The 140,737-nt window shown below is 41.4% G+C and overlaps 12 protein-coding genes and 2 long non-coding RNA genes across 25 annotated transcripts in view; 6 read left to right on the forward strand and 8 right to left on the reverse strand.

Moving 5' to 3' along the window:
• Positions 1-9,141: 9,141 nt before the first annotated feature.
• mtif2 (mitochondrial translational initiation factor 2) lies at positions 9,142-20,485 on the reverse strand. The gene is made up of 14 exons (XM_048249246.1): positions 20,349-20,485; positions 19,787-19,946; positions 19,026-19,161; positions 17,892-18,063; positions 17,267-17,427; positions 16,448-16,624; positions 15,828-15,967; positions 14,829-14,953; positions 14,202-14,406; positions 11,875-12,130; positions 11,275-11,415; positions 10,832-10,996; positions 9,957-10,097; positions 9,142-9,658 (listed from the first exon to the last, which is right to left on the reverse strand). The coding sequence occupies exons 2-14, from the start codon at positions 19,937-19,939 to the stop codon at positions 9,489-9,491; spliced, it is 2,142 nt and encodes a 713-aa protein (XP_048105203.1). The 5' UTR covers positions 19,940-19,946; positions 20,349-20,485; the 3' UTR covers positions 9,142-9,488.
• On the forward strand, positions 15,585-17,898 carry LOC125298561. Its single transcript, XR_007194219.1, has 5 exons — positions 15,585-15,729; positions 15,811-15,996; positions 16,423-16,789; positions 17,271-17,467; positions 17,578-17,898. It is a non-coding gene; the product is annotated as an uncharacterized LOC125298561 (long non-coding RNA).
• Positions 20,486-20,494: 9 nt separating the features above from the next.
• Positions 20,495-23,456, forward strand: LOC125298520 (tropomyosin-1-like). The gene is made up of 5 exons (XM_048249303.1): positions 20,495-20,668; positions 21,157-21,366; positions 22,531-22,613; positions 22,734-22,809; positions 23,082-23,456. The coding sequence occupies exons 1-5, from the start codon at positions 20,642-20,644 to the stop codon at positions 23,235-23,237; spliced, it is 552 nt and encodes a 183-aa protein (XP_048105260.1). The 5' UTR covers positions 20,495-20,641; the 3' UTR covers positions 23,238-23,456.
• Positions 23,457-24,416: 960 nt separating this feature from the next.
• Positions 24,417-27,414, reverse strand: LOC125298495 (zinc finger protein 391-like). Of its 3 annotated transcripts, none has more exons than XM_048249257.1 (6): positions 27,016-27,414; positions 26,676-26,849; positions 26,525-26,586; positions 26,283-26,346; positions 25,981-26,200; positions 24,417-25,866 (listed from the first exon to the last, which is right to left on the reverse strand). In XM_048249257.1, the coding sequence occupies exons 1-6, from the start codon at positions 27,022-27,024 to the stop codon at positions 24,815-24,817; spliced, it is 1,581 nt and encodes a 526-aa protein (XP_048105214.1). In that variant the 5' UTR covers positions 27,025-27,414; the 3' UTR covers positions 24,417-24,814. The 3 variants fall into 3 exon arrangements, with proteins under 3 accessions (XP_048105214.1, XP_048105215.1, XP_048105217.1); XM_048249258.1 differs by having other exon boundaries at positions 26,020-26,200; positions 27,016-27,411; XM_048249260.1 differs by lacking the exons at positions 26,525-26,586; positions 27,016-27,414 and having other exon boundaries at positions 26,676-26,816.
• An 814-nt stretch (positions 27,415-28,228) lies between these two features.
• On the reverse strand, positions 28,229-31,506 carry LOC125298498 (zinc finger protein 501-like). Its single transcript, XM_048249264.1, has 3 exons — positions 31,381-31,506; positions 30,889-31,222; positions 28,229-30,007 (listed from the first exon to the last, which is right to left on the reverse strand). The coding sequence occupies exons 2-3, from the start codon at positions 31,169-31,171 to the stop codon at positions 28,848-28,850; spliced, it is 1,443 nt and encodes a 480-aa protein (XP_048105221.1). The 5' UTR covers positions 31,172-31,222; positions 31,381-31,506; the 3' UTR covers positions 28,229-28,847.
• A 6,174-nt stretch (positions 31,507-37,680) lies between these two features.
• On the reverse strand, positions 37,681-42,826 carry LOC125298492 (zinc finger protein 267-like). Of its 2 annotated transcripts, none has more exons than XM_048249255.1 (8): positions 42,516-42,826; positions 42,061-42,222; positions 41,560-41,633; positions 41,096-41,189; positions 40,353-40,517; positions 39,769-39,931; positions 39,318-39,455; positions 37,681-38,804 (listed from the first exon to the last, which is right to left on the reverse strand). In XM_048249255.1, exons 1-8 carry the CDS (start codon positions 42,708-42,710, stop codon positions 37,930-37,932), a joined length of 1,866 nt encoding a protein of 621 aa, XP_048105212.1. In that variant the 5' UTR covers positions 42,711-42,826; the 3' UTR covers positions 37,681-37,929. The 2 variants fall into 2 exon arrangements, with proteins under 2 accessions (XP_048105212.1, XP_048105211.1); XM_048249254.1 differs by having other exon boundaries at positions 39,318-39,458.
• A 250-nt stretch (positions 42,827-43,076) lies between these two features.
• On the reverse strand, positions 43,077-51,497 carry LOC125298491. 6 transcript variants are annotated; one of them, XM_048249250.1, is made up of 11 exons: positions 51,036-51,497; positions 49,583-49,816; positions 49,039-49,152; positions 48,664-48,807; positions 47,806-47,879; positions 47,520-47,631; positions 47,234-47,404; positions 46,692-47,037; positions 45,939-46,271; positions 45,292-45,495; positions 43,851-45,103 (listed from the first exon to the last, which is right to left on the reverse strand). In XM_048249250.1, exons 1-11 carry the CDS (start codon positions 51,273-51,275, stop codon positions 45,093-45,095), a joined length of 1,983 nt encoding a protein of 660 aa, XP_048105207.1. In that variant the 5' UTR covers positions 51,276-51,497; the 3' UTR covers positions 43,851-45,092. The 6 variants fall into 6 exon arrangements, with proteins under 6 accessions (XP_048105208.1, XP_048105207.1, XP_048105204.1 ...); XM_048249247.1 differs by having other exon boundaries at positions 43,851-45,112; XM_048249248.1 differs by having other exon boundaries at positions 43,851-45,117.
• Positions 51,498-52,360: 863 nt separating this feature from the next.
• On the reverse strand, positions 52,361-57,128 carry LOC125298489 (zinc finger protein 431-like). 2 transcript variants are annotated; one of them, XM_048249245.1, is made up of 7 exons: positions 56,993-57,128; positions 56,202-56,375; positions 56,030-56,091; positions 55,798-55,873; positions 55,296-55,488; positions 54,843-55,089; positions 54,541-54,682 (listed from the first exon to the last, which is right to left on the reverse strand). In XM_048249245.1, the coding sequence occupies exons 1-6, from the start codon at positions 56,999-57,001 to the stop codon at positions 54,917-54,919; spliced, it is 687 nt and encodes a 228-aa protein (XP_048105202.1). In that variant the 5' UTR covers positions 57,002-57,128; the 3' UTR covers positions 54,541-54,682; positions 54,843-54,916. The 2 variants fall into 2 exon arrangements, with proteins under 2 accessions (XP_048105200.1, XP_048105202.1); XM_048249243.1 differs by lacking the exons at positions 56,202-56,375; positions 56,993-57,128 and having other exon boundaries at positions 52,361-54,682; positions 55,296-55,873; positions 56,030-56,068.
• A 277-nt stretch (positions 57,129-57,405) lies between these two features.
• LOC125298506 (zinc finger protein 235-like) lies at positions 57,406-61,092 on the reverse strand. 2 transcript variants are annotated; one of them, XM_048249283.1, is made up of 5 exons: positions 60,711-61,092; positions 59,846-59,994; positions 59,589-59,718; positions 58,644-58,902; positions 57,406-58,447 (listed from the first exon to the last, which is right to left on the reverse strand). In XM_048249283.1, the coding sequence occupies exons 3-5, from the start codon at positions 59,589-59,591 to the stop codon at positions 57,726-57,728; spliced, it is 984 nt and encodes a 327-aa protein (XP_048105240.1). In that variant the 5' UTR covers positions 59,592-59,718; positions 59,846-59,994; positions 60,711-61,092; the 3' UTR covers positions 57,406-57,725. The 2 variants fall into 2 exon arrangements, with proteins under 2 accessions (XP_048105240.1, XP_048105241.1); XM_048249284.1 differs by lacking the exon at positions 60,711-61,092 and having other exon boundaries at positions 59,846-60,528.
• Positions 61,093-61,374: 282 nt separating this feature from the next.
• On the reverse strand, positions 61,375-68,614 carry LOC125298494 (zinc finger protein 271-like). The gene is made up of 7 exons (XM_048249256.1): positions 68,339-68,614; positions 67,911-68,243; positions 67,739-67,800; positions 64,962-65,028; positions 64,694-64,867; positions 63,664-63,904; positions 61,375-63,267 (listed from the first exon to the last, which is right to left on the reverse strand). The coding sequence occupies exons 2-7, from the start codon at positions 67,998-68,000 to the stop codon at positions 62,063-62,065; spliced, it is 1,839 nt and encodes a 612-aa protein (XP_048105213.1). The 5' UTR covers positions 68,001-68,243; positions 68,339-68,614; the 3' UTR covers positions 61,375-62,062.
• Positions 68,615-70,907: 2,293 nt separating this feature from the next.
• gpank1 (G patch domain and ankyrin repeats 1) lies at positions 70,908-76,551 on the forward strand. Its single transcript, XM_048249273.1, has 4 exons — positions 70,908-71,137; positions 71,457-72,252; positions 72,838-73,051; positions 75,225-76,551. The coding sequence occupies exons 2-4, from the start codon at positions 71,555-71,557 to the stop codon at positions 75,468-75,470; spliced, it is 1,158 nt and encodes a 385-aa protein (XP_048105230.1). The 5' UTR covers positions 70,908-71,137; positions 71,457-71,554; the 3' UTR covers positions 75,471-76,551.
• Positions 76,552-78,257: 1,706 nt separating this feature from the next.
• On the forward strand, positions 78,258-108,521 carry LOC125298497 (cytochrome P450 3A27-like). 2 transcript variants are annotated; one of them, XM_048249262.1, is made up of 13 exons: positions 78,258-78,392; positions 78,507-78,600; positions 78,823-78,875; positions 86,652-86,751; positions 86,879-86,992; positions 97,606-97,694; positions 98,366-98,514; positions 99,692-99,819; positions 99,917-99,998; positions 101,349-101,509; positions 101,946-102,172; positions 102,324-102,486; positions 107,877-108,521. In XM_048249262.1, exons 1-13 carry the CDS (start codon positions 78,319-78,321, stop codon positions 107,961-107,963), a joined length of 1,521 nt encoding a protein of 506 aa, XP_048105219.1. In that variant the 5' UTR covers positions 78,258-78,318; the 3' UTR covers positions 107,964-108,521. The 2 variants fall into 2 exon arrangements, with proteins under 2 accessions (XP_048105219.1, XP_048105220.1); XM_048249263.1 differs by lacking the exons at positions 78,258-78,392; positions 86,652-86,751 and having other exon boundaries at positions 78,509-78,600.
• Positions 108,522-115,665: 7,144 nt separating this feature from the next.
• On the forward strand, positions 115,666-129,470 carry LOC125298496 (cytochrome P450 3A27-like). Its single transcript, XM_048249261.1, is given in 15 exon segments — positions 115,666-115,775; positions 115,895-115,988; positions 116,344-116,396; positions 117,328-117,427; positions 117,560-117,673; positions 121,406-121,494; positions 121,837-121,985; positions 122,235-122,362; positions 122,768-122,849; positions 124,567-124,572; positions 124,650-124,804; positions 126,262-126,384; positions 126,386-126,489; positions 126,700-126,862; positions 128,782-129,470. Coding segments are annotated over 15 exon segments (1,539 nt in total). The 5' UTR covers positions 115,666-115,701; the 3' UTR covers positions 128,887-129,470.
• A 9,943-nt stretch (positions 129,471-139,413) lies between these two features.
• LOC125298560 overlaps positions 139,414-140,737 on the forward strand; it is a 1,761-nt gene continuing 437 nt past the window's right edge. The window contains exons 1-2 of the long non-coding RNA XR_007194218.1: positions 139,414-139,538; positions 140,400-140,523. This is a non-coding gene — a long non-coding RNA (uncharacterized LOC125298560). The remainder of the gene's footprint in view (positions 139,539-140,399; positions 140,524-140,737) is intronic.

Genomic DNA, 140,737 nt, shown 5'->3' on the forward strand with positions numbered 1-140,737 from the left:
TTCAAGGGTCTCAGTAGCATACAGACATAACACACAACATGCACTTACAGCAGAAATGGTAAACATAAGTATAAGTATAAACATATAACTAAACTCCACTGTACAATAAAGACAGTAGAAGATAAGACATATAAGAAAACTAACAAAACGAAATACTAAATACACTTAAAGTTAAATGAGTTAAATTAAGAAAGTCCAATGTGCTTGAGGGTGATCAAGCATAAGAAACTTGTAGTGACAGGGCCAGGAGACTGGTGAGGTGCTAAAGGGAGTGAGTGTCATGGTGAAGGTGCAAACAGTAGTCCAACCATAGTCCTTAGTTATGTGTGCCTGGCAAGGTGCTCAAGAGAGTGAGTGTCATGGTGAAGGTCAAAATCCTCGGTCCATTTTTATGATGGGAAAATGCTGTATATGCTGTATATTTTTATACTGTATGAAAAAAACTGGTCAGGTTGAGCAGTTTAGATATTCTGTTGCAGAGACTAATTTAACTTGAATGGCAGGGTAAATAAGACTTTGACCGTGCCCAGATAGCAGCACATGTGTGAAACATGAGAGTGCTAGCACAGTTGGTCTTGGACACAGTGGTCTCTGATATGCAAGTGGTCTCTGATATGCAATAGCCCATATATAGGTCCATGGGGAAAGATAAAGAAAGATGCTCTGGAGCTCTTATGACTCCCTGTGAAAGTGGCCTACGTAGTCTACAATAGGTAACTATATCTGTTCTGCACTCTGGCATCTCTAGTAGGGCAGCAAGGCACTGCCTTCAGGTAAGCAACTAGAAGGGTCATTATTGTGTTATTATACAGCCCACATCCGATTATGCTTTGAACTTTTTGGAATAAAATCAGCCCAGATTTTATTCCTTGATTGTCATCTCTACACACTGGACCATCACTCAGGCACACATATGTATGTATATGCCGGTATGTGTCCAGTTTTAAGGTGCTCTGTGTGTCATTTGGCATAGTGTGCAATGGCTTTACTGGTCTCATTTTACTAACTAAACAGTGCCTTCCTCAGGGTGATGTTGACTGGTTAGTTCAGGGATGGATTACTGCACGGGCCTACCGGGCCCAGGCCCAAGGGGTCAGGGGGCCCTGAAGCCCAAGCCTTTGCATGGAATCATTGCCTCAATATTAACATATCAAGATGTATGCTATGAATCTGATTGAATCAAACAAATAAAACAAATTCTGGGGGAGGACACCCAACCCCCCACACACACACACACACACATATGCAACAATTAGTGGGGGGCCCTTAATACATCTGGGCCCAGGGGCCCGAAAGTTCATAATCCCTATACTCTCTGTATTTAGGTCTGAACCAATCCACCCCTGCTAGACTTCAATTAGTCCAAAATGCAGCAGCTAGACTTCTTACTGGAACTAATAGAAACATATGCACATAAGTCCTGTGCTGGCCCAACTCCACTGGTTACCTGTCAAATACAAAATTACATTTTAAAGTTTCGCTTTTTGTTTTCAAAGCCCTAAATGGGATGGCATCACAGTATTTCTGTGACCTTTCAAGTCCCTATACTGTCCTTCTAGGCCACTAAGGTCTTCCTCGCAACATCATCTTTCAGTCTCCAATGCAATCCTAAAAATCCTGTTGCTGCCCCTTGACTCTGGAATAATCTCCCTATAAAAATTAAGTCCTGTCCCACTACCAGTAGCTTTAAATCAAATTTAAAGACCCATATATTTTCTTTGACCTTTAATGTCCATTAATTCTCCCCTTGTTTATTTATCTTATTTCTATTTATTTTCAGCATTATATTAAGTTTACTGTACATTGATGTTCAATGATTAGCGTATGAAAATTGCATCACTAAATCATTGATGTCCCATCAGAATGTGATGTGAACTGTTTTGCTCGTTGGCTTTCTTTGACCATACTTCAAGCAGGGTCATCCCTATGTTCCGTTCCCCCGAGTAGATAATGCGGAACATGAGAAAGGGTCCTATGTTCCCCAGTTAGAGGGTCCCTATGCTGTGAGCATAGGACCATGGGAACATAGGACCCTGGGAACATAGGACCTTGGGAACATAGGCATTTGGGTCAGAATTTACAAAATGCCATAGTCATGTCAAAGAAGGCTATTTCTATTTGGCCAGCTTGCTCAACTCAAGTGCTTTTAAGTGCTCTGCTGTCTAAAAGCAACTGCTGACAATGCAAACTTTGAGAAACGATGATGAACTCCAGTGATGGTCATCATGGGTTGCACTGACAAGCAAGAAGATCATAGGCCAAAGTGGAACCAAAGGTCACCAGTCATGATCTTTTAAATGTCCTCTGTCTGTCAGTAATAATGAATGATATGAATCAAGGGCTTGTTTTCCCGTACATGAACTCTTGTAGTCTTTGGATTAGGCTTAATCCATGTACGGGGAACTGGCCGAACACGTCTTTATATGACTCATGTCAGTCCTACAGCTGGTTGTCTCCATTCCACTCAGTTGAATCTAGGTGAAAGTGCATCCTACGGTACATTACGGTTGGTATGGGAAGTGTAAACAGAGTACATTCCTCTTAATAGTTGATTTTGGCTGCCTGAATTGGATGTGCATTTGGCTTCTACAAACTCAGTATGACTTGAAGGTAGGCTTATTCTTGAAGGTAGGCTTTTTCTTGAGGCTTATTCTTCTCCAGTAACGGTATCCAGCTGAGGCAGTAACTGTGCAGTATCCATTAGTTAGACCTCTCTCAGTGTGTTAGAAGACATGCTAGTAAGAGATGATAGCACCCATGGGTTTTAGCTAGCTTGCTAGCCCACTTGGCTCCCACTCCAAGATGCTGCAAGTTGCAGGTTCGAGTGCAGGGGTGAGCCACAAACACAACACCGCCACCACAAACACAGTCACAGCAAATTTATAGTTTAACAAGCATCAATGAACAGCATCAATGAACACACCACAAATATTTCCATGACCCTACGCCCTTTGCTAAGACATAGTCATGATGAGACATAGGCCTGTTGTGTGTGTCCACTCCCCACCCCATGCCATCTCTGTCTATCATTAGTTTGCTTCTCTGATGCTAATCAGTACCCAGTCATAATGCCTCGCCTGTTGGCTCGTCGCGCACCCAGGGACAGGCTGGGTACTGGGCAGTGGCAAGTGACAGAGACAGGCCTGTGCCCCCCACCGATCCCCTGCCCCTATACCCCCCCCCCCACCCCCACACCACTCCATCCCTCCCCTTCAGGGGGACACTGGAGCCTCCTTTGTGTGGCGAGGCACTAGATGAACAAAAGCCACAGACTGGTTCTACAAGGTCTTTGTGCTGGAAACCGCCGATCCGTCACAAGGATGGGAAGACAGACAGATGGGATTTGATGCCAGGGCACCGTATTTGGCGAGAGAGAGAGAGAGAGAAGGGAAACATGCATGCGGTCACATGTCAAAGTTTTGTTGTTACTGTTCGGTGGGTTGGTAGCATCGGTTATCAGGGGAAATGTTAAAGTTTTCAGAATCAACTCGACCTCCCCAAGCAATGGAAAAAAACTTTCGAAAGACTGTCAGCTCAAATATAATTTTCAGTTGTGAAGCTACAGAACAATTATGTTATTTTGTACATAAAGGCGGCATAACTGATTGAGTGTACAACTGATTGAATGTATGAATAATTACTTTCGTTAAGGGGAGGGATTTGAGTTGCTTGTTTGCTTGTTTTTCCCCTTTTTGATGTCTCTCCACTGTTGTCACATCTGATCTGTGCTCTAAAAAACATCTGATCTGTGCTCTGAAACAGGCTCTTCCACATACTGGTGATGTTTTTCTATGTTGTATTTGATAAGTGCTATCTAAACACAGTGCTTGAGCGATCCTCCACTGCACACATGGCCAAAAAACAGGCAAAATATTGAATTTGTAAAAAAAAAAAAACATGATATGAACAGCTGAAACATTGGCACAATGATAAGTACACTAAAGCCCTGGCAGGAGAAAAACACAAAGGTATGCAAAAACACATTGAGCCGACGAGCCAATAAAACGTCCCACGTCAAGTCAAGGGAGTTTGCCTTCCACCAGTAATACTGTAAGCTTACTCAGCCACATGATAAAATAATCAAAACATAGTCTATAATGCTATATGCTCCCTGGCAATGACAAACAACATGTTTCTTCACAAACCTGCATTATTATTTGTTATCATACAACAGCTGTCCCTGGCTGAGGTCAAATGTGAATTATGTTCCCCATAAAGACTTGTGCAGGCACAGGCCATGCCTACAGGCTTCTGACACACCAGACTGTCAAATGCATGTAGGTCAACCAAGGTGTCGGCAAATATGTGTCTTTTGAAAGACTTAGTTGGTTCCACCCAAAATACCTGATTAGTGTTGCCATGGAGTGCTTTTGTTTTACACTGTGTTACCTCTTTTGTCAGAGTGCAATAAAAGTAGTTTAATATACAACTGTAACATCCTCTGCACAAAAGGAAGATAATTAATGCTTCACTATCTTCTGTTTTATTATGGTTTCAATCATTGTGAAACAAGTCCTGGTCTCTTTAAGACAGTCTCAGAGTTTTAGGTGATTTTTGATATCATTCCTTGGCTGAATCCAGATCTCCCACCTGATGTTTACTGGAACCAGTCTGTCACACTGGAATCGTCATTCTAGGATGATGACTCATGGAACTGCAATTCATGGAGAACTCTCTCTCTCTCTCTCTCTCTCTCTCTCTCGCAGCATGAGAAACCTTCCCTTGCGCTGGCCCTAGAGAGTGCATTTCCCTCTGTCATGTTGGTTTAGTAGTTGCGTCAGCCCCCAACTTGAAACCACTGATAAGTCAAGCTTCTCTCTGTCTAGTCAGACACTAGTTAGAGCAGGACGGCTACAAAGCTAAGAACCAGGTTGTGATTTTAAGAGCTTAGCGTCCTGACAAAGATAACTAGTGAGAAGTGTCCAAAAGAAAGCAAAGGCAAAATGTCACATTATAACAGTTCTCTCCAAAGATAATTGACTTTGAAATGTTTTTTTTTTTTTTTTGTCATGTGGGTCTGGTTAAAAACACTAGGCCATGTAAACGGTTGTCAGAGGGGTTTCTTTCAGTAGTAAAATGTGATTGGTGACAAAGGCCAGAGCAGGGTTGAGTGTTCTACTTCAGTGAAGTACACAGAACTCTGAATCTACCACCCACCTCTCTCTATATATATATCTCTCTATCTCTCTCTCTCACACACACACTTTGTTTCTGAATTTGACTCAGCTGAACTACTTGTTCCTTTAATTGCTCCCAAGCCTGTGAGCTCTGAGCAGCAAGCAGCAGCAGAAGCACTTGACTCCCAGCGTTTATAAGGAGCTAATCCCGTCTGAGGATAATACGTTCCAAATGGAGGAATTTCAACAGGGACGGATTACATCTAGCACACTGAAGGGGGGTGGGGGGCAGAGGTGGGGAGGTGGTGGTGGTTAGTCTGGGGCGTGTTTGTTTTGAAGGCTTTTTTTGTCCAGAGCTCTGCTATGCACACAACAGCAGAAATGGATCTGGCCCAGATTCGGTTCAGACCTGAGCTCTGATCCGGCTCCATTACGCTGCCTTTCAGCGAGCCTGCACCAACCCCCCCCCCCCCACCCCTGCCCCGCCAACTCCGCCACCTCTCAACACACTGGCATAGTTTAGATATCGAATCAGTGTCCCGAAAATAGATGTTGAAAGAGCTGTGTGAGACAAGAGGGTCTAGTTTGTGTGTGTGTGTGTGTGTGTGTGTGTCTGTGTGTGTTTTGGGGGGCAAGGCCAAATTAAATCAAGCGCTGTTGCCAGCTTGTAGTCTATTCAAATCAGTGCAATTCTGTTCAGCTCACTGTATTTTCTATGTAGCATTCATTAGTGAAGATTACCACAAAGAGGCTTCACAAAATACATTACATTCAAACAAACATTAATTCTGCATGATGGCAAATAGACCAAAATGTGTTTAAAGTTTGACCAGATGAGCAAATTATTAAAGGCCAAACTAGTTTTGAGACGTTTTTAGGTAAACACACACCTCGAGCCAACTCAGGCTAGCTGGAATTGTTGCTGAAACACTTACATCATAGTCCAACCTTTCAGATAGTGGTCTGCTGTTAAAAACTTGTGGTTACTAACCAGAAAAACAGCATACATGAACAATTCTACACATCTGTATCTGTCTCCTATCTATTTATCTCATCCCCACCTTTCTCTCTCTCTCTCTCACCTCACTCACTCTTGCTCTCCATTTCTCCCCTCCCTCCACATTCTTTCAAAGTTCAGCAGTGTACAATGAGTTTGCTCTCTCCACATTTTCACAGCGTAATCTCTTTTTATCCCGACACACCACCGAGCCTTGGCCCGCGGCACGCACATATCCCTCTCTCCCACCCACGGCTGGAATCCGCACATCCACACGACTCCTCTGAGCTCCTCTGATTTCTTACGCAGTGCGAGCTTCCCCCTCGTAGCACGTCCAAACGATTTAGTGCTAGTCAAGTCGAATCTTGTTCTTTACTGATTAATGAAGATCAATGAAGTGAAGCATGAGGCATGTCACATAAGAGTCAGTCTTGTTTTGTGCACATGGTATCTCTTTCTCTCTCTCTCTCTCTCTCTCTCTCTGTCTTCTATCTCCCCTACTCGTCTTCTCAGACCTTCATGGTCTGTCCACATCGAGTCCTGGCTACGGAACTCACAAAAAACACTGCTTTACAAACGTAAATCTCACTCCATGTCTGGCTTCAAGCATCTGCACTTTCGCTTAAGCAACTAATGCACTTCTCGAATAGGTGTAATACATGCTCCATCTAGTAATAAATACAGGCAAAACAAGACTGCAACACAGAGGAAAAATACCGAGGTCTGAATACCTATCCCTCTCTCCCCAGCCTTTCTTTCTTTCTCTCTCTCGTATGCTCTTCCCCTCCTCCAGGGTGGGTTGTTAGGGGAGGAGGGAGGCCTGTGCACAGGGACACCGTGTGCCTTTATGAAGCTCAGAGTAGGCTTGCACATTCGCACTCACTGCCCATGTCATTTGTGTGTGTGAGTCTGTGTGTGTGTGTGTGTGTGTGTGTGTGTGTGCATACACACGCGTGTGTCTGTTAGTGTATATGTTTGTTTTGTGTGTCTTTGTCTTTGTGTGTGTGTGTCTTAGTCTGTGTGTCTGTTAGCCTGTGTGGCATGCACTGGTGTACCAAAGAAGGCTTTTCTCATGGCAACCTACAGACTACAGCTACCTGCACTGGACCAGCACAGAAACAAACATTAGCATTGCTCACAGTGGTGTCAGAGGCCACAGAGGAGTTTACTCCTTAGAGAACCACTCCATCGCTACATAGAACTCCCAAAACATGAAACATGTCTCTGGAATGAGTCCTTTGAGCCTCTGAGACAATGTAAGCTCCCTCGCCGCCACCACCACAAGGAATTTACCATCTTGTTCTGTCTACAACTGAAACTACAGAGGTCGGACAAAATAATGTCACAGTTGCCTTGCGTCTTGAGTTTCCCTTCCTGGAGCTAGTTTTTGGTATGCCTTCAGTATGACTTTAGACACAGTTCCTCATGAAACATTTTACAATTTGGCAGTTTTTGTTACTGAGGCCCCAGTCATTTGTGCTGCAACAATTTACCCAAAATGCCACTGGCATTATTGATTTATGTCAAAACGTTGGAAGAAATATGTTTAAAATATCCTTTTTATCCTTTCTTTTTATCTGTGCAACCACTGTACTTCCCAACAAAAAAAAGTTATAAGTTGAGTCTTTAAGGCAAAATGCGTAGTGCACAACTGGTTGGACTACAGCAGCTGGTCTCACAGTAGCACGCACAGCCAGCACTAGTCAATGGTTTGCATAAAGCATTACCAGAGGCAATAATCTACACTGATAACAGCTGTCTATCTGGGCACGGCTTCAATGTCCAACAGAGCAACCCCACCTCTCCAGAGGTCTAACATAATATGAGGCACTGACATTTTATTGGCCCCCATCCAGCGACACATGTTGTGGTCCCGTGTGTGTGTGTGTGTGTGTGTAAGAATGTGTCTGTAAGAGTGTGTGTGTGAGGGAGGGAGAGAGAGAGAGAGACAGGGGAGCTGTCCAGACAGGTCCCAGCTGTGATTGCAGGCGACGCGACTGCTGATCATGGCGCCTGTGCAAGGGACGAGCAGCAGCAGGAGTGCAGTCGAGGTGGACGTGTGAGACGCACAACCACACACATCTCTGTCCTGAACTCCTGCCTGATAATCACCAGGCCGCCCCACTGCAGATGCCTCTGCTTGCTCTAAGTAAATATTTTCTCTGATGGAGGGAGGCAGTCTACAGAGAGAAAGAGAGAGAGAGAGATAGAAAGAGGGAGAATATACTTTTCTTAATCATACACTGCTTGATAACACATGCAAAACCTTCCGGTTTGCGTTGCCATCGCCACTCGTACGTGTCTTCCGTATTTCTTGTTACTAGGCATTGCATAACAAACCATAATAAACATTATGCAATTTCCTTGCAAACTCTCGCAAGCTGCATGTGTTTGTATCTGATGGTGATATGGTAAGAAGTCCATGTGTGTCTTGGGTTCCTGAATACCTCTCTTTTCACAGAGAATTCACGGAGGGATAAGAGCTTATGTAACAGCGAACAACAGCCAGCCAGTGAGACTGTAGTAAGAGGAAGCCCCATGTGCACATACGTGCCACATCTGACATGAGTCAGGGAAGCGCAAACCCAGAGCTAGAGGTGGAGCCCCCTGCTGGACACGTTGTGCGGTCTGTTGGAGAGCTTGTTGACTATCTTATGTGCGTTTCAGCAAATAGAGGGACTTTCTTCATTTCGGAGCTGAAGGGGGTTGTTAGGTTTACTCACTCACGCCACCTGGTGTTTATTCTGTATCCCACACAGCTTGAGAAATCATTTAAAGACAAGACTTTATCATGATTACGATCCTGATGTGAAGTCATGATGATTATGGGATGCCGGCTGCTAATACCTAAAGTAGTGGAGGGAGATGTGAGATGAGGCGAAGTACTTGAAGTTAATCTCAGTGTGGAGCCTGCACAGGGAGGACCCAAATATGAGATCAGGAAGTGATAGATAGATAGATAGATAGATAGATAGATAAAAAGCTACTCAAGCCTTCACAGTTTCCAAATTAAACAGGAGGTTTCTTTATAATAAAGCATTTTAATTATTTCACAGGAACAAATATCTATTTACAGAATAAAGCTCTGTATTGACATTCAGATGATTGATGCTGTTCCAGTAGGCACTGATGACAAACAGTGATATATACGGTTGCTTCCCTGGTATGAATATAGCATGGTCATTTTTCGTGGTGGTAAATAGTGGTACATTTTCAAGCGTTTCTGCTTTCTAATGATGCATTTGATGCGGTAATGTATCTCAGTCCTGTTTCTGCTTCAGGGTTGTCTTTGATGTGTAACTCAGAGGTGAGTTATCTATGTTTTCACCCTTTGTTTTTGAAGGAAATACTAAACAGTATTTCTAAATTGTCTCTCAGAATCCTGGATCCCAGGATATTTTCTGCTGGACCTCGGTCTCCTCGTAACAGACAATCTCGTCCCCGGGCTTGAACTCCACGTCCTCGTCCAGAGACAGCCCACACTCCATACCCGTCTTCACCGACTGCACGTCGTCTTTGTGGTGCTTCAGGGCCGTAAGGGAGCCTGCAAGGGACATACCATTTCCCATTTCAGAAGTGTCAGCTTTTAGAGAACAAAAACCTTCTAAAAGTCATTCACTGTGCCATGTAGGAGAAGTCTCTTTCCATGTTTATCTGATTATTTTTGTAGATAAATACATACATACTAAATAGACTAAATACATTCATACTAAATACATAAATGGTAAATAGACTAGATGTACAGAGATGAGGTGATAAACTTGATCAGAACTTTTTTGTTTTGCTTGCATGCCATAATATAACAGTCAGTCTGTTGACCTGTTCTATTCACAGGACCTCACCTTCCCAGAGTATGTCTCGTCCGCGGGTGAGCCGGAACTTCATCTTTTTATCCAGGAGCCCTTTCTGGACCCTGCAGCCAGCCACAGGAACCTTTTTCTTCCCTATCGTCACCGAGAAGGTGGCCAACACCGATGCTTTGCCTGAGACAGAGACGACAAAAAACAATCAACAGGCGTGAGATTGGACCTCAGGATGGACTCCAACCTGGGTTCTAACGGGCTGTGAAGATGCTGACTACATCTTCCCTGTTTTAGAACACAGTTTTTAATTGAATGCACTTTTGCACATATTCCTGTCTGTGTGTTAGCTGACTAACTGTCTGCAGGTGAAAATAATAATTGTTAATTAAGTTAAGTGGGCCACACCCACAGGTGCTCTTTTAAGAAGGGCCAGTGTGTTGGTGTGGGAGAGTCAGACGGATTGATGTGCAAGTTATCGTGTGTTAAACATTTGGATAAATTAAAGAAAGATCTTTTCTAGAATATCCTGTTTTTATCTTTTTTTTAAAAACAAGATGATGAACATATTTTTCACACGGGCCCACGATGTGATGTGGAATGATGTCAGGCAGAATGTCCCATTACATTTATTCATTTAGCAGATGTTTTTATCCAAAGCAGCTTACATATGTCACTTACCCACTGTCCCTAGAGCGGCTCGGGGTTAAGCACCTTGCTCAAGTGAACAACGGTAGAAGCTGGGAATTGAACCCACAAGTTTTTATGGTACCGCATGCTAAACCAGCTCCTTAGACACTCCACCACCACCCCAACTCCAACAACAACATCAACCCCAACATCAATATTAACCCCAACCTCAATCCCAACATCAACCCCCCCACCCCACAGTGGTGTGTTGTCTAATGCCGATTTACCAATGACATTCTCCTGGATGGTCGGGGGCAGTTTGCTGCTCAGCTCTTCCTTCAGGTCGTCGATGAGCTTATAGATGATCTTATGCAGCTTCACAGGGACAGACTTCTTAGCAGCCATTTGTTGGATGGGCTTGTTGGCCTCGACGTTAAAACCGTATATTATACCTGAAAAACATACACACACATAGACAATCATATAGTTACTCACACATACTGATGATTTTCTTATGGTAGCAGTACAACCAAAACTAAATTTAACAATTTGTTTGACTAGTGCATGAGTTTGTTAGCTTTGACAATGAAACTTTATTTCCTACAAAACTTTTAATTCCTACAAAAATGGGCATAGATACATGGACAGAGACAAGAGAAAGGCAAAAACAGAGACTGATATTTTGTTTTTGGTGGCAGAGAGTCCAATTTAATCTAATTGCGTGGCTAACCTGAGAATGTTTCTGCCATGTTGATGTCATTCTCTGTGATGTCGCCAACTCCAAAGTGCACAATGTCCATCTGGCACTGGTAGTGGGCATCGTAACTCTCCAGGATATTTAAGATGGCCTCCACAGACCCATCCACGTCACCTAGCAACACAAGATGTGGGTTAAAGGGGCTGATGCAAGAAGGCTATGAAGCTTGTTATATTAGTATACATGTGTGCCACCGACTACACCTGCATACACACACACACACACACACACACACGCACACACACGCACACACACACACCACGCACACACACACACACACACACACACACACACAAACTCCTCCCTCCCTCACTCCCTCTCCTTTTATGTCTCAGGTCCTCTATCCACACACACACACACACACACACACACACACACACACACACACACACACCCTCACTCAGTATCCTTTTATTTCTTTGAACCTATGTCCACACACACACACACACACACCCTCACTCAGTATCCTTTTATTTCTTTGAACCTATATTCACACACACACACACACCCTCACTCAGTATCCTTTTATTTCTTTGAACCTCTATCCCCACACACACACACACACACACACACCTTTAATGATGAGCGGTACGGTGAGCTGCTCGCTGTCGCCGCTCCTCTCGCTGGGTCTCTGCGCCATGCGGTGCTTGTTGGCGCGGTACATGGCCGCCTTGCGCTGGCGCCAGCTCAGGTGGGCCAGGCTCTCGCGCTCGCGCCGGTAGCTCTCCTGGTGTTCGCGCTGCTTGGCCTCGATGGCCTGCTGCTCGTCCTTCAGCTTGTCCTGCTCCTCGGCGTACTCTCGCCACTCCACAACCTCCCTCGCCCTTTGCTGGAGAGGAAGAGAAGAGAGGAAGAGGAGGGTTGAGAGGATGAGGAGAGAGGATGAGGAGAGAGGAAGAGAGAGGAAGAGGAGGGTTGAGAGGATGAGGAGAGAGGAAGAGAGAGGAAGAGGAGGGTTAAGAGGATGAGGAGAGAGGAAGAGAGAGGAAGAGGAGAGAGGAAGAGGAGCATTGAGAGGATGAGGAGAGAGGAAGAGAGGGTTGAAGAGAAGAGGAGGCTAGGATGAAAACACTGAAGGGCAATTTGTAGTTAAGGCGAAAAGTGTCGCTCAACAAAATATGACATAAAATAGACATCTGCTAGCCATACATCAAAAAATTGAAATGGTGCAGACATTATCACATACTCTGATTGAATATCAACTCAAATGTCTACTGGAGTTCAAGTTATATTGTGTGCAGGGGTGCTGTTAGAAAATGTTGGCCCTCTGAATGAAAATAATTATGGGACCCCCAAAATGCTAGGGGGTCTGGGGGCACTTGATAAATTGAGACTTAAAATGTATTACTTATATTGATTATAGCATATTACAAAATAGCCTATAAAAACCCTATTTTAACACTAACACAATATTAAGAAAGTGTATTAGGAGTTTGATCTCTTCACATAGACAACATCAATAGAGTATCTCCTGAGCAACGATAGTCTAGCAGCTTTGAATAATGTAAAGGGGACACCTGTTAAACTCACCTCCACATGACATTTACTGAGGGTAGAAAAATTTAAATACAACCAAAGCTGAAAAGCCTTGACAGGAAGGGACATGAAACTAGCTGTCAGAGCTACGTGACTACATGCACATACTATGTGACAGTATGCACAAAATGAAAGCAGTCATAGAAACACAGCCTTCCTATTTGTGTGTGTGTTTGTGTGTGTTTGAGACTCTATATCTTGTCACTATTCCGCTAACTCACAGCTACGTGACTACAGTGCATATGCAGAGACTATGTGGCCGCATGCACAAATTCAAATGAAAGTAAACAGAACCACAGAGCCTATTTGTGTGGAAATAGGCTGGACTAGTCCACTGAAATCTTTCCACACTGTTAAAAAAGTATGTACAGACTACAGCATATATAATCCTCACCACATTTACATGTATTCATTTAGCAAAAATATCATGTCGACTTTAACGTTGTGACATGTCACCATTAAACATGAAATTTCAAGAATAAGGTTGAAATATCATGTCGACTTTAATCTCACATTATGTCTTTATTCTTGACATTGTGTAGCCTAGATGATTTGGAATTAGCCTAGATGATTTGAAATTATAACTAAAGCATCAGGTTTAGCAACAAGGAAATCCTCACTGTTTTAAAGTCAAGAATTAAGATAAAAGGACAAGAATAAAGTCAACATGATATTTTAACTTTATTCTTGAAATTTCGTGGGCAAATTTTTTTTTTCTTCATGTGTGGCCCAAATACTTCATTGTAGCCTACAGTTCCGCAACATCATTCGAGAACAATTTGTTTTTGTCAAGCGACACTCGTCACCTGAACTATAAATTGACCTTTGGGAAGAAAGGAGAAGAGAAAAGGGAAAGACGTGGCAGAAGAAAACTGGAAAAAAGAGATAAAGAGAGAGATAGAGAGCAGAGAAGAAAAAAACGTGGATAGATGAAGAGGAGCTACAAAAGAAGAAGAGGAGTGAAAGAGAGCAAAATGCTTCTGCTTCACTACGTCGGAGGAGAAAGAAGAAGGGAGGGAAGTGCCAACAGGTAAAACGTGGGGGTCTAGGATGAGGAAGAGATGGAGGAAAAGAGGAGAGGAGAACTGAAAAGGTGAGAGGGGAGAGAGTGCTTCTGCTCCACCGTGTCTGAAGTGTCCAGGGTGAGGAAGAGTGATGAGGAATGAAGGAGGAGAGGAGAGGAGAGCTGAAAAGAGTGTGTAAGAAGACAGTGTGAAAGAGAGAGCAGAGTTTTGAAGAAAAGTAGGGAAGACTGCCAAAACAGAAGTGCAGAGAAAGAATGTAGGAACCCAGGAGGAAAGAGAGGATGAGGAGGCACCTAAAAAAGAGGGGTGTTCCCCTAACTTCTCTCCCGTAGGCCTCACCTCCGACTCCACCTCCTGGATCTCCTCACCAGCCGAGGGCAGCTCCTTCCAGCCCACGATCTGGACCGCCGAGCTGGGCCCCGCTTCGCTCAACAGCCGGTCGTTCTCATCGAACAGGAAGCGCACCTTGGCCCAGGTCTTCCCCGCCACCAGTGTAGAGCCTCGCCGTATGGTGCCACGCTGGATGATCGCTGTGGTGACGGGTCTGAGAAGAGGGGAGCACACGGCATCATGGGTAAGGTTTTGCAGTGCACATTGTGTTTGTTGATGCAGTGATTATATATCACCTATTATCCACCCCTCACACCATGCAGGTTAATTGACTTACAGACTAAAATATAGCAAAAAAACAACAAACGGAAAGCAAGCAGAGACATATTTATAAAACAGAGACCATAGAAATACAAGAACCCAAGTGAAATATAGGCCATTTATACATATTTATAAAACAGAGACCATAGACATACAAGATCCCAAAAATAGAGAAATAGAGAACATTCACTCATTCATGGTTAATACATAATGTTAGGAATACAGGAATGGACGAGTTTACAGATCAAAAACAAAAAAGATAAGTTATGATCAATGACAAAAATGCAATGATGATGATAAAATGGACAGATGTACCCTTTGCCCTTGTCTGTGCGACTCTCAACGACTGTGCCCTCCATCAGACCTGAGGGGTCAGCTTTCAGCTCCAGCACCTCCGCCAGCGTCACAGTCGCCTCTGCCAGCTCCATCAGGTTATCACCCTAAAACACACACACACAAACGTGCACACGCACGCACACACACACACACACACGAAATATACTTACTGCTCATATCTCATTAAAGATGACAGCAAGAGGACTATGCAGAGTGTGGAATTGTGGACTGCACCTTTAAGACAGTTTGGATGTTTAAAAAAAAAAAAAAACTTTTTACAAACTTTCTTTAAAGAAGCCCTATGCAACAATTTTAGCAAAAAATACCTTAATTATGCAGGTTGAGAGTCGTTCTGATGGTTCTACAACACTTTTTGGGTCGTTTGGTGGGTGCTTCGTCTCCCCCTAGTGCTTCTCCGCAGAAAAACCGAATATGCAACTTTCTGGTCGCGGTCCGAATACATCCGGATGTAACTCAGCGGAAGTATCCATTCTCGCCTCGAAAATGTAGTCAGATTGTAGTTTGCTGTTGAAATTGTAAGTAACCTACCCTTGGGTGAACTTCGTTTTTGTAATGTGGTTTGATAGTCTCTTGAACAATGTGTTTGCTCGACTGTTTTATTGTGAGCCCTGTATGTGTTTAGCTTGGTTTCTTGATGGCTAGCTCGCTAGCGCGTGGGGGGTTAGCTTAGCAGTCTTGCTACCGAAGCTGCAGGGGGAGCTATGTCGTGAAAAAAAGCGAGCCCAAATCAGGCGAAAACCCAGAAACAGCGAAGGAATAACCAGACCTGCATAGGGCTTCTTTAAGGCCCAGTCTGTCATTCGTGAAGTCTGCAATTCCACACTCCTCATGGTCCTTTAGCTGTCATCTTTCGTGAGATGTAAGCTTACGTATATTTCATCTTCATGTAGCTTTCTATCTTTAATTCTTTAATGTGTGTGTGTGTGCTTATGTACTGTAGGGCTGAGGGCTTCGTACCTTGAGAGCGGACACGTGGATGGCCTGGACGTCACCTCCGTACTCCTCGCAGACGATGTCATGGGCCAGCAGCTGCTCCTTGACCCGCTTGGGGTCCGCCTGAGGCTTATCGCACTTGTTCACCGCCAGGATGATGGGCACTGGGGACGCCAGAGGCGACATCGCACACGTGAGGAAAACACAGCCAACACGGCGGAGGACGCAAAACAAGAACAACACACACACACCAAAGTACCGGTACATTCCATCCTCCAGGGTTTATTTAGGAACTGGAGGTTAAAAACGCCAGGTATAATCATCACAATCACACCAGGGCCACCAGAAAAATAGTGATCGAGGTCCACCAGGGGGTTTGTCCGATGTTCGATGACCAAAGGGTTTGTCTGTACAATTACGTCTGATTAGAATTGAAAAATGATTGGATCTGGACTGATCTTGTGGTGTGTTTCATTTTCTAATGTTGCTCAGTTAGGTTGTTAGCAATATTGTTCAGTAGGTCTAGATTTCCAAATGCTTTTATCAATATTTAGTCTCCTCTTAGCTGAAGCTGCATGCCTGCTTATACATTGTAAATGCCCTCTATTCTATCCTCTAGTCACCAAAAAGTTGCAGTCACGCACCTTTGGATTTTTTGGCCAGCTGTATGGACTCGATGGTCTGGTTCATGACCCCGTCGTCCGCAGCAACCACCAGGATGATGATATCGGTAACCAGGGCTCCACGCGCCCTCATGGCAGTGAACGCCGCGTGGCCCGGAGTGTCCAGGAACGTGATCTTCTCTCCGGAAGGCAGCTGGACTGGAGGGAGATCCAATCAATATGCACAGTGAGATACACGTATATCACACAAATAACGACATTGCCGTTAAATGTAACATTTTTTAAAATTTGGAAATGTTATCGTTCAAAAAAAGAAACTGATATGGAGCCAGAGTGACAGAGCTTCTCTACCCTCTCTGAAAGGTGAATAAGGTGACAAAAATGCCAAAACCTGGAACTTTGTGGATTGAGAAAGTTAAAAGCTTTTATTAACTAGGTCTGTAGTATTAAAAACAAACACCAACATGTATCGGCACTAAACCTTTATCAGGTTATTGGTTATGTTGATGACCAAAATCAGGTCATCTGTGAACTACTCCTGGAATCACATGCTGTTTAATGTTTATCAGAAGGTACCATGCAAGAATGCACATCTTTGTTTCAAATGCGTAAATTGGTCTCTGTGAACAGCAAAAACTTCTTAGCAGAAGGCATTCTAGAGCAGCCTTCAAAATGCTCTGACATGTTAACAGAGAACAGTACAGTGTACTGCAAACAACAGTATCCAACAACAACTTACTACACTGTCTCCATAGATTGAATTACAAGTACTATTTACACGTACTGTGTTCCTTTAAAACACTATCACCATTATCGTTAACTGTCCTTACTCCTCCTTACCCAGAAAGGCTCCTATGTGCTGTGTGATGCCCCCGGCCTCCATGGCTGCCACCTGGGTCTTGCGCAGGCTGTCCAGCAGGGTGGTCTTGCCATGGTCCACATGGCCCATGATGGTGACCACCGGGGGGCGACTCACCAGAGCCGCAGGGTCAGCTGGCGGCCTGGAGACGCAAACATTTTTTCAATTTGGGGTTAAATAAAGTAATAAATAAATCAATACATCTATCTATATAAAATGTATCTAATATAATAAATCTATCAATATTGTAATAATAATAATAATAATAATAATATATATGCTATTACAACAGGTATTTAAAAGGGCAGTTGGGAGGTAGGCTGTTGGCCATGGGAGAGAACACAATTCCAGCAGAGGGTCCAGCAGAACAAATGCACAGCAGCACATAAATTGGGAAAGTTTGTTTAGATCCAGTGACACTGCAGTCATGGAAACGGAACGTCACACTTCGGTACTCTGTTGGGAAAATCCCTGAGCATCTATTACACCAAAGTATGATGCCAGTGTCACCTATCTTCGAGGGAGCACATTCCAAAATGGACGCATACCAGAAAGCAAGCGAGCACACAATAGACAGCAAACAGTAAACCTGTCTCTCTCTCTTACTGTCTCTGGACATCTTTGTTCTCCCTGACTTTGACCTCAGCCAGTCGGGCGTATTTGTACTTCATTCCCGAGCGCTTCACCACCTCCTTGATCCACTTCTCCTCCAGGTACGCGTCCGGCTCCAGCTCGTCTATGTCCACCTCGGTGTTCAGGAGGGCCTCGTACACATGATCTGACCACCAAGGAGATGAGGAGTAATGTTAACCTGCTGTCATTTGGTCCATACAGGTCTAGATATGCCAAGAGTGCCCGCACAGAAAGCAATGACCTAAAGACTCAGATGACTCAGTTAAAGTATGGCTGCACGATTTGGGGAAAATATCTAATTGCGATTTCTCTGACATATACTGTGATTGAGTGCATTCCATCCTCCAGGGTTGATATAGGAACTGGAGGTTAAAAAGAACAACATACACCAATGAACTGATTTAGTTCAATATTCCAAATGTCTCTTTAATTTGTGCCACCCCTGATTGGTGAGCATGGCCAGTGCACAAGAAGCACAGCACCCCCGATGGATTGTGAAGCTCAAGCTCATGTGAAGCTAGTATAGTATAGTATATATACTCTTTTGAGGGAATTTCCCGTGAGGGAAATTTGGTCTCTGCATTTATCCCAATCCGTGAATTAGTGAAACACACTTAGCACACAGTGAGGTGGAGCACACACTAATCCCGGCGCAGTGAGCTGCCTGCAACAACAGCGCCGCTCGGGGAGCAGTGAGGGGTTAGGTGCCTTGCTCAAGGGCACTTCAGCCGTGCCTACTGGTCGGGGTTCGAACCAGCAACCCTCCGGTTACAAGTCCGAAGCACTAACCAGTAGGCCACGGCTGCCCCAAAGCTGAAGTATTTCTGTGCCCCTCAAGCACTACGCACACCCACCAAGCAGAAGTGGCACAGTGAAGGAGGATGACATGAATATATGTCATAAATGTGACAAATTAACTGTGCACGATTATTTGTAGCTTTTGCGATTTAGGTAATTGCATTGGTTCATATCGTGATTGCAGCCCTACATTAGAGTACATCCAACAGAGGTTAATAATGAATGGCTAGAGTTATCATTGGAAGAACATTACTTTGCAGTCATAGATGTGCTTATCAACAGATTTGTTCATCTATGTATGTGCCATACCAATGTCTTTATTCATGGCCTGGGCCAATTCAGACACAGTCATGTGCTGCTTGATTTCCACCTCCTGTTTCTCCTGCTTCTCGATTTTCTTTGGTTTGGGATTGTACTTCTTGCCTTTCCCAGCAGGTAGTTTACCCTAGGATCATGGTGACAGTACACACAAACATGCACAAACACATAAAACACAGACACACACACACACACACTTAATTTCTGCAATGAAGGAACTCCTGTACACAGTAGCTGGTACATGGTTATGCAACACCTGCAATGACCAATGCAACACAAATCAGATTACCTTACCATGCCCTCAAAGGAGAGTTTAGAATAATGTAGTGAACTGAGCCTAGCTGGTTCATGACTGAACTCCCATAATGCTGTGCAGTGTATGTGTGTGTGTGTAATGTTGATGTTGGTTTTAGTGAGAGTGATTGTTTTTACCTTGTCATGTATGTGTTAGCTGGTATAGTCTTTCTTTATGTTGTACCTCATGTGTTTACCCCGTGTATTGTAGGGGACTACCCTGTTTGTGTATCGTGCTTGTTTAATTGACCTCCCTTGTGTTGCCTGTGTAATGACGTTTGTGTGTCTTGGTGCGTAACCAATAAAACCATTCTGAGACAACTTTGCAGTTTGTTACAATAATAACAAACAAACATTACACTTTTACTATTTTAAAGGACAAACCAGTCTTTCTTGGTCAGCAGAGATTTTGACAGTCTTTTCTATTTCTACTTATATCGAGCGGGTCATGTTGTTACCTGCTTTGCTGCCAGATAGCGAACCTGATAGCAGGTGAAAGGGGGCACAGGGGTCCATGCCGGAGAGAAGGCTGGCTGGGGCCATGGAGAGAGGGAAACGTCCGGGCGCGGTATGGAGGTCGCCCTCCTCAACAACATAGTCATCCTCCTCATCACTGAACTGGACACACAGACGGGTTTTAGCTCCAGTTTTTGTATAGGCTAACACAATATGGCAATGTGAGTTAATAGTCTATGTATTAATAAAATAGATTAGATCAAAACATTCACGTCACTGATGTCTTCACACAAAACTCTCTTAGTGTGCACTGCAGGTAGGAAGGAATGAATGGGATGCCAGCCAACTAACTGTGAGTGGTATTTTTGGTTTACCCCCAAATGAAAACAACAAGGTCAAGGTGATAATGTTAACAAACTAAGCGAAATTAGACATGTGTTACTTGCAACTGATACAAAACTGGTCGCTGTAAGCACATTCTGAAATGTGAAAGCACTTGAGATTGTGTGCCTTGGTAACAGGAGATTTAATCCTTCCTCGGTCAAACTACAGAAATAAACTAACCTCAAACGTTTACGAAGCTTGCAAGAATGTGTCAATCCATGTTCGGAGATCCGTGAGGTTATGAAAATGTTAATAAACGTATAGTGGTACAGAGTCACCGGTTTCAGATGTCATCATAAGGGCGCCGCCATGACACAATCTCCCACAATGCTGTTCGGTATTACGGGACGTCATTCGCTTGTTTACGCGTTTGCATGTTGCCCATGCGAAGAAGTGTGTTTGGCAGCATTAATATCTTGACGGTGTAGTTCCTCTAACACTGAATTACTCAGTTCCCTAGCAAAGAAAAGGCCATGGAACATTCTCCTGTTACTGTTACGGTAAGCTTTTGTTTGTCAGTTCCTCAGTAATCAACGTTATGATGACATGGGATGGCTAGGCTAACTGACTAGCCTATCTGTTTAGATTAGCTACGTTACTTTCCTCCACTACTTCATGCAGAACTCAACCCTGACATAACTTTACAAATGTACAGCTTACAATGTACAGAGATATGTTTGCATGTTTTATTTTTGATGTAAATGTCAATGAGCGGCAATTTAACCTCTACCTATACAGCCAGCAGCATCATGTAATGTAGTAGAATAGTAACAGATAAGCAACGACATCTATTTTCTTAAAAGAGAAAAATTCTATTGCTAAACTGTTTTTTACACGTCATGGTTTTTCACGACAGAATCAATTGAAACAGGGAACCTGGGTGGGTCTCATTAACCGCTAACAGACCACTAACTTCAGAGTGTCTGTTGTAGCCATTTGGAGTGCTCATGTTGACTAAGTGTGTTTGTTAAATCTTGTCTTCAATCAGCATGATCTAGAAGAGGAGATGGACACCCATCCGATCCAGGATGAGAACCAGCACATGCGTATGTTGCTCTTGCGGCTGGAGAGGAGGCTGATGGAGCTGAGTCAGGAGATGAGCATCCAGGAGAATCTCAACCAGCTCCTTAGACGACAAGAGCAGGAGCTGGAGGAGAGCCTGGAGGAGAGGGACAGCAGACTCACCGAGGCCCTGGAGGTAGATGATAACAACAACAACAACACATTGCACTTTTCAAGGCATCCAAAGCATTTTACAGTGAAGGAGGAACCTCACTAACCACCACTAATGTGTAGCACCACAATGCTCACCACACACCAGCTTGAGGTGGTTGAGTGAGGGAGTGAATGAGCCAATTACACTGGGGATGATCAGGGGGCCAGACTGAATGGGCCAGGTTTGGAATTTAGCCAGTCAAGAAGCAGTGTAAGGCCACGCACATCCCAGGCCAAAATTGGATGGGGGCAGAATCCAGTACAAGAGTATGCAAATAGAATAAGGGATGATTTGCACACCAGATAGCTCCCATTCAGTTTTTCTTTTTTATTTGGTTCGTGGCGTTTCGAGCCTTGTGGCTCTTCCTCAGACTTACAGACAGGAATTTAGCCAGGGCATCAGGGAACCCCCTTACTCTTTGAGATAAGGGCCCTGGGATCTTTTATGACCGCTGTGGGACAGGGCCTCAGTTTAGCATCAATTATCAAGGACGGGGCCCTCATACTCACAAAGGGCTGAAAGAGAGTGGGATCAGTTACTAAATTAGTAGTGTGCATTCAAAATGTATTGTTACTGTTACATTTAAGGTTAAGGTTTAACGTTTCCATCAGTCAGCAGATTACCTGCCCAATCAGTGACGAGAGGGGATAACGCTATAGTTTCAAATTGTAAGTAGCTTTGGTAAATGGTAGTAGCAACGCCTGCAAATCTAAAATTGCAGTCGGAAGAATGTGTTTATTTACAGCAAAGGTAGGCCGATATACTTTGTTTCCTGACTGCCAATGCTGTTTAGTGTCAGTTTGTAAAGTTTAGGCAAAGTGGGAAGTAACGTTATGAATCCCTGAATAATGTGATTGGTTAGGCTGGAGCAATGATCTCAAAGTTAGTGCCCGTCGCAATGCAAGTGGAAAGGAATCCCAATCAATCATGAGTGACCAGACTCTATTCTCTTCGTGAATGGCTTTTGTTTACCAGCTATTAAAATTGTGCCAAGCTTGGGCAATGGTATCTTGTTGCACATATCTTATAAATACAGTATATAAGATATGTGCAACATATACTGTAGACATTTGTATGTTATTATTAGCAACGACTTTGTATCAGGGCCTAAAGCTCCTCACTTCTAATAATGTGATCGTGTGACAGACTATCAACAGCCTGCAGAGCGAGAGGGAGAACCTACAGCAGCAGCTGCAAGCAATGCAGGAAGAAACAGAGATAGAGAACAGGTATGACTGACCCCGCACATTTATAGCCATAGTGCTCTTGTTGTAGGAGGTTTACCACTTACTCTGAGTTAACTTACCCAGGTTTGTCACTGAACTACGTACTTGCAATACCCCCCTTAGAAAGCATCAGAATGAAAGGCAGACATGCCCCCAGTCACCCCAGCCATGCACAGCCAACAGTGACGCTGAAGAAAAGGTACTCCCTCTCCTTTCTTCGTGTTCTCATTTTCAACCGCAGGGGTCTAAATACGTAAAAATGTTTCGCACTTCATACTTTACATTGACCATAGAAACCTATCCTGTGTCAATGTTCAGGGTGGTGTGTTTTCAGATTTCAGACTTATTTCACATTTCAAAGCATCTGAAGTCTATTGTATGCATGTTTGTATACTGCTGTATTTTGCAGTCACTCTGTGATACTTGATCTATCCTAAAAGTCTTTTTTTCTGTTTGTGCTCGTACACCAAGGCTCACTGTTCTTGGGAGTCCAGTTCCACAGCCACAGGAAGTGACATTGAAAGGCCGCCACGTCCTGTCCAGCTCAGTATGGCCTTGTTATCAGTGAGGCTGGTGGACTGCAGAGCGAAGCTCGGACCAGATGGATGTGTTCACGTGGCACAGTGAAGGCATTCGTTCGCATGAACTGATGGGAATGCCTTTTTTTTTTTTTTTTTTACTTGGAAGCAGTCTCCGTAAGCCAACCCTGAGAAAACACAGGAGACGCAAGGGTCAGATTAAGGCTTTGAAATAAACACTCTGTGGTGTCTCTTGAAGGCGATCATGTAAATATAAGTCTGCACTGTAATGGTTGTACATAAAATGGCTATTTTCAGAGGGAAAGTTTATTATTATGTTGTCTTTTTTTTTCGTCCGTTGTTGTTCTTGAGGTCAATTTTAGAACTGCTTAAGCTCTTTTGTGACAAGTATCCCTTCCCCACTGCCTCTCTAGCCAGTGGACCGGCTCATGAAGTATCACAAGAGGCACCCTGGAGTGTACGGACACCCAAAGAGTTCAGACCAGAGGGATTTTTCTTTTTTTCATTCGAGCGAGTCCATACGGCATTGGCACCGGACCAGTATGCACTTTGATTTAGTCAGTAAGGACGCTCAAAGGCTAAACTCCCTTCTTTAGTTGGCCATGTAAAGAGAATATCAGTAAATGTATAAAACAGTGTATTATACACAAGCATATTTTCCATGTACTGCTTCATGTGTGATTATACTTTATCCATCTCAACGAGGAGAGCAAACATACAATGGTTCCTCATATACAGCAGCAGCATGACTTTAGTTCCTCCTTCCTGTAAAACTATGGGTAGCGTGCTGTGCATCAAGGGAATTATGACAAAATTATGACATGCTGTGCATCAGGCTTGTGCAAAATTCCAGAATTAAATTGAAACTGGCTCTTAAATTCCAATTAAATTCTTGAATTTCACTTGCATTTCAATTGAGGTAGCAAACAGGAAGCAGAATTGCCATTCAAATTGTGCACAACCCTGCTGTGTATCAATGGAATTATGAAAACATTATTACATGCTGTGCATCAATGGAATTATGACAAGCAGTGATGCTTGATGAAATAGGGAAATAGACTTAAGATACTGTATAATATTTCCAGATGGTGAACGAGTCTCGCCCCTAATGCCGTGTAAGCTGTGACATTCCTCAACACTAAAATACTTGAAACCCTACCCATATCCTTTGGCCACTCCCATTAAAATGTGCCATGAAATCTGCCATGTGTAAAAAAACACAAAATTGCTGCTCTCATGTAAACAAGAATAACTAACAGTCCATGGATCAAGAACAACAGAAAAACCTGCTTTTATTTCAGCAGTCAACATTAATCCCACGCCACACTGTAGAACCTGCAGTGCTCTTGCGGGAGCCCAGGCCTTCACCTCCACATGTAAAATGACATGGCTTAATGGATACATTTTAACACTGAATTATAAGCAGCAAGTTTCTCAGCAGGATAGAAAAGACATTGAACAGTTAATTACTTCCTGTGACATACAGGGCAACAACATACAGAGGATACTTGACATACAGAACCCGATCTTTCCTGTGATACTGACACTACAGAACCCCAAAGAACCTGAACCCTTATATTGCATGTGTTACTGACACTTATGACTGACTGATAGCTAACCATGCCCTCCATACATTTGAAGCAGCCCAAAAGAGCTGCTTGCCCTCTATGTGCCCGCAGCTCCAGAAGTGTCTTCGTCTTTCCTGTGCATGCGCATGTGGTGCGACTGCAGGGTCTGCACGTAGCGAAAGGCCTGTCCACACACAATGCAGCGATACGGCTTCTCGCCGGTGTGCACGCGCATGTGCGTCTTGAGCACCTCAGCGCGGGCGAAGGCCTTGCCGCACAGCGAGCACAGGTGAGGCTTCTCTCCCGTGTGCCGCAGCTGGTGCTTGCGCAGCGTGATGCCCTGGGCGAAGCGTTCGCCACACACGGCACACGCGTACGGCCGCTCGCCAGTGTGCGTGCGCCGGTGTGTCTTGAGGTGCTGCGCGCAGCTGAACGAGCGTCCGCAGTCGTGGCACAGGTAGGGGCGCTCGCCCGTGTGTGTGCGCACGTGCTCCTTGAGGCCCGACGTGTTGCGGAATTTCTTGCCGCAGTGCGGACACGAGAGCAAGCGCTCGGACGCGTGCGTCGCCTTGTGCTCCTTCAGCTCGGCCGCACTGGCGAACACCACCCCGCATTTCGAGCACATGTTTCGGTTTTCCTTCCTGTGGCTCGCGATGTGTTGCCTGAGTGACGTTGACGACGTGTACGTCACCTGGCAGTGCGGGCACGGTATCGGCGTGTCCTTGCTAGCGTGGCTCACCAGGTGCGTCATAACGCCGTTCTTCTGGGCGAACGTCTTCTCGCATTTTGTGCAAGAGTATGGTTTCTCTCCCGTGTGGATCCTGTGGTGGACGGTGAGGTGACTTAAAGTCCGGAAACTCTTTCCGCACTCGTTGCACTCATACGGCTTCCCAAGAGGAGGTGGCGGCTTTTCGGCTCCTTCCTCTTCCTTCAGCGGACAGTGGCGCTTTCTTGGTTTTGGTCGTGGAGCGACGTTTTTGTCCTTGTGACTCCTCTGGTGTGCTCTGAGCCCTCTCAGTTTCCAAAATGTTTGATGACAGACCCCACAGGTATGGTGCTGTTTCTTGACCACAATCCTTTTGGGTTGTCGTCGTTTCTTGGAGGGTGCGAGTATATTCTCATCATCAGAACAAGACTGAATTTCTTCATCTGAAACACAACAGACACGGAATGACAATGATTTACTTATATCATTTTTCATGCTCAACCATTTGTGATTAAGAGGTCCATAGGAATATAACGAGGCAGCTACAGTGTGTTTACATATGACTTCTTTCTGATTCTTCAATTTTGCATCCATACAATTAGGAATGAAGTCACTATCTCCATCGCTGTCAAAAGTGTCCTCATCTACTGCCCCCTGTCCACAGCAGTCCATCCCTACAACTCGCACCGCCGCTGAAGACTTCTCTCTGGTGTCATCCACAGATTCAGGACACTCTGAGGTACATGAGATGGCCATGGTGGGTGGATTCGTGTGAGCCTGAAAATGAATTAAAACACACTGTGAAAAGAAAATGGCAGTGAGAAAAGAGGTTCAATATATGTTGATGAGAGGGACATACCCGCATCTGGATTTCATCTTTACTTCTTGTGGGTGGGGCCTTTCTCAGTATTTTCCGGTAGTTTCTGTGTTGGAAAAATAAGGAGATAAATTGACTTACTTTTAATGCTTCAGCACAAGTTGCAAAACATGGCATAGACTTAGAATAGCAAATAATACATATGCATCTATGCATAGGTTATGAAACATATAATATTATCACACAATATAGTATTATCACACAATATGGTCAAATCATCATACCTCTTACGCATGGTCACCTGTTCCTGTAGTGTCTGAACATCGCCTCTCAAAGCTCTGATGGTCTAATTAGGAGAAGCGTGGGGGGGTGGGCAATGAAAAATACTTTCATGCAGAAAGAACAAACATAAATTTTGTCTCTTCTTTGTCTCACCCTTTTAGCCTCGTCGAGTTGTCCTTCTTTCTCTTCCAGCCTCTTGTGGAGGTCTTCGACTTGAAGCTTCAACTGCCGGTTGGACTCGATGTGATCTCGCAATGCGCTGACGAACTCCACTTCATTCTCCCTTAACTTCAACAAGTCTTGTAATGCCAAATCAAGTCTCTCACACTTTAAATGAGAACAGGTTTAAGCAGATAATTAGTTTCGAGTCTCCAATCAGCACACACTGTGTCAGCAAAGAAGTGAAAGTATCTGCCATATCCTTTAAGATAAAATCTGTTCAATTATATAGCATGTTGTTACATGAAAGGATATACATTGTAAAAGCACTTACTGCATCCATGGTTGTTATATTCCCTTCATATCTCAAACGCACAGCGATAGCCTATAACGTTATCTCTTCAACTTTCTGTTCTCTAACGTTGGACTTCATTAGCTCAAGTTTGTGTTTAAAATAGACTACTCAGCCAGGAGTGATGCATAAAACGAGGTCGTTGTAAGCTAGATCTACTCAAACACATACTTGCAAAAATGGTAATGTAACTAGTTAAGTGTCAATCAGAGGATCTTTACTAGTTCCATATGTTTCTAGTCTGTGTTTACGCCTTAACAATCTTTGTTTACACACGTCTTTCCAGAACTGAAAAAATATCCTTCTTCGTTCTGTCGATATCAACCATGGTTTTCTTCAGTGCCCCATGTGGATTGGAGTGGGAAAACAGCAGAAATGATTGGCCTTCGGAGCGAATGTTCAATAATGTGATAGACAGGCTATTTAGTTCTACCAGAGAATGTCTAATAGACGGGCTCTGGTTCTACGAATGAAAATAAATTGTTTAGTTGTCAGATGTCATTTAATTCAGTCAGTTGGATGGTGATATAAAAAGACGTGCATTTCAACCTTAAATCACCCCAATTTTAATTGAAACCACAAGTATAGTATTGTTGTGTAATGTAGGCTACTATGTCTTCATAAGATAAACTCTTCAATATATAAGATAAACACAATTAGCAAGCTTGAGATGCATATTTTGCGTAGTGATGTTGAATGTGAAAATATTTAGTAAACTTAATTTATTTCACTTATTTATAATAAGAACAAGTGCTGCAGTGATCAAAGGGAGCATAGTCAATCAGTAAGATTAGTTGGTGAGGCTCAGAAGAGATGCAAAATGTGCATGCAACGCACAACAAAGATTATTTTGTGAGGGGCTGGCCATGGGGTAAAAAGTGCAATGATAGAGAAGTGCCGCACACTCTGGCTCCATTTGAAAAGGTTTATTAGGCAATGACGTTTCGGCCTGTAAGGCCTTCATCAGATCTCAGAAGAAAAAACAAGAGACAAATGAAGGGTTCAGATGCAAAAGCCTCTAAATGCCACCTATGTCAAAAATGAGATAAAGATGGTGAGGGGATGCTCTCCACACATAGTATACGCTAATCAAATAATTTAACTTCTAAACCCACTAAATATCACTCTCTTCCTGGTCTGAAATATCGATTTATAGGTAAAAACCTACAGGAGCCTGAATTTAAATGCTCATTTAAAAGAAAAGTGGTCAGACAGATTTAGAGGGTTTTGCATCTGAACTCTTCAAATAATGATTTTAAGGCTTAACCTGGTCATTGATAACATGTATTTACATTTCCCTTCCCTCGCAATATGAACATGAGCGGTAGCAGTGGTTAAGGAGCTGCGTTACCGTGCAGTAGCCTGAAAGTTGTGGGTTAAATTCCCGGCTTCCACCGTTGTGCCGTTGAGCAAGGCACTTAACCCCAAGTTGCTCCAGGGACAATGTAATCCCTTTTAATATAGATGACATGTGTAAGTCACTTCAGGTGTCTGTTAACTGAATACATGTAATGTAGACGATCAATAACGAATGCATGGGCAGTTGAGTCCAACATCCTACTATTTAAAATCTATAAGATCATGAGTCAGACACTGTCTTGTGACTGAGAGGAAGTTTGTACTTCTGCCTCATGTCCGTTACCAATACAATACTATGCCTATTACAGGCCATTAACTTATTTCCTCTTTTACATTGACAAACTGGGTGAGGTAGCAGGCCTGTCAGCCAATAAGACATGAGATTATCTGAGTACAGGGAGGTCCTGGATCCTGTTCCGGCAGAATCCGAGTCAAATTTGACTCCGACTACACCCCTACCCCATGCTGTGCTCTCGTTTCTGATGGCCATGTAGACTCTTAAGGTAGCCAAAACTCTCCCCACAGATGGAGCAGCTGTAAGGTTTCTCTCCGGTGTGGACCCTCTGGTGCGTCCTGAGTGTTTCCACGCGAGTGTACGTCTTCCCGCAGATGGCACACAGGTGGGGCCGCTCCCTGGAGTGACAGAGCTGGTGTCTTTTGAGAGTCAACAGCCGGGCGAAACTTTTACCGCACTCGGAGCACTGGTGTGGTCTCTCTCCCGTGTGCGTCTGCTGGTGCTCTTTGAGCTGTGTAGATGTCCTGAATGCAACACCACAGATGTAACAGAGATACAGCTTTTCTCCAGTATGGGATCGCTCATGAATTCTCAAGTTGGGATAGGATCTAAACCTCCTCTCACAGATTGAACACTGGTAAGGCATTTCCCCCGTGTGAATAGTCACGTGAGACTTGAGGGAGCTTGAGTTAGAAAAAGTCTTTGAGCAATAGCTGCAGGCAAATGGCTTTTCCCCTGTGTGCATCCTGATATGTACCCTGAGTTTTGACATCGCTATAAAGGACATTGGGCAATGAGGACACTGGTGTGGCCTCTCTTGAGCGTGCCACATTTGGTGCGCTTTGAGGTTTCCCAACTGGAGAAATTTCCTCTCACAGAGTGCACAAGTGAACCACCTCTCTCCCCTGTGGATTCTCTGATGTGTGCGTAAGTTTGACGATGAGGAAAACCTCTTGCCACACTCGTCGCACATGTGCGTGGTCACCGTGGGCTTCCTCTGATCCCGTCCTTGTACTTCTTCTTTAGCCGAGTGCGAGTTAAGTTTGGATTTAGCGCCGTCGTGCCTTCGGAGGTGGGCCCGGAGGTAACTGGGCAGGGCGAATGTTCTCCCACACCTGGCACAGCTGTAGGGTTTCTCTCCGGTGTGGATTCGGCAGTGGTCGCGTAGATTGGCCGCGCACCTCAAAACCTTCCCGCAGTCGTTGCACTTGTGGAGTTTCTTCAGAGGAATCTTCTCCTTATTACGACCGTGCCTGTCGGACTCTGTGGGACCTTTCTGAGTCTCCAACTTTCCAACACGCATTTTCTGGTTTGCATTTTCACTTTTCTCTTGTGCCATTGCATCCCGTGCATTATCAGACAAGGACTCACAGCTGTCATCTAACAAAAGACAATATGAATGTCAATATGAATACTACTACTACTACTACTATATAATACTTACAACAACACTAATAATAATAATAATAATAATAATAATAATAATAATAATAATAATAAATTAACGTTTTTTTAACCCAGACATTACATACAGTTGATACAGTAAATGTTTGAGTTTGTAAAGAAAAATGCAAACACTGCTATTTTTTTGAACAGCCTAACATTCCTTTTTCTTCACATTCTGTAAAGGTATAACACAAACTTGATCAATTTTGGTCATGTTTTGATGTGAAATTGAATGTGCAGTGTTCCCAATGCATTGATGTTATGGAATTAGGGCAGCCGTGGCCCACTGGTTAGCACTCTGGACCAGAGGGTTGCCGGTTCAAGCCCCGACCAGTGGGCCGCGGCTGAAGTGCCCTTGACCTAACCCCTCACTGCTCCCTGAGCGCCGCCGTTGTAGCAGGCAGCTCACTGCGCCGGGATTAGTGTGTGCTTCACCTCACTGTGTGCTGTTTGTGTTTCACTAATTCACCAATTGGGTTAAATGCAGAGACCAAATGTCCCTCACGGGATCAAAAAAGTATATATACTTATACTTAATATTCTAAGGATTTTGAGCTTTATTACATTTTTTAAAACACACTGCTATTATTCTGCACACAACTGTATGTAACACTGTAGACCAGATATTGTTGAATTGTGACTATGCTGCTGTGTTTTCACAGTAGCATTATGGAAATGGTTCTTCAGTCAACAGTGAGGAACTGTATCTCCATACATTAACAAACATACATACAATTTCCCTCAAGACACTGACACAACCAAACAATCCCTTCCGTTGTTTTAACTCTGAAATCATTACCTGTCAAGTGACTTACCATCAGGGACATTGCTGTCCCCATCCTCTTGAATAATCCCATCTTCTGCTTGTATGTCCTCCTTGAGTACAATACAGACTCCATCTGGTCCCAGTTTGTGTCTGCAGTCCTGCAGCCTCACTGACAACAGTGGGAGCGGCTGTGATGAGGCGTTGGGAGAAATATTCGTGCTCTCATCATCTACTGTTGCAAGCTTGTTTTTTGTCACATCCAAGTATTGAGACGACCATGACAGCAACGTCTTTGTGTCATCATCACTGACAGAGAGTACCTGTGTGGTCATGTTCTGAGGTGCATAGGATAGGAGGATCAGCGAGGGAAGATCCTCTTTAACCTGAAAATAAGAAAGATGCTTAATGTTCACACATTAAAAAAGGAAAAGGTGAGGAGAACAGAGCTTATTTGACTTCGTTGTTAGCTTGGCTGAGCTGACAGAACTGGGACTATTACACTACATCCTTCGTCTTGTTTGGTTTTAGTGAAAACAGTTACCTTCTCAGCAGCAAAAATATCCCTGAGGGCCTAGCACATGGACTTCATCCCTGATAGTCTGTGGGGAACACAGGCTCAGCATCAGTCCTCTGTGAAAATGCGCACAGCCTCTGCCAGTTAATTATATCCTCTTTGTCTTTTTTTTAAGCGCTTGCAACACTTGCCAGGCCTGTATCACACCGGGGAGTTAAGTCATTTAGAGACGAATGACCGTCACAGGAAGTGCATCATAACAAAGGGATGCCAGACCCTCTTGTAACAGCTGTACTCAGTGATACATTCTCTGGTGATTCTGCAGACTCGTAAAAGTAGTTAGAAAATAAGGCAGAAAAGTTTCTTCATGCTGCTTCCTTATGTTGGAATGTGCAAAAATGTACAAACAATCAAGAGGATGCCTTCTTGTATGTGATTTCTGCAACAGTGATACTGCAAACGTGTTGATTGCCTATTGTTGATTTTTATGCTGCAGTGCATGTCACACAGTAGCCTAGCCTACAGAAAACACTTAATTGATATGATATAATGATAACTTGTTAAATGTATGCCTACAATGGTTTATTAAACAGCATAGTTTTTTATTTAGTCAGTCATCATGTTCATGTTAATGAATAGGAAGGACATCTAAACGATAGCCATAAACCAATATTTCGCGCAATATCTGCCGTGAGTCCCTATGCGTGAGTCACAAGCTCCTCCCAGCTGACTCTGGCAGATCACGTGGACAGTCAGTCGCGATTGATTATTTATTAAATAAATGTGAATTACGAATAATAATAAAAGCTTCTACCTAATGTGACTATTTTTTCCAAGAAAACACATTTTTTCCCGCTGTATTCTCCATAAAGAGTACAGTAAATTATGTACTTATTTTTGGAATTAACGTCACTTCCTGGACTCGTCTGAGGCAGGTCTGTATGGGTCTGAGGTGTCTCAATGACTTAACCCCTACTGGAATAAGGCTTCCACATCAGCACAGGTGGTAGGCAACTGCTTAGGTCAACTCTGCCAAGTTCTTTCAGAAGACTATGGTGCTCAATGAAAAAATTGAAACAGGATTTTTTTGAGTGTCCTGCCAAAAAAGAAGCATTTTATGTATCCTGTGATAGCATGAAAGGCAGGCAGGGTACCGAGCAGAGCATCTCCAAGCTTTCCGGCAACTGCGTGAATTACTACTTACTACAATTACTACATACTTTATCACAGTTGATGCCGGCAAAATGGACCAAAAGGAGAACCAAGACATCTGTGTCGCTTGAAGACACAACAATGGCAGATTATATTAACCTCAGATGTTGAAACTTCCACCTGCTCTTCATCAGTGAATCCACCAGCAACAACAACAGTTTTGTTTTGTGGAGCCTGAAGCAACAACTGAAATCTAGCAAGATCTGCCTTGTTTTCCTCACTTGCCATAAAGTTTTCATGGTCTTCTTGCCACGTTTAGTCCGAGTGCCAGACTTTATTGACAGGTTGACGTTGTAGGACTGACGCCTATTTTTCACACGACAGGCAAGCGTGTTGGAAGCGTTTCCATTCAAAACAGTGAAGAAAAAAAGATCCAAGAACACGTTTTAATTGGCAGAGCGGCCTTCACAGCGCCGCATCAGACACACTTCTGGTAAGCAAAGACATAGAAAATGCCATGCAACTGACAGCAACAGCCACGCCACGCACACGGTGTGAAACGGGCCTTATTGTCAATGGCTTGTGCACGTAAGAACTGGCCCGCCACTGCGCTGAGTAAAGCGCAGCACAAGCGGCATTAGCCGCAGTCAAAGTAGTTGAACCATGTTGAACTTTGACTGCTGTGCAGTGTGAATCATATGTCTTTTTTGACCCCTTTTTTGACCCTTTTTTCATGTGTACATTAAGCAACCTGGTGGCGATCGAGCTCAGCGCATGCCGCGTACAATGCACAAAATCTCACGTCTCACGCAGGTAGTGGACAAGCTCTAATGGCTTCTCCACACAGTTGCGTTCCGTCAACGCATGCCAGTGGGTGTTCCCGACGGTAGCTATGCAAATGACTTGAAGTATAACCGTAATTTGATTGGTGGGTGCCGTGTGTCGATTGGCTTGATTGGCCGGGGCCGTCTGTCGGTGCAGCAACAGATGAACTTCTCAACGCGAGCGACGGGAGAAACGCGATGCAACGAACCCACAATTCAGTTCGGCAACAGATGACATAAGCCCATGTAAAGTGAATGGGATGCGTCTCCAGCACTGCAACGCACACAGCTGTGTGTAGGACCTTAACATGGGAGCCGAAATAACGGCTCCACACACAGTTGCGTTCCGTCAACGCATGCCAGTGGGTGTTCCCGACGGTAGCTATGCAAATGACCTGAAGTAGCCTATAACCGTAATTTAATTGACTGGTGCCGTCCTTCGATTGGCTTGATTGGCCGGTGCCGTCTGTTGGTGCAGCAACAGGTGAACTTCTCAACGCGAGCGACGGGAGAAACGCGACGCAACGGACCCACAATTCAGTTCGGCAACGGATGACGTGGGACCATGTTAACCTGTTAACATGGGAGCCGAAATAAAAACGGATACGCCACGCAGCTGACACCAGTGGCGCAAAAAGTAGGTATGCGCTATATGCGGCACATAGGGGCGCAGCACCGTGGGGGCGCCAAAGCGATGGTAAAAATAATAATAATAATATATTTGGTATATTCTATATGTAGTTACTGTTGTACGTTTCTAAATCATTTCTGCATTTCCTCAATGTTAAATAATATTTTAGAGGACTAACAGGCTAGAGTAGGCGCCCTAGCCTATCTCATTAGATTCCATCATAGAATTTTGACATAGAAAAGGGAGTGGGGGCGCCATGAGCGCTGAGTGAGCAGGTACGAGTAGTGAGTTTTCGTCTATGAAAGATGGATGCAGCAAAAAAAGAAAGAGGGAAAATGAGATGGCGTGTCAAGGGATGCACAGTAGTTAAATAAGTAGATGGTGAAAAGCAACAGGTAGGATTTAAAGTATGACGTCTGTGCTTGGAGGCTTGCAAATATTCATGTTAACAGACTAGCGTTTGCTAAGCATAGCTTCTACCGATTGAAACATTAACCTATTCCATTAAGATAGCTAGGTGGCTACCATGCTCATACTGAACTTTTAATGGCAAACTGCAAACAGAAATGTCACGCTAGCAACAACTCATTACATGTTTCCATTTCCTAACAATCCTAATATTAATAGCTTAATATTGTGCTGATAATGTGGCAAACAAAGGCTAGAGTTGGATCAGCCTTATCCTTTGTGAGCAACAGCTGGCAAAAGGACGTTATGAGAACCTGTTTAGACTCTCTTAAAGTCTTAAAGTGACAATGCACCATTTGACAATAGGCCTACTTCAAGTTCAAATTGGCAGAATTTCTTAAAAAATAATAATTTACACTAATAAATTATTTTTTTTTGGTGGTGGGGCGCCAATTTGTTGTTGCATACCCCTCAAAAAATGGGTAGCTGCTCCCCTGGCTGACACGCTCGCGCCACGCAGCCAGTCTGAATCAGCCCTATTAAACTCCACTTGCTCGCACAGCATCCGAGTCGCAGCCAACTTACTCGCCATTAACTGCAGCTCCAGCCAGCTGTAGCCTACAATAAAAAAAAGTCTACACACTGAAAATACACCAATAACATGTCCAAAATATTGATATTTCATCAACAATGACTTCCCAGTGAGCACATGAGGACCGAATGGCTTACGCACCACTGCACAATTCATTAAATTAACAAAACACAATTCAAAATGCCAGCTTGAGTACACTTTGTAACAACTTGTAAAGACTTTTAGTCTAAATTCCATTGATGAACTGAAGCTTAGTAACTTACAACATTCATGATTCTTGCATTGTGTACCTCACTTTTAGGAAGTTGCGATAATGCTCATAAACGACTCCAATAGTGACATATAGCCAATAGATCCATTCGTTTTCACTGTGTGATGTCCAGTCCAACCTAGTGTCCAACACTGTGGTGTAACTTCGAGAAAGCTAGAGGCAGAGTTGTCAAACATGGAGTTCAACAAGAAGTTGGTTCGTATCGGTGCCTGGTCGGATCAGGTGCTTTTTACATCACGTGCGGATTTGTCTGCATATTCTTCTCCTTACATTTTGACGGTTATGCCACCTGGAACCACAAAAACAATACTAACAGAAAATATGCTTACCCATTTCTGATTCAAGAATTTCGCCCTGTATTCCTAAAACAAGGAGAAGGTGGCTCTCATCCCCGCTGGCATTCATATAGGCTACTTGGCTGTAGCCTACATTTCTTATTGTAGGCTAGTAAGAATAAACACCTCGTCTGTGGATTAAATAGTGCATCATTGCACGCAGCCTACGTTGTGCACCCTGACCTGGTCAACTTTGATCGGAAAAAATAGGCTATAGTGTGTGTAGTTGCTTACAGAGGTATCAGACATTAAATAATGCACCAAGTAGGTCCATTGAATAGGCTACATTTGTCTCAAAAACTGGTGTTCATACCAAGGTGGTACAGACAAACCTAAGATAAGTTACAGTAAATTATGACAAACTTCCTAAAAGAACCTTTTGACTTCGTCTCTCTTGATGAATGAGGCCTCTATAGGAAGTTTACCATTTCCTCTGGGATAACTGTCAGTATACCACATACTTGAAATACTAAATGAGAACAAGCCATAAACATTTCCTACTAATCAAATGTCCTTCTTTAGGAGTTTGGAGGGAGGCCTCATTTCATTGTGACCATGAAACCTTAAACCCTCCAGAATGATCAACCTTTTCAGTGCAAGGGTTTTGTATTAAACTTAGACCACAATAGGTTTGTGTGTTACATACAGTGTTAGTGTAGAGTGCTCCTCAGGATTTAGAGAAATAATAATAATAACAATAATAATTATAATAATAATAATAATAATAAAAACATAGAACTAGAAGACATGCCAGAGCACTTTTTTTTAACCTGATATCAAATATGCCATTTTTGAAACCTGATTAAAATACTTTTGGGTACCTTTACCTAAGGTACCAATGGCAACATAATGGGGCATCATAACCAGGGATGCAAACAGAGGTATGGTCAAAAAGGAGTGAGATTATCGAAGCCCACGCCCCCACAGGAAATATCATATAATTACATTTTGCCACCACCTCTGCAGGGGCGGAGTCAGAGGGGTGGCTCCGGGTGGCACAGGCCACCCTTGAGATTCGATTGGCCACCCCCAAATCTTAGTCTACAATTGGCCATTAACATGGTCTAAGGCAGGACCTTTCTTGATGCACTTGCAGCAGTTTGAAGTATCAGACGTCAGAAATATAAGTGGCAAACACGCTTGCCTTTATTGGCCTACAGGCTACTGCTTGTGCTAACACGCAAAGATATCTATTTACCTGTTAAGTGTTAACTGTAGGCTAGGCCTATACAGTGTTTAATGGTAATAATGTCCTAATGTAATGTTAAGAAAACTTTTCATTTATGGTTCATCAAGCTTAGGCCTACTCACTAAACACTCGTCGCATCTAGGCTACAGGTAGCGATATTCTGATGACATGTATGACCATTCAACCAGTCAAGCATTTGTTGTAAAATATTGAAATTATTGGAAGTTTACATAGCTTAGGCTAAACTGTATGCTTATTTCGTCCACAATACCTGTTTTATTCGTCCCGATCAGGAGGGATAAATGAAACATTGTGCACGTTCCACTTTTGCTTATAATAATTAAATAATTCCTGAACGCAGGGCTGGACTGGCCATCTGGCATACTTTTTCCTTTTTTTTATTGGCCGAGCCAGTCTTTATAAAGTTAATTTTCCATAGTAGCGCGTGACAACAAAATCATATGCCTGATATTAAACGAGTGAGAGTGGGGTTGGTCATGGATATTCCCACGGGTGTTGTTCGGCCGGAGGCCGAGTGGCGCAGGCAACAACAGCCGTGGGAATATCCATGACCAATCCCGATCCACGAAGTGCTATATTGACACTACGCGCAGCTTTTGATTTATAGTGTTGTTTTACACTTCCTATGTTTCATGGACTGTAACGGTAGGCTATGTGTTTATGTAGTCATTTTAATACAGAATTAACTTTGATGAAATTATAATCAGACACTTAAACCCCCCCCCAAAGAAAAACTCGTCGGATCTGCACGATTCACACAAGTCCCCCAGACAGCCGTGAAAAAGGCAGCATTTGCCAAAAGGCGCGCTGTTTGCATCCCTGCATAACATTGTTTACAAAAAAGAGACAGCAAGCGTCAATAGTCATTAAGTAATGTTGTTTAGTATTATATTCACCTTAAACGCTTTTTCAGAAAAAGTAAAAAAAAACAACAACAACTATGTTTTACACGAAAATTATTTGTTTTCATCCACCTTTCTTGAGAGAGTATGACTTTACAAAAGTATAAACATCCTTGGAAGACTGAGGGCTTTGAAACTTGTTCAACTCAATGTTTTATTGAGAGGCAGTTATCGGAGACACTATGTAGTCAGTGATCTTGTGTGATCAAGTCCCCTGAGGTTTTCAATTTCTCTGCATGGCAGGTGTGATCTTATTGCCCTGAGACAGAGTGAAATCGTTTGTGGTGAACGTACAGTGATTCCTGGTAACCGAAATCCTTCCCACAAAAAGAGCAGTGGTAGGGTTTTTCCTTGGTGTGGACCCTCATGTGTTTTTGGACTAATTGTAATTTTGTGAATCCCTTGCCACATATATGACATATAAAAGGAAGATTTTCAGAGTGCCTGAGGCTATGTTCCTTTAAGGAAGAACTTATGCGAAACCGTTTGTCGCAAACCAAGCATTTGTACGGCTTTTCTCCTGTGTGCAAGGTAACGTGCCTTTTCAATCTACTCATATCTGGGAACGCCTTACCACAGGTGTCACACAGATACGGTCTCGGTTCACTGCGTGAGATTGCCTCTCTCGGCATTTTCTCGCAGTGACATTTTTGGTGGAGGCTGAGATCGGTGGGATATATGAAGGTCTTGTCGCACCAAGAGCAAACGTACGGCCTTTCACCCAGGTGCACTCCCTGGTGGAGGCAGAAATCAGTCGAGTGGTTGAAAGACTTGTCACACTTGCTACACTTGTATAATTTCTGTCCTCTTGCATCGAGCTCACAACGGCCATTTTCTTCATCGTGTAGTCTTTGGTGAATGTGGAGATCCTCTGAGGTACGACATTCCTTTCCACACACTTCACACTTGTAAGGCTTGACTACTCTCACGTACTTCATGGGTTCAGAGAGACATTGATTGAGGCTGGCACCTTTATCATGGATTAACCTATGCAATTTCATGTAGTACACTTTCATAAATGTTTCATTGCACAGGGTGCAAGAATAAACTTTCCCAGTCTTGTTTTCCAAGTCGTCTGTGGGTGAGATGCTGTTGTCGTCCTTTGAGGAAGACAGCCAGGCCTGATCTGGAAGACACGCAGACACAGATAAACATTTTTAGAAACTTCATAAAACACCAAAGGAAATTACTTTTTTGTACGCAGTACACACCATTAGTAACTAAGATTTCAAGAAAAAAAAAATGTTAAACTGTAAACTGTGTGGTTCTGAATTGCAGTGTTCGACCAATAATATTTGCCGGTCCTTTTCCGTGTCCACTTTTGTTTGAGCGGCCCTAAAAGGGTGTGTGGATGATGCAACAATTTCCCCATTTAGTTTAACCCTTCCCTTCAAAACAGCGATTTCTCCTCATCCCCGATGTAAGATTTTTTTTAATACTACACATTTCTATTTAAAAATGTGTATTAATTATTCTATTTCACTCACCAAATCTGCTGACACTGCATGTTGCAGAGTTTGATCTTAAAGTTATGTATTCTTGCAATTGCATTGTTCCACTCTGGCACCGAACTATGCCATCATTTGAGTTTTCTTTTTTATTTGCTTTAATTCAAGACATTATCCTGTTGTTCACTTACCATCAGGGTTGTCGTTGCTGTTGCCATCATCTTCAAGGTGGAAATCGAGGCCTTTCCGATTGTCATGGTTATCACCACCACCACCGGTATCCCTTTTGTTTTTATCCTCCTCCTCGTAATTTGACTCGCCAAAATCTTCTTCTTGAACAGAGGAAACACCAGTTAGTCAAAGATTTTGCACAGCAGTCCTCCAACCAAAGTTATTAAATCAATCAACAAAAGAGACTGAAGTTGCATGACACAGGGGCCTCATGCAGGAAGCAATATACAAATAAATATCCTGAGTTTTGTTCATATTTTTGTACAATCTGTATGTTTTTCCTCTGATATTTCTTTGATTTAAAAATTAAGAGAATACTTCTGAGAAGTTAAGGACAAAGTTGTGGCATGAGGTCCCATGTGGACTGAAAACAAAATGGAACTGTCTGTCTTTGCCTTTCTCTAAACTGACCTCCAGGGTCATCATCACCGTTGTCCTCATCTTCTGGTCTGTAATCCGGGTCTATATCAGCATAATAATCCGAGACCTCATCTTTGTTATGATTACAGTCTTCATCTTCCTCATTACAGTCTTCGTCTTCCTCATTGTCTTGATGACCATGCCTCTTTTCTAGCTGTTCAGAGAAAACTCCATTAGGCAACCTATTTGAGAGAAAAGGGGTTTCTGCACACGTATACACATTTCTCCCGGCTCAGATCTGACTCCGAACATGATCAAGTCCTTGGTTTAGTGCCATACCAAATTATTCACTCCTGTGTGTCTTTTATAAGAAGTGCAATGTTTTTTGTTATTGTTTTGTTATGTGTCGTGTTTGTGTGGTGTTTCTAGTAGAAAGTGGTGTTTCTAGTAGGAGTTGGTGTAGTCCATGTCACTGACTGAGTCTGGAGGGTTGGTGGCGTCAGTTTCAGGAGACCTGTATGAAAGTGTCTACATAGCCCTACAAACCAACCATGCAACAAATACAACTTAAATGTCCAACTTTAAAATATACATGCGTTTTATCACTTCTATCATAAGTGAAGAAAAACAAATACCAAAATGTTGTCACTGTTGACAACAGCTGTAGGAGTCAGCAGGCTGAAAATAGTGACTTCCTGGTCCTTGGATGACCTTTGTGGTGACCCTTCTGTTTCATCAAAACCAGGAGAATTGGGCTCAGAGGTGCAGGAAAGGGTAAGCAGGGGCCGGTCCTCACACGCCTGTAGATTCAGCACACACCAAACGTCAGCTACGATAAGCGGTCCATCCACACAACCAGGCAGATGAGAGGAGACTTAGATTAGACTTAGAAAACGTTAATGTCCCCGAGAGGCAATTTGTTTACAGTACAGGCATGTTGACACATAATCCACAACACAAACATTGAACAAGACATCTACAGCACTATTTATCTAACACATAACATATACACATCAATAAATAGAATACAGTAAAAAGAAGAAGTATATTGCACTTCCCTAAAAAGGCCTAATGTCATAAATAAATAAAACATTAGGCCTTTTTAGGGAAGTGCAATATACTTCTTCTTTTTACTGTATTCTATGTATTGATGTGTGTATGTTATGTGTTAGATAAATAGTTTTACTGTCTTTTTGTAAACAGCGCTTTCTCTGTCAAAGTGAATGTCTTAAAACTTGACAAAAAAAACCCTTCGCTTTGCTTCTTTATACTGTAAACCATCGACTGCGTCTTGAGTTTTTACTTATTTCCTTCCTAGTGTCATTAACTTAATAGTGTTGCTTTAGCATTACGTTTTGCAAGATGTTGCATCACGTACCTCATGGTCAGATGAATGTGGCCGATTGTGCTGGGAAGATACTGCAGCTGGCACTGTATCACAAAGTCTCCCTGGTCTTGCACCCTGATGCTTTCTATGTAGAGAAAATATCAAGAGGTGGAAGGGCTTTGTGAAAAATGTATATGTGTTAATACCTCTATGACCCACAGTACTTCACAAGAAACAAGTACAACTCACAAATCTAATCAGAGCAGATAAGACTACAGCAACCCCATATGTAGCAAATTCTTAAAAACAAAGGCAGAATCACATCTTGGCACACGTGTAATATTCCCTTGCCTAGTCAACAGTAACATTGCATGTTAAGATGCACACACCATTAATGAACATGTGCATTTTGTTTGTTACTAGAATAAGTGAGAATGTGTGTGATGTGCACATACAGGTGTAGCACTCAGGAAACGGCATCTATTTGAGTAATATATGAATTAAAATGTTCATACCCCGTCTGGCTAATGAGCCGTTCTTTCATGGACTTCACATTCTCCTTAAGAGCTTGAATTGTCTGCTGGAAAGACTAAGAGAAACATAAAATAGAAGACAGATAGTGGTTGACATTGGAAAGGCAGAGGTATTGCATCCAAGGTGTTTTGGAAAACTTAAATGCAAATTTTGTCCAGTAAGGAGTACATTAAGGAGCCTTTATGTGTCTGTGTGTGTGTGTGTGTGTGTGTGTGTGCGTGCGTGTGGTTGTGTTGATAGAGTGGGACACAATCAATGACACCATCCCGTTTGAAGAATCGTTAACACAGACACAGACAGACTATTATTGTTTTCAAACACTTCTATTCATCCATCCATCCATCCATCCTGCTGCCCACCCCCCTCCCCCAAATTTGTCACAAGAAACACATTTCAGACCAAAACACATTAGCTGTTCACCGTGCATTTGCCAACATCCAGATTTTACTGTTCGTTTTTATAAACTTTGTACAGTAGGGTACCTTATATGTCTCTGTGACCTCTTTAGCTTTCTCCTCCAGAATCTTTTGAAGCTTCTCCACTTGCAACTTTAGAAGCTGGTTGGAGTCAGCAGGGTCAGTTAATGCTTGTTCAGATTCCAACACCTTCTGTTCTGACTCTGAGACAACCTGTGGATTATGAGGCTGAAATGAAGGTAAATATGTTATTATAATATATCGACTGAATGCATTTCGAATAACATGACCACATGAAATGGGTTGGTAGGGCCCTGGGCCTGCCCCGACAGTGCGTAGGCTACAACACAAAATGCAAGAGGCCAAATATGAGTTGGATCAATTCATTCAATAATTTGAAGATTGTATAGATAACTATTGTCAAATGTTACATATTAACCCTAACGTCGGCTACGCTGTAAAAGCACGACTACAGAAGAAATCAGATGCTGCTAAGCAGTTCTCATTAGCAGGCTACTTACTTCACCGGACCGGGCCAAAGGCAACACAAATGGATGTCGATTTCTTAGATGGACATGCAGTGGAGTTGTACTTCTCGAGGCTGATAATTTGAGATTCCTCTTGCAATAGAGACAAAGGACTGCGTTTTTCCCTGGAATTAACTTAAAATGCCTCCACGCAGCTGACCTTTTTGATTTGTTGCAATATTCTTCCATATCCGCAAGCTCAAAACGGGCTCACTGTTCTTCATTTGCCAATATTTTCTGCGTTCAGTTCCGAGTTGTCATGGTGTGTTTACATCACATGGATGCTCTGCCACACAATATTATCACGTAGCGCCACCAAAAGGTTGGGAGTAGATACCAAAAATATCATTAATGATGATCGTGGGATCTACGGGGCTCAATAAAAATATAAAAAATACTTTTAAAAAATTATCGTGGGATATTAGCCTAGGCTGCTACTAACATAACAGTAGATTAAAGGTTATTGTTCACTGTTTACAGTCCTGGCTCTGTAAAAGCTCAGTAAACAGATATTTGGAACCATAAACATTTGATTCTTCACAAAACACCAATTTCAACAGGTAGAGGTACTTCAGGCTGCCATCTTCAACAGGTAGAGGTAGGCTGCCATCTAGACAGCGCTGAGGACAAACCATCTGGCCAATAAAAAGAAAAGGTTAAGATGCACACAAAGAACACAGACAGTCCATAGAGGAAGACTGGAAAGTGTTGACAGACAATTCCAAGGTGATCAAAGAAGATCATAAGAGAGAAACCAATTTGCTGGACAAGTGTTTGACTCCATCTGTTAAGTGTAATGCAGCGATGATGATCTGGGGGTGGCTTCATGGTGGTAAAGTGGGAAATTTGTGCAGGATGGAAGAATCATGAAAAAAGGTCATCACTCCTGTTTGCAATGCTGTAGGCCCTACCTGTGGATGGCACTTGAGCGGAGCCAGCCTTCTCCATAAGAGGACAGAGACCAAAACCACAACTCTGCAATAACCATGCAGGGAAGAAGCAGTTTGCTGGTATTCTGTCTAAAATGGAGTGGAATGGAATTTTTTTTTAAGTGACCCCCAAACTTTTGAACGGCAGTATGCACACACACACACACAGAGAGAGAGAGAGAGAGAGAGAGAGAGAGAGAGATGCACACACACACACACACACAAATCCCATAATACTTTCAATAAAGTCACCAGCAAAGCGCTCGAAGAGACCCAGGAGCCAGTATACATCATTTGTTTGTTGACTTGTTTGTACTTTGGTACATAGAATCATAAATCATGATCCCTGTGCATTTTTGTTAACATGTCAAGCTAGAACAAAACAGATTAACAACGTATCTTTAAAAAACAATATATTTATTGCAAGATACTTAACCTACACAATTTCAAGATTATATAATATATACACACACACAGGCACTTGTCTTGGAGAAGTTGGAGTTCACTGACATTTGCTTGGCACACAAGAAGGACACTGGAGCCTGAATCGGTTCACCCCCTACAGTGCCGTCAAGAAGCAGTTATTGTAGAGTACGGTGTGGACACTATGCAGTAAGTGATCCAAGTCCCTCGACTTTAGGCTTTATATCTCTCTGCACAGCAGGTGTAGTCTTATTGCCCTAACGCAGAGTGAAATCGTTTCTGGTGAATGTACAGTGACTCCTGGTAACCGAAGTTCTTTCTACAAAAGGAGCAGTGGTAGGGTTTTTCCTTGGTGTGGATCCGTTCATGTTTTTTGACTAGATGTGACCTAGTGAATCCTTTGTCACATATACGGCATCGAAAAAGACGGTCTTCAGAGTGGTTAAGACTATGTATTCTTAAGCTTTCCTGAAGATGATACCGTTTGTCACAAACCGAACATTTGTACGGCTTTTCTCCCGTGTGCAACGCGAGGTGCCTTCTCAGACTGCCCAAACGTGGAAAAGACTTGCCACAGCTATCGCAGAGATGCTGTTTCTGCCCGTCATGTATTTTTAAATGCTCCCGGAGACCTCCAGCATATTTAAGACGTTTGCTGCACAGTGGGCACTTGAAAGGTCTCTCCTCTGAATGACTTTTCTCGTGAAGCTTCAGTGCGTATTTCTGATAGAACGTCATTGGGCACCGTGTGCATGCATGTGCATACGTCCTCCTCCTGGCACGGACGGAGGATTCTTGAGGGCTTCCCTCGCATTCACCCACTGCAACCTCTACCTTCCGTGGCCTTTCTTTGCAATGAAATTTCTGGTGCGCCCGGAGATTTGTGGGATAGACAAAAGTCTTCTTGCACCGAAAGCAAACATATGGTCTCTCGCCCAGGTGCGCTCCTTGATGAATGTGAAAAAGGGTTGCACCCACGAAAGACTTGTCACACTTGCTACATTTGTACAGTATGCGTCCTCTGGCGTCCCGCTCGCAGTGGATTTTCTCTCCACTGTGTTGTTTTTGGTGGATGTGAAGACAGCCGGTACTTAGTCTTCTTCCACAGATTTGACACTGATGAGGTTTGGCTTTTCCCGCTTTAGAGAGACATTGATAAACGGTGGCATCCCCAATCTTATTGCCCATGTTGTCTTTGAATGAGATGTTGTTGTCGTCATTAGAAGAAGACTACAAAGCCTCATCTGGAAGAATATACATAAATAAATATACAGTTGCATCAAATATCAATGGTTATACACAACACTGGTAAGGAAGGCTGCAAAATGTAATCCATTTCTGAAAATTTGTTATGAATAAAAAAAAAAAAAAAATGCATTTATTGCATGTATTCATCATTAACCTTACAGTTCACCTACCTTCAGGGTTATCATTACTGTTGCAATCATCTTCAAGGTTGTAAATGGTGTCTTTACCATTGGCCACTTTATTGCCATCACCATCAATCTCATCATCACCATCAATCTCATCATCATCATCATCATCATCATCGTTATTATACATCTCCTCTTCTGCCTCCTTGTGACGGCCAAGATCATCTTCCTCGTGTTGAACAGACAAAACTCCATTTGATAGAAGTAAAGGTAAAGAAAGCCAAGTGACTGGATGTATATTTTAACATATGTGAATATTGTTTTTTAATTACTTAAAATTGTTGACTCGGAAAGTATTGTTGGGAAACCTGTGCAAAAAAAAACACTAAAGAAAGCAAAGTGACTTAACACAAAGGGCCCTAATTTAAATCCGCAACGTGCACTATCTAAGGCTACCATACGGCGGAAACCACACAGTAAAAAAGGTGCTTTCCGCAACACAATAGCTTGTCTCTGTACTCGCCCATTAAATTAGCAAGATGTTTTGCCGAGTATTTAATTTTGGATTAGCTTGTGCAGGACGGTATTACCACATTGCATGGTGTATTGAATGACAAAGAAATTAGAGCCCAATGTGGACTGAAACCCAATTACGTTATAAATCAATTATCTTTGCCTGTGTCTTCACATACTTTTAGGGCGGTCATAACTGTTGCCACCATTTTCAAGGTTGTTCTCCGGATCCTTCTCGGTGTTGATATGGTCATCATCATTGTCATCCTCCCTCTCTTGTTGACCATGCGGTGTGAAGGTCGGTGAGCTATGAGTTTTTAAATGCTGAATGTAGTCCGGACAATATTTATAACTCTCGCCACACAAGGGACACTTGAAGGGCCTTTCCTCTGAAGAACTTCCCCCATGTACTTTCAGAGAAGCTTTCTGAGGGGGTGACTCGGGTTGCTGCATTGCACGCTGTGAGGATCCCTGTTGACTCATCTTCTTCTTGCAAAACCTCTGGAAAAACTCTGGAAAACAAACACCAAGGTTTATACATTGATTTTGCTGAATTTCTTCAGCTATGAGGTTAATACACAGGGGCAGTTAATATGGAATCAATATGGTTTTGTATTTCTAACTTGCATAAAACACTGTCCTGCGGTTTAGCTAATACACAGGAAATTACTGTATACAATCTTAAAACAAATGTGTTGGAAGGAACACAACCCGTGTTGTCCCTATCTGGACATAAGGATGTGTTAAAAACAACACAAGTTGTGTTGTTTTCAACACATTCGTTTTAAGAGTGTACATATTTATGCTTTTGCAACTTCACACAAGATCAAACTAAATTCCTTTTTCAACACTCAACACTTGCTAAGCTTACAAAAGATAATCAACTAAACAACATTTGCCACTTAGGGATATACAAAATGAAACCAACTTACTTTCAGGGTTTTTATCGCTGTTGCCATCATCTTCAGGGCTGTAATCTGGGTCTGACTCATGATTATAATCTGAGACATCATCATCATCATCATCATCACCACCACCACCATCATAGTCATCTTCATCTTCAAAATCCCTATCCTCCTGACGACCGTGCATCTTTACACTCTGAACTGTGAAAATGCCATCTGGACCCAGTTTATGCCTGCAGTCCTGCAGCCTCACTGACAGTGTCTTCAGTGGAAGGTGCACTGGTTGTCTTTCTGTGTGGCTGCCTGAGCCTGCAGCGGTGGTGGCGTTGGCCTCAGAGGTATAAGCAGTCTGCATGAATGTGTTCACAAATTCCTGTGAACCAAGCATGAAGCAAATAGAGTTCTGTAGGGTTTGTGTTGTCTTGAATGCACCACTACGTTCACCACAAAAATATTCCACTGACTTGCATTGTACTTAATTCAGTGTTTAAGTACACCCCCATAATTCAGTTTCAGTGTTTTAAAGTGAGTTGTTATACAAGATGAGAGTAAGAGGAGAAAAGAAATACCAAAATGCTGTCACTGTTGGCAACAGCTGTGGAGGAAGGAGTCAGCAGGCCGATAATAGTGACTTCCTGATCCTTGGATGACCTTTGTGGTGACCCTTCTGTGCCATTAAACCCAGGAGAATTGGGCTCAGAGGTGCAGGAAAGGGTAAGCAGGGGGCGGCCCTCACACGCCTGTAGATTCAGCACACACCAAACGTAAGCTACGATTAGCGGTCGAAGACAAAAAGTGCTTATTTTTTAGCATCATCTTCATCAAGATATCGATTGTTAATGACGCTCCACGTACCTCATACTCAATTGACCGAGTGTGCCTAACAGTGGAAGGTACTGCCGTTGGTACTTGACTGTTAGATTTGACTGAACTGCAAGGTCTCCCTTTCTTTGCACCCTGATACTTTCTGTGTAGGGCAAATATAAAAAGTGTTTTCAACAGTTCAACTGTACTGTACACCTTCAGTCAATAGATTACAATTGGATTTGAAATATAATTCAACTGAGAGAGAAATTAAAATTAGTATACCCAAGTGTTCCTGGCTGTGTGCGTAAAATAAAGTGAATAAACAGGTTCATACCCGTTCAGATGAGTGAGCTGCTCCTGTATTGACTCCATGTCCTCACTCAGACCTCGAACTGTGTTCTGAAACGTCTGTCAGACATGTAGATAAGATCGTGTGAGAAGATGGATGAGGCTGTCAGAGAGGAAGTTCTGTTGTTGCCGAAAGTTTTTTGAGAATTAACTCATTGAGTGCCAAAAACATAATATTACGTTTTTAGGTTTTTTTTAAAAATTACGAAACTAGACACTCTAACACACCTTATATGTGATTTTGGAAACTCTGTTATGAATGGAAATGAAATATATGACGATCGAAAACTCATGAAAACGCACAATCTGGACATTTTATCATAACACGGTTGCCGCTTTGGGTCGAATCAGTGACGCATGCACGTCAGGTCAAAACCAGGCCATTTTCATGGGTCTATCACTAGGTGGCAGTTTCGCCAGGTCTCGCTGATCACTTCCCGGAAAGTTTACACAAGTAAGTAACAGGCAACACTTCATATTTCATGAAAGACTCCATTTCTAGAAAAAAACAGCGATTTTGATAAAAACTAGCCACTGTTTAGCTTGGGATTTCTCAGGAACAGAGGCGTGTAGAAATATGTGTAGAATTATCAGGGCTTAAAGCAAAGCACATTTCTGTGTCTGAAGTTCTCATAAATCATCAAAGCTGTTTAAAAATCGATTTTCAAAACCTAAATGACCCAGCTCAGGACGACTGAATTTCTGACAACTTTAAGTCCTGTATTGTTGCTAAATAAATTAACCTGTAGACAAATGACAGAAAATGCCAATTCCAAAGGCAATAAAATGCAGTACAGGACAAGTTCTTAGGAGCAAGCACATTGCTGATTAGTTTAGAACATGCCTCATATGCCTGTGTGAGTTGTCTCTCTTTCTCCTCCAGTTGCTTCAGGAGTGCATCCACTTGCAGCTGTAGGAGCTGGCTGGCTTCGGGGTGGGCATCCACACTCTCGCTAGACTCCACATCTCTCTCCTGTGACTCGGAAGCCTGCCGTGGAGCATCAAACTGAAATTAGGTCTAATACATAAAGCAAGCAAGCAAACAAACACACTAATAATAAACATACATACACACTTGAATGAATGAATGAATGAATGAATGAATGATAAATGAATGAATGAGAGAGAGATACATATTTCCCTAATAATATGTATGTAATTCAGTGTTACAAAAGGTACAAATATATGTTGTATGCTACATAAGATAAAACATTCTTACACCCTTAACCACTAGTGGTTGTTGTTTTGTCCGCAGAGACACCTTTTCCACTGACCGTGTCCTTGATTTTCTTATACATGTGGTCACATTTTTCTGAACAACCATAGTCGTTTCCTAGATAGATAGATACATAGACAGACAGATAGATAAATACATACATAGATAGACAGACAGATAGATAGATGGATGTTTTGACTGTGAAGCCAGATACTCTATCTGCAAATAATTAGGCTATATATTAACACATTAACTTAAACAAACTACAACAAAGCAAGGGGTGAATTGCAAAATGTTTAGGGGTGTAATGGTTTTTGGAATTTGAAATAGGGTCCACACCCAAAAAAAAACTAAAGACTACATTTGGTACATTCGTTTCATATCTGTCCTGAGCCTAACATCCTGTGCCTAAATGCTTTGGAATGAAAACATGTACCTTTACACCCCCTAATCATTTTAGTTTCGATAAAGTTGCCAGAACAAGTACTCTGCAGCAGTACGATCACAGGATGCGGAATGCAAGACTTTAGACCAACAGATGTCATACCTGGTGGCCCTTGGTGTTGTTGACGTAGGGATGGTGTTGATGTAGATGTTTGTGCATATTAGTGGTCGAGCCACTCTGGTATTTCAGTCTCTTCTTGCAGTAAAGACAGTCCACAGTATCTCTCCCTGAACGTGTAAAATGAAGCCACACAATGGAGCGCTTCCCTTTTCTCTCCTTAATGGGACTGGTCTTGTGCTCATCCGCATGGACATCCAACAGCTGCTCGGACTGAGACTGTGAAATTAAATGTATATATTTACAATTCGGGCAAGGGCTATTACGCATCTACTCAACCTTTTTTCTCACCTCACATTTTCTGATCAGTCTGGCACATTTATATATATCTTTTTCATGCTGTTTTGGTTTAGTATTGTTAAGCGTCTTGCATTGAAGAAAATCATTGGCACTTAGCTGTTAGTGCATCTGCATGACAACAAGGGCCACCCCTAACAACCAGAAGTACAAAGCTGAGCTGGAGCTGGACAACATGGGCAGGGAGGGGCAGCTGGTCCGAGTTGCCGTCAGTGAGGTAGAGGAATGAGAGAAAGCTATGCAGGAGCATGAGACTGGGTATATACCTGGGGTTGTGTATCTGTACCTGGGGTTGTGTATCTGGAGCAAGAGACTGGGTATATACCTGGGGTTGTGTATCTGTACAGAAATGCCATGGCCCTGCACAGCTAAGGCACGTAAAACAAGACTTTTTGGCCCCTCACTGGATCACTATGAAACCAAACATTTTAAATAAATGACTTACTTTTGATCTAAAAACCCTTCTATAAATACAGTATAAAAAAGTCAACTGAATTTACCCCTTACTTTTTTCAATTTCCCTTTAATTTCCCACCTTAATCAGAATCCCTGCATTAATACCTTAAAATTAAATTAAGATATTCTTAAATTGTTAACCCTTAATCATAACAAATAAAGTGAACCCCTGACTTGACACCTAAAATGTAAGAGATAAGGGATTTCACCCTCACACCAAATGGCAAAATTTACGTTAAATGAACGCGCCATTTAATAGAAATTAAGTGGTTTGGGTATGTTTTAAGGGGTACTTTAAGGTAAATTTGAGTGCTACATCACGTTTCGTAGTTTATTGTGTAAGAAGCCAACCCCTGAAAAATGGAAATAGGGACCCTTGATCTTGATCACCTTAAAGAATGGGCTTGATATTAGCCTAGATCTAGACGCACCCTATAGGTTATAGCGGCAGCAAATTGGGTCTGGCTCGTCAGGGTAGCTTGATATGAATATGAACTAACATTTTTTCAGAAATACCACATTTAAACAAGTAGGTGAAAGGTGACGGAACATTTCAGGAAAGACATAAATAAGGGTATTTCCAAAAGACTTATGGACACCCAGCACAGCACAGCACAGGCTATGTATGCATCATGAATGATTCAAGAATCATGCCTCAAACACTTTTGATGGTAAAATAGCTTACTTTGTGGCCATCGGTGTGATCGAGCTCAGTGGGATGCTGTGCTTTTAGATGATTGAGCATAGACGAGGTCGAACCCTGGCATAGGTAGAAAGTCTTTTTGCAATGAACACACATAACAGTAGGCCTATCTTCCGCCAAAACCGTGAAATGAGCCCACACTACTGAAGTCTTCTCTTTTCCTTTACGTTTGCCAGTAACGTTGCCGTTGTCTTCCATCATATTTGTCGTTTCCTTGATCATTCAACATTCACTCGAAACGTCTTGTGACTGAAACCACGCATGGATTATCAGACTAATCAAGTTTAAATTCAAATGAACCGCGATTTGCGCTTCACACACATGTGGCTGTTACACTATGTCCACTGTGTGTAACATTTTCAGCACGTTCATCGGTAAAAGATAGATGAAAGAAACCATAGACTGAAAAAACAGACAGAGAATGTCTAACGAGCTGTTTACTACTTCTTCTTCTTCTGTTAGATTTATACGCGATTGAGTATTAATCTCGCCACCTAGTGGAAGGACGTAGGACTTATTTTCTTTTGTTTTTAACTTAATAGTAAAGGTATCGTCCATTAAGCCCCATTTGAGCAGACCAATGTTTATTTTCTATTTTACACTTTTCATAACACATTTTCAGATTAAAGCTCTGGACATCTTCAGGCTCACCCTGAGCCTTTCCCTCACAGTATTTTGGAATACTGCCTCCGCCTCTGTCCTCTTTTGTCTGTGAATTACTAGGCCTTAGCCTAGAAATCTAGACGCGCCCCTAGCGGCTGCAAATTACAATTGCTGCCAGGGCTAGTCTAGCACCTCTCCGTTGGCTTGTGAGCTCCAGAAATCGAAACTTAATCAGGCCAATGAATCGTGTATAGAGCCGTTAGGTGTGACACGAGTTAAGCTTTTATGAAGTTGGCAAACATTTGAACTAGCCAACTAGCTCCGCTGGTGGGAAACGCATGGGACTCATAGCGCTGCCGCTGTCCTATTGCGTGCAGAGGGAATTTGAAAGACAACTGATTATCCCGCCCCTCGGACTGAGCACTGCGAACGGTGAGTGCCCAGACCCTACATTTTAATGTGGGTCTGGCTCGTCAGGCTAACTAGGCCTACTACTCAGGCCTCACTTCTATCAGTCTGCTCTACTGTTAACATAAGGTTATATCAAAAGTTATTATTCTGCACACAGGCCTAATGTAAATGTCTAAATATGTACATAATTTAAAAGACATGGTCTCATAGGGAGAATAAATAGGTTGATGTTACTCATAACATATTTCAAGAAAGAAATGCACATGCTCAAAAAGATCACTGGGAATACAGAATATTTTGAGAATTTAATATGTAAATATGATTATTGGAACTGGCGGCAAGAACAAAACACTGATACAGATCTGCATTCTGTCTTAAGCAGTCTGACAAGTCAAACATGTGGGTTACTTTGACCTGCAATATCCAGCACCACCTGCAAATGCAGTACAATCAGCTGAACATACGCCGTACTCAGTGGACTTCTGCAGTTTTCTCAAAACTCAAGTACGGGGCAATGGAAGGAAGTGTAACGTGTTGTCACACCTGAAAATTTGACCATACAATACAAATAAGAATGTCCCCACCACAGTGCATGTGAAGACATAGCCATATGTTTAAGAAATGTAAATGCTCCAACACTGCATAAGATTTTGAACAGATATCAACCAACAGAAAGATATGTCCCAAGGTAAGATGATGGGCATCCCTTTGCACGAAAAAAAAATCCAGTCCAATCACCAAAAACGATAAGCATCAAACATTTAGATCAGTTAGTCTGTTTTGGTCATCAGACGCAGCGCCGTCAACAATGCCGTCCAATGCACCTCCATTTTGAATACCTGGTCTGTGGGTTTCTACGTCCTGTAGTGCTTCAGAACTCTTCACACACCGAGCACGGTGATGCCTGCCATTCGCAGAGTGCTCTTGTTTCTGGTGCTCTCTCTTCTGGTGTGACTGTAGGCTCTGTATGTAGGCAAAGCGCTCATCACAGATGGTGCAGCAGTAGGGTCTCTCTCCCGTGTGAACCCTGTGGTGTGTCTTGAGGATCTCCGGGCGGGAGAATGTCTTACCGCACACGGTGCACAGATGAGGCCTCTGCCCTGTGTGTCGCAGCTGGTGCCTGTTGAGGTTCGTCAACGTCAAAAACCTCTGGCCACAGTGTGTGCATGCGTGCGGTTTGTCACCAGTGTGCGTTTTCTGGTGTCTGTTAAGACTGCTGCCGTCCCGAAATGCCTTGCCACAGAAGTGGCAGAGGTAGGGTCTTTCTCTAGAGTGAGTTCTCTCATGGGCCTGGCGATTCGACCAGGACTTGAACGCTTTGTTGCAGATGGAACACTTATAAGGCATCTCTCCTGTGTGGATTTTGATGTGCTCTTTAAGTCCAGAAGAACTTTTGAAGGCCTTCGAACACTGGGAACAAGAATAGGGTTTCTCCCCTGTATGCTTTGGCATGTGCTGCCTTAGTTTCGATGGCGTCATGAATGTCTTCTCGCAATGAGAACACCGATGTCTCTTCTCCATGGTGTGCCATCGCTCGTGATTTCGGAGGTAATCCAGCAGGCTGAACTGCTTCTCGCACAGGGTGCAAGAGTAAGGTTTCTCTCTCGCATTTGTTGGCTGGTGTTTTTGCTTATGGGCTAGGAGCGCAGATGAACTCGGAAGTTTCTTTTCACACATGTCACACTCAAACACTCTCAGCTTACCAGTTTTGTTGTGGCGCATTAGCTGGTGCACTTGTAGACCGGCTAATTGACTGAAGGCCTTTTCACAAATGTCACAAGCGTAAGGTTTTTCGCCGGTGTGCTTTCTCTGGTGGACCTGTAGCTGAGCCTTGAAAGAGAAAGCCTTGCCGCAGTCGGCACACTTGTGGGGCTTTGGACGAGCAACACTGGTCACAGCTCGATGTTCAAGGGCACTGTCAACCACAGACTTCTTTTTCTCGTGTGTTCGAATGTGCTCTCGAAGGCTACTCGCTTGAAAGAATGCCTTTCCGCAAGCACTACAAGCATATGGCCTCTGTTCCGTGTGGGTGTTCCGACGAAGTCCTAGCAAGCTGTCAATATGAGAGACCTTCCCATTGTCCTCGTACTTGCTCTGATCCTCTAGCGATGTGCCGGACATGTCCTGAGTTTGCATGCCGGCGTGACCCAAAGAGGACTCCTTTTCATGTTTTCTGTGGTGTGCTTTAAGGTTGCCTAACTGAGTGAACCCTTTTCCACAAACAGTACAGGTGTAAGGTTTCTCTCTGGTGTGCACCCTCTCATGAATATGGAGAGTTGATGGATGTGAAAACATTCTATCACATGTCTCGCATTTATGACCTTGGATCTTACTGGATTTTAAACGTTGATGCGTCCTCTGGTGCCGTTTAAGGTCACTGAATCGAGAAAGTGATCTACTGCACTGGTCGCAGGAAAAGCCACCATCTTCGTTAGGCTTCGCCTGGTCTCGTACTTCTCCTTCAGGTGCACAGGGACTATTGAGGAGGAGCTTCTTGTTGTGCATCTTCTGATGCAATTTCAGGTGATTCGCCAAAGGTCTTCTTTTAAACTCTGTCTTTTCTTCAACTGAAATCCGAAAGGGACCATCTTCAGATCCAAACTGGTATCGCTCACCTGGAAGACATTTGAAGGTAAATATTTCTGAAAACTCATGATGTTATCATAGCACAGCATGATTTTGCCATATGTTTCGTATATGACCGACAATATATGCCAATTTTTGCAGTATTTTGATCATCTGGAGAGCAGAAATTGATCTATAGCTACAACTTACTTTCAGTGGTGTAATCTGCATAATCTTCATCACCACCCTCATCTTCATCATCATCTCCATCTCCACCCTCATCTTCATGTCCCAGTGATTGTACATTGAAGACCCCATTTGGCTGGAGTTTGTGTCTGCAGTCCTCCAGGCTCACTGATAACATCCTCAGTGGAAAAGGTTGTGGAGACCTTCCTGTGTTCCTGCCAAAGTCTGAAGGGGCAGTGGGGTTTGGCTTTGAGGGTCTGCATTGGTCTACCTATTGAGTAAGGGTGGGAGAGATTCTCAGAGAGTGCAATGCAAAGCAATACTACTGTACAGTAATGTAACCTTTACCTAACATATGGATGAAAATAGTGGATTTAAGGAAATTCAGAAACTGTACCTGTGGCATGAAGATTGAGCCTTTCACAGGCAAATAAATATGACAATAACAAAATAAAATAAGATGATGTCAGTCCTTACGTCGCTTTTTGGTTGTTGTTGTTGTTGTTGTTGTGTGCCAATCCCTTTCCACAACATCACCACTGCAGGATGGGTATGTGGGAGAAGGCTCTGTGGTAGAGGACTGGGCTAGAAATGATGGTGGGCCTGAGGGGTCAGTGAGGTTGGGCTCTGACACACAGGAAAGGAAAAGGGTGGGTCGATCTACACAAGCCTAAACAGAAAAGAATGGGAGGGAACGTTATGTGCAACAATGCTCCGTCACCATGATATGTTACATGATCATGTATTGCATGACTTGCAAAGCTTTGGCTTGACCTGATTTGACTTGAAGTGTAATATTTGTGTTTGTATTATTGTACAAAGAAAGGCTGATGGTGTTCTAATGATGTACTGGATTTCAATTTTTTTGCTCATTACCATACTGTCATCAACAATTCACATTATCAACAGGCAGTGTGGTGGTCATAAAAGGCGCTTTACAGAGAACAACGTGAACGAGTTAGCTGATAGGAGGGAATACCACGGTCTTGTCTTCACTGTCTGGTCGAACAAACTGTGATTTCTGGGACAGTTGTTCCATCAGGTTCTGGTACTTCCTGAGCAAAATTAATGGCAGAATACTTGTTTGTTTGTTTATTTGTTAACATCGTATAAGAATGTATATCATATTAAATTATATGCGATGTTCATGCACCTCTTTTCTGTGCCCAAGAAACAGAACAGGGCTGTGACACTCAGCAAGCCCCACATACCTTTTCTCAATATCCAGACGCTCATGGAGTGAGTTGACCTCATCTCTCAGAGCCCTGATAGTCTGTTGGGGAGCAAGTACACACACGCACACACACACACACACACACACTTGCTTCAAGCTTTGAATCAGTGAGAGACATTAACACAAGGGAGAGAACACAGGAAACTTACATCTTGGGCCTGAGTGAGTCTGTTTTCCTTGTCGTCCAGTCTTATCTTCAGGTCTTCCACTTCTAACTTGAGGAGCAGGTTGGCTTCTATCTGATCACTTTGTGCCAGGTTGGAATTTGCTTCCGCCTCTAGCTTCTCCAACAAGACTTGGGATGCTAGGTTTGAGCCTTCGCTCTACAAAAAGTAAAACCATAGAAACAGAATGTTCAAAGTAATCCCATACTTGAATCCTGGGAGAAAGTTGAAATGGCAATATGCATCAGTCATGAAGTTTGCATGTGTTATGAGAGGTCCTAATATTAGGCAATAGCAGCATGTGTTGCTACAAAATGTGGGATCGTTTGTTTAGTTTTATTAAACTGCCGGACAGATGTTTTTTTTTTTTTTTAAATGAGCTATCCAGAGCCGTGTAAGGTTTAAAAAGTAATCTTTGGGACAGATCTAGCGTTTGGTCAGGCGTCCACAGTATGTGCATTTTCGGTCATGTATAAGAAAATGAAGAAACAATGTGCTATTGAGACATTCCCAGGTGAGACAATCTGTCACAACTCAGAACCTAGCCTACGCAGAATCTACTATTCAATGACCTCACCCCGTGCATGGCTACAGTGTAGTGCTCTGAAGTTGAAGTAGCCTAGTCTAGCCTATACTTCCCGAAAAATGACCGGTCAATATGGTTAAAATAAAAACTAAGCTACAATAATAACATGCCCATCACCCACAGTTGCGTTGCAGCATCTACCTGGTGTCTCAGACTAATGAAATGCAAGGCTCTTAAATTAGGGACTTACGTTATCCATGATAAATTACATTAAGTAATAAACGCTCTTTCATGTGTAACAAAAAGTGTAGTCTGATAATTGTATTTTGGCTGTATTATTTCATTACTTCCACCACATATCCAACATCTTTTCTGTTTCGTCTTCTTCTCCTCTCAGAAAGATACATGGCGGAGATAATCCATAGCGCCCCCAGATGTTAGAAGTAGCCAATGCATGCTGCTATAGTTGTGTCTGAATCGGTCTTCTCTTGCAATGGTATCCTATTCCAATCCCATAAGCCACTTCCATCCTGTTAATGTGTAATTTCCCTAGCTGCAGCCATGGTTACAGCCCTACTAGCAAAATCATGCAAAATCTTTCCTGTGCATGCAGAATATTTTCATAATTAATGCATAAAAGACAATAACACTTGTAGCTGTGAATGATGATTAATTTAAAATGTTTTATTTTAACACCAACACATCACAAACTAACAGGACTTTAGTTACACTATACATTAAATAAGTTTGCTAAGACTGGTGTACTTGTTCTCTTGGACCAAATACCACTTACATGTATGTATGTGTACAATTGTATGAATGTATGAATATCTTCGCATGGTAAAAAGCCTGCCAATAACATAACATAATAGGACACTTTCCTTGAACACATAATGTGTGTACATAATAACGTTCTATGAAAACATACAATAATAATAATAATAATAATAATAATAATAATAATAATAATAATCTTGAAACTGTTACTGTGCAACATCCTCTTGTTGAGGGACGGCATTGTCCAGGGAGCACTCTTCTCCATTTTCAACACGTCCACGTGTTTCTGCGTCCTTTGGAGTTTCGAGACTCTCTGCACTCTGCGCTTGCTGGTCATCACCCCCCACAGTCTGCTTTGAGCGCTTCTGGCGGCCCTGCTGGGGACGAACGTCAGCCAAAGAGGAACTCTCTTTGTCGTGCTTCCTCTGGTGTACCGTGCGAGCGCTAGCTTGGGTGAAGGCTTTTCCGCAAACACTGCAGCTGTAGCGCTTCTCGCCCGTGTGTATTCGCTTGTGAATGCTGATGTAGGCTTGGCTTGAAAACACCTTCCCGCACAGGTCACACTTATTAGACTGGGTCTGACTTGGCTTCCTCTTTTCCTTCTCTTGTCCTCCTTTGTGTGTTCTCTGGTGCAGTTTGAGGTGATTGAGTTGAGAGTACGTCTTACTGCACAGATCACAGGAATAGGGCGTGCTTGGGGTCGACTTGGTCTTGCCTTTTCCGCCAGATTCACGCGGACTTTTGATGAACGCCCTCTTTGTGTGCGTCCTCTCGTGCAGTTTGAGATGGTTCAGTTGAGAAAATGTCTTGCGGCACCGGTTGCAGGAATAGTTTCTTGTGCTCGCCGACGTCCCCTGGTCTTTGTGTGTTCGTTTCCCAGAGGAGGAGCCACGACCTCGCCCTCTAGAGCAATACTGGAGGCGTTTACCTGGAGGAGTTCAGGAGGTCTGATTTTACACCAATTAGGGTTATTTGCTTTGACACCACTTATCATACTGCATTGTTGAAGCCATTGATTGGCTAGTGGCATTCTTTTGTTTTTGGTTTTATGACACACTTAAAAACACAAACTAACAACTGATAGCCAAATCAGTAATGTACCAACAACTACCGTTCATACTCACTGTCAGGGATGTAATCGCTATCTCTTCCATCTCCATCATCATCATCGTCTTCATCACTGTCCTCAACCCCAGCATGATGCACCGGCCCTTGCACAATAAAAACTCCGTTTGGTCCCAGTTTGTGGCTACAGTCCTCCAGCCGGACTGACACCATTCTCATCTGTGGGGACTTGTCAGTGTTACTGACTGAGCCTGAAGGATCGGCGGGTTTGGCTTCCGAGATACGGGAGAGGAACCGGGTGCGTCTGTCCACACGTTCCTGCAGTAAAAGAAGATGGTGGTTAAAGGTTAGGGGTTGTGGTATGGCCACAGTAGAGAAAACCAAGTTAAATCCAAGCAGAAAATTACAATCCACAATATTCCATTTTGTTTGTGGAAACATACATTACAGACTGTGTATGAGGCTTTAAAATGTTAAACTTTCTGTTTCAAAATTAGTGTTCATATCTTCATTTGTATCTTGATAAAGAAACTAAAATAGCAGTCCTGTAGAGTTCAATAGTTTCAGCTGTTCACCAGAGCAGAAGCCTGATTAAAAAAGTAATCAAACACCTGACCTTAAGCAATATTTCAAAATTAACAAAGAACAATGGCTGCCATTGCATTAAGCAAATTTGTCTGCATAAGGCGTCTTAACATAAGACAGGCTGCCCTTAAAATTAGGTCAAAATGATCTTACGAGGCAGTGAACAAACAATAAAAACAATACCAACTAGATTTTTTATCCTAATACAATTAATAACACTTGGTTAGATAAGCAGTTTTTGCAGTGAACAAAGAACAGTGACACACCACATTATTGTTGGTTCTAGTTGGCTGATGTTTGGGTCAGTTCTATGACATACCGATCTGACCCATGGATGACTTCATGTGCAAAAAGCTCCCACCATACTACTTTACATATGTTATAATAAGGCAAAATAATTATTAGAGTGAAGGGAATACCATGATGCTCAGTTGGAGTGTTGGAGCAGACAGCTTGCAGGCTCTGGAAAAAAAATGTCTTGATTCTGTCTGTGTCGCAGTGAATAGCTGTTCCTCTGCACAATGAATCTCGTCCCAAAGAGCTCTGAGACTGATTGAAGAACACACAATCACACATACACACACAATAATCTGCTTAGAACTTTGAATCACTGCAAAGGGGTGATGCACAGTTTTGGCGCCTGGGCCCACTAATTGGGCAAGCTATTGGGTGATACCTCTGTGAGTTTGTTTTCCTCTTGTCTCTTCTGAAGGGCCTCCACGTGTTAGCTGATGGAACTCAGTCTGAGTCAGTGTCTGGACAGACTCTGCTTCTCTCTAGCTGCTTCTTCAACAAGAACTGGGATGCAGTGTTTCAATCTTTGCACTGAAACAAACAAACAAGCAACTACACAAACAAGACAAAGGGCCAAACTACTGCACTGAATCTTATTGTGTCTGCTTTGAGCATAATGACACAGGACAAGAGATGATTTATGATTTTAAAAATATAACATTGTGGCTACATTAAGTGTTCAGCAGGTTGCAATGCCAGAATCCAGTCCCTGTGCTAGGTTATTACATTGTAGTGTTATGTTTATAGCCTTTCATATTTGTGCACATTTTATCCCCTTTCTGGTCGTTTTGAACATTTGCTGCTCTCGGGGAATGTGCAGATCTGTGTAGGAAATATGGTGGATAATTCTGCTTTTAGGCCATCACCAATGTCTGCAGTCAAAGGCCATGAAGCAAAATTACTGCCCTGCATTTAGCGCTGGAGACCAGCACTAGATCTCTACAACGGTCTTCGTTGTGTCCAGTCAGTGTGCATACAGCATGTAAAGCGGAGAGATCAAAGCATTTAAAAAAAAAAAAAATCATATCACTGAAACAAACGCTACCGCAACATTAATGATATCAATTGAACCCACCTGGCCGAGACATCCAGTCGGCTGGCGAATCTACACTACATTAAGCAAGTTATGTTAATACGCTAGATATTTTGAGAGGCAGGGAATTTATAAACACATTCTGGGCGAGCTTAACGATAAAAAAAAGACACCACAACACACACTAAGTTGTTGCGTTAGTGGACGAACTTACTGCATCCAGGTATGCGTTCTTTCGGGTGCGGCAAGTTGCCAGGATTGTTATCATTCAACGAACGTTAATTCTCTGACTAGGCTACATGTCTCTTCCAAAAAACGTAAAATAATACAGTCTCTTGTTCAGTGTTGCTACAGAGAAAAAAATGTTTCGTCACGCCTTAGATTTTATTCACTGTGGCCATGTGACTTCAACAGCACATATTTCGTTGGTAGCAGCACCACTAGATGGCTTGGAGGAGGTTTTACCCTGGATGGTTTTACTTGCACTACATTTGTGCTTCAGGTAATATGGGAGTTCCAGGGAGTTTTCCAGGGTGTTACTACCGTTTTCAGTGAGTTATTACCATATTCAAACTATCAACATCCACACACATTCACTCCAAGCTCTATCCTCACAGAAACAAAATATCAAAAGCAAACAGCTGCTTTCAGCTCAGGTCTGCAGACTGCATCTTGTATTCAGGATGACTGAAATCAGTTACTTGGTCAAGCAAATTCATTTGTTGCTGTATATCGATATACTGAGCGGCAGGAATCAGGGCCAACTGCAACATACTCTGCAATGTATAAGTTGTCAGGCACCATCAGTTTAATATCATACATTTACCGTGTCCAGACTCTGTCCCCTCAGAGGATTAACAAATCACTCCACCTCTGTCTATCTGAACAAATTGTGTTTATTTTTTTTTTTTCAATCAATCTCTCTGAACGTACAAATATACTGTCTAGTTTCTTCTTAGTATTGCTTGCTCTCAACAATAATAACAATAGAGTACTTCTGTAGTACTTTAGCAGATTCATTGAGTATTTCAAACTGTAGTGCAAAAAAAGGAGGGGGCATCATTCAGAATTACACTTAACTTAAAACAGTACAAAGTTTCTCAGAAATATACACCTCATCACACATTTCAAACACTTGCCATAACATAGCATTGATCTTAGGAGCTGTGTATTACTGCAGTGCATTAAAAGCATGCTACTAACTATGTGCTTGTTTCGAACATCTACCATAGATGGTGAGGTGGTTGTCGCGTCTAAGCCTTGACACAGCACTGTGTGTGTGTGTGTGTGTGTGTGTGTGTGTGTGTGTGTGTGTGTCTTGACACAGCACTGGGTGAAAAAATGCTCCTCATCCCTGTGGCGTCAACTCGTATACTTTGAAGTTTACCTCTTGTAAACCTCTGGCACTTTCGGTGCTGCTGGACTGTGCAAGAGACAGCTGACCCTTCTGAAGTTTGAGCATCAAATTCAGCCCTATGGCTTTTCTCCCGCGTGCCTCCTCCTGTGCTTTCGAGCAGAAGCGACCTTTGTTCCTGCGCGTGCGTCACCCTCGTGTGCTGCTGGAGCTCAGCAAACAGACCGAACTTCTGACCGCAGCTCGACCAAGCGGAGGGGCCTCTCTCCTGCGTGGCTCCGCTCGTGACTTCTGGCCCCCGACGCGCTCGCGAACCTCATCGGACAACGCGGGCACTGGTGCGGCTTGTCCTGAGCGCGCTGCCTCAGGTGCTCCTGGAGTTTGCCCAACAGTCTGACTTTCCGCGCCGCGGAGCAGCTAGCGCAAGCAATGGGCTTCTCCTGAGATAGACACGGGAAGCTCCTGCCACACTCGCCGCACGTGCTGGACTGACCCTTGTGCCTTGTCCTCTGGTGTGTGTAGAGGTTGCTGGACGTGGCGAAGGTCCGGTCACAAACAACGCAGGCGTACGGCTTTTCATTGGTGTGTACCCGCTGGTGAACTTTAAGATAGGCCCGACTTGAGAAAACCTTCCCGCATGTTCCACACCGTGGAGGCGTGTTGCTAGACATCTTTTTCTTCTTTTGTGCTTGTTCCTTGTTTGAACAGGGAATTTGAAATGATAAACTCTTACCATGCACTTTCTGGTGCAGTCTGAGGTAGTTAATCTGTGAAAAAACCTTATTGCATTGATCGCAGGGATAGGTAATTTTCCAGATGGGCTTTCTCTTAACATCTTCATTGGGAACTGGAGATTCAGGAGGCCTTATATGCATTGTCTGGTGCAGTCTAAGGTAGTTTATCTGAGAAAACGTCTTACTGCATTGATCGCAGGCATGGGATATTTCTCTGTTTAACTCCTTAGCATCTTTGATGGGAGCTGAGGATTCCATGGACATTTTATGCCTTCTCTGGTGCAGAGTAAGGTAGTTTATCCGAGAAAACGTCTTACTGCATTGACCACAGGCATAGGACACTTTTTGGAGAGTCTGTTGCCTGTCTTTAATATGCTGTTGAGATTCAACGTGCGATCTATGTGTTCGTTGGTGCAGTTTGAGATGGTTTGATTGAGAAAAAGTCTTGCTACATAGATTGCAGGAGTATAACCGTTCAGTGGTCTTTTCCTTGCTGTGGGATGGCCGCCCGGAGTCACCAGAACATTTAACCTGGGAAATGCCATGCATCTTCAGGTGCAAATTGAGGAGGATTGGTTTGGAAAACCTCCTGCTACACTGACTGCAGCAATAAAGTCCATTCATCCTTTCTTCTTTGTGTTTGACCAGAAAAGAATCCTCCATACCAGAGAAGAGGTCTTCATCTGAGAGGTGAATGAGACATATAGCAGAATTAGAAAAAAGACAGATAAATGTTAACACTTTCCACATCACAACATTGTTAACTAAATTACCAAAAGACACCAGTCCTCACAGAAACAAAATTTAACAAAAGCAAACAACTGCTTTCAGCTCAGGTCTGCAGACTGCGTCCTGTATTCGGGATTACTGAAATTTGTTACTCCAAAAGACACCAGTTACCATGTTAGCAAGTTTTTAGCAATGGCAATATTAGCTCTGGGTGGTGTTTACAAGGTGTCAGAATGCTTTACTTGGTAACTAGATTGCTCGATACAGACCAAGATTTGCATAGCTGCTTTCACTACAGAGTGGCAAACTGCACAGAAATAGCCACAACCACATTTCACACTTTCACTTACTTTTATGTTTGTGATTGCTGCCTTCATCGAATACATCGGCTTCCTCCGCATCTTTCCTGTCTAGTAATTTGAAGACTCCATCTGGTCCAAGTTTGTGTCTGCAGTCCTCAATGCTCACTAATAGGGTCTTCACTGGGCATTGCTGTGGTGACCTTGCTCTGTTCCTACCAAAGCTTGAGGACTGAGTGAGGTTGGGCTCCACGACGCAGGAAAGGAAAATGGTGGGTTGGTCGACACAAACCTAAAAAGAAAGTATTGGAGAGGCTCTTTGTTAGCACGCATGCCAGATTCGAGGACCTGGGACCGAGTACAGGTAAGTACTGCTATTCCTTTATCCAAGGCGACATGGCAACGGCAGGTTCAGGAGTCGAACCTGTGTTGACCAATTATCAGTAGGTTATATGACCACAGCTCGACGCGCTGCTGTAAACTCTACTGAGTAGTACACACAACACAGCCTACACAAACACAGTTATATCATTTCATAGTAGGGTAAACAAATCTAAACGAACACGTAACAGTTTTTGTAACACTGAAAGCAAATGCAAAGCAAATATCTTCTCAAGATTCTTTAACTTTCCATCCTCTCTGTACACTGTAAACCCAGTCTTCTTACACACACTTCTTAGTTAGCACTGTGAATGGGAAACACAGTGTGGGTGGCCTGCCCCTCAAAAGATAACAAAACACTGTGTGGAGTTTCTCGGGGAGCACTGAAGAGAGGGGTGAGCTACCTGTCTGGAATGTTTTGTTTGGTCCTTGGTTCAAATATAATGTAAATTGCTTTGGACAAAAGCGTCAGCTATGAAGCATAAACACAAGCATAAATAAATGCAACATCATTCAGCAACGCTGACCTATAAAACCTTTTTACCTCACTAAAACCTCACCTACCTTTAAAACAAAGGCACTTTGGAAGATAATTTCAAGTTCACAACAGCACTTTTCTAAACTCAACTCTGAACAGTTCACAAATCATGTTCGGACCTTCACTTCTGACCATCAGCATGAAAAATAATTAAATACCCACGTCATTGGTTCTTGCACGCCAAGGCAGGGGCCAGTTCTCTGACATGATTGGTAGGTTGTGTGACACAACATTCTGACTCCTTGCCAACCCCTCTGTGATGTCATTGCAGGATGGATCTGTGGGACTGAACCCTGTTCTACAGGACAGGTCTGCTGATGGTGGGTCTCTGCATACCTAGAAAACACACACAAAAAAGATTAACAGTGCTCAATTTTTCATACATGAATTTAAAACAACGTTAAAACAACTGTAAAAGAGTACGGATTACCAAGGTCTTGGCTTCAATTTTGGCTCGGACATGACGGGACCTTAAAGACTGTGGCTTCTGGTGCTTCCTATAAGGAGAAGGGTGCTTACAGGTTAAAATCATATGTGTGGGTGGGTGGATGGATAGATACTTTATTGATCCCCATGGGGAAATTCAAAGGTCTCAGTAGCATACAGACATCACACAAAACATGCACCAACATGATATCAGGTTAGTAAACAGAATGTGCCTTTGCAACATTGGATGAATAATGGGCAATGTAGATACTGTAAGTAATAATTTGTTTGACATGTGCAATGTAATGCATTAATACAGAAACTAATCATAATTATTGCAGCAACTTAAAATATTCTTGAATTTTGAAATTTAGCCATGTTTACCATTATGTTGGTGGTAATGTAAGCAGTGTTGTGAATATATGCTTTTCTTTCAAGAGGGGTCTAAAGGCATATCTGTTCAACATGCACTTAGTTTATTAAGCCTTTCTTATTCGTTATGGTTTGTATATTATAGTATTTATTTATTTTCATTAGGCTATTAATTTAATTGACATTGCTGTTTATTATTGCTTTTATCCATAATGTAGTCTTACCAACTTTTTAAGTTATTTACTGTTAAATTGAACTTTGTATTGTTGTTATGTGTACATCACTTTGGACAAAAGTGTCTTCTAAATACCATAACCATATGCCATACACACACACACATATATATATATATATATATATATATATATATATATATATATATATATATAGACATTGCATTAAAGATCAGCCATTTCTTTCTACAACAGTCGAGAACCCGTTTGCAATTAAGAAGCGAAAGATATACCATGTTGTTGGAGGTGCAAACAAAATCACCATGGAGTCCCTTTCCCACCAGAGGGATTTTTGCAGTTCCTAGAACCCTTTTTTTCTTGTGTTCCGACCGGACCAACTTGGGGATTATTAAGTTCCTCTGACCGCAGTTCCTGTAACTCTTTCAGCTCCTACTTCAGGGTAGGGTCTTTTCCCTAGTCCGCATAGGAACCCTTAGTGACCTAGGTCTACGTTGATTGGTCTAACTTATAAGTCACGCCCACTGTCAACCTAAGTTGAATGGGCAATTTTAATTTGAATGCGCAACAAGTGCCTATGGCCGCTTGGCCAGTGCGAATGCAAATGGAAAATCCGGTTTTGGGGGAGAGTAGTTAGTAGAACTCTTTAGAAGTGTTCCTATAACTATGTTCCATAGACTGTTCCTATAACTACGTTCCTATAACTATGTTCCATAGACTGTTCCTATAACTACGTTCCTGTAAAACCGGTTTTGGGGGAGAGTAGTTAGTAGAACTGTTTAGAAGTGTTCCTATAACTATGTTCCATAGACTGTTCCTATAACTACGTTCCTGTAAAACCGGTTTTGGGGGAGAGTAGTTAGTAGAACTGTTTAGAAGTGTTCCTATAACTACTTTCCTGTAAAACCGGTTTTGGGGGAGAGTAGTTAGTAGAACTGTTTTCCTATAACGTTCCATAGACTGTTCCTGTAAAACCGGTTTTGGGGGAGAGTAGTTAGTAGAACTGTTTAGAAGTGTTCCTATAACTATGTTCCCTAGACTGTTCCTATAACTACGTTCCTGTAAAACCGGTTTTGGGGTAGAGTAGTTAGTAGAACTGTTTAGAAGTGGACTGTTCCTATAACTACGTTCCTGTAACTACTTGGTGGCCTATAATAGACAGGAGCTGGCTTAAAGGTGCTCTAAGCGATGCCACACACTTTTTAGGCTAAAACATTTTACACTTACTGCAAACATCACCTAACCAACCGCTAGCCGTCTACGTCCTGAATACACTGTAAAAAAACGCAATCTCTGTGGACAGCCCAGGCTCCAAAAACGCAAAAACGGCAACAAAAACAACCTGGGCAAACCTAGCCCATAAAAACATAACAAACTGTTCCAGCAAATCCCAGACGAGATGCACATTTAGGAGAGTTTCAATTGCACGGGAGGGAGGGGGAGGAAGTAGCGAGCTAGCTCTGTTTTGTTTGAAAGTCAACAGAAGTGATGTTACCCAGCATCGCTTAGAGCACCTTTAAGGGTTATATCACTCCTCAAAAATGTTGCTCCTTTTTGGCACCAGTGTAAATAAATGTATGGTGTACGCCACTTCAGGAAAGAATAATCATGTAATGGAAGTTAAGGACTGGAGCTCAAAATAATCATTCGTAGGGCCTACCCAGTCATTATCACGTTCATGTTAGAAGTCTCAACAGCAGCATATCACCATTCTCAATGTCAACTAATAAAACAACCTACCAACCATGGTATGAATAAATTGTTTAGCTATTGTCCAAAGTAAGGTGCCTGTTTCACAGTTGATGGGTCTTTCAAATCAACGAAACAGTCAATCTGTAACCTATCTTTTAGTCCACAAATCTTACACAACTTACATTTATAGCCTGCTATACAACTTGGCTGGAGGTCAGAATTTAATCGGATGACATAGATCCTATAACCCAACAATAAAACATTGCATACAACTCATGTGAATTTCCCCACATCTGTCAATGCACCTCAAACAACATGGCACAGAGTTTTGAGTGGTCTGTGACTTAAGCTTGTGTCAAAGAATGAGCCCAATTGCAACAGAGTAGCCTGATACTCAGGAGCTCAGCATGTGCAGGAATCCCTCTTACATCTATCCACCACAAAAGCAGAGCTCTAGCTCAATCCACAATCAATTATAGTGATGTCATCCTAATCAATATGAATAACATGATTCTCTTGAACATACCTTTTCTCAAAAGCCAGTTGCTCCTGTAGTGACTGCACCTCGTTCCTCAGAGCTGAGATAGTCTATTGTACAACGCACAAAAGGATTTACGAACATCTGATAAAAATATTGAAATTAAAGACAGCTGATTCATGTTTTTTTTTTTTTTTTTTTTTAAACTGGACACCAATACCTCTTGGGCATGTGTGAGTTTGTTCTCCTTCTCGTCCAGTCTCTTCTGCAGGTCTTCCACTTGTATCCTGAGCAGCAGATTGGACTCCATCTGATCACTCAGCAAGGAATCCACTTCCCTTTGCCGTTGCTCCAACAGCAAGGCATGCCCCGTAGACTTTTGGTCATAGCAAAATGAATGTAAACAATGCAAACGGATATTAACAAAGGGTCACAGTAACACCCGAAACCAACATCAAAACTTCAACAAAAACACTTAGCTATCGTATATTGCACTGTATAATGTTCTTGTTCATCCGATATCGACCAAGCTCTCTGGGTCCGTGACGTTAAGCTATGGGAAAGTAATGCAAGTTACTCTTTTATGTCCAGCCGGGAAGAAGGTAATGCTGCGTGTTTTTAATAGATGTAATACCTAATTTTACTTACGGCGTCCATGATCGACTCATATGGCAGCGGTCATAGGCCTACTGCCGCTAAACGATGGTGAATCACCGGAGCTCAACACATTTCACTTTCGAAACAGCTACGACAATTTCAAAACAAAAACTTTAGTCAAAGTCTCCTCCGTTGATATTTCAATATGTTGACTGAAACTGAAGCATGCCATCTTTTTCTTCGAAGTTAATTGTTTGGTAAGTAGCCTATAGCGACCGTACTTTAGCGCTCCCACGTGGCAAGGAGTAACACTGCAGGGTTGGCCATTTTTCTTCTTTTTATTTTATTGGCTTGGTCCTTGGTGCATTACCACCACCAGGGGTTTGGAGCATCAATGTTCCAGTCTGAGTAGGTTGTACAGGGTCCAGACCAATGTACAGTTGTCCGTTATAATCATCAAAATTAAAAGAAATAAACATTTGAAATATACCAGTCTGTGTGTAATGAATGAATATAATATACAAGTTTCACTTTTTGAATGGAATTACTGACATAAATTAGATAGATAGTTAGATAGATAGATACTTTATTGATCCCCAGGGGAAATTAAAGGTCTCAGCAGCATACAGACAACACAAACACATTCTTTAACAGCAGAAAGAGTAATTAAAGTATATAATATAAAAACACAACTAAGCAATAAGGACAGTAGAAGATAAAGAATATGCTAAATATACTAAAATACAAAATATACTAACTAACACTTAATCTAAATAAATTCTAAAAACAGTATCCACATAGTGGTGATTAATCAATCAAAGGCGCTTGCAATGACTGAGGCAGGGACTGAGCCTGTGATTCTCTGTGCATAGTAAGGTATGGTAAGGTGCTCTAAGGTGCTCTGTGTGAATGAGTGTCATGGTGGTAGTGCAATGGTGATAGTGGTCATGGTGATAGTGCAAATGTAAAAAGTAAGTCCAACAGTGCAACAATGCAGAAATAAAGTAAAGTAAAGTCTATATATCTATATATTTAACTATTTAAAGAGTGGCCACAGTTCGGCTGTGGCATGGAGGGGGCGGGGAGCGTTATGAATATGTGCTAATGTGCTAATATAGCACGCAAACAGTGAGGCATAAAGACAGTGGTAAAAGTGGCTAATGGACAGACAGTAACATGGAGGGGGTGAAGAGGCAGACAGACTATGCAGAGAAGTCTATCTCTCCTGAGGCATTGAACAGTTCAATGGCCCTGGGGACAAATTACTTTCTCAGTCTGTCAGTTGTGCAAGGCAGTGAGCGAAGTCTCCAGCTGATCAGGCTCTTCTGCTTAACACTGATGGCTGTTGACTGAGGTCGTTGTCACCTCATTGTTCGTGATCGCCATGTGGGGGAGGGGTGCAAAATCCAGTGATGGTTGGGGTACGATAGCCTGTGATGATGGAGGTGAGTGTTGCGCTGGTATTTTATGATCAAAATTAACTTTTTGATGATATTCTATTTATATGACCAGCACCTGTACAGTGGTAGTTGACATTAGTCATGCTGCTTTAGCTTAGAACCTCCAGCAGAGAGAGAGAGCCAGCGGGCAACCTTACACCGCAGGATCCTTTTTGAAGTTGATCTGCAAGGTGTGTGTTAAATTGGTTCAGATCTTAACTGATAGATCTTTTTCAGTGCATTAAGGTAATGCTTCCTCATCATCTGCTCATATTAAGTGTGGTGTAGGGCCTCTATTATTCTCTTTAAACATGCTTCCCATGCTTTTAATCAATAAAAAATGTGTTGCTACGCAGATGATATGCAATTATGGCCCCTGAAAATTTCTGCTTGTTGAGCAACCTTTTCCTCTGTCTCAATAACATTAAGAATTTGATGGCTAACATTTTTTTTTCCAGCTAAATGACAATAAAACAGAAGTGATAATTTATGGACCACCAAATAGCTGTCAACAAAGCATGGCTCTCTGTTAACTATCACAGTGTTGTTAAGAACCTAGGTGTTTTCTTAGACTCATCTTTGACTTTTAATAAGAAAGTCAATACTGTTGTCAAGGGAACTTCCTGTTTGCTACCTCAATTGAAATGCAAGTGAAATTCAAAAATTGAATTGGAATTTTAGAGCCAGTTTCAATTCAGTTCTGGAATTTTGCACAAGCCTGCACCCTAGTCCTCTTCAATCATCTTTCCAGCATCTTCTTTGTGTTCCTTCTGCTTCCCTAAAATCTAAAGATGAAAGAGCTTCCTCTGCTCCCATGCAGCTCTGGAATAGCCTGATGTCAAATCCTGTCCCACTATCAGTAGGCCTATCTTTAAAGACCTACCTCTTCTCCCTAGCTTTTGATCCCTTCACCTCTACCTTTTCTCTCTGTTGTTTTACATCATCTTCTTTCGTTTTTGTTTTTATGTTCATTAATATTGGGGTATATTACTAGGCCCAGCTGTTGTTAACTTTGAGATTTTTCGTCTGTTGTTTTCTTTATTTAGCTTATTAATATTTTCTTATTTTTATGTAAAGAACCTAAGTGCAATGTTGTTACTTAAAATTAATTAATTAAATTAACTTGACCAGATTGCTGTTATTGCAACTGCACACTCCATCCATAGGGTGGCGGTGATGTATTATTGGGTAACTACCAAAGAAGAAGACCACACGTAAGCTACCCATGAAGCTAACCTGGAACTACCTTGGCTAACAAGTGTCCAAATTTGTTGACTTATGTCAGAATATGTGTGTACATTGTACATTTTCTGATGGCGCACTGTACAGTATAGTATAGGCGCTGTCTTTATTTAACATGATTGGTGGCATGAAATATCTGAGGTAAACGTAAATCAACAGTTTACGCATGGTGAGTTGAGTTAAGCTATCTTCAGTGTTTTTTGTTGTTATTGTTGTTGTTGTCCTTTCTCCCTCCCTCCGTGAACATTAGTCTAAATCTTCTGTCTTACAAGTTGCCTACACATTCACCTTTTCGCTGAAGAAGCCCTGGAGTTTACAGTAACATACACTGAGAAATACTAGACACAATGTGCCATTTCCTCACATTTAATACAGAGATGTTGAAAGCTAGCTAGGTCATATTGTAAGTGACAATATTATCTGTGTGCCAGAACGATTAAATCTATCCATTTCCGTGTTCCCTGTTTATTTCTCCAACCACTGCACAGGTTTCAATACTGTGAAGAGAGGATTGAGCGGTTAGCAACTAAGAATATTTGCTGTAGCGACCCATTGATTTCACGTCACTAAGTTCTCCGTACTCGCCATGAGTGCCTCCGTCTTCTTCACCCCTGCCAAAGACGATCAGATATGGATAGGTGGAAGACAAAGAGGAGATGGGGAGGAAGACCGTAGCGCTTTGGCTCTCACTGGTGACGAGGCCAGAAACTTCTACCGAAGCCTTCTTGCGGAAAAAGAGCAGGGCCAGGAAACAAGAGGAGAACACTCAGGCAAAAGAGGCAAGAAAAACAAGGGATTAGGAGAGCAGAGGCAGAGAGTTGGTCCACATCACATTAGAGGTGAGGAAAGAAGAGGAGAAACAGCAGAAGCAGGAGGTAGCGGTCGTGGGGGAGGAGCGAGAAGAGGAGGTGACGAAGGGGGACGAAGGCCGCAACCGCCCCAAGGCTCCAGCAGTGAGAAAGATGGACACAGGCTCCTTCGTGTCGCACAGGAAGGGGACCTCGCCACCTTGCGCAAGCTTCTCAAGGGCCCGCAGGTGGATGTGAACTTCCACGACGGGTTCTACTGGACTGCGGTGATGTGCGCCAGCCATGCGGGCCGGGCGGAGGCCGTGCGGCTGCTGCTGGACCATGGGGCCTCTTGGGTGGGGATGGTGGACACGCAGGGGCGGGACGCACGCGACCTGGCCGAGCAGGCCGGCCACAACGATGTGATGAGAGTGCTGGACAGACACGGAGCCGGCACGGCAGGGTCGGGCAATGGCGAGAGGCCAGCGGGAACCAGGTAAGGGCGGTCACAAGTGATTCAACACCACGTACAGTACGCACGTTATACTCAGACACAGACATGGAAAATTACTGTATAAAGAAGCTAAATTTCCTTTCTCTCCCAATCTTTCCACCACCATCATCTACTATCCCTTTCTTTCATATACATCTGCTATCTTACACCCCCCAACCCCCCCTCCCCTCATCACACACACCCTCTCCTCCTCATCATACACACCCCCTCCTCCTCATCACACACACACCCTCCTCCTCATCACACACACACCCTCCTCCTCCTCATCATACACACACCCTCCTCCTCATCACACACACACCCTCCTCCTCATCACACACACACCCTCCTCCTCATCACACACACACCCTCCTCCTCCTCATCACACACACCCTCCTCCTCCTCATCACACACACCATCCCCTCCTCATCATATGCCCTCTCCAACCTCTTTTTCATATATCATTTAACCACTCACCACCCCACCTCCATCATATACCTGCCCCACTCCTGCTGTTGTAATTCCGCTACCCCATCATATACCTGCCCCATTCCTGCTGTTGTAACCCCCCCGTCCCATCCCTTCCAGCGCTCAGCAGACCCCCCAGTGGTGCTCGGTGTGCGAGAGCCTCTACAGCGGGTCGGAGGCACGGCACCAGAGCTCCACACTGCACCAGTTCAACCGCGGCCGCCTTAGCCAGCCGGCAGCCCCGCACTACTGCCTACCCCCGTCCAGCGCCAGCTACCGCATGATGCTCCGCAGTGGCTGGAACCCTGGAGCCGGCCTGGGGCCAGAGGGACAGGTAAGGCACGCATGTGTGGGATAAATTTTATATGTCTCTCATTGAATGTTTAGTATACCTTACATACATGTAGTGAAATCTAATTGTCATCTCCTTACTCTGACCCTTGTGTTTTCGGAAACTCCTATGTTAGAATGTTTAGTTAAATTAACCCTTGTGTCAGCGAATTGTGGGTAACCCTCAGGATGGGGGGGTCATAAACATTTCTTATCTTTGTCAAAACACCAGATGGTTAAGTGGGGTTGTAAACATTTCTTATCTCTGTTAAAATACTAGATGGTTAAGTGATTAATGGAGGGTGACAACTTGTGATTTTCCATGGGTGTGGGGTAAGGTATAAGAGTTGGCTTCACCCACAGATGTGTGGGCTTGTTACTTTGACATTTCATGTGGGTAACATGCTCCCGGCGTCGTGAATAAAGCTGCAGTCTCACACCAGTTGTCTTGGATTAATTTTGACCACACATGCTGGGTCAGAGGCAACACGTACCGCTTCAGCTAGATACATGTAAACATATACAGTAAAATTATACTTTTACACACAGTGTATCATTTTATACAGTACTTTCATATAAGTATGTATGTATGTTATTATACTAGAGCAGGGGTCGGGAACCTTTTTTGCCAGGAGAGCCACTTTTACCAAATTTATTTTTTGCCTGGAGAGCCACTTTTACCAAATGTATTTCTTTTTAATCTCAGAAGAGCCACATAAAGACGGTTACAAGAAAAAGTTTAGATATTTAATGTACAGTTACTTTCATTCATCAGAGGATTTTTTAACATTTTCTACTAGTTTTAAAAGTAATGTGCAAGTAACTTGAAATGTAAAGTGGAATGACAGAAGTATAGGCCTTCCCATGTAGGCTAAACACCACGTCCCCTATTTTCCCAGTGTCCTTTGGTATGCAAAGTAACATCATAGTTAACAACACAACACTCAATTTTCGTTGACATGTCATTGGCGAAATTGAACGTTAGGCCTACCAGAGGTTAGATTTGGTGATTGCCTTGGAGTCTGGCTGGCTCATATTCAGTGAGGTGAAGTTTCATGCAAGAATTGAGGCTGTCATAATTTAATGCCAACTAAATACCATGGCATTGTGTTGCTGTTATGGATGTGACAGTTTTGCATGGAATTGCCCTTAAACTTGAGCGCAGGTTTGTCTTTATATTTTTCATATGTGAGAAAGATTTCTCACATGCAAGTGGAACAGAACAGGGTTAACACAGCAATACTAACTCGTTGCAGTGTGCTATATATAACGGGCACTTCATTTTGCGTTTTCAGAATCAGTCTTCAGATGGAAACTTTTCTTTTTGACATTTTCCTTATCTAGCCTACAGCAAGCGCACACATCAACAATAACAATTAAAGTGTTCTCATTGACTGAAATGGAGGGAAATCGGTGATTTTGTTTGATATTGAACTGGCAACGAACCGCAAATGTAACAATATTGTGCAGGCTACGGTTAAGGAGTCAAGTGAGTTGGAAAGTTATATAAATTACTCAGATAGACCTACAATATTACATTTTGAAAATTAACTAACTAAAATAAAATATATTTTAAATACTCATTAATTACTAAGACTTAGTATATTATCATAAGTTTGACTATATATCTCATAATTTTTTTGTGGCGGAAACGGGCTTTCACCGATGTCAGACTCCTCTGGGTTGGCCAGTGGAACATATAGTCATCACACAGCGCTGTTTCCCCTTTGTTCTCGAGAAATATAGTCTTGCTTACTGAATGAAGTGGAGAGTGATTTATTTATTTTTTCTTGAAAGAGTGAATGTGGGAAATGGTGGAAGAGGTCAAGAATAGGAGAAATTAAGAGATGGTTTGCTTAATTATGCAGTTATATTATTGTCAAGAGAGATGAATATGTTAACTAGTTAAAATGATCAAATTATTATTCTAAACTCTCCTTTGAGGGCATGTTGAGGTAACCTCTGATTTGTGTTGCATTGGTCATCGCAGGTGTTGCATAACCATGTACCAGCTACTGTGTACAGAGGTTCCCCCATTGTAGAAATGAAGTGTGTGTGTGTGTGTGGGCTGCCTAGATTTGTGCACTAATATTGTAAGGGGTCTTGACAGGGTAATTCAAAATAATGGCTTCAGATTGATAATATGATAATATGCATCTTTAACTAAAAAATAACAGGGACCAAGACAGCCAGTCCGCACCATACTGAAACGGGACCAGGCCGGATTGGGGTACGGACCAACCCCTCGCCCCAAGGTGACACACTTTCAGCCAAAGGACGCTCAGGCAGTGGAGCGGCCAACTAAGTCGACGGAAAGACGAGAGAAGGGGACAACGCTCAACGCCAAAGCCCAGAGGAGGAGAGAGGAGAGGCAGCGGGGCTGGGAGAGAGACTTCCGGACTTCATTTAATATTGACTTGTGACTAGGGGTGTGTTACGAGCAAGCAGCCAGGTAACTCATGCCGAGAAAATCAAAATGGACTTCAACAGACTGCATTTGAGAATGAGTCAGCCAATGAATAGACCTGTGATGAGATGAACACAATACAGTTGGAGAAATACCTTTTGATTAATATAGGGTTTATATAGTGAGTGTATAGTTTTGTGAAATATACTGACTTTGATAAAATTTTGTGGTTGTTTGCTTATTTACAAATTATATTATTATCAATAGAGATGAATTACCAAAATATATTCTGTAAACTCTCCACTGAGGGCATGTTGAGGCAATGAAAGTTCAAGGGTGCAGTATGCACATCCAAAGAGTTGAGTACAGGAAAGCACAAGCATGTAAAATAATGTTGAGTCCGCACACCAGAATCTGCTCCTTAGCGTTTTTTTTTTATTGGTAGGCTATATCACCACATGTGACGTTTCGGGCCCCAGCCCTTCATCAGACATGAAATAAGTGGGGAGACACACCTCCATATATACATCCATGATCCAATCACGTTAAAGTGCAATTCCATCATGAAAGGACAGATATAAATACAGAGCTAGTAAGGAATACCACTAAGGTGTGTTACAACAGTTCAAATCAACGTCTTCATTCAACCCTTTTGGAGCTAAAGTGTCGAGGGTGTAGATCCAAAATGCTTCTCTCTTAAGTAACAGACAATTAACATTTTCTCCACGGAAGGGCTGTTTAACCAGTTCAATGCCACAATATCTGAGAGTGGATACATTGTGAGAGGCTTGTGTGAAGTGCATCGCTACTGGGCTTTTGGTGTCATGGTTGCGAATATTTGATCTGTGTTCTGAGATTCTTGTTTTCAGTGGTCTAGTCGTTTTACCAACGTAGGCCAAGCCGCACTGGCACTTAAGCAAATAGATTACGTTCTTGGTGTTGCAGGTGATCCCACCTTTGATGTCATAAGGTTTTCCTGTGCGTGGGTGATTAAAGATGCTGGTTTTATATGTGAAGTTGCATCTGTAATTCCCAAAAGGAATAGTCATAAATAAAAATGTGGTGGAGTCAATGGTGGGAGTTCTCACCAACATGTTTTTGAGATTGGGTGCTCTCTTGTACACAATGCGAGGAGGTGTGGTGAAACATGTAAGTGCTGGATCAGAGTCAATAATGTGCCAACGTTTCTTAATGATTTATTCAAAATCTTAAGAGGTGAGTATTAGACAGTGCAACTAACTCTGGACACAGATGTTCTGGATCTGGTGTTACTGAGACAATCAATTTGCGACACATTTTCAAAGCGACTACGTGCTTGTGTAATCCATTCATGTTTATATTGTCTCTGTTGAAAACGTTTTTCTAGATCTGCTGCCTGGGCTTGGAAATCACTGTCTGAACTACAGATCCGGCGAACGCGACTAAACTGCGACAAGGGCAGACTCCTCTTGAGTGGAATAGGGTGAAAAGATTGTCCATGAAGAATAGAGTTCCTGTCAGTGCTTTTGCGGTAGACAAGGATGTCTAAAAAGTTCATCCTGTGCTTGTCATATTCCATTGTGAATTTCAAATGGCGACTGTTGTTGATAAACTCATGAAATTGTTTCAATTGGGCCTCAGAACCTGTCCAAATGAAAAAAATGTAATCTATATACCTCCTCCAGTTGGAAATTGAGGGTAGGTGTGGGTTGCATAGTTGGTTCAGGATGATTTCCCTTTCAAGGAGTTCACAGTAAAGGGGTGCAAACCTTGGGGCCATTTTGGCTCCCATGCTCGTTCCTGACACCTGAAGGTAAAAATCAGAGCCAGAGAGGAAAAAACTAGATGTGAGAACAATTTCAATGAGGTCCACAATGCAGGAAGTACTTGGGGTGTAGATAGAGCGCTGATTTAAAAAGAATTCTACTGCCTTGAGACCCCCTTCAAAGGGTACGTTGGTGTAAAGAGACTCAATGTCCATGGTCACTAAGAAGCAGTGTTCATCTGTTAATTTAATCATTTTAATGAACTCCATTGAGTCCTTTACATAGGATGGAAGAGAGGTAACAAGTGGTTGGAGAAAATAATCCACGAATGCTGCAATTTTCTCTGTTAGAGACCCAATGGCTGCCACAATGGGCCGTCCCGGGGGTACATCTGTGTAGATTTTGTGGATTTTGGGAAGAGTATATAAAACTGGAGTGACAGGAAAGTCTACTACCATGAAAGCATGTTCCTGTTTTGTAATTTCTCCACTTTCTAGGAGGGAATCCAACTTCCCTCTGATACGCTGTTTGAATTCCTGTGAGGATTACGGTTTTAATTTATGATAGAAGGTAGTATTGTTCAATTGTCTCTGAATTTCCCCATCATATGCTGCCCGGTTCATGATGACAATAGCACCGCCCTTATCTGCGCTCTGGATCACCACTGATTTGTCGTCTTTTATAGAGTTCAGTTCCATCCTCTAATCCTTAGTCAAGTTGTTTGCCCCCTTATATTCCCTCTTTTTACTCAACAGGAGGGAAACATCTTTCTCCACTAATCTGCAGTATGTGTCTATGGATGCATTTCTTTTTTGTGAGTCGTAATAAAGGTGCTTATACCTCTAAAGGGAGTCCTTGGACCAGCAGGAAGCCTGGAGCTTAGTTCACTCTCCCATTCTGCCACCACAGTGTCATCTGGGTCCCTTCAGTCACAGTAACAGCAGAGTTAACAACGCTAAGGAGCAGTTTATGGTGTGCGGACACAACGTTCTTTTACATGTTAATGATTTACGAGTGTGGGTTGGTATTTGTGTCAAAGCACTACAGCTCTGAGCGTGATATTCCACAAACCAGTGACATTCACACAGTCTAGGAAAGCCTGCTCTTGAAGCTTCGAAGATGTTGAGCTACCTGTCCTTTTTATCAACACAGACATGGACGCTGCTCCTACTGTTCCTGGGACTGTTGTTGTTGTAAGTTGAACTAAGATTAAGTCCACAGAACATTATTGATCATAGAAATGCAACCCTAAAAGCTATCCAAGATTAGAAAAGACTGGGAACTGTTTGACTTTTTTTTTGTCATAGGTATGGATACTGGCCTTATGGAATCTTCAAGAAATTAGGGGTCCCTGGTCCAAAGCCAGTGCTTTTTTTCGGAAATATGCTCAACTACGGAAAGGTTGGTCTGTGTTATGTATTGAGCCTAAATGTCACCTCTCAGTTAAGTTGCAGACCTACTGTTAAGTCAAAAGGAGATTTTACAGAATCAAAACTCAACTCAAAAGACTGGCATTTTCTTTTTAATTTCTAGTGTGTGTGAAAAAAAATAAAAATATATAGGGCTCCGTAGGCATTGACCGGCTAAAATGCACATTTGTTCACCAGTGTTCTCTTACTTTAGGGACTCCACCATTTTGACATGGAATGTTTCAAGAAGTATGGGAAGATGTGGGGGTAAGAAACTCATTAATTATACACAACACACATCCAGTCTCAAAAGTATTTTAAAGAATGTAAAAGTATTTTGAGTTATGACGTGTGAACGATATACTGTATGTTATGGTAATTAAAAGGTGTCAGTGGGTTTTTTTCAGGTTTTTTTTACCTAACAACAATCTAGATCACAAAACGAATGTGCAAAATAAACAGCAGGCATTAATTTGAAGACTGAACCAACTTGAAATGATTGGCCAGTGGAAGAGTTGTTGAGCACAGTTACACCTGCTCTTGTTGTTATCACATTGCCGGTCACATGGCCTTAGGAAATGTAAAGTTCAGGGATGTTCATCTTAAGTTCACTCTGACAACGTTACAAGTAGACTAGACTAGACTTCAGTAAAACCAACCATGGTTGTCATGACAATGTGGACCTGCCGTTACAGTCAGCTTTCATTTGAAATGTGCATTAGATTAGTACGGAGTGAGCCAACGCCTTTATGGGGACCTCCCTAGGAAGATCATGATCCTGCAGAACTGCTGTTAGTTACAGTAATGAAATTGGCATTATTTTAGCTGGTCAGCATGGCAAGAAAAGAGAGTGAAATTGACAAATTAAAGGAAGGTTATGGTCAGGTCACCTTATAATTATGATTTTGTTATGATTTTACATTTTTAACATGTAATAGCCCAAAGTAAATCATGATAGTTGACAGATGCAGTATGTGATTGTAATCTACGCATTGCTGTGCACAGTAAAATACTTGCTTCATAGATTTTCTAAACTTTGTAAATCATTTTTTGTAAACTAGGGGTAGGAATAAAGTCAAATATAGCCGCAAGCGGCAATGGCGGGCCCGAGCACCTCCGGTCCGCAACCCGGGACATTTCGGAATCCCACAAAGCACTGACGCGGTGCATTTGTGAAATGTACATATTTGATGCGTGTGCTATTTGTTGTTGCATGTTATTTTCTGGCACATTTTCTTGCTTGGCCAGGTGGGGGCGCTATGCCAGGCAGGGCTATTGGGTGGCTGGATGTCATCATAATCATAATATTTATTAACCTGAGAAGTTTCAGACCATTCATTCAAAGCATAGAACATTTCTGACACACTTCCTGCTTGTCCAGATGGTGGCGCTATGCTAGGCATGGGAATTACACATGTTAATATCATCAGAATATTGATATCCAATGTTTTATAAAGTTTGAGATCAAACAGTTAAGGCATTGCCCATTTCTGGCACATTTCTCGCTTGGCCAGGTGGTGGCGCTATGCCAGGCAGGCCCATTAGGTGTCTGGATATCATCATAATCATATATCTATTAACCTGTTAAGTTTCAGACCATTCATTCAAATTATAGAACATTTCTGGCACATGTCATGCTTGGCCAGATGGTGGCACTATGCCAGGCATCTGAATTACACATGTGAATATCATCACAATAATGATTTCCAATATGTTATACCTACCAAGCTTCATATTAATAAGTTAAGCCATTAACAATTTCTGGCACATGTCCTGCTTGGCCAGGTGGTGGCACTATGCCAGGCAGGCCCATTGGGTGTCTGGGTATCATAATCATAATATCTATTAACCTGTTAAGTTTCAGACCATTCATTCAAAGCATAGAACATTTCTGGCACATTTCATGCTTGGCCAGATGGTGGCGCTATGCTAGCCATCTGAATGACATATGTGCACATCATCACAATAATGATTTCCAATATTGTATACCTACTAGGTTTCAAATAAATCAGTTAAGGCATTGCCCATTCTGACACATTTCCTGTTTGGCCAGGTGGTGGTGCTATGCCAGGCAGGCCAATAGCATTTCTGATTATTCTCATAATCATAATATCTATGAACCTGAGAAGTTTCAGACTGTTCATTCAATGCACGTTGACTTTATGACACATTTCCTGTTTATGTGCAAGATATTAAAATCATAAAATATTACAACATATCAAAAATCCCTTCACAATTTAACATCAGTGTCATCTTGCCATCATATTTGCCAAATTTCACATGAATCTGACAAACCGTCTAGGAGGAGTACGTTCAAATCTATCATGTGACATCAGTGTTCTTGTCATTCCTTTTGTTGCCAGTGGGTGGCGCTATGCCAAATATGGATTATGGGCTTGTGAATATTGTCATTATCATGGTATTCAATAACCTGTGAAATTTAAAACATTTCAAGCCATGCATGGTGAATTAAGACACATTTATTGTTTATGTGGAAGGGTATTAAAATTCATAGTTTCACCATTTCGTCAAATTACAACATATCAAAAAAAGCTTCACACAATTTAGAATCAGAAGCATATTGGCATCATGTATACCGACTTTCACATGAATCGGATCAACCGTCTAGGAGGAGTATGTCCACAACGCACAAAATCTCAATTACCTCACTTCCTGTGGGCGTGGCTAATGGTATGTTAATACAAAAGTTGTTTGTTTTTGGGAGTTTATATACCCACCAAATTTGGTGTGTGTATCTAAAACTATATGCCAACCACAAGTCACAGTGACATAAGGGGGCGCTATGGAGTTCCTGGGCAACGCCCAGTGCCAAGCTTTTATCCCTGTCTATTCACTGTACCACTTGATGTGTGTGCCAAATTTCCTGCGTTTTCACTAATGGGAAGCACCTCTTTTGGCATCATGATTCATCACATATTTCATCACATATTAGTCTGCACAAAATCCCGAATACATCACTTCCTGTTGGGCGTGGGTAATGCATTGTAAAAAGTTGTTCATCTCGGGGATATACAGACACCTACCAAATTTGGTGTGTGTAGCTGAAAGTATATGCCCACCACGGGATCAGTCACCTAAGGGGGCGCTAGCGAGTCCCTGGGCCACACCCGGGGTCAAGCTCAAGTACCTAACTGTGACACCTGATGTGTGTGCCAAATTTCAAGAGTTTTCGACCATGTTAACTACCTCAAAAACAGGAAAGCAAAAAAGTATAATAATAATAATAGTGAAAAATAATAATAACTAGATGTACCGCATAGCGGTACAAAATATGACCACCGCTCAGTCCTGTACATCCGTTCCGCGAAAATAAATCACACTTCAATTTGTCTCCATATTTTACTCCATCCCCCACTCTTGAAACTTTTGTGTATGCTTGTTTGGCATGCCTGAGTGTGTGTGTGCGGCTGCACAGAAAGTACCCTACTGGTGCTGAAAAGGTGAATAGATTGTAGAATAGCCAAAGAAGATGTAGAATTGTTATAAAACCTTTAAAATCTCTAAACAATCACAAGTAGGGCAGTTCATCACAGTTCATCCATTGCAACTGGATTGATGAAAGGTCACTTACACCTGTAGGCTACATTGTATTTGGGAAAAGCAAAAGGTATCAGCATAATGTTATTTATTTATTTATTTATTTATTTATTTATTTATTTTTTTTTTTATGTATTTTTAAACAAAAACATCTCTGTCAGTTCCATGCCGTTTTCAACAGCTATCAAAAACAAAGGTCATTTTTGGATGGATGGATTTTTTGTGAATGTTTCTTCTTCTACATAAGATTTTAGTCATCTTTAGTTCATGTAATACTTTATTGTCAATGCACAAATTAAGTAACAGTAGTCTGAAACGTTATTGTTAATGCACAAATTAAGTAACAGTAGCCTAGTCTGAAACAAAATGCTGTTTTACATCTAACCAGTGGTGCAAATAACTGACATGTCCAAATGGGCCTTGATGAAATGCGTCGCTAGACTGTTCATACACATTTTAACGGGCCAAAGTTGAAGAGCTTTTGTCCGTTATTGTTAGTGCAAATATAGGCTGATTCATGTTCCCTTGCATTGTTTAACTGAGGTCCATGGCTAGTCTGGCTTTCGTCAGACCAAGCTCAATCTTTTAAGAAATCAAAAAATAAATAGCGGGCAGATCAGGCTGGGTTCACCCAGCCTAGTCCATAGGCACCCGATATTGTTTAATTTTCCGATTGAGATATACGCTCTGGCTATTCTAAATGCAAAAATGCATCAGGGAGTTATGACAAAGCGGTAACTAACAAACTAGATCCTAATAGAAAGCTGTTAGCTTCCCTAAGCTACAGGTAGGATTATAAGGTAGGCCTATTTACAACATAAATTGTCAATAGGCTATGCTGGCGACACAAATAAAATCTCCTTTGAAACCAATGGCTTACGCCTTACAGTATCAAGCGGACTTAAACTGTCATATCGTGGCTTAAAAGTTGTAATAACATTCACGCAGCTCCATGAGTCAAGGAGCGAATGAAGTAGCCACTTCTAAATGGGACCCACTACACAGTAGCTTAAGGTGTTTTGCTAAAGCAGCCATAATGAAATGAAGGTGTCATTGTTTGGATACTTCACACACACGTGCTTTTTAATTTCACAGACTACAACTACCAAGCTGTAATCAAAGCACATCGATTCCCCTCACACCCCTGCACGCACTTTAAAACAAAATAAACAGGCGTCTCAGTCTCACGCATGTATAGGCAAAACTACGACGGAGTATTAGGGCCACACATGAAGGAAAAAAATATTTTTGCCATGACGAGATTAAACTCAACATGTCGACTTTAAAGTCGCCATGTCAACATTAAACTCGACATTTCGAGAATAAAGTTGAAATGTAATATCGATTTTAATCTTGGACGATAGACTTTAATGTCGCCATGTCGACATTAAACTCAACATTTCGAGAATAAAGTTGAAATATTATGTCGACTTTAATCTCGACGTGTCGACTTTTAAACTCAACATTTTGAGAATAAAGTTAGTTTGGAGAGAGAACGACCGCTTGGGACGCATTGAAAGGGTGGACCCGAATGAAACAATGCAACAAGTGCAACAATGATTCAGAGTGTTCGAGTGCAACAATGATTAGACATAGGCCTATATCATGTGGACAAAACATAGAACATATTAACCTACGTTGCTCAGACAAATACTTTGCTGTTAGGTCCTTATCACGGAGTTACAGGCGATAAATGCGATGGTCAAAAGTAGCCTAAACGTCATAGCCTATTATTAAAGTGTTGTTCTTAACATTTAGTTGTTGCATCTAAATGTTCAACTTCATGCTTATGCACTAGAGGCATACTAGCTCTCCCCAATCCTAGACTTTCCGTTGTTTGTTTGTAATGGATGCAAAACAGCCCATTGCTGAATGTCTATGGAGGGATCTAATGAAGCTGTCCTCCGACCACCCCATGTAGGCTAGTAGCCTACTTGCACATATGCACACAAAGTGCATAAATGAAGTGCATGCACACATATTCTCTCACAGGATCAAAATAGTATATATGCTTAGGCTATACCTGTGTTTCTAGCCTCCAATAGGCTACGTATTGCAGGTGAGACATGGAAAAGCAGTTTTAGAAAAATTAGTTTTGCCATGTTATCCTATGGAGAGTGACGCCCGTGGGTCATGAAGGGCAGTTATTTGGATGTGCAGTAGCCTTAACCACGTAAAACAGAGTGAAATAACATTTTGTATAGAAACATTATATCATTGGATACATATATTTTTCTAGCTATTTAGCCTAAATGGCATAGTATTTCCATAACCTTGAGACAGCACTTCACGATGGCGGCAATGATAGTTAAAAGACAAGACGCAATCTATCTGAATATCTGCAATCTATCTGAAATAACACCTATTTGAAGCCCATTTTTCATGTAACATATTGTGTATTAGTGTAGGCTACATAGCTTAAACTGATGTTTAAACAGTAGGGCCTATTGCGAGTTTAATGTCAGCATAACACGTCGAGATTAAAGTCGACATTAAACTTTATTCTCGAAATGTCGAGTTTAATGTCGACATGTCGACTTTAAAGTCAACATGTCGAGTTTAATCTCGCCATGGCAAAAATATTTTTTTCTCTTCATGTGTGGCCCTAATACTCCGTCGTACAAAACTGTATCAGACCGGTGTAACGTTGGTAAATCTTCCATTGCACAGAATGATTTTGTAGCACGTGCAATAAATGACAGTCGAAAGATACAAACAGTGCTGCTATACATTTGCTTGGTATAACCGCATTTATAGTTTTCTACAAATGCAATAAATCAAATGCCTCCATCACTCAACCAACGCTAACGGTAACATTACCTAGGTCCTTATTGATATTACAAGATTAACGTACCTGCAGTAAAAACCAAGCATGTCCGATAAACATCCTCAGATTTATTTCGGCTTCAAGAAGAAATGGGAATTACACTTCATGTGAACATCGTCCTATCCTTATTAGATGTTCGCTGCGGTAAATTACAGTCCTTGTATGAAGCGTCCATTGTTTTTCCAACCCACTTTTAACTTCCAACAAAATTACGCCTCACTGCAACGATCGCCATCTAGTGGACAAACGACTACTTCTCGCCAATACTGAAAATGCAGCCATGATGATGATGATGAATATTTATTTTGGCTTTCTTTTAATCCTACTGATTTTCATTTTTTACCGGGGGGGGGGGGCAAATCACAAATGAGTGATTATGAGCCAGGTTGATGTGGGCCCTTGAGACCAACATACCATAAAAGATTCACAGAGAACTGTGTCTGCCCTACCCTCCTTTCGGGGGGTCCAGTCCAGCGGGGGGGCTGCAGATGAAAACGAAAAAATGACGGTTCCATGCTATCCATGTGGGGGTACATGCCCACCAAGTTTTGTGTACCCGGTCTTTCAGTGTCCGGGGAATCCTTGTTGGTGTACGTCACTAAATGTACACATAAATTATTTTATTGTAAGGCCCCCCATGAACGAAAGTACACAAAACGTGGCATGCATTCAGAGGGTGTCATAATGATCCTACACTTTTAATTTCGTGCAGTTTTGACCTTGTCAGCCAGAGATATTGAGAGGAAAACACCTAATTTTTTGCTTTTTAATTTTTAACTAGGTGGCGCTATACATGAAATAAGTGGTAATGGGATGGGTTGACATGCCCCCTTAAGACTAACATACAAAAAAAAGGTGGACCTCCTAGGCCCTACGGTTCTCGAGATATTCACAGAAAACTGTCTCCGGCCACCTACAGGCCAGTTGGTGTATAGTAACATAAATTAATTTATTGTGTGGCCCCCCATGAACGGAATTCCACAAAACTTGGCGTGCATACAGAGGGTGTCATAATGATCCTACACTTCCAATTTCGAGCAGTTTTGACTATGTTAGGTCACAGATACCTTCAATTACACCACCTCATTTTTACTTTTTTGTGTTTAACTAGGTGGCGCTATACATGAAATGAGTGGTTATGGAATGGGTTGACAAGGCCCCTTGAGATCAACATACAAAAAAAAGATGGTCCTCCTAAACCCTCCGGTTTTCGAGATATTCACAGAAAACTGTGTCTGCCCTACCCTCCTTTCGGGGGGTCCAATTCAGCGGGGGGGCTACAGATCAAAACGAAAAACGATGGTTCCATGCTATCCATGTGGGGTTACATGTCCACCAAGTTTCGTGTACCCCGGTCTTTCAGTGTCCCGGGAATCATTGACGGAAATTTGGGCATGCGAAAAAGAAAAAAAAGAAAAAAAGAAAAAGAAAAAAAAATCTGACTAAACCTATATGACCGCCGCTTCGCTGCGCGGCAGTCATAATAATAATAATAATCCTTACAAAAACAATAGGGCCTTGCGCCCTTCGGTGCTCGGGCCCTAATAAGTAATAATAATAAAAACAAAAGTGTGATGGAATGGAATTGAACAATAAGTGTCATGTATTGTAGGTGTATATAATTTATAAAAATAAAGTTTGTTTTGTGCTGTCTCTAGAATTTTTGAGGGTCGGCAGCCTATTCTTTGTATCATGGACACAGAGTTGATCAAAACTGTCCTGGTCAAGGAGTGCTACTCATATTTCACCAACAGAAGGGTACAGCTGAAAACACATCTCATATGCAGAAAATATGCACTTAATAAACTTAACAAATAAGTTAACAAAAGACAGTGATGCAAGTATTGAATAAAGTGGGTCTAAATCTGAGTTTGCTTTGTTACAGAATGTCGGCCTCAATGGAGAGCTGTATGACGCTGTAGGCATAGCCGAGAATGAACATTGGAGAAGGATCCGTAGTGTACTGTCTCCATCTTTCACCAGTGGCCGCCTGAAGGAGGTGTGTATCTCCTTATCAGACACACACACACACACACACACACACATACACAATTATGAGTATTACTGAGTTGTCATGCATTAATGTAACTGATATGTTGTTAAAGGTGCCATGTGTAAGAATTGAGGTAAAAATATCCAAAAAATGAGCTACACGCATCAAAAGAATAAGAAGAAATAAGGGTGATTATGTCATTAAAAAAATGACAAGGTATAGTGCTGCAGATATATCAACCTGAATTAGCATGCTAAATTACTAGCCACAGCAGGTGTCATAATACCAGTTTCGGCCATGGGAGGCAGTATGCGGGCAACATAACCGCCAGCCAAACTGCAAGACACGTTTCCCGGTTGTTACTCTAGGGTAGACCATCTTACTTTCTGGAGGTATACTGCCCCCATTTTTTATGGAATGTGGAGGATGAATTGATTTTTTGGAGGACATTACACATGGCACCTTTAAAGTACCAGAGTTGTGCAAAATTCAGAATTTAATTGAATTTCAATTGAGGTCAAAAACAGGATCTAGAATTGCAATTCAAATTTGAATTAAAGGAAGTAAAATTGAAATTCAATTAAATTCAAAGAAATTCATATAATAATAATAATAAGTGTGGTTTTTAACAATGAAGCTTTACAGTATGTGCCAGATATGACTGCATTACGTATTCTAAAAATATTAGTTTGAACTACTTGTATACCAATTAGCCTACATATCCAAAGTAACCTTCCTGACACTACAAGTATGAGATTCTACATTATTTCTGTTGTGGGACTATGTGGAATTTCTTTGAATTGCCATGAATTTAATTCCAATTCAAATTCAACTTCCTGTGGGGCGGAGCCAGAGTTGGAATTTCACGGTGGCCACGACGGCCACGGCCAGCGTTGCCCTTTGCGCTGGCCGTGATGCCCCTTTGAAAATCAGAGGTTCACACAGGCCACTGTGGCCTTGGTGCCCCCTTCTTTCTTTAGAAATATTCTGCTTTGCATCCCACTAATAGCAATTTTTATTTAGCCTATGGCCTGTCAAAATAATCTTAGCATTTACAGCGCATTTAGTCTTGCAGTGCAGAAAGTGACAGCGCACAGCAAGAAAGAAAGTGCGTCCAAATTCACCCATTCTTCTCTGTTGAACTACTCGCGAAGTAGCTATACTCATCACACATACATTACATGTATCACATCACACGGAATAGCTTTTTCTGAGTTTTTAAACAATGTTAGCCGCTAGTTGCTGTGGTATACAGTTCACGAGAAAAGTAACTTTAATTAACCCATTTAAGGTTAATTTTCCCCAGACATGCAAATATGCAAATCTTGTGTTATTAGCAACCCTTTGAAGTAATCAATAATTATTTTTTTTTTTTAAAATGTAGAAAAGTAGATGAAAAAGTGAGTTTATATGCGTATACTCAATAAAAGCTTTTTTGTTAAAATAAAGGTATTCTGACAGGACTTTTCAAACTGAACTGATATGAACACTGAGACCAATGGCAATAGTAAATATGAAAAATCGCGTGCAATGTGAAGTCCCCTTGAGTGTGTATGTCTGTGTGTGTGTGTTTGTGTCTGTGTGAGTCTGAGTGTGTATATCAGTGTGTGTGAGTATATATCTGTGTGTGTATTTGTGTGTGTGTGTGAGTGTGTATATCTGTGTGTGTGAGTGTGTATGTCTGTGTATGTCTGAGTGTGTATATCTGTGTATGTGAGTGTATATCAGTGTGTGTGTGTATTTGTGTGTGTATGTATGTATTTGTGTGTGTGTGTATGTGTGAGTGTGTATGTATGTGTATCTGTGTGTGTGAGTGTGTATATTTGTGTGAGTGTGTGTGTATGTCTGTGTGTGTGAATATGTGTATGTGTGTGTGTGTGTGTATGTCTGTGAGTGTGTGTGTCTGTGTGTGTGAATATGTGTATGTATGTATTTGTGTGTGTTAGAGATGCGCGGATGGGCTATTATTATACCCGCCCGCCATTCGCTGGTTGTTTTAATGTATATGGGTGGTTCAACCGCCACCCGCCCGAATTTAATTAAAATATTATATTTCTTCACGTCATCCACCCGATCCGCGGTTTAACCGCGGCTGTAACCGCGAACCTCTAGTGTGTGTATGTGTGAGTGTGTATTTCTGTGTGTATCTGTTTGTGTGAGTGTGTATATTTGTGAGTGTGTATGTGAGTGTGTGTGTGTGTGTATGTCTGTGTGTGTGAATATGTGTGTGTGTGTGTGTGCATGTGTGTGAGAATATGTGTGTGTGTGTTTATGTCTGTGAGCAGGGGCGCCTGCAGGAATTAATGCTATGGTACGCACACCCATCATCCCCCCCACCCACCGCAAAAAAAAAATTCACTCGTGAACAATATACCGTTTTAGGTCCGTGCATTGGTCAGTCAGCAAAAAAGTAGCCTACATAGCATAACAACATCCACAACATATACAATAATACAACGACAACGTCTACAATGACCTATTCTTTTGGACAACTTGATACAGCCCTATACAGGCTAAAGTTACCTTTAGTTTTGTTCTAGCGTAACGTGACGTCTGGCTTTAGTGCAGTCTAACGTTCTGACAAGCACACCAATTGCCTACCTTGTTCTTGTCCATCTGGAATAACTCCTAGCTTTGCTGCCTCCATCCTTTCTGTTTTCGTTGTTTAAAACTTGTGATATCCATGATGAGTATTGAGTTAGTGAATTAGCTTAACATTGTGTGCTGATAACCATATATAGATAGCCGAGTAAAAGAAAACAAGTAGCCTATTGTGTGCCTGCGTGCGTATTCTCTCTCCTGCTCAAACAAAATGTGTGCACGTTAATTTTGATAACGTGTTCACTAACTTTACGTAATAGAAAATGGTAAATGGCCTGATGGCATGCAGCTAATGGGATACTGTGCATAGTTGGGAAGGTATGGTAGGTCAATTTGGTGTGAATACACACACACAAGGGAAATGTTCTCTCGCTGTTGAGTAGCCTGATGGTACGCACAGTGCGTACGGACGTACACCTGCAGGCGTGCCTGTCTGTGAGTGTGTGTGTCTGTGTGTGTGAATATGTCTATGTGTGTGTGTGTATATATCTGTGTGAGTATGTATGTGTGTGTGTATCTGTGTGTGTATGTCTCTGTATGTGTGTATGTATGAGTATGTGTATGTGTGTGTATTTGTAGGTGTAGAAGTATGTGTGCATCTAGATACATTCTATCCCACCGGTCACTATTGTGACTGTTAACATGTTCTCATTCTGCAAACACACCAAAGACATTTGAATAATTATTTAATGACTAGATGTACCGCATAGCGGTACAAAATATGACCGCCGCTCAGTCCTGTACATCCGTTCCGCGAAAAGAAATCACACTTCAATTTGTCTCCATATTTTACTCCATCCCCCACTCTTGAAACTTTTGTGTAGGCCTATGCTTGTTTGGCATGCCTGAGTGTGTGTGTGCGGCTGCACAGAAAGTAGCCTACTGGTGCTGAAAAGGTGAATAGATTGTAGAATAGCCAAAGAAGATGTAGCATTGTTATAAAACCTTTAAAATCTCTAAACAATCACATTTATTGTGAATGGGCTGAATGTTCATCGACCTGCTGATTGGATGCTCATGTCTTGGCAGAGGAGGACACGGATGAACATGACATGACTGATGAAATCCATACAAATGTGGATGAAGATGAGGAAGAGGATGATGATGATTATTAAATGATGATTGAAAGTTCTTATTCACATTCTACACTACTGCTGTACAATACAAACCATTCCTTACATTTCTCATTTGATACATTCCTTTTGTGTGATAGTACCATGTGTTGCATCCTGTTCACAGTCCACTAATAGGTGGTAACATTAGTTATTTTTGATGCTATTCACTTCATACTTTCATTCATAGCCATTTTCAAGTCAAGGTCAAACACTTTAAAAATATGGTTTATGTGAAATTGATGTTCATAATCCCATATGAAATGGTAATGCCTGAAAGTGTCTGAATGCCGGCCAGGAGGCTAGTATTTTCGGATAGGCTACAGTGAATAGCTTTGGACATAGCAGCTGTTGTACTCTAGCTAGAAAGGTCACCTTGGACTTAAATTGAAGCTCATGAACTTGGGTAGTTTTCTATTTACATTTGAGGGACTAATGCATATCATAACAGAGTTGAAAATGATCAAATTTGAAGACAATTTGTCAGGCGGAAAAGCATTTTTTGGGCTTTTTGGGTATGTTGAACATGATATTTGACAGAAAAAATATGACCAAGCCCTGAACCATTTTTCAGGTTGGTTCCCCTATGTGACAGGGTGACCCATGTACATTTACAGGGTTCTAGGACCATTTTTGCAGTTGCAGTACCTTAATATTTTCAGCTATATAATTTCGCCTGCAGATTTTTCTTAAAAGACATTTTTTTGGGCCCTGAGACCAAACGGGGCCGAGATGGGAGTTGTCCCTATCAACTCGTTATGGCCCAGGGTATTGGCTAACAGGAAATCATAGTGAAAAAAACATAGCAAAAAACATCCTGAGGGGTATACGTGGCTCCCGGCCTAAGATATCCACGCTCTGGCTATTCTAAATGCAAAAATGCATCAGGGAGTTATGACAAAACTGTAACTAACAAACTAGATCCTAATAGAAAGCTGTTAGCTTCCCTAAGCTACAGGTAGGCTTATAAGGTAGGCCTATTTACAACATAAATTGTCAATAGGCTATGCTGGCGACACAAATAAAATCTCCTTTGGAAACCAATGGCTCACGCCTTACAGTATCAAGCGGACTTAAACTGCCATATCGTCGCGAAAAGTTGTAATAAATTCACGCAGCTCCATGAGTCAAGGAAAGCTCGAATGAAGTAGCCACTTCTAAATGGGACCCACTACACAGTAGCTTAAGGTGTGTTGCTAAAGCAGCCATAATGAAATGAAGGTGTCATTGTTTGGATACTTCACACACACGTGCTTTTTAATTTCACAGACTACAACTACCAAGCTGGAATCAAAGCACATCGATTCCCCTCTCACACCCTGCACGCACTTAAAACAAAATAAACAGGCGACAAATGACAGTCGAAAGATACAATTACAGTGCTGCTATCAATTTGCTTGGTATAACCGCATTTATAGTTTTCTACAAATGCAATCAATCAAATTGGCCTCCATCACTCAACCAACGCTAACGGTAACATTACCTAGGTCCTTATTGATATTGTAGCGATCTCACCCTCAGACAAGATTCACCTTTGGCCAAGACGGCCATTTATTGGAACAGGAAGACTCATATGTACACAGACAACTACATAGGGCAACACAGGGGTAGTCTCACATGTAACACACAATAAGGGTTTACCACACACATCAACACGAGGATAAACACATGAGGTACAACCAAAGAGACTAACACGCTAACAAATACACAACATGCTAAACGTAACTACAACTATTATAACCGACATTACACATTCTAGCATTCACTCGCACTGCATTCTGGGAGAGACTCATTCAACGCTAAACATGTACATCCACTGACGCTACAATATTATAAGATTAACGTACCTGCAGTAAAAACCAAGCATGTCCGATAAACATCCTCAAATTTATTTCGGCTTCAAGAAGAAATGGGAATTACATTTCATGTGAACATCGTCCTATCCTTATTAGACGTTCTCTGCGGTAAACTACAGGTCCTTGTAGGAAGCGTCTATTGTTTTTCCAACCTACTTTTAACTTCCAACAAAATTACGTCTCACTGCAACGATGCACCATCTAGTGGACAAACAGCTACTTATCGCCAATACTGGAAATGCAGCCATGATGATGATGATGAATATTTATTTTGGCTTTCTTTTAATCCTACTGAATTTGTAATTATGTATCGGCCGTTCTAATACCGATAGTATGTGGGTGCCTGTGTGTGTGTGCATGTGTATATGTGTGCACCGCCATCTACAGACCAATGAGTGTACAGTCACTAAATGTACACATAACCTAATTTTTTTTAGACCCCCCATGGATGAAATTCTACGAAACTTGGCATACCCCCAGAGAATACCAGGTCAATCATACACATAAAATTTGGTGCAGTTCTGAACATCTTAACTGAAGATAGGGGCGATTAAAGCAGAATAATATTGCATTTTCATTTTTTACCGGGGGGTGCAAATCACAAATGTGTGATTATGGGCCAGGTTGATGTGGGCCCTTGAGACTAACATCCATAAAAGATTCTTCATCCTCAGTGCCACGGTTCAGGTAGTTATTTAGGAAAAACTGCTTTTTTTGCGGTTCGGGGCCCAGCACGGGGGGGGGGGGGGGCCTGGCCCCCGGGGCCGAAACAAAATGTTTCCGTAAAAGTCTAGTGGGGCTACATACCCACCAAATTTTATGTGCCCCGGTCGTTCGGTGTCCCGGGTATCGTTGACCAAAAATTCAGGAAGTATATGACACCTTAAAGACCATGTGTACAAAAAATATTTATCCTATGTTTATTTTAACATACTTTAAAAACCTTTTATTTGGGAGCTGTGAGGCAGTCATCCTCTTCTCAAGGTGCTCAAGGTGCAACCAGGAAGTAAACAGCTCTGGTCATGTGACAATTTACTCAAAACATTTGACACTGCACACATTTCATTGAAACACTCTATTGTTTCAATATTTACTGAAAGAGTATTGGGATATTCCCCAGTTACAGTTTTAGAGGCTTATAAGTACATTTTGACCGATGGGGTGAAATGGGTTAAATCATATTATTCTATACAGTTCTGCGCCCATCTCTCTTCCCATTCATCTCGGTGGAATACTTCACAAACTCTTCCTTAAACACACGATAAACCATATATCAGAATAAAAAAACAGCAGACCTTTCCAAACACAAAGGTGTAAAGCATTCCTTGTACAGTTAACCGTTCCAGAGTAATCTGGTTTTGAATTTGCAACAAATTTCTACATGCACGCATGTCTCCAACTTTGGGCTTTAAGTTTCTCATTGTGTTTAAATTGTTCAATACATGATTTCATAACAGGCCAAATACAAAACAAATATTAAAATCAGAGGATATACAGCTGACTAAGAGTTTGTCAAAGTAGCGTTAATGATCCACAATGATCACATGCAGGCTATTTGAGTTTCTTAAAGCTGAGTTTTTTGGTTGCACTGAAATTTTCTCAAAATAGTTTTGAAATCATAGCACAGTAACTGAGAAGCATTTCATATGACCAGCACTACATATAGAACTAGATGTACCACATAGCGGTACAAAATATGACCGCCGCTCAGTCCTGTACATCCGTTCCGCGAAAATAAATCACACTTCAATTTGTCTCCATATTTTACTCCATCCCCACTCTTGAAACTTTTTGTGTATGCTTGTTTGGCATGCCTGAGTGTGTGTGTGCGGCTGCACAGAAAGTACCCTACTGGTGCTGAAAAGGTGAATAGATTGTAGAATAGCCAAAGAAGATGTAGAATTGTTATAAAACCTTTAAAATCTCTAAACAATCACAAGTAGGGCAGTTCATCACAGTTCATCCATTGCAACTGGATTGATGAAAGGTCACTTACACCTGTAGGCTACATTGTATTTGGGGAAAAGCAAAAAGGTATCAGCATAATTTTATTTATTTATTTATTTATTTATTTTTTTTATGTATTTTTAAACAAAAACATCTCTGTCAGTTCCATGCCGTTTTCAACAGCTATCAAAAACAAAGGTCATTTTGGATGGATGGATTTTTGTGAATGTTTCTTCTTCTACATAAGATTTTAGTCATCTTTAGTTCATGTAATACTTTATTGTCAATGCACAAATTAAGTAACAGTAGTCTGAAACGTTATTGTTAATGCACAAATTAAGTAACAGTAGCCTAGTCTGAAACAAAATGCTGTTTTACATCTAACCAGTGGTGCAAATAACTGACATGTCCAAATGGGCCTTGATGAAATGCGCCGCTAGACTGTTAATACACATTTTAACGGGCCAAAGTTGAAGAGCTTTTGTCCGTTATTGTTAGTGCAAATATAGGCTGATTCATGTTCCCTTGCATTGTTTAACTGAGGTCCATGGCTAGTCTGGCTTTCATCAGACCAAGCTCAATCTTTTAAGAAATCAAAAATAAATAGCGGGCAGATCAGGCTGGGTTCACCCAGCCTAGTCCATAGGCACCCGATATTGTTTAATTTTTCCGATTGAGATATACACGCTCTGGCTATTCTAAATGCAAAATGCATCAGGGAGTTATGACAAAACGGTAACTAACAAACTAGATCCTAATAGAAAGCTGTTAGCTTCCTAAGCTACAGGTAGGATTATAAGGTAGGCCTATTGACAACATAAATTGTCAATAGGCTATGCTGGCGACACAAATAAAATCTCCTTTGAAACCAATGGCTTACGCCTTTACAGTATCAAGCGGACTTAAACTGTCATATCGCGGGCGAAAAGTTGTAATCACATTCACGCAGCTCCATGAGTCAAGGAAAGCCATGAATGAAGTAGCCACTTCTAAATGGGACCCACTACACAGTAGCTTAAGGTGTTTTGCTAAAGCAGCCATAATGAAATGAAGGTGTCATTGTTTGGATACTTCACACACACGCAGAGCTGCCAACTCTCACACATTGAGAGTGAGATTCATTCATTTGATTGGCTCAACACGCTTTTACACCAATCAAATGCGTGAGGGTTGGCAGCTCTGCACACATGCTTTTTAATTTCACAGACTACAACTACCAAGCTGTAATCAAAGCACATCGATTCCCCTCTCACACCCTGCACGCACTTAAAACAAAATAAACAGGCGTCTCACTCTCACGCATGTATAGGCAAAACTGTATCAGACCGGTGTAACGTTGGTAAATCTTCCATTGCACAGAATGATTTTGTAGCACGTGCAATAAATGACAGTCGAAAGATACAAACAGTGCTGCTATACATTTGCTTGGTATAACCGCATTTATAGTTTTCTACAAATGCAATAAATCAAATGCCTCCATCACTCAACCAACGCTTAACGGTAACATTACCTAGGTCCTTATTGATATTACAAGATTAACGTACCTGCAGTAAAACCAAGCATGTCCGATAAACATCCTCAGATTTATTTCGGCTTCAAGAAGAAATGGGAATTACACTTCATGTGAACATCGCCCTATCCTTATTAGATGTTCGCTGCGGTAAATTACAGTCCTTGTATGAAGCGCCCATTGTTTTTCCAACCCACTTTTAACTTCCAACAAAATTACGCCTCACTGCAACGATGCGCCATCTAGTGGACAAACGACTACTTCTCGCCAATACTGAAAAAATGCAGCCATGATGATGATGATGAATATTTATTTTGGCTTTCTTTTTTAATCCTACTGATTTTCATTTTTTACCGGGTGGGGGCAAATCACAAATGAGTGATTATGAGCCAGGTTGATGTGGGCCCTTGAGACCAACATACCATAAAAGATTCACAGAGAACTGTGTCTGCCCTACCCTCCTTTCGGGGGTCCAGTCCAGCTGGGGGCTGCAGATGAAAACTAAAAATGACGGTTCCATGCTATCCATGTGGGGTACATGCCCACCAAGTTTTGTGTACCCGGTCTTTCAGTGTCCCGGGAATCCTTGTTGGTGTACGTCACTAAATGTACACATAAATTATTTTATTGTAAGGCCCCCCATGAACGAAAGTACACAAAACGTGGCATGCATTCAGAGGGTGTCATAATGATCCTACACTTTTAATTTCGTGCAGTTTTGACCTTGTCAGCCAGAGATATTGAGAGGAAAACACCTAATTTTTTGCTTTTTAATTTTTAACTAGGTGGCGCTATACATGAAATAAGTGGTAATGGGATGGGTTGACATGCCCCTTAAGACTAACATACAAAAAAGGTGGACCTCCTAGGCCCTACGGTTCTCGAGATATTCACAGAAAACTGTCTCCGGCCACCTACAGGCCAGTTGGTGTATAGTAACATAAATTAATTTATTGTGTGGCCCCCCATGAACGGAATTCCACAAAACTTGGCGTGCATACAGAGGGTGTCATAATGATCCTACACTTCCAATTTCGAGCAGTTTTGACTATGTTAGGTCACAGATACCTTCAATTACACCACCTCATTTTTACTTTTTTGTGTTTAACTAGGTGGCGCTATACATGAAATGAGTGGTTATGGAATGGGTTGACAAGGCCCCTTGAGATCAACATACAAAAAAAAGATGGTCCTCCTAAACCCTCCGGTTTTCGAGATATTCACAGAAAACTGTGTCTGCCCTACCCTCCTTTCGGGGGGTCCAATTCAGCGGGGGGGCTACAGATCAAAACGAAAAACGATGGTTCCATGCTATCCATGTGGGGTTACATGTCCACCAAGTTTCGTGTACCCCGGTCTTTCAGTGTCCCGGGAATCATTGACGGAAATTTGGGCATGCGAAAAAAAAAAAAAAAAAAAAAAAAATTCTGACTAAACCTATATGACCGCCGCTTCGCTGCGCGGCGGTCATAATAATGTATTATCTTGTACAATGAACAGTGGTACATTTTATTCTGATGGTGAATAAATACAAACATGCATACATATACAGGATCAGACAACAACATGTCTTCTCTGTTTTTCCTGCATCAGATGTTTGGGATCATGAAGACCCACTCACACAACCTGGTGAACAGCATGAAGAAGGATGCAGACCTGGGCAGGCCATCTGACACTAAAGAGTGAGCGCTTCTGTGAACTATCAGGGTGGAAAACAGAGTCCCAGAATACAAAACAAAATCTTCCAGATTATTATCAGGCTAAGGTTCTGTTGGAAGCCCTTACATTATTTATGAAATACCATAAATAATATACCATTATGTACTCTGACCAGTCCATTTCATATCTAAGTATATGGCCTACTGGTTAGGGTGTTGGGCTTGTAACCGAAGGGTTGCCGGTTCGATCCCCGACCCAGTAGGAAAAATGTGGGCGGGGGAAGTGGTTGAACACTGCTCTCCCATGCCCACATCCACGGCTGAAGTGCCCTTGAGCAAGGCACCTAACCCCTCACTGCTCCCCGAGTGTCGCTGTAGCAGGCAGTTCACTGCTCCGGGTTAGTGTGTGCTTCACTGTGTGTACACTGTGTGTTGTGTGTTTCACTAATTCACGGATTGGGATAAATGCAGAGACCAAATTTCCCTCACGGGATCAAGGAGTATATATACTTATACTTATACCACCACCACTGCATAATCTTATCTATCCATATACTATATACAGTAGCTCTAAGGGAGAAGGACTGGTGAGACAGAAAGAGACATGCAAAAAAGGATAGAATAATAAACACATAGAGAAAAACAAATCTGGAGAAAAGAGAAGAGTATGAGAGCAAAGCCTCTTCTGTTTCCAGGTACTTTGGCGCTTACAGCATGGACGTGGTGACCAGCACTGCTTTCAGCGTGGACATCGACTCCCTCAACAACCCCAAAGACCCCTTTGTCACCAACATCAAGAAAATGTTGAAGTTTGACGTGTTAAACCCACTCCTCCTGATTATTGGTAATGTATAGCCACACAAATACAGTATAGTGTTAGCATGTAGATCAGGGGTCTCAAACTCCCGGCATGCGGGCCACTTCCGGCCCGGGTCCGGCTCAATTCCAGCATGTGACTTGATGTCAAAATAATAATGTAATTTTGGCCCTTGAGGGTATTTTTTAATTGCAACAAACAATAGCACTGATTAAAACAGATGATAGATCCAAGTACAGTGACATATCTTTTGCACTTTCCACCTAGTTGGCAGACATCCAGAGCTTCGATTCAAGCCCAAATTCGCTGCACAAAGTTTTCATGAAGTAGCCTAGGCTACTTGTATTACACGCGAGAAACACAAAGAAGACAAGAATTTGTTTGTATGACTCGGAAGCAATGCAGGCCAAAGTTTTGTGCAGGCCACAAATTGAAGCAGAAATACACCAAATGTTGAAAGAAAAGTTCAGGTGTGACAAAGTCTTGGGTCTGTTATTCACCTATTCTGAAGGAGAATATCTGCTTTTTGGAGATTATGATCGATCGTCTATTGACAGTGATAGTCACGGTGCGTCTGTGAATGGAGGTGCGTCTATGTGTGTATGCCACAGTGTCCACTAAGCACACCATGCTTATTTCGACCCTCTGCCTAACAAAGCTGAAGGTGCCAGTGGTAATTGTGATGATAGTGTCCATAATAGACGTGGTACAGACAGCAGGGGTGGTAAAAAATAGGGCTCTGAAGAGCTACAAAGTCACGCGCAATTGATACTGATTTGACCAGGCTACTTTATTGTATAGTAGCATAGGGTTTTTGGTTATAGTAATAGTTTACTATTGTTGGTTTACATTTGACTGTTTCCATGTTAATTTGTTATGTGGGTGAAATGACAAAAAAAGGAAGTAAAACTGCTCAAATATGTTCAACATCCAGTTACTGAAAGGTGCATAATTTGAGGTGGTTGCCATCCAGTGGCGTCATAATATACAAATTAGATGGGTTAATTTACCCCTTCATAAACTTTTGTTCATATTCATACTCAAAGATTTTTACATTTACAGTAGGACTTTATCTCTGACCACTTTCAAGCCATGTTTTTTTGTTAGTGCTTCAGGACTTTTAAGGTGTAGCCTACCAACCAATTTGCTTCATGTAGACTTCATTTTGCCCCGTCTCTGTCTCTCTGCTTCAAACTACCTTCAGGTTTCTTCCCTTTCATGACACCCATCTTAGAGAAAATGAATTTTTCTTTGTTCCCTGTGTCTGTGACGGACTACTTCTTTGCTGCACTGCAGACCATTAAGTCTCAGAGGGAAGCCAACTCTCACCAGGTCAGTAAAGAATGGAACCTGGAACTCTGGAAGGTAAAGAATGGAACCTGGAAGGTAAAGTTCATCCTTGGACCTGCATATCTTCTTATGTTTGCAGAATCGAGTGGACTTCTTACAACTGATGATGGACTCCCAGGCTCCTCAGAAAGAAAATGGAGCCGGAGATGGCGCTCACAAAGGTATATGTCAGCACACAGAACCAAATAAATACTCATATTCTTTGGAGTTGTTTGGCTGTTGAAATGTCAATGTTTCTTCTCCAGTATCACTAATCCTACCTTAAAGGGTACAGGAATGCCTATAGAGTGAAGGGAAAGTGACAACTATCCAAGTTGTAAATATAAACTCAAAACATAGCTTACAGGAAAACGGGCAATTTTTCACATAGATAATGTTTCTAGAAGTCACGAATACTGTTGGTACCATAGTACGGAGCCCCTAAGGGGACATGAGCAAAAAAAAATCTAAAGTTTAGTTTCATGTGCTCATGTGAAACTTTCATATGCTCACCTGAAACTTTGCACACAAAACCTTTTCACATGAAATTTCAAATATATCACATAACTGCTATCGTAGTATCACTTAACGTATACCCCTGAGTCAAGGCTTTGTGAAGCCTCGATATGTCTACATAGCCTAGATATGTCTAACGTGCTTCGTAGTATACCCCACAGGTTGGCCCAGGTTGTTTTAGTTGCCGTTTTTGGAGCCAGAGATTACATTTTTTTACAGTGTATTCAGGACACAGGCAGCTAGCGGATGGTGAGGTGATGTGACAAAAAATGTTTTAGCCTAAAAAAATTGTGTGACATCGCTTCAAGCACCTTTTATGTTGCATAGTTCTCCTTTAAGTTAAACCAAACATGTTCCAGCTTCAGATCCAGCTTGCAATTGCTATCCATACGTTTACGTACCAAGACACATGCGTCTTTTTTATTTTGTATTATTGTTCGCTTTTTTATTATTGTTTTATTGTAGTAGCTACTTCTCATTTACTTCTGTCAAAAACACGCAAGATCTGTGTTGTAGGGACTTAATTTCAAGATGGCGACTCAAGGTATTGTCTGTATATAGTCCTTTTTAATATACTATCTACATTTACAAAGTTGTCAATGCCTCGTTTTATTTGTTAGGACCTTCATTATACTACCAAAGCGTCAGGCTACTTTGAGCCTCGTAAATAGTTTTTAATTAGCAATCTTTTTCCCATGAGAAATGCCCATCGCCACCAGTGTTAGCATTTTGGAAGCATCGGCTAAAAACAGGCTACTTTAGAATGCATCAGATTAGCATTTTATTGCTACCCAACAAACGTTCGAACTCGTTATCATGCTAAGCATGTCCGAAATCCATTTTACACCAGATTTCCCCTTTAACTTCCCCTTATTTTTACATCATCCTGCCTGTCAATTCATGATTGTTGTCACTGTCTAATAAATAAAGTAAATAAATAAAAAGGCTGTCAGTCTTTTACTATCTTATTAAATAAAACTCTTCTCACTACAATCTGCTGTATGTCTTTCATCTAGGACTGAGTGATCACGAGATTCTGTCTCAAGCGTTGGTCTTTATCTTTGCCGGCTACGAGACTAGCAGTTCTACTATGAATTTCCTGTTCTACAATTTGGCCACAAACCCAGATACCCTGAAGAAGCTCCACGATGAGATTGATGAAGTCTTCCCAGACAAGGTCACCTTTCTGTTTATTATAGATATTACATTTCTCGATCAACAAAAAGAGATATTTTGAAGTTTTTCATAGTAATGGAATCATTGTCAATGTGAATGGTATCACACAGGCCAGTAATAATGGTTAGCTACTGATTTGAGGCAGTGAAGGCCATTTCAAAATATTTCAGTGGTAAAATAATTTTGAATCAAGTGAAAACATAGTAGGCCTAATGGGGGTTTCTTTGCGAGTTCAGTAATTGTGTGTGTGTGTGTGTCTGTGTGTGTGTGTTTACTCATTGTTATTGTTTGTTTGTGTGTTCTTTGTGTATTGTGTGTGTTCTTTGTGTATTGCGTGTGTGTGTGTGTGTGTGTGTGTGTGTGAATGTGTGTTTGTGTGTGTGCAATATGAATGCGTTTTTGGTCGGGTAGTGAGAACCGCTCCCATCTCTGTCCAGGCTGAAGTCCAGTATGAAGCCCTGATGCAGATGGAGTATCTGGACAGTGTGATAAACGAGACGCTGCGTTTGTACCCACCTGTTCCTCGAATTGATAGAGCCTGCAAGAAGACTGTGGACGTCGGTGGTGTCATCATCCCTAAGGATGCCGTTGTCATGGTGCCCACCTACACTCTTCACAGAGACCCGGAAATCTGGACCGACCCTGAGACCTTCAAACCAGAGAGGTACATGAGAGATGATAGATACAGAGAAAGAGAGATCAATTATTGAATTGAGTTGTACTGAGGATCTTTTCACAAAAGGAAAATGTTTTTCCAATATTTGTTTTCCCTTCACATGTATTTTGCCACTGTCTCATGTCTCTCCCTCATGCAGGTTCAGTAAGGAGAACAAGGAGAGCATAGACCCGTACACCTACATGCCGTTCGGACTCGGCCCCAGGAACTGCATCGGGATGCGCTTCGCTCTCATCAGCATGAAGTTGGCCATCGTGGAGCTGCTGCAGAGATTCACCATCACCACCTGTGCCGAGACCGAGGTGAGAGAGACACAAGTGATAAACACCTATCTTCTTATCCAGGTATAGACAGCCGGTGATTCCCTTGTCGCCCCAAAAGTTGAGATTAATTTAAACATTAGTCACGCGACATCTTACTTTGCCAGCGGTTATTCTACCTAAAGTTACTTAATTTCAGTCCATCACTGGTCTTTGCACTCTCATAAGACAGAGAAGAATACCATCAGTGTTCCTGATGCTCCTCTGAGTGTGTCACAAAGCCTTTTACTAATTTACAAGGGTAGAGGGATGAATGTAACTAGTCCGTTAATGGTGAACTGCAAAGTTCGGAGTATAAGTCGCATCAGTCAAAAAATGCGTCATGAAGAGGAAAAAAAGATATAAGTCGCACTGGACTATGGACTACTAAATCAGACATGTGGACTCGAGTCATGATTTTAATGACTTCAGACTTGACTTGATAAAATTCGGCATGACTTGCGACTCGACTTGGACTTGAATACTATTCACTCGAGACTTGACTCGGACTTTGCCTCTTTGACTTGTGACGACTTGACATGTCTCGAGTCAAAAACTAAATTTCCTGATCGTGGATCAGTCACCCCAGAGATGCTTTCCCTCCGCGACTAAAAAAAAAAAAAAAATAGCGGAGACAAGCGGCCAGTCTAGAGCACAGTTCAGTGCTGTCGCTACCCCCACATGCGTTACGCACTGTGTGTAGGGCACCAAGAGACAGAGAAACGACCAACATTTAGCCAATAACTAGTAGCTTTACTGCAAACTGATTTGCAATCTTGTTAGAGAACGTTTACAATGTCAAAATGCACCAACAGCATGTTACATAAAGATGATACTTTTCGAGTCCTCTCCATTAAGATCCAACTTGAACTTATGCTAGCCTACTGCATTTAATTGAGAACCCCATCTAAGCACGCACGAGAGGGAGAGAAAACGAGTGGCAGGTTCCAGCTGGCTTGTCATTGTTGATGATGATTGATATTTTCTTTTAAATATAAGAAACGTATAAAAGGAAATCATGAAGGCAACAAATACGAGATTAGGGGAAATTGCGGATTTATCCGGTTCTCACTACTGTTATAAACTATGAGATCCAGGTCACTATGACATAGGCTGCACTCACTGTGATTTGGAAAGTGGACAAGAATATTTAGAGTTGTCTTTGCCTTTGTGTAATGGAAATGGTGAGTCTTGAAGTAGGCCTATTCAATAATTTGTTTACATGAAGCACATTGATATGCCGATTGAAACGCATTCCACTCAGCTAGCTAGGTGGCTACTGGCTACCAGGCTCATAATTCACATTTAATTGCAAACAGAAAATGTCAAGCAAGCATCATGTCAAACATGCATCTATTTCCAAAGGAATGAAAGCTGTTTGTGCCAACTTAATATCATGCTTATCATTGTTAATATTGTGCTATACATGTGGCACAAACAATGTTTGAGTTTGTGGACTAGCCATAGGCTATTTGAACGGAGCTGGTAAAAAAAAGGATCATTATGAGAATGTGTGGACAGTGGCACACAATGGGCTTAAAGTGACAGTGCACCATTTACAAATGAGATAAACAGCATCAAATGTGTAGTATTTCTTAAGAAATGAATACTTTAAAACAAAATGACTGTCATTATTATCTTTTAAATAATATAAAAGTGTTGACCTTGGCTTCCCTTATGAGTCGCCACTGGCAGACAGCCTAATAAATTGTTTGCAGGCAAATCTGTGGCCTAGCGCAGTGAAATGCCATCAGTCAAATTATTACTCATACTTACAGTGGGCTCTGCAATTTGGAAAAACAATATATATATTTGTCATGTAGCTATCCGTTTTGTACAGATTACTCAGGTATGCACATGTGTATATTGTATGCGCACGCATATATCGTAAAAGATTTCAAGACATTCAAATTCTGTGGATTAGATGGAAGTGTTAAAATTATGATCGATAGTCTAATAATGCCATTATTAAGTGAAGAGTACCTGATGACTTGTTCAGGACTTGAAAAAGATTGGGACTTGGACTCGACTTGGCTTTGATGAGACTTGGACTTGGACTCGACTTGCCCTTCTCTCTATATTTACTTGGGACTTGACTTGGACTTGAGTGCTAAGACTTGGGACTTACTTGTGACTTGCCAAACAGTGACTTGGTCCCACCTCTGCTATAAGTTATTTAACAAAATCCAAGACCAAGAACAAACAGAGACTATGTATCTGGACTAGGGGTGTCGATTTCGATTTTATATTGAAATCGATCGAAATTACATCTCAATCACGAACTTCGAACTCAAAAGTAGAATCAACGATGCAGCCACACCCCAATGTCACGTTCAGCATGTATGCCAAGACGCACAAACGCACACGCACGTGCTGAACTGCTATGTCAACACTCCTCTATGTTTTAGGCTGCAGCCAGTTAATAATAATAATATACACATCAACCTACCGAAATGGAAGGCCCTCTTGCTACTCTGAAATCACCGGTGAAGTATTTTGTCATTCATCAATTAACACTAACTTAGCCTACTCAACTTAGCAAGTGAAAAGATTATCTAGTTACAGTCCAAAATTATCCGAAGTAAAATGCACTTTAGATCAATTTACGGGTGATTGGGAGTACATACGTTGAGTTGACATCAAAATCATGTCATTCGGATGTGTTTTGAGAAAGTTCGATTTTACCGTTTTTAGTCAAAACTCGTTAGCCTGGAAGTGACCCGGGCATGTCATTTCGCCGCTACAAAACGCTATTTTTATACCTCTTCTACAGTTCCAAACAACAGTGCATTTTACTCCGGATAATTCCTTTAAGGCTTAAAATGCACATTGACATATTCCATGAACACTAATCTTAGGTCTCTTCGGAGTTTGCTGAAACAATGAAATTATCATTCTGTGTTGTTTCATTGTCTCTGTTTAATGTTTGTTCTGTTTACATTACAACTTTGCGGTTGGAACGGTTTCAAAATAAAAGTCCCCTGAAACAGAAAAGGAAAAGCCCCCCCAAAAAAGTAAATAACATATAAGGAATGAATAAATAGTAATATTAAAAATCGAAAATGAAATCGAATCGTGACTTTAAAATCAAAAATGAAATCGAATCGAGGATTTGGAGAATCGTGACACCCTTAATCTGGACACATAGAGGCCAAAAATTTTGAGAATTCTACCGGGAATATTAATGAAGACGAAGGAGTGGACACTGCCACTGTCCACATCCATGCAGAGACCAAATTTCTTGTATACGGAAGTATACTTGGCCTAGAAACCTGATTTACATTTACAGATGATTAACCATAAACATGTAATCAGCGGTGCCTAGTTATTCATGTCAACTGAGCTTGCTTCGGTTGGTTTTACAACAAAAAGCCTGTTGCTAGAGAAGCTAGATGTTAAGTAGGGCTTTGACTCCGAACTTCGTTATTCGAATATAATTCGATTATTTAAAAAATCTTGGTAGTGTATAGGTCTAATTGAGTGCCTGTCACTTTAAGGCGTTCGTGAGGGAACCCTTGCAATTGTAACACAGTTAAAAGGCTGCTGATGTGTGGATGCAATTCATAACGTTTCTTCATACTTCTCCTTGGGACAACCAAATTTCCCTCACGGGATCAAGAGTATACTTATTGGGGCGGTGGTAGTGTAGCGGTTAAGGAACTGGGCTAGCGTGCAGTAGCTTGAAAGTTGTCGGTTCAATTCCCGGCTTCCACCGTTGTGCCCTTGAGCAAGGCACTTAACCCCAAGTTGCTCCGGGGACAATGTAATCCCTTGTAATATAGTTGACATATGTAAGTCGCTTTGGCAAAAAATGCATCAGCCAAATGTAATGTAATGTAATGTAATATGTTGTGATAAGACCTTAGCAGAGTTAACTTCAATGCAGCAGTTTTGAGCAAATTTGCGCAGCATGGTCACGATGCTAAGCGGATTTAATAGCAATTAAGCCCGACGTCTTCTATGAAATGCTTCTATGTGGCAACTAGGGCTGTAACGATACACCAACCTTACGATTCGGTTTGTATTACGATTTTTGACCCACGGTTTTTTTTATTTTATTTTTTATATCATTTTTTGTTATTTTATTAAATAACATTTTAATAGCCTCCCTTAGATTAGAACACCAGAGGATTACAATATAATATATCTATTATTTTATATCCTGATTTAAAAATATTTTTCTGAATGACTGATAATTATGACAGCACACTTTATGCCTAATAGCCTAGGCCTACTATTTTTTATTACAACTCCACCTCTTTAATTCAGCTGTCTGGTTGAAGCCTGGAAATATTGTTAACAAAGTAGCATAGTTGGCTAGCTTAGCCTATCATAGTCTACTGATTGGACTGTTCAGTTTCCCCGTGTGTGTTTAAGTTTCAAGGTAATACTTGTTATCCTTGGGACAGGCCCTTTTGGGAAACGTTGGTATTGAGATGATCAGTCAACTTCAATGCAAGAGTTTTAAACAAATATGTGCAGCATGCTAATAATGCTAAGCGGATTTAATAGTAATTTAGCTAGTCGTTTATGCGTCCTTGCTTTCACGATTGTGAATGTTTTATCAGAGAATGTGTCGCGCGTGTTCATTGAGCAGGAGAGGGAGGGAGCGTGAGAGAGAGCGGGGCAAGGAGAGGGGGTTACTTTCTATACTGTTTGGTAAAGTTGCACACATAGTCTACAATGAAAGCAAGGAGAGGTATGAAATTATTATTTATTTGTTTTTGGACAACGTAGGCTACCGATAAGTAAAACGGGAGTTGTGGGTTGCTTTTGCGGCTGCGTAAGCTGCAAAGCACTGCGTGAAACACTAGAAAGGGTGTGTCGCGATTCTGCCTTTTCACACCGCGACACAGTAACGTGGATATGAATGTCGCGATTTCGGTTTCGAATCGTATATCGTTACAGCCCTAGTGGCAACAACAATCCTTTAACAATCGTGAATTGTTGGCCGGTTTTGATTTTGTAGCGCCCCGCCACAGATTAGTCAAAGCTCATATTCACGGCGGGTCCTAAGCTATTCTGGGCCGGGGAGAAACATCATGCACCGGGCACCCCTCATCAGTGAGTTTGGTTCAGGGGCTGCCACCTTTGTTCCCCCTGAGCAAGAATCTTAACCCAGCTGCTTTAGGGGGACTGTCTCTGTAGCTGTTCATTGCAAAGCCCCAATCAGACATAGAAGAGACTAGCAACGAGAGACCATGGAATGCTAATGTAATTCAGCTAAATGAATTGGAGCCAAAGTAACAGCAACAGAAAACGTCACACAACAACGTTAAAACAATTTCAACTTGTGAGTCTGTAAAATCGCTGGCATTGTGTAGACATGTAGCTTAAGTCATTTAGCATCATTCAAATAACAAATACATTATTTATCCCATCTTCCCCTTTAGATTCCAGTGGAGTTGGAGTGTCAGTTTACAATGGCTCCCAAGAGACCCATCAAGCTGCAACTGTCTCCTCGGTCAGCTGGAGCATAGCTGACTCCCCGAGGCTGAGCGCCCACATGCATTGGACCAGGGGTGTCAATCATGCAGCATATGATCCACACATACAGAAAACATTGATGCAATTTGTTTTTGTTGTTTACTGCACTTTGTATTGTAACTTTGATAAGCAACGCTTACTCATGACATTATTTTTGAAAGCATCTGCACATCAATTACATTTTTCAACAGCAGCTAAAACTTTTGCATGCCACCATATATGGCTTTATTGCATGCTAAAGCGCATTATGAGATTGATGGTTAAGCTGAGCTCAAGCTTACCTGCAGTGTACCTGAGCGACGAGTACAAACGAACAGGTATGATAAGGGATCAGATTCCAAAATTCATTGCTTCCAGAAGCAGCAACTGGAATCCATGCATTTCCACAGAATTATTTTTGGAATCTGATCCCTTATCATACCTGTTCGTTCATACTCGTCGCTCGACTTATCGTGACTAAATTCAACATGGCGTTGAACGGTAAAGTTCCTTAAGGTACTGTCTGTATAAATAGTCTTAAATAAATAAACTACCAGTGCTTTTTCAAAGTTCTCAATGTCTCGTTTTAAATGTCAAGGCCCTCGGAAGTCTACCAATGAAGTATGGAGCTACTTCGAGCCTCGTAAATGGTGTAAAACAGTGATTTATTTGCATGGCTAGGCCGATGGCCGAGGCACCGCAATGAAAAACTGTTGGTAGCATTGGCTAACTAGTGCCAGATTTCTGAGTGCAGGGCACAAGCCGAGGTAAGCTATGAGACATACGTTCACACTCAGTATCATGTTTCAACACACTTTAGGTCAAAATCACACCGCAATTCTCCTTTAATGTGTGCAATTTTAACAAACAGTATACAAACTATACAACACTGAAGTGCAAAAGAAAGTGCAAAACAACATTTTCAAAATGTGCAAAGGTGATCACAGTCACTGCTTATGGCAGAGCTGACAGGCATCCTCCTTGGTTTTAAAAAGAACAATTCAAGGGCCCTTTGATAATTGCACTCTTTAACAAGTGCGGACCATTTATGCTTTCATGCAGGCTGTCAGCCTGTTGCCCTGCAGCCTGTTCTGCAAGTCTGTCTTTATCTATACAGGTAGAGTGAATGAATTTCAGATTATTTTATACTTTTGTGTAAGATTTACAATTTTGAATTAGAATTTTTGGCGAACGATGTTAGATAGCGAGATGACATTCAACCACCAGATGCCGCTGATCGGACGCATCACACGATTATATAGGCCTACTAGTCAGGAGGACATTTTTCCATTTTTTTCTCCAAATTTCTTGACAAATGATGCAATACATCTTTTGAAAATAGTCTATATCTCACTTGTCTACCTTATTAGGTGTATATTTATCAAAAAGTTGACCACTTTAAGCTTTTATATTATTTTTCTGCATATATTGTCCGCCATCTTGAATTTTGGCACTGAAAATGAAGATCACCAGGTGCAAAAATCTATATGAACCGTTCCTAAAATTAGACGATTCCCTTCACTAGTAGCACCTGTGACAGTAATACGCTTTTTTAGACAGGCAGCTTTTCTGTATGAAATGTATTTTGTTTTAGACGTTGTTATTGTAAGTTAGCTTACAAGTGATTATTTGGCCGGGATCTTCGTCCAGCTGTCTTCTCAAGCAAGTTAGTCAGGGATATGTCTTCTTTCGTCTGGTAGCAGATAATGGTTTCAGATAAGATGTTGAGATGTCATCCGGAGTGTAATGTTTTTAATCCTCAATATCGGTAAAGTGCAGCTATAATTACAGTGCATGAAAATGCACTGTACTGTTCTTCCTAGGCTTCTTCTTCTTCTAACGCAATTAATGCAGCTTCAACCGCTTAAAGGTGCCATGTGTAAGAATTGAGGTAAAAATATCCAAAAAATGAGCTACACACATCAAAAGAATGAGAAGAAATAAGGGCGATTATGTCATTAAAAAAAATGACAAGGTTATAGTGCTGCAGATATATCAACCTGAATTAGCATGCAAAATTACTAGCCACAGCCCGACAGGTGTCATAATACCAGTTTCGGCCATGGGAGGCAGTATGCGGGCAACATAACCGCCAGCCAAACTGCAAGACACGTTTCCCGGTTGTTACTCTAGGGTAGACCATCTTACTTTCTGGAGGTATACTGCCCCCATTTTTTATGGAATGTGGAGTATGAATTGATTTTTTGGCGGACATTACACATGGCACCTTTAACGTAGAAACTTCACTCAAACTTTGTCACGTAGATCTTACTTAGGACACCCGGGCAATGTATTTTTCATCTTTGTAACTTTTATACTTTTTAAACTATTAATTAAAAACTACTCAAAATTTCCCCATAGACTTAACATTGGCTGATGACATCACAATTGAGCCGTTAAGCAATTAGAATCCTATGGCAGGTGTTCCGGCCACCTGGATCAACTGCCAGTCTCAGGCTTTAAGCATACAAACTGGCCCTATTAAGACTACACATCCTGTTCAACTGCTTCCTCTGCCAAAAAACTGTTTCAAAATAAAAGTCCTCACTACAATATTTCACTGTTAAACAATTTAACCCTTTAAACTACTGAACTGAACAGCCATTGTAACTGTTACTTGTCATCAACTATGACTCCTACCCACTGTAGCTAGTTAGCATGGTTAGCATGTTAGCATCGCTAACATTTTTAGCAAAACTGTTAAAAAGTATTAGCTAAGTTAGCTAAGTAACATTGTTAGCATGCTAGTTAGCAGCATAGTTAGCATAACTACCAAAAATGATTAGCTAAGTTAGCTAAGTCATATGTTAGCATAGTTAGCATGTTAGAATGCTAGTTAGCATAACTGTTAAAAATGATTAGCTAGGTTAGCTAAGTAATATGGTTAGCATAGTTAGCACGCTAGCATGTTAGCATGCTAGTTAGCATAACTGTTAAAAATGATTAGCTAAGATGGCTAAGTCACATGGTTAGCATAGTTAACATGCTAGTTAGCATAACTACTAAAAAACATTAGCTAGGTTAGCTAAGTCACATGGTTGGCATAGTTAACATTTTAACATTGTTAACATGCTAATTAGCATAGTAACTTGGTTAGCATTATTATCTTTGCAAATTCATATTTATATTATTCTCATATTTGCAAACATTAGAGCCATTCCAACTGTCAGTTATCGTCAACTATCTACCTAAATAATTTAACCATTTAAGGTATCCACCTATTTAACTGTTCAGTCATTCCAACTATATTAAACCTCATCTACTTAGCAACCAATATAGTTTGTTTTTACTCTGTATGATATTTTACATCATATTTTTGCATTTTCATGCACTGTATTTCCTTCAGGAAATGCTTTTCTAGTTCTGGTTTGATATTTTTAATTGTGTTTTGTGCTGTATTGAATGGAAAATTGTATACAAACAAGGGATGCATAAGTGGGGTCAAAAATGATCCCAGCGGTTGTTTTTTTGCAATATCTTGGTCATTTTAAAATCGTTGTCCTAATGGGTCTCCACGTTGCTCTCAAGCTACCAGTCGCTTGGGCTAGGCTACTACATTTAAACACAATTGTTGCCACGAGGCATTCCAGCCTACGAATTTAGCCTTATAAAAAAGTAGGCTAAATCATGCATAATTAAAAAATAGAACTTAATTAATGCTACTGTAGGCCTACTTGGCTATGCAATAAGGTTTCCATTAGCTACAGCAGCACATGTTCAATGACTCACTATAAACACAGCGGGTGGAAATCCTGACACTCTTTCATTAAACTTGATAGTAAATCATCAAATACCCCCCAGATTTCAGTGCCTAACATTCCCAACATTTAGCAATATAACCAAACAGTCCAAAAGTAAAATAAATCCCAAATCAAACTGAGAAGGGAGACTGGTGTTGGTCACGGTTTGGAATGAAAGGGAGAAAACAGTAGGCCTAGAGTAACACGGCGGATATTTTTTTTTTTGACAACGTAGTTAAGGCGGCTGCCTTAGCTGCAAAGTGCTGCGGAAAAACCCTGTTTGTTTGCTTACCCTCATTTGAACTGCCGTTGTCCTTTGCTGTGTAATTTGTTAGCTAGATGCTAGCGATTAGTGAAATGCTAGCGGTTGGCTGTTGAACATGGGAAGTGCATGGGAAGCTCAATAGGCTAAATCAGTGGTTCTCAAACCTTTTCTTTCATTCCCTACTTTGATCAAGGGGGCATTCTCAAGCCCCACCTGTCCCTCATCGCTCTAAGAAAGTGGTAGGTCAAGCTTAAAATTGTCAAATTTATTGAAATAATGACAAGTTCTACATATATCCTCTTCAACAGAGTTAAAATCAGCTGGTGCTGCAGATATAATAATAAATAAATACATAACACACATATTTCTGTTTTCCAGCAACATATTAGGAAGCATAGGCCATTTTACAGCATTGTACAATATATTCAATGAAATACCAACATGCTGCATTAAATGGATCCATAATCCAGTCATACTGAGCACTGCTGGTTGGGAAATATTTTTGAAATAAACTTTGGAGGGATGTGATGTAGGGCTACTGTTTAATACAGTGTTTTTTGTTTTTTTTTTAAACCTTTTTTGTGCCACGGCACACTTTTGACACTTAAAATGTCCCACGGCACACTAAAATCCTGTGTGAAGAAAAAATAGCCATATACAATTTCAAATAATACACAGATTATGGCTTCTATGCAAGACCTGCTCAATAAAACAAGTGCCCTCTGTTTCATTTGTAGGTGACTATATCTAATTTAATTGTTGTTATGAACTGGATATGTGGTGATTCTGTGAATACTGGATATGGGGCCCCCATTGTACAATGCCTGCATACCACAAATAGTGCAATCATAGAATCAATGAGAGCATGTGGTTATAAATTATTTGATGCAACAGTTGCTTTTCTGGACCAGTGAGTGACATTTGGGTATTTTTCTGCAGCACACCTGATGATCTCTCAAGGCACACTAGTGTGCCCCGGCACAGTGGTTGCAAAACACTGGTTTAATACATGGGATCACAAGAGTGCCTCCCAATCAGACGTTTCAGCGATTTCGCTCAGAAATCTCAAAGGCATAATACTGTCGCGATCGAGGCGCCTGTCCCATACTCAAGTTGTTTTGGTGAATGCAGTAATCTTATTTGCTAGGTGAGGTAGGTGCGGGGAGACCGGGGCTGGTTGGAACAGGGGCAGGTTGAAACACTGTTAATATCCAGGCTACTAGAGGGAGCTGCAACAAAATTCCAACACTAAATTGACGGCCTTATTGAGTAGAGTAAACTCACGTATGTAACTGGTCTCCAGGTCATTAACCCTTTAGGTGAGAACAACTTTTTAATTTTGTAGTGTCAAAACTTAGAATATGCACCTCCCACTAAATACATCCTAGAAGGGTAATAGTTAGGGATATAAAAAAAAGATTGATTATAATTGATTGCTAGGGGACTGATTTTGGGGTTGGTTGGCACATTCCCTATGGCTATTTTGTGACAAATCTATAAACTTTGTATTTTATGCATAAAAACATCATCAATCTTTATTTTAACATTGTTATTGTAATTACTGAACATAGTTTTACATTTGGAAGCATTTCAGACATTTTCAGACAAATTTAAACATTTGAAGTAAAAAAAAATCGGTAGGGAGCAAATTGATCTTGACGGTGGGCCCTACTGAAGAAAAACACACAGGAAAGACATCAGCAAAGCCCTACTGGCAGTGATATAGATGAGCACTTCAAACAAAACCAAAAGGAGTACTGCAAAGGACTATAACATAGGTGTTCCAACTAGGGTTGCCAACTTTCTGATATGAAAATAAGGAACGGGGGTTGGGGAGGGGGGGGGTGTTTCGATAATACACTTCAGTACACCGGCATCCACTGCAGTTAGTGTGTGTGTGTGTGTGTGTGTGTGGGGGTATTGAAATTATGTATGTATTATTGTACTAAATAGTGCATCATTTTACAAAATTGTGAGCTATTATTTACTAAAATGCGCACATAATATACTACATTCTATAGCCACTAGCCTACCCATTTTCTATCTGGTGCAAAACAAGAATCATTTTGATGCAAAAACACTTGATAAAGAAATAACTGTTTGTAGCCTATTATACTCAAACGAGATAACTCTGAAAACTGAACTGGCGGATATGCTGTCATAGAAAAAAATATATTGAACATCACAAGCAGCTCCAGAAGCTCTGAATTTGGTGAAGCCTTATTTTATTTCTGGCTTTTTTTGGCTACTCTGCAGCAAGTAGGCTAGCCTATTTGTTTATCTTGCAAAGATGCACTGTAAAACTCATGACAAGACATGTCATCTCACACTACGCTATCAGCGTAATATACGTGACTCGCAGTGGCTCAAACGAAAAGTGCATTCTCTGTTGGGATAGTGATGACAGACAAACTGAGAGGGATAAATGACAGCAGCAAAGTTTCCCTTTATTTCATACAAATCGTGTATTTTTCGTTCATAGTTTAACACAAGTTGATTCTCAATAATACGGAACAAAATGCGTTCCGTATCAGTTCAATACGGAACACATCTTTTTCCTTGCAAATACGGGACGATTCCGTATTTTACGGAACGGTTGGCAACCCTAGTTCCAACCAACCCCGACTACATGTGCCAACCAACCCCGTGCATGGGGCAGGTTGGCACACGTGCACAACACCACTTTAATAATAAATAACTCAAAACAAGGGATCATTTGTTGACATTGAATGTATACATTTTGTAGCTGAGATCCCAAGCTTTCAGTTAATCTCAATTTGACCATTTCAACGCATTGTAAGACGGAGAAATATAACCGAGAGTGAAAAGTGTTCCAACCAGCCCCGGTCTCCCCTGCTTGTCTTTGCCTTGTAACTGGACATTTAACTCAAATGTATCGCTAAGATAGGCCAGCTTCGTCAAGAAATGTTCATTAGTGAACGTGCTTGCAGATTCAAACATGCGCTCTTCCTCCAAGAAGAGGCGACTCGGAGCTCAAACACGCGCGACAGCACTTTAAATAAAAGTTTTTTTCACTTTAAAATAAATTTAAAAAATCCTGTTTTTCACGTCACAAGCCTAGAGCGCCCTCTCATGGCTGTAGACAGTAATGTTACCTTGGTTCATGCAGAGATTCATGTCAGTCAGCAGGAATTAACATTTTTAAAACATGTTAAATTAGATATATTTTAAGTCGCACCTGACAGGACCAGCCAAACTATGAAAAAAAGTTATATTCTATTTTAATATAGAAATTAAGTGTGTGTGTGTGTGTGTGTTTGAGAGAGAGACAGAGAGTGTGTGTGTGCGTCTGTTCTGGTATGTGCATGCTTGGCTCCACACTGGGTCTATGCTGAGTGTCATTGATCAACATCTGCTGACTCATTGGCAGTGTGTAGCCTAGCTAGAGAAGGAATGTCGGGCTGTTATATAATTTCACACTGTGCTCTCAATCCATTGATCGTCATTAGAGTGACGGCTTTTGCTCAACCAGAGATTGATCAAGTCTAATTTCTTCAATTCAAGTTTAAAATGAACCAAGCTGATCAAAACAGGTTTGACAGCTTCACAACCTGGCTGAAAGTTCAAAAGGTGGTGTTTTCAATCCCTTAAAAGGATGTTGTCACATTCATAGGCAGGGTAATGATTTACAAGTGTAGGCAGGTATCGTACAGCTCTGAGGGTGATATTCCACAAACCAGTGACACTCACACAGTCTCAGAAAACCTGCTCTTGAATGCTTCGAAGATGTTGAGCTACCTGTCCTTTTTATCAACACAGACATGGATGCTGCTCCTGCTGTTCCTGGGACTGTTGTTGGTGTAGGTTGAACTATTCTTAAGTCCACGGAACATTGTTTTGATCATAGAAATGCAACCCTATAAAAGCTATCCAAGATTATAAAGACTGGGAAAGAAGTGGTGATGTGTTTTTGTCATAGGTATGGATACTGGCCTTATGGAATCTTCAAGAAGTTGGGGGTCCCTGGTCCAAAGCCAGTGCTGTTTTTCGGAAATATGCTCAAATACAGAAAGGTTGGTTTGGTTTCTGTATTGACCCTAAATGTGACCACTCTGGTTAGATGCAGACCTACTGTGAAAGTGAAGTGAAAAAGGCAGTGTGGGATTTTATGAAACCCCTATGGGGGCTAACTGAAAAAAAAAAAAAAATGGAATTTTCTTTTTAAATGTCTAGTGTGCGTGAGAAATATATAGAGAGAGGCTCTGACTTGGCTGGCTAAAACAACATGTCTCTTTAGGGGCTCTGTAGGCCTTCACTGGCTGAAACAATATGTCCCTTTAGGGGATCCGTAGGCCTTGACTGGCTAAAACAAGAGAGAGAGAGAGAGAGAGATGCACATTTGTTCACCAGGGCTTTCTCTTACTTTAGGGAATCCACAATTTTGACATGGAATGTTTTCAGAAGTATGGCAAGATGTGGGGGTAAGAAACTCATTAATCATACACAAGACACATCCAGCTGTCTCAAATGTTTTGTACGAATGTAAAAGTATTTTAAGTTATAACTTATGAACCGACATACTGTATAGTAATTCAAATGTGTCAAGTAGTTTGATCCACTGGTGTTTTTCTTTCACCTGACATCAATCTAGTTAACCAATGTGCAAAATAAACAGCGGGCATTAATTTGAAGACTGACCCAACTAGAAATGAATGGCCAGTGGAAGAGTTGTTGAGCACAGTTACACCTGCCCTTGTCTTATCGTATTAACGTTCATATGGGTTTAGGAAGTTCAAAGTTCAAGGAAGTTCATCTCAGGTTCACTCTGACAACGTTACAAGTAGACTACACTAGACTTTAGTAAAACAAACCAGATCAGGTCAGGTCATGACAATGTGGACCTGCCGTTACAGTCAGCTTTTATTTGAAATGTGCATTAGATTAGTACGGAGTGAGCCAACGCCTTTATGGGGCCCTAAGAAGATTGTTTCATGATCATATGGACCTGTTGTTAGCAAGCATATGAAACTTTCATTATTTTAGCTGGTCACCATGGCAAAGAAAGGAGAGAGAAATTGACAAATTAAAGACAAATTAAAGGAAGGTCATGTTCAGGTCACCTTGTAATCATGTCTTCAGTTCATGATTTTGAACAAAATGACCATGGTCTGTGGCCTACTTTTGTTATGTTTTTCCATTTCTAACATTACAACACAGTAATAGCTCCAAAAGCTATGCATTGCTGTGCACAGTGAAATGCTTACTTTGTAAACTTTATAAATTCTCTTTTTGTAAACCAGGGGGTAGGAATAGAGACAATGCATAATAACTCAGTAATACAGTACATACAATACAATAATAAGTGTAATCAATGTGTAGGTGTATTAAATATAATTTTGAAAGTTTCTCTAGAATTTTTGAGGGTCGGCAGGTTATTCTCTCCATCATGGACACAGAGTTGATCAAAACTGTCCTGGTCAAGGAGTGCTACTCATATTTCACCAACAGACGGGTACAGCTGAAAACACAACTCACATGCACACAATATCTTATGCACTTAATAAAATAAGTAAACAAAGGACATTTTAGTTTTAATGCAAGTATTGAATAAAGTGGGTCTAAATCTGAGTGTGCTTTGTTACAGAATGTCGGCCTCAATGGACAGCTGTATGACTCTGTGTTCATAGCCGAGGATGAAGACTGGAGAAGGATCCGTAGTGTACTGTCTCCATCTTTCACCAGTGGCCGTCTGAAGGAGGTGTGTATCTCCTTCTTATCAGAGACACACACACACACACAGAGTCCTCCTGTGCACCTTGGACAGCGATAGAATGATGGGGGAAATCTTGTCATCTGATAACTTTGTACACCTTTGTACACCTTTATGACCTTTATGTGGGCAGCCGTGGCCCACTGGTTAGAACTCTGGACTTGTAACCGGAGGGTTGCCGGTTCGAGCCCCGACCAGTGGGCTGCGGCTGAAGTGCCCTTGAGCAAGGCACCTAACCCCTCACTGCTCCCCGAGCGCCGCTGTTGAAGCAGGCAGCTCACTGCGCCGGGATTAGTGTGTGCTTCACCTCACTGTGTGTTCACTGTGTGCGGTTTGTGTTTCACTAATTTACCGATTGGGTTAAATGCAGAGACCAAATTTCCCTCACGGGATCAAAAAAGTATATATACTAATACTATACTATACTAAAAATATTTATGTAACTGATGTGCTGTCTAAGTGAGAGAGAAAAACAATTCTGCATAATCTCATCCATTTTTCTAATACACCGAACTTGCAAGTGGGATATTCTTCCTACAGGCAATAGGGGCGGACGAGAGAGCCTTCATTCGCCCCGTAATGAGTCATTTAACCATATACCGACTTACGAAGATGATTAATTAACACGAAAACATTGCCTGGTGCCCCTTTAAAGAACGTCTCAGAATGCCACACATGCAAAGCATAACCAGCGACAAGCAACGAGTGGCAGACAGAGTGTGATGTCACTTATAGGCCACCAGAGACTGTTTTTGAGTCACACCGTTGTAAATTTCATATGATGCATCAATCCACAAAATGGTTTGTTTTCTCTATCATCAAGTTATTCAATAGGTTAAAAATATAGCCTTGACTCAAAACAGCTGTTAGGATTCATTTTGATTTGTAAAAAATGTCACATGTAGCCATGCTTAAATTCTGCTCACTTCACATGTATTATGTAAGGGATAATGTAGGCTATAGAACGCTGGTCATTACTGGGAAAATAAGTCCCGACAGGGCGAACCGGACCCCGACGCGCAGAGGAGGGGTCTTGTTCCGCCCTGAAGGGACTTATTTTCACAGTAATGCCCGGCGTTCTATACATTATCCCGTTTATACGGCTACTTGCCAAAACGAAATAATAAACTCCCCACGATATGACTTTAGCCTACATAACCTAGCCTATTTGTTACCGTTCATCGTGGCATTTGCATCAGTATAAAAGCGCACTCTGTGTTGCAAAAACATCATACTATGCAAAGATAATCAGTGAAGGACAAGGAAACACCAGGGCTCTCTTTTCTACTGTTAATGGTCTCCTTAAGCCACCTGATAACATCACCCACCAGGAACTCTCTGATGAACGCTGCTCCGCCTTCCTGAACTTTTTCAATACCAAAATTGAGGCAATCCACCAACAATTAGAATGTTCCATTACTCAGTTGAAACAATCATACTCACTGAGCACTCTGGGCTCACCTTCCATCAATGAACTCCGTGAATTCAGTCTCCCTGCTGAAAGTACCATCTGTGGCCTCATCAAAAAGTGCAATTTCTCCACCTGTCAGCTGGACCCTCTTCCAACAAGCCTGGTTAAGAGCTGCCTGCCATCTATTGCTCCGATGATTACATCAATATTTCACACCTCTCTTCTCTCTGGCACTGTACCACCATCCTTTAAAACTGCTATTGTCAGACCAACACTGAAAAAACTTGGATTGGATTCTGACAACTTCAACAATTACAGGCCTATTTCCAACTTGCCTCTCTCCAAAAGTTCTTGAGAAGATAGTGGCAACTCAACTCCAGGATCACCTGAAGGACAATGACCTCTTCGAGCCATTCCAGTCTGGATTTCGTCCTATGCACAGTACTGAAACGGCCATGATTAAGATTACTAATGACCTCCTCTGTGCAGCTGATGATGGACTTATTTCCATTCTGATTCTCCTTGATCTCAGTGCAGCCTTTGACACCATCTCCCACCATCTTCTCCTGGAACGTTTAGCCAATATCGGAGTGCAGGGCAGCGTTCACCTCCTATCTCTCTGGAAGGACACAGTTTGTACAAATACAGAGTTGCAAGTCTGAGAGCAGTGTTAGGACAAGAGGGGTACCCCAGGGGTCTGTGTTGGGCCCTCTGTTGTTTATTATCTACCTCCTCCCACTTGGCACTATCCTCAGGCAACATGGTGTTCAATTTCACTGCTATGCTGACGACACCCAGCTCTACTTATCTACAAAACCTACTGCCACTCTTCCTCCAGCTGCAATTACTGCCTGCCTGCATGACATAAACTTATGGATGACACAAAACTACCTGAAGCTGAATAGCAGTAAGACTGAGCTCTTAGTGGTTGGCTCCAAATCAGCTCTTGCTAAGATGGAACCTTTCACCCTTTGTATAGATGGCAGCACCATCCCTTGCTCCAACCAGGTCAAGAGCCTTGGTGTCATACTGGACAACACACTTTCATTTAGTGCGCACATAAACAGTATGTCTCGAAGTGCTTTTTTCCATCTAAGGAACATTGCACGGGCCGCCCAGCTCACCCAGCAGAGTGCAGAAGTCCTTGTAAATGCATTATGTGACATTGGCGCCTTGACTACTGTAATTCCATCTTGTCCGGAATCCATAACAAGCTACTCCATCGGCTCCAACTAATTCAGAATTCTGCAGCAAGGATTATTATAGGCTCCAAATCCACTAGTCATGTAACACCATTACTGATGCAACTGCACTGGCTTCCAGTTGCCTACAGAATACATTTCAAAGTCCTACTCCTGGCATACAAGGCCCTACACAATTATACCCCCACCTACCTCACTGACCTCCTAGAAGTCTACACTCCTGCCCGCTCACTGAGATCCTCCTCAGCAGGCCTACTGCATGTCCCTAATGTGAACCTCAGCACCCAGGGAGAGAGGGCTTTCAGCTACATAGCCCCCAAGCTGTGGAATTCACTGCCAGACTACATGAGACATTGTGACTCAATTACTGACTTTAAAAGCACACTTAAAACATATCTCTTCAAGATGGCTTATGGACTGACTGACTGACTGACTGACTGACTTTACTTTTTTATTTTTACTTTTACTTTTACTTTTAATTTATTTTTTTGAGATGACTATAATTTTACAACCTTTTTGTTTTTGTTTATTTGTGAAGTGACCTTGGGTGACATGAAAGGCGCTCTAAATAAAATGTATTATTATTATTATTATTATTTGCTGAGAAACAAATAGTTCGCAACAACACACGCTGCTGAACTTGAATCAAACATTCTTTAGAACACAGCTGATCAACCGTCTGCTTTCACGTTTGAATGAAGTTCCAGTCCTATGAATATGTGATATGAAAGACGTATCAGAAGCACAAAACCCGTTGCCATTGACAGCGGTAATTAGTTTGCAGCGGTAATTACATGAATTTATTTACTGCTAGAACTTTGGGAAATCCCATTCAAGTCAATGGAGCGTTCTACTAGCATTGTGAAGAGCTGTATAATAAATTATTATCTGTAGGCCTATTCATTATTGAATGCTTACCTGGAATTATGTTTTTCCCTATTCTGTTTTCAAAGCAGGCCTACCTGCAGGCATGTAATTGGGCTACAGGAATAGCATGTTTGAACGGGCACTGCACTAGTATTGTACAATGAACAGTGGTACATTATATCTGAGGGTGAATAAATACATACACGTATACATATACATACATCTGTTTTCCTGCATCAGATGTTTGGGATCATGAAGACCCACTCACACAACCTGGTGAACAGCATGAAGAAGGATGCAGACCTGGGCAGACCATCAGACACTAAAGAGTGAGCACTTTTTTGAACTATCAGGGTGGAAAACAGAGTCCCAGAATACAAAACAAAATTTTCCAGATAATTATCAGGCTAAGATTCTGTTCTGCCCTCACATTATTTATGAAATACAGTAGTTTGTAGCAGAAAAATATACCAATATGTACTTGGAGGGGTACATTTTATATCTAATGATACACCACCACCACTGCATAATCTTGTCTATCTATATAATATATAGTTCTAGGGAAGAAGGACTGGTGAGACATGGAGAAAATGATAGAAACACATAGAGAAAGACAAATAGGAGATGGAGGAGAGAGAAGAGTATGAGAGCAAAGCCTCTTCTGTTTCCAGGTACTTTGGCGCTTACAGCATGGACGTGGTGACCAGCACTGCTTTCAGCGTGGACATCGACTCCCTCAACAACCCCAAAAACCCCTTTGTCACCAACATCAAGAAAATGTTGAAGTTTGACCTGCTTAACCCACTCTTCCTGATTATTGGTACTGTATAGCCACACAAACAGTAATGTGTCAGTAGCATATAGATGGATGCGAGAGTGTGAGTTGGAGTTCAACATAACTGTGAATAAAAATATGACCGTTAAGTGAGTTTGTACAAGATAAAATTATATAAACACAAGCTAGTTAGTTAGTGCTTCAGGACTTTTAAGACATAGCCTACCAACCAATTTGCTTCATGTAGACTTCATTTTGCCCCGTCTCTGTCTCTCTGCTTCAAACTACCTTCAGCTTTCTTCCCCTTCATGGCGCCCATCTTAGAGAAAATGAACTTTGCCCTCTTTCCCGCGTCTGTGATGGACTTCTTCTTTGCTGCACTGCAGACCATTAAGTCTCAGAGGGAAGCCAACTCTCACCAGGTCAGTAAAGAATGGATCCTGGTAGTCTGTGTAGCTGTAGCTCATGGATTACTAGGGTGTGTGTGTGTGTGTGTGCGTGTGTGTGTGTGCCAACATGCTTTTAAAAAGTCAATAATAAGAAGAATACTAATAGTCTCTCCATAACAGCAATAACAATAAGCCAGTTACATACTATACTTACATACATACTACAGATTTCACACAGTCCCTTTCCACTGTCAGAGAGTCATACTCCCTGCCGATTCCATGTGGATTCCCTGGTGGCCCATCTCCATAGTAACCCACCTCCACTGGGGAAAACCAAGTCTCCCATCATTATTGTACTCATCCACATTCCTGCTCTATAGTCCATTTTCCTGAAGGTAAAGTTCACCATTGAACCTGCATATCTTCTCATGTTTGCAGAATCGAGTGGACTTCTTACAACTGATGGTGGACTCCCAGGCTCCTCAGAAAGAAAATGGAGCCGGAGATGGTGCTCACAAAGGTATTTCTGACATGTCAGCACATAGACAGCACATATTTATAAACATGTAAATATGTAACATTATAGCCAGTGGCTAATTTCCATCTTTAGTCCTTTGGGCAGGTTGATGGTCCCTAATAAATAATAATAGTTTCAGTACATCAAAACAACATTAACAATAACAACAAACAAACAATCAATGTATAAACAAACAAACAAACAAACAATGTACTAATCACACAGAGTTATGACAGCAGTTTTGATTTTCCAGTAACCATGTTTTTAGGTGGTCGATAAATGAGGTAAGGGTTGACGGTTCAAGTATTGCACTTGGTATTGTATTCCAGGTTTGAGATGCTCTTTAAGAGAATACAGTTTGTCCAAAGGCATTCCCCTAAATGTAGAAAAAAAAAAAAAAAAAATACTCCGTTCTCTGACTAGAGACATTTTTAATCTCTATTATCCAAGTGCTTACTGTTAATTTACTTTCAACAACTTTTGAACAGGTCTAAAATGTGTAACTTGCAAAAATCTGAACTGGCGATGGACAACGGATGAAACTTAGCACTTATTTACAGCATCCTGTCTGTCAATTAAAGAGCGTTGTCCCTATCAAGCAAATAAATAAATAAAAAGGCTGTCAGTCTTATCTTATCTATGAAATAAAAGGTAACCTGACTCCGCCAGATGGATGCTTCGCATTTGCTCTGCATGTCCATCTGGGAACTTTCCATTGGAGAACTTTTGGGAAGGGTCGAAAATACTGGTTAGCTGATTGGATAAACCATCTGTCTATCACCACCTATGTTGGTTATTGACGGGCCAAATCAACCAATCAGATGAAGTGTTGAAGTGTTCTTCTAATACCTTCGTTTAACAATTGTAGCGCCCCTACAGGGCAAGCTGACTACGCCACCCCTTGAAAGGTATAGTTTATCTGAGCAAGGGGAACTCTAATAAATGTTGTCGTCACAGTTGGTGAAAGTATAAAAATATAATCTTTATTAATAAATAGGTTCACAAGGCAGTTGGTTAGTCACCAGATAAAAAAAAAAAATGAAAGAAAAGAAAGGGAACCATATGGACAAGGGTAGGGACTGGGGAACCTCAGCGTGGGCCAATAGGAAGACTAAGATTAGGCCAGGTCTTTCTAACACAGGTGGTCTGGCGCACACTGAACAACACACGTTTAGGTGCTGGGAAAATACACTCAGGTGATACGTGGAAAGGGAATTAAGTACTTAATGACGTAGAGCATATGTTGAGAGAGAGAGAGAGAGAAAAAATCACGAGACTAGCTGTGCAGAACGGGAGAGACAGGGAAAACAGCAAACTATTACTGGCCCAGGCTACACATACAATTAAGTTACAGTAGGTAACGTAACTAACGTTAACGTTTTTTAAACTTACCATTTGTATGTGACATGAACCTCATCAATGACAATCCCCACCAAGTTTTTACGGTAGGCCCTACACTTCTGAAGAAAGTATATTCCTCCATTACGGACTGGAATCGGCCGTGGAGGATGTCTGTGTCATTCATTCCTCCCAGCTGCATGGCTGAGACTAATAGCTTTACAGCTTCCCCAGGAATACTTTCTAATTTGGATAAAACTTACGCGATAGCTACGCTCATCTCATCTGTGGATGCTGTCATGTTGTCCGTTACGTCACAGCTAAACCCGCCTCAAAACCAACGCTGATTGGCCGTTCGTTTGGCAAAATGTCTTTCATCTAGGACTGACAGGTGATGACTATTTCCCTTCTATGCTTTTTTATCAGATTCTGTCTCTGTGTATGAAAGCTATATGATCTTTATCTTTGATCACGAGATTCTGTCTCAAGCAATGATCTTTATCTTTGCCGGCTACGAGACCAGCAGTTCCACTATGAATTTCCTGTTCTACAATCTGGCCACAAACCCAGATACCCTGAAGAAGCTCCACGATGAGATTGATGAAGTCTTCCCAGACAAGGTCACCTTTCTGTTTATGGGCCTGGGAGATATTATATTTCTATACCATTTTAAAATATTTCACAATGGTGGAATCATTTGTAATTGATTGAAAACAGGTTACTAGGCTTAATAGGGGTTATTTTGCATTTCAGTTGATGTAGTTGTGGTCAGGTCAGGATCACAACTAATTACAATTACCTGTGTATGCGGGGTGGGTATCACAGGTCCGTAATAAAACAGCGAAGGAATAACCAGACCTGCATAGGGCTTCTTCAACACAGGGCATCTTGCACACAAACACACAAAACAAAATTTGATCATTTTCATAACAATTTAAGTGTTTTATTTAACTTTAGAACACCCATATGTATTCCCAGTCAAAAATGACTGGCTATTAGAAATTAATGGGTGAGAAAATGGTCAGTGTATAACAGTGTTTCTTTCTTTTTCAGACCAAGAACCACTTAAAAAAAAATCACGGACCACCTAAATAAAAAAAACAGTAGACATTTTAGTAATTTTTTCACCCATCCACATTCTGGCAAAATAAATTGACAGAAAAGGCACTATTTCTTGAACCACCAGAAATGTTATTTATATGCTCAAGTGTCCTTGTGGCTTAGCATATATAGGAAAAAACACATGGTGTTTAAAAACAAGAATTTCAGAGCACAGGAGCAGTATTCGCACTAATGATCAAAAGCTTTACATTTCAACACATTCAGTCATAACCCACTTTGGCACTGAACATGTCAAAGCTCCCAGGAGGGGAGGTGATATCAATAACATTCTTTTAAAAAGAGAAGCATATTACATTTTTATTCTTAACACATTATCACCTAGGGTTCTTAACTTAGACTTTGACCTTTAAGCCTTTTTTATAGTTCTGTCTGACCTGAACGTCATCCTTTTTCCTCTATTGAAATAATTTTTTTTTTTTGTCTTGTTTTCTGTCTGCTTTTGTTTGTTTGTTTATATGTCTGTGGGGGGTGATTGTATGTGTTTTTGATATGTTGTTTTCTGTTGGGACTATGTTTGTGGGTAGGACCTAGTTTTCTATCTAAATGTGTGTCAATTGGTTTGTATGTAGTTTAGATGTGTGTCAGATGGGAATTGGGTTAGCAAGGTGGTTCAATCTTCCAATTGTTGAACCAGCTGATGATCAGATAAGCCTACCTGTGCTTTCTTTTACTGTTGCTTGTGCACACTTGTTTGAAGAGCCTGAAGTCTGAAGAAGACCCTCACGGGTCGAAACATTGCTATAATAAAGTTGCCTGGGAGCTTCCACAACAGTCTGCAGGTCTCTATCCTCCTACAAACTGCTGACACTTTGTGTTCTGGGGTTTAGCCCTGGTTACATAGTATTTGTGTGTGTGTATTTGTGTGTGTGTGTGTGTGTGTGTGTGTATGTGTTTGTGTGTGGAATATGACAAACGTTTTGGTCGGATTGTGAGAACTTCTCCCTTCTCTGTCCAGGCTGAAGTCCAGTATGAAGCCCTGATGCAGATGGAGTATCTGGACTGTGTGATAAATGAGTCGTTGCGTCTGTACCCACCTGTTCCTCGAATTGATAGAGTCTGCAAGAAGACCGTGGACGTCTGGCGGTGTCATCATCCCTAAGGGTGCCATTGTCATGGTGCCCACCTATGCTCTTCACAGAGACCCGGAAATCTGGACCGACCCCGAGACCTTCAACCCAGAGAGGTGAGAGAGAGGAGAGAGAGAGCTCAATTATTGAATTGACTTGTCTAAAAAGAGATTATAGAGGGTAATAGAATTCTTAATTAATATTTTCAGTTCACTTAAACTTTTAACAGTATCTGGGGAAAACCTGCATTTTGGAAAATGTTTTCCCAATATTTGTTTTTTCTTCACATGTATTTTGCCACTGTCTCATGTCTCTCCCTCATGCAGGTTCAGTAAGGAGAACAAGGAGAGCATTGACCAGTACACCTACATGCCGTTCGGACTCGGCCCCAGGAACTGCATCGGGATGCGCTTCGCTCTCATCAGCATGAAGTTGGCCATCGTGGAGCTGCTGCAGAGATTCACCATCAGCACCTGTGCCGAGACCGAGGTGAGAGAGGAACACCTGCCTCTGTACACACACAAAAGTGATAAACACCTGTCTTCTTAACCATGTACAGACATCTGGTCATTCCCTTGTCCCCAGAACATCTTGTGTTGCCAATGGTAATTCCACCTGAAGTTACTTAAAGGAAAGATCCGGAGTTGAAACAACCTATCATCATCTATTCATGGTTTAAACTTTTGTTTGGGTCCATAATTACATTAATTGAAGGAGTTTTGAACTTGGCCGTTGTTTGCATTAGCAACAAAATGGTTTATAGCCTGTAGCAGTGGGCATGGAGTCTCTCCATGGCGGGTCTCTGAATGAGGGCATCAATCTGAAATAACAAATAAATGATTTCTCCCAATCTTCCCCGTTAGATACCAATGGAGTTGGGCATCACAGGCTTTTTGGGACCCAAGAGACCCATCAAGCTGCAACTGTCTCATCGGTCAGCTGGAACACAACTGACTCCCCAAGGCTGTGAAGCCCCTGTGCTATTCTATTATCAGGTTTACAACTTCTTCTGGGTTATACCTAGGCTTGCCACTACACCACCTACACCAGGCAAACCTCATTTTGGCATCAACAAAACACTTGTTGTGATTTCTTGTCTAAGAAAGAGATGTTTAGTGCTTGTGCTTTTTTTTGTGTGTGTGTGAAATACACTGATTTTCCCCAGCAGATTTTATGTATGTTTACTTATTTCTGCTTGTCTGTTGTTACTGTCTTTGGGAAGAGTCTATTGTGTGTTGGGTTAAAGGCTGAATGGTTTAGAGGTCTATGACTGAATAGTTTAAAAGTGAGATCTATGACTAAATGGTTTAAAGGTGAGGTCTATGACTGAATGGTTTTAAAGGTGATGTTTAGGACTGAATGGTTTAAAAGATCAAATTGGACTTATACAGACTGCATTTAAGAATGAGTCAGCCAATTAATAAAGCTGTGATGAGATGAACCCATTACAGTTGGTAGTGGCGTGCACAGACTTCCTGAAAGATAGGGGCCGAACTCCCGAGAATATTTAAAAAATAATGACTCTTTAAATTATGACTTCTGGTGGGTTTTATGGAAATACATTTGATTAAAATAGATTTTGACATAACCATAAACATTTTTAAGGCATCTTGCTGTAAAAAAAGATGTCAATTACAAAGCATGATAAGCATGATTATCACACATGATTATCACAGCATTAACTGTGTTATTTGATTGACGGGCCCAATTAAGATATACATAACCTGTGTAGACAGCGGCGCCGGAACGAGTTTGAAAGTGGGGTGCAAAACAAAAAACAAAACAAAACAAAAAAGCTGGTTTTAGGGCTGGGTTCCCGAGACAATTTTGAAAATTCCAGAGGCCAACTATTCATGCACGTTTTCACGTGGGATATTACGATATAAGATAGTCTAATAATAATTAAAAAAAAAGTCTAACAAAAATTGTCATTATGTTAGGTGCTGTGTACTGTCAAGCTGATTGGACTGCAAGTAGCGTCTTTTTACGCACGGAGTGATTTAGTCTAGGCTACAAATTCTAAATGAATAATCTGCTAAAATAAACTGCGCCTGATATTGACAGACACAGACACACCAGCATAACCTGAATTTCCATTCAAGGAATAAAGGAGGTAGTCTATAGCCCTACAATAATAACTAGAAAAGCATTTCCTGAAGGAAATACAGTGCTAATTCCACCTGAAGTTACTTACAACCTCCATACCTACATCATCATTTCATCTTCTATTCATGGACGATAACTAGTTTAAACTTTCGTTTGAGACCAAAATTAAATTAATCGGAGGAGTTTTGAACTAGACCACTGTTCATAGCCTGTAGCAGCGGGCATAGAGTCTCTAGATGGCGTGTGAATGAGGGCATCATCAAAATAACAAATAAATGATTCCTCCCAATCTTCCCCTCTAGATTCCAGTAGAGTTGGACAACATGGGCCTTTTGGCTCCCAAGAGACCCATCAAACTGCAGCTGTTTCCTCGGTCAGCTGGAGCACAGCTGACTCCCCGAGGCTGAGCGCCCACATGCACTGGACCAGGGGTGCCAATCATGCACCATATTATCCACACATACATAAAACATTGATGCAATTTGTTTTTGTTGTTTACTGCACTTTTTGTAGTAACTTTGATGAGCAACACTTACTCATGACATTATTTTTGAAAGCACCTGCACATCAATTACATTTTTCATCAGCGCCTAAAACTTTTGCTTACCAACATATATGGGTTTATTGCATGCTAAAAGCATTATGAGATTGATGGTTCTAAGCTGAGAACTCAAGCTTACCTGCAGTGTATTACAAGTAGGTGGTTAAGTGGCAGATCTGGGTAAGTTAACCAAGAGGAAGTGGTAAACCTCCTAATAGAAGAGTCCTTTGGCTTTGCTTAGTTTGGAGTTTGAAGCCCCCTGTGCTATTCTATTATCAGGTTTACAACTTCTTCTGGGTTATACCTAGGCTTGCCACTACACCACCTACACCAGGCAAACCTCATTTTGGCATCAACAAAACACTTGTTGTGATTTCTTGTCTAAGAAAGAGATGTTTAGTGCTTGTGCTTTTTTTGTGTGTGTGTGAAATACACTGATTTTCCCCAGCAGATTTTATGTATGTTTACTTATTTCTGCTTGTCTGTTGTTACTGTCTTTGGGAAGAGTCTATTGTGTGTTGGGTTAAAGGCTGAATGGTTTAGAGGTCTATGACTGAATAGTTTAAAAGTGAGATCTATGACTAAATGGTTTAAAGGTGAGGTCTATGACTGAATGGTTTAAAGGTGATGTTTAGGACTGAATGGTTTAAAGATCAAATTGGACTTATACAGACTGCATTTAAGAATGAGTCAGCCAATTAATAAAGCTGTGATGAGATGAACCCATTACAGTTGGTAGTGGCGTGCACAGACTTCCTGAAAGATAGGGGCGAACTCCCCCGAGAATATTTAAAAAATAATGACTCTTTAAATTATGACTTCTGGTGGGTTTTATGGAAATACATTTGATTAAAATAGATTTTGACATAACCATAAACATTTTTAAGGCATCTTGCTGTAAAAAAAGATGTCAATTACAAAGCATGATAAGCATGATTATCACACATGATTATCACAGCATTAACTGTGTTATTTGATTGACGGGCCCAATTAAGATATACATAACCTGTGTAGACAGCGGCGCCGGAACGAGTTTGAAAGTGGGGGTGCAAAACAAAAAAACAAAACAAAACAAAAAAAAGCTGGTTTCGGGCTGGGTTCCCCGAGACAATTTTGAAAATTCCAGAGGCCAACTATTCATGCACGTTTTCACGTGGGATATTACGATATAAGATAGTCTAATAATAATTAAAAAAAAAGTCTAACAAAAATTGTCATTATGTTAGGTGCTGTGTACTGTCAAGCTGATTGGACTGCAAGTAGCGTCTTTTTACGCACGGAGTGATTTAGTCTAGGCTACAAATTCTAAATGAATAATCTGCTAAAATAAACTGCGCCTGATATTGACAGACACAGACACACCAGCATAACCTGAATTTCCATTCAAGGAATAAAGGAGGTAGTCTATAGCCTACAATAATAACTAGAAAAGCATTTCCTGAAGGAAATACAGTGCTAATTCCACCTGAAGTTACTTACAACCTCCATACCTACATCATCATTTCATCTTCTATTCATGGATCTATAACTAGTTTAAACTTTCGTTTGAGACCAAAATTAAATTAATCGGAGGAGTTTTGAACTAGACCACTGTTCATAGCCTGTAGCAGCGGGCATAGAGTCTCTAGATGGCGTGTGAATGAGGGCATCATCAAAATAACAAATAAATGATTCCTCCCAATCTTCCCCTCTAGATTCCAGTAGAGTTGGACAACATGGGCCTTTGGCTCCCAAGAGACCCATCAAACTGCAGCTGTTTCCTCGGTCAGCTGGAGCACAGCTGACTCCCCGAGGCTGAGCGCCCACATGCACTGGACCAGGGGTGCCAATCATGCACCATATTATCCACACATACATAAAACATTGATGCAATTTGTTTTTGTTGTTTACTGCACTTTTTGTAGTAACTTTGATGAGCAACACTTACTCATGACATTATTTTTGAAAGCACCTGCACATCAATTACATTTTTCATCAGCGCCTAAAACTTTTGCTTACCAACATATATGGGTTTATTGCATGCTAAAGCGCATTATGAGATTGATGGTTCTAAGCTGAGAACTCAAGCTTACCTGCAGTGTATTACAAGTAGGTGGTTAAGTGGCAGATCTGGGTAAGTTAACCAAGAGGAAGTGGTAAACCTCCTAATAGAAGAGTCCCTTTGGCTTTGCTTAGTTTGGAGTTTGAAGCCCCTGTGCTATTCTATTATCAGGTTTACAACTTCTTCTGGGTTATACCTAGGCTTGCCACTACACCACCTACACCAGGCAAACCTCATTTTGGCATCAACAAAACACTTGTTGTGATTTCTTGTCTAAGAAAGAGATGTTTAGTGCTTGTGCTTTTTTTGTGTGTGTGTGAAATACACTGATTTTCCCCAGCAGATTTTATGTATGTTTACTTATTTCTGCTTGTCTGTTGTTACTGTCTTTGGGAAGAGTCTATTGTGTGTTGGGTTAAAGGCTGAATGGTTTAGAGGTCTATGACTGAATAGTTTAAAAGTGAGATCTATGACTAAATGGTTTAAAGGTGAGGTCTATGACTGAATGGTTTAAAGGTGATGTTTAGGACTGAATGGTTTAAAGATCAAATTGGACTTATACAGACTGCATTTAAGAATGAGTCAGCCAATTAATAAAGCTGTGATGAGATGAACCCATTACAGTTGGTAGTGGCGTGCACAGACTTCCTGAAAGATAGGGCGAACTCCCCGAGAATATTTAAAAAATAATGACTCTTTAAATTATGACTTCTGGTGGGTTTTATGGAAATACATTTGATTAAAATAGATTTTGACATAACCATAAACATTTTAAGGCATCTTGCTGTAAAAAAGATGTCAATTACAAAGCATGATAAGCATGATTATCACACATGATTATCACAGCATTAACTGTGTTATTTGATTGACGGGCCCAATTAAGATATACATAACCTGTGTAGACAGCGAGAAGCCGAACGAGTTTGAAAGTGGGGTGCAAAACAAAAAACAAAACAAAACAAAAAAGCTGGTTTGGGCTGGGTTCCCGAGACAATTTTGAAAATTCCAGAGGCCAACTATTCATGCACGTTTTCACGTGGGATATTACGATATAAGATAGTCTAATAATAATTAAAAAAAAAGTCTAACAAAAATTGTCATTATGTTAGGTGCTGTGTACTGTCAAGCTGATTGGACTGCAAGTAAGCGTCCTTTTTCACGACGGAGTGATTTAGTCTAGGCTACAAATTCTAAATGAATAATCTGCTAAAATAAATAAGCCTGATATTGACAGACACAGACACACCAGCATAACCTGAATTTCCATTCAAGGAATAAAGGAGGTAGTCTATAGCCTACAATAATAACTAGAAAAGCATTTCCTGAAGGAAATACAGTGCATGAAAATGCAAAAATATGATGTAAAATATCATACAGAGTAAAAACAAACTATATTGGTTGCTAGGTAGATGAGGTTTAATATAGTTGGAATGACTGAACAGTTAAATAAGTGGATAGTTTAAATGGTTAAATTATTTAGGTAGATAGTTGACGATAATTGACACTTGAATGGCTCTAATGTTTGCTAGCAGTTATGCTAACTATGTTAACAAAGATAATAATGTTAACCAAGTATGCTAACTAGCATGCTAACAATGTTAAAATGCTAAGTATGCTAACCATGTGACTTAGCTTAATTTAGCTAATCATTTTAGCAGTTTGGCTAAAATGCTAACTAGCATGTTAACATGCTAGCATGCTAACTTTGCTAACCATGTGACTTAGCTAACTTAGCTAATCATTATAAGTAGTTTTCTTAAAATGCTAACTAGCATGCTAACATCTTAGCATGCTAACTAACTTAACCATGTGACTTAGCTAACTTAGCTAATCATTATAAGTAGTTTTGCTAAAAATGCTAACTAGCATGCTAACATGCTAGCATGCTAACTATGCTAACCATGTGACTTAGCTAACTTAGCTAATCATTTTTAGCAGTTTTGCTAAAAATGCTAACTAGCATGCTAACATGCTAGCATGCTAACTATGCTAACCATGTGACTTAGCTAACTTAACTAATCATTTTTAGCAGTTTTGCTAAAAATGCTAACTAAAGCGTCTTAACATGCTAGCATTTTTAACTATCTTTAACCATGTTACTTAGCTAACTTAGCTAACTAGCTACAGTGGGTAGGAGTCATAGTTGATGACAAGTAACAGTTACAATGGCTGAACAGTTAAAAAGTTCAGTAGTTTAAAGCGTTAAATTGTTTAACAGTGAAATATTGTAGTGAGGACTTTTATTTTGAAACAGTTTTTGGCAGAGGAAGCAGTTGAACAGGATGTGTAGTCTTAATAGGGCCAGTTTGTATGCTTAAAGCCTGAGACTGGCAGCTGGTCCAGGTGGCCCGAACACCTGCCATAGGATTCTAATTGCTTACTTGGCTCTATTGTGATGTCATCAGCCCATGTTAAGTCTATGGGGAAATTTTGACTAGTTTTTAATTAATAGTTTAAAAAGTATAAAAGTTACAAAGTTGAAAAATACAAAGCCCACATGTCCTAAGTAAGACCTACGTAACATAGTTTGAATGAAGTTTCTACGTTACACGGTTTAAGCTGCATTAACTCGGCGAAGAAGAAGAAGAAGAAGAAGAAGAAGAAGAAGAAGAAGAAGAAAAAGCACTGTTGGAATAACAGTACAGTGCATTTTCATGCACTGTAATGATCACAATCTCCATTTTCTGTCCTGTGCACGCAGCCACGCCTTGTCAATAACTGTGATGAAAAGATCTGCACGTAACCTACTTTCTACATTTTGAAGGTTATAGCGTAAAAGGTCCACTGGTAGTCACTGTTTATCCCCGTAAGAAAACGACACTAGAATTAGTTACCCAACTGTGCCTGTTGCCTTTGTGTTTGACTGTAATCATGTTATACATTAATTAGTAATTAAAAATGACCTTTCTGCGCTCCATATCTGTAACACGAACTGATCTGACCTGACTTGACCCGAGTTTACGTGTAAGCCTGTGTTTGCATGATTCTGTACAACGTTTTACTGCATTGCCATGAACAAAGTAAAGGCAAAAAAGGTGTTTCTTTGTCGAACAAATTGGGATGCAATGTGAGCCTTGAATTGAATGCCATGCAGGAATTTGCGAGGATCTCAAAACCGGATTGTGAACATTCTTTGCCATAGAGAAACACACAATAGCGTTGGATTATAAACATGCTTTGCCACAAAAACAGAGAAAAAGGTGAGGTAAGTCGAGCTATATGAAGTTATTATGACCGCCCGCTTGGCCAGCGGCGGTCATATAGGTTTAGTCAGATTTTTTTTTTTTTTTTTTTTTTTTTTTTTTTTCGCATGTCCAAATTTCCGTCAATGATTCCCGGGACACTGAAAGACCGGGGTAGACAAAACTTGGTGGGCATGTAACCCCATATGGATAGCATGGAACCATCGTTTTTCGTTTTGATCTGTAGCCCCACGCTGGACTGCACCCCCGAAAGGAGGGTAGGGCAGACACAGTTTTCTGTGAATATCTCGAGAACCGTAAGGTTTAGGAGGACCATTATTTTTGTATGTTGATCTCAAGGGGGCCATGTCAACGCATTCCATAACCACTCATTTCATGTATAGCGCCACCTAGTTAAACACAAAAAGTAAAAATGAGGTGGTGTAATTGAAGGTATCTGTGACCTAACATAGTCAAAACTGCACGAAATTGGAAGTGTAGGATCATTATGACACCCTCTGTATGCACGCCAAGTTTTGTGGAATTCCGTTCATGGGGGGCCACACAATAAATTAATTTATGTTACTATACACCAACTGGCCTGTAGGTGGCCGGAGACAGTTTTCTGTGAATATCTCGAGAACCGTAGGGCCTAGGAGGTCCACCTTTTTTTTTGTATGTTGGTCTTAAGGGGCATGTCAACCCATCCCATTACCACTTATTTCATGTATAGCGCCACCTAGTTAAAAATTAAAAAGCATAAAATTAGGTGTTTTCATCTCAATATCTCTGGCTGACAAGGTCAAAACTGCACAAAATTAAAAGTGTAGGATCATTATGACACCCTCTGAATGCATGCCAAGTTTTGTGTACTTTCGTTCATGGGGGCCTTACAATAAAATAATTTATGTGTACATTTAGTGGCGATACACCAACAAGGATTCCGGGACACTGAAAGACCGGGGTACACAAAACTTGGTGAGCATGTACCCCCATATGGATAGCATGGAACCGTCATTTTTCGTTTTCATCTGCAGCCCCCCCGCTGGACTGGACCCCCCGAAAGGAGGGTAGGGCAGACACAGTTCTCTGTGAATCTTTTATGGTATGTTGGTCTCAAGGGCCCACATAAACCTGGCTCATAATCACTCATTTGTGATTTGCCCCGGTAAAAATGAAAATCAGTAGGATTAAAAGAAAGCCAAAATAAATATTCATCATCATCATCATGGCTGCATTTTCTCGCATTGGCGAGAAGTAGTCGTTTTGTCCACTAGATGGCGCATCGTTGCAGTGAGGCGTAATTTTGTTGGAAGTTAAAAGGGGTTGGAAAAACAATGGACGCTTCATACAAGGACTGTAATTTACCGCTATTTAACATCTAATAAGGATAGGACGATGTTCACATGAAGTGTAATTCCCAATTCTTCTTGAAGCCGAAATAAATCTGAGGATGTTTATCGGACATGCTTGGTTTTACTGCAGATGCGTTAATCTTGTAATATCAATAAGGACCTAGGTAATGTTACCGTTAAGCGTTGGTTGAGTGATGGAGGCATTTGATTTATTGCATTTGTAGAAAACTATTTTTTAAAAATAAGAAAACTAATTTTTCCCGTTATCTACTCCCTGAATTTTTGGTCATTGATACCCGGGACACCGAACCACCGGGGTACATGAAATTTGGTGGGTATGTAGCCCCACTAGACTTTTCTGGAAAAATTTCATTTAGGTCCCGGGGACCACCACCAGCCCCATCCCGGGCTGGGCCCCACGAAACCAAAAAAACAAACAGTTTTTCCTAAATAACTACCTGAACCGTGGCACTGAGGATGAAGAATCTTTTATGGTATGTTGGTCTCAAGGGCCCACATCAACCTGGCTCATAATCACTCATTTGTGATTTGCACCCCACCCCCAGTAAAAATGAAAATGCAATATTATTCTGCTTTAATTGCCCCTATCTTCAGTTAAGATGTTCAGAACTGCACCAAATTTTATGTGTATGATTGACCTGGCATTCTCTGGGGGTATGCCACGTTTCGTAGAATTTCATCCATGGGGGGGGTCTAAAAAAATTAGATTATGTGTACATTTAGTGACTGTACATTGGCCTGTAAATGGCGGTGCACACATATACACATGCACACACACAGGCACCCACATACTATCAGTATTAGAACGGCCGATACATAATTACAAATTCAGTAGGATTAAAAAAGAAAGCCAAAATAAATATTCATCATCATCATGGCTGCATTTTCAGTATTGGCGATAAGTAGTCGTTTGTCCACTAGATGGCGCATCGTTGCAGTGAGACGTAATTTTGTTGGAAGTTAAAAGGGGTTGGAAAAACAATGGGACGCTTCATACAAGGACTGTAATTTACCGCAGCAAACATCTAATAAGGATAGGGCGATGTTCACATGAAGTGTAATTCCCATTTCTTCTTGAAGCCGAAATAAATCTGAGGATGTTTATCGGACATGCTTGGTTTTACTGCAGTAATGCGTTAATCTTGTAATATCAATAAGGACCTAGGTAATGTTACCGTTAAGCGTTGGTTGAGTGATGGAGGCATTTGATTTATTGCATTTGTAGAAAACTATAAATGCGGTTATACCAAGCAAATGTATAGCAGCACTGTTTGTATCTTTCGACTGTCATTTATTGCACGTGCTACAAAATCATTCTGTGCAATGGAAGATTTACCAACGTTACACCGGTCTGATGCAGTTTTGCCTATACATGCGTGAGACTGAGACGCCTGTTTATTTTGTTTTAAGTGCGTGCAGGGTGTGAGAGGGGAATCGATGTGCTTTGATTACAGCTTGGTAGTTGTAGTCTGTGAAATTAAAAGCACGTGTGTGTGAAGTATCCAAACAATGACACCTTCATTTCATTATGGCTGTTTTAGCAAAACACCTTAAGCTACTGTGTAGTAGGTCCCATTTAGAAGTGGCTACTTCATTTGCGCTTTCCTTGACTCATGGAGCTGCGTGAATGTTATTACAACTTTTCGCCACGATATGACAGTTTAAGTCCGCTTGATACTGTAAGGCGTAAGCCATTGGTTTCCAAAGGAGATTTTATTTGTGTCGCCAGCATAGCCTATTGACAATTTATGTTGTCAATAGGCCTACCTTATAATCCTACCTGTAGCTTAGGGAAGCTAACAACTTTCTCTTAGGATCTAGTTTGTTAGTTACCGTTTTGTCATAACTCCCTGATGCATTTTTGCATTTAGAATAGCCAGAGCGTGTATATCTCAATCGAAAATTAAACAATATCGGGTGCCTATGGACTAGGCTGGGTGAACCCAGCCTGATCTGCCCGCTATTTATTTTTTGATTTCTTAAAAGATTGAGCTTGGTCTGATGAAAGCCAGACTAGCCATGGACCTCAGTTAAACAATGCAAGGGAACATGAATCAGCCTATATTTGCACTAACAATAACGGACAAAAGCTCTTCAACTTTGGCCCGTTAAAATGTGTATGAACAGTCTAGCGGACGATTTCATCAAGGCCCATTTGGACATGTCAGTTATTTGCACCACTGGTTAGATGTAAAACAGCACTTCGTTTCAGACTAGGCTACTGTTACTTAATTTGTGCATTAACAATAACGTTTCAGACTACTGTTACTTAATTTGTGCATTGACAATAAAGTATTACATGAACTAAAGATGACTAAAATCTTATGTAGAAGAAGAAACATTCACAAAAAATCCATCCATCCAAAATGACCTTTGTTTTTGATAGCTGTTGAAAACGGCATGGAACTGACAGAGATGTTTTTGTTTATAAATACATAAAAATATATAAATAAATAACATTATGCTGATACCTTTTGCTTTTCCCAAATACAATGTAGCCTACAGGTGTAAGTGACCTTTCATCAATCCAGTTGCAATGGATGAACTGTGATGAACTGCCCTACTTGTGATTGTTTAGAGATTTTAAAGGTTTTATAACAATTCTACATCTTCTTTGGCTATTCTACAATCTATTCACCTTTTCAGCACCAGTAGGGTACTTTTCTGTGCAGCCGCACACACACACTCAGGCATGCCAAACAAGCATACACAAAAGTTTCAAGAGTGGGGGATGGAGTAAAATATGGAGACAAATTGAAGTGTGATTTATTTTCGCGGAACGGATGTACAGGACTGAGCGGCGGTCATATTTTGTACCGCTATGCGGTACATCTAGTTATTTTGCAGTCAGTTCGTCTGTTTTCATAAGCCAGAAGGATCGACATACTTGGTACCAAAGGGTAGCCCTGTGTCTCCTCTTTCATCTCATATGCTTGCCATATCTATGTGTTCACGGGTTTGCAGTAATTCATTACGAGAGTAATGGGTGCGCAGGTGAACGCAGAGACTGTAAATATGATGCAATTTGATTTAATTTCATGATTTTTTTTTAATCTTCATACTTTAACGTACAGACAAGTGCGTGATCTCGTTGGAAAGCCCCACTTCTGCTGTCACGGAATTAAGGCTTCTCGCTGCTAGGAACAGTTGCGGTGCAATGTAACAGAGAAGAAAGGGTGTGTTTTTTGACGCACTTTGCATCAATCGGCTTCGAAATGGTTAAAATCTCACGTATCCCCTGAAGTGCCTTCACGTACCCCCATTTGGGAACCACTGAGCGATGCCGTGTCGGTGTTGTGGTCAACAACTGCCCTTTTTTTTTACCCCCGAAAAGTGGGGGTGCGTTCGCACCCCCTGCACCGGTGCTTCCGGCGCGCTTGGTGAGACCACATCTTAGTCCTCCTACATGATTAATTAGACCATATTTTGGAATTTGGTCTAATTTTCTTTTCCGTTGTGAGATAGGGGTGAGGGTCTGCAGTGACATGACTGCTCGTGTTATTACTGTAACGCCGAATGTCCTGGCCTGGAGTGCCCAATGAAAATATGAAAAAAGCAGATACACTGTAAAAAATACAACTTGCCTTTAGTACTGGCAAATAACTTTTCTGACTAAACAGAACTCAAATAATCAAATAGTGTAGTAAAACTCATTATAACAAGTTTTTACAACTAATTTGGGAAATTCACCTAACAAACTTAAGAAACTGAGTTGACTCAACTTGCATAATTAAGTATCTATAAGAGAGAAGTTTCCCAAAGTTCACTGAACTTCTTAGTGAAGTTGGCGCAAGCGCATTGTTTCCTAACGTATCAAGGCGAACTGTGGGCTGCAGATTGAATTTGTCAGGAGGACAGAAGCCAGTCACCTTCCCTACCTGTATGCAGCGTGGAGCAAATGACAACAGCATTGTCAAAGGTAAGTAAGGCATTTAGTTTTATCCAATATCCAATTGTTATGATAGTCAGTCTTTCTCGGTGTCGTGTTGCTTTAGCTAAGCTAAGCTGATCTGACTGCCCACATTCCGTTAGCAGCTATCACTAGCTAACGTTAGTGATGTCTAGTTATGACTGTGAATGGTAAAAGCTTGCAATGTTCTGGGAAGACATAACCGGTAATGCTGAACAAGGATGTTCCTAAAACATTCACTTTCAGGAACAATTTTGTGTAAAATGGATATCAGCAAGGAACGTTCTTGGAAATAGTGTGGTGTTGTTGAAATAGTGGCTATTAGGCTAAGCTAGCCTGCTAGCTAATCTTAGTAGCTTAATTCCACAACTAGTGTTAGCAGTAGCTGCTACAGCTCAATTATCAGTATAATTGTCTGGTTAGCTATTTCCCTGTTTTGCTGAAAACATGTATGTTCCTAAAATATTCACCTTTATAGAAAGACCTTTGTATTGGATGCCAGCGAGGATAGCTAGCTCACTGTGGAGTAAGCTAAACCCCTGATTAAACCTTACTCCCGCCCAAAGTTTTTAGCAATGTCTTGCAACTGCTGCTACTCGATCTGCAGAGGCGCTGCATATAGGTTGAAAAAAATTAAATGGAAATGTAATTTTTAATGCAACATATGTCAATAGAATGCAGGCACATAAAACAATGGCAACCCCACATTCGCCGATCGCGCTCCCTTAAAAAATGCTTGATCAGAGCCAACAAATGGACAAGTTATAGCTTCATCACTACGTAAATGTCCTCCAAGATGTTTAAAAAAGTCCACTGCACTACAAACCTATATAAAAAATAATAATTTTCTACTCTTGTTTGTTGTTGCAGGAGTGTCCATTTTCTCACCCGGATGTAGAGACCCTCCTGACCCATTACAGGCTTCATAACGGTCACCAGGGAAAAAGCTGGCTCTGCCTCCACCCCAAGTGCATGTGCATCTTTAAGACTTCAGGTAAGCTTACATTAAAATTTAATTTGGCACGGTACCATGCAAAAGACAAATCACCTCAGGTCGAAACTACATTCAGTTGTCAATCGTGTACATTCCAATGTGATTGTAGTGCAGTGGACTTTTTTAAACATCTTGGAGGACATTTACGTCGTGGTGAAGCTATAACTTGTCCATTTGTAGGCTGCGACCATAGCATTGGCAATGTACAAAACTT

This window comes from Alosa alosa, chromosome 7 (assembly GCF_017589495.1).
Source record: "Alosa alosa isolate M-15738 ecotype Scorff River chromosome 7, AALO_Geno_1.1, whole genome shotgun sequence".
Lineage (NCBI taxonomy): Eukaryota > Metazoa > Chordata > Actinopteri > Clupeiformes > Clupeidae > Alosa > Alosa alosa.

Excerpts from the sequence above, each read along its gene's own strand:
- LOC125298497 (XM_048249262.1), top strand. The coding sequence starts at position 78,319 with ATGTTGAGCTACCTGTCCTTTTTATCAACACAGACATGGACGCTGCTC. Across the intron at positions 78,601-78,822 it reads ATATGCTCAACTACGGAAAG|GGACTCCACCATTTTGACAT; the intron begins GTTGGTCTGTGT and ends CTCTTACTTTAG. Across the intron at positions 98,515-99,691 it reads CCCACTCCTCCTGATTATTG|GTTTCTTCCCTTTCATGACA; the intron begins GTAATGTATAGC and ends AACTACCTTCAG.
- LOC125298492 (XM_048249254.1), bottom strand. The coding sequence starts at position 42,710 with ATGGAAGAATATTGCAACAAATCAAAAAGGTCAGCTGCGTGGAGGCAT. Across the intron at positions 41,634-42,060 it reads AGGTCACAGAGACATATAAG|TCTTTCCAGCAGACAATTCA; the intron begins GTACCCTACTGT and ends TGTTTCTCTTAG. Across the intron at positions 39,459-39,768 it reads CGGTGATGATGACCCTGGAG|AAGAAGATTTTGGCGAGTCA; the intron begins GTCAGTTTAGAG and ends CCTCTGTTCAAG.
- gpank1 (XM_048249273.1), top strand. The coding sequence starts at position 71,555 with ATGAGTGCCTCCGTCTTCTTCACCCCTGCCAAAGACGATCAGATATGG. Across the intron at positions 72,253-72,837 it reads GAGAGGCCAGCGGGAACCAG|CGCTCAGCAGACCCCCCAGT; the intron begins GTAAGGGCGGTC and ends CATCCCTTCCAG. Across the intron at positions 73,052-75,224 it reads GCCTGGGGCCAGAGGGACAG|GGACCAAGACAGCCAGTCCG; the intron begins GTAAGGCACGCA and ends AAAAAATAACAG.
- LOC125298506 (XM_048249283.1), bottom strand. Across the intron at positions 58,448-58,643 it reads TAGCGATTACATCCCTGACA|GTAAACGCCTCCAGTATTGC; the intron begins GTGAGTATGAAC and ends GAACTCCTCCAG.
- LOC125298494 (XM_048249256.1), bottom strand. The coding sequence starts at position 68,000 with ATGGAGTCCAATCTGCTGCTCAGGATACAAGTGGAAGACCTGCAGAAG. Across the intron at positions 64,868-64,961 it reads AAATTGAAGCCAAGACCTTG|GTATGCAGAGACCCACCATC; the intron begins GTAATCCGTACT and ends TGTGTTTTCTAG. Across the intron at positions 63,905-64,693 it reads GGCGTGCAAGAACCAATGAC|GTTTGTGTCGACCAACCCAC; the intron begins GTGGGTATTTAA and ends CTTTCTTTTTAG.
- mtif2 (XM_048249246.1), bottom strand. The coding sequence starts at position 19,939 with ATGAGGAGGATGACTATGTTGTTGAGGAGGGCGACCTCCATACCGCGC. Across the intron at positions 19,162-19,786 it reads GCTATCTGGCAGCAAAGCAG|GGTAAACTACCTGCTGGGAA; the intron begins GTAACAACATGA and ends CCATGATCCTAG. Across the intron at positions 18,064-19,025 it reads GGCCATGAATAAAGACATTG|ATCATGTGTACGAGGCCCTC; the intron begins GTATGGCACATA and ends CTTGGTGGTCAG.
- LOC125298491 (XM_048249247.1), bottom strand. The coding sequence starts at position 51,275 with ATGATCAAGGAAACGACAAATATGATGGAAGACAACGGCAACGTTACT. Across the intron at positions 47,038-47,233 it reads CCAACAGTGACAGCATTTTG|GAATTTGTGAACACATTCAT; the intron begins GTATTTCTTTTC and ends CTTGGTTCACAG. Across the intron at positions 46,272-46,691 it reads CAGCGATAAAAACCCTGAAA|AGTTTTTCCAGAGGTTTTGC; the intron begins GTAAGTTGGTTT and ends TTTGTTTTCCAG.
- LOC125298520 (XM_048249303.1), top strand. The coding sequence starts at position 20,642 with ATGGAACATTCTCCTGTTACTGTTACG. Across the intron at positions 22,614-22,733 it reads GAAACAGAGATAGAGAACAG|AAAGCATCAGAATGAAAGGC; the intron begins GTATGACTGACC and ends TACCCCCCTTAG. Across the intron at positions 22,810-23,081 it reads ACAGTGACGCTGAAGAAAAG|GCTCACTGTTCTTGGGAGTC; the intron begins GTACTCCCTCTC and ends TCGTACACCAAG.
- LOC125298498 (XM_048249264.1), bottom strand. The coding sequence starts at position 31,171 with ATGACCACACAGGTACTCTCTGTCAGTGATGATGACACAAAGACGTTG. Across the intron at positions 30,008-30,888 it reads GGACAGCAATGTCCCTGATG|ATGACAGCTGTGAGTCCTTG; the intron begins GTAAGTCACTTG and ends GTCTTTTGTTAG.
- LOC125298489 (XM_048249243.1), bottom strand. The coding sequence starts at position 55,352 with ATGTTGTGGAAAGGGATTGGCACACAACAACAACAACAACAACAACCA. Across the intron at positions 55,090-55,295 it reads AACAACAACCAAAAAGCGAC|GTAGACCAATGCAGACCCTC; the intron begins GTAAGGACTGAC and ends CTTACTCAATAG. Across the intron at positions 54,683-54,842 it reads TGCAGATTACACCACTGAAA|GTGAGCGATACCAGTTTGGA; the intron begins GTAAGTTGTAGC and ends AATGTCTTCCAG.
- LOC125298495 (XM_048249257.1), bottom strand. Across the intron at positions 26,201-26,282 it reads AAGATGAAATCCAGATGCGG|GCTCACACGAATCCACCCAC; the intron begins GTATGTCCCTCT and ends ATTCATTTTCAG. Across the intron at positions 25,867-25,980 it reads GAATCAGAAAGAAGTCATAT|ATGAAGAAATTCAGTCTTGT; the intron begins GTAAACACACTG and ends GTTGTGTTTCAG.